Below are 144,179 nucleotides of genomic sequence, written 5' to 3'. Positions count from 1 at the left end.
TGTCATTTCCTTTTGGTGTATTGTCCCTTTTATTAATAGGAAGTGTACTCTTTTAGCTAATTTGTCCAATATAGGTTTGATGTCTACTTTGCCTGATATAAGTTTTGTACTCCTGCCTGTGTTTGGGAACCACTGGCTTGGTAAATCTTCTCCCAGCCTTTCACCTTAAGCCAGCATTTATTTCTGTCAATAAGGTGGGTATCCTATAAACAATAGATTGTCAGAGTTTCCTTTTTAATTCAGTTTTCCAAACAATGTCTTTTGATGGGTGAGTTGAGTCTATTAACATTCAGTGTTAATATTGATATGTTTGTGGTGCTCCCTGCCATTTAGTTGTTTTTGTTTCTTGAGGATTTGATTGTGTGCACTTGAATGAATGCTACTCTGTGATTGCTTGTCTTTTCTTCTCCTGTGGTTTGGTGTTTCCCATTTATTGTGGTTTTGTTTGCTTTCATCTTCTGTGTGCAGAATTCCTTGTAGAATCTTCTGTAGTGGTGGCTTGGTGTTCATATACTATTTTAATTTGTTTATTGTGGATTATGTTTACTGCTCTGAAGTTTTGAATGATAGTTTTTCTAGGTAGAGTATCCTAGTGTTGAAGTTATTTTCATTCAGTGCTTGAAGTACCTCACTCCACGCCCTTAATGTCTTTAAGGTTTCTGTTTAGAAATCTGCTGTTATTTTTATGTGTTTACCTTTCTATATTATTCATTTTTTTGTCCCTTACAGCCTTCAATATTCTTTGTCTGTTCTCTGTGATAGTTGTTTTAATGAAAATAAGCTGTGGGGAGGTTGTATTTTGGAAAAGTCTGTTTGGTGTCCTGGAGGATTCCTGTACTTGAATGGGCAAAACTTTCTCAAGATTTGGGAAATTTTCTGTTTTTATTTTGTTGAATATGTTATGTATTCCTTTGGTTTGCACTTCTCCTTCTTCAATGCCCATGATTCTCAGGTTTGGTCTTTTGATGGAGGTGTTGAGTTCTTGCACATTCTTTTCATAGCTCTTGAGTTGTTTGACTATGATTTCTTCTTTTCCCTTTTTTTAATATCTATTTTATCTTTGAACTCTGAGTTTCTGTCTTCCACTTGTTCTAGTCTGCTGGAATGGACTTCCACTGTAGTTTTTGTTTGACTATAGGGACTTTTTATTTCCAGGTTTCTGTTTGATACTTCTTTCTGAGGTTTTCCATGTCTTTGTTTAACTCCTCTTTTAATTCATGTTTCTCTCTTTTTACAGTGTCCTTTGTTTCACTTTGCCATTTGTTGAGGTCCTCTCTGAGTTCATTTATTTGTTTCTATGTCTTCTCATGCTCTTTATTTTTGGAATCTTGAAATTTCTTAAGTGCATTTTGTACATTCTGATAAACCATTTCTAATATCTCCTCCATGAATTTATCAGAGATTTCATCCCAGATTTCTTGTGAGGGTTTTGTGTGTGTGTGTGTGTGTGTGTGTGTGTGAACTTCACTGAGTTCCTTAGTTATATTTATCATTGTTTTGTTGAGGCCAGGAACTGGGTATCCATTTTCTTCATTTCCCACTGAATCCTGTATTGAATTATTTTTTTGAGAGGAGTGATTTCCATCCCTTCTTCTCATCACCCCACTTGGTGCTGTGCCACTATATACTTGGTAGGCTAGTTTGTGGATTTTGTTGCCCAATATCTTTCCCTGGTTTAATTTTTGTGTTGTAACTTAATTGTAAGCTAAGTTGATGTGATCTATTTAACCATGTTCTGGAGGTATAATTTAGGAATGACAAGTTCACAGGTTCAATTCCAGATGAGTTATTAATGTATTCTATAGAAAACCCCTTAAGGATAATATCAATAAGCCATCAGAGTTGGGGGGAAAATGGTTATTAGACTAGTTATAGTTTTTGGAGAATTGGCAAAGATGACACTAAATAAAAAGGGAGTTGGGAAAAGGGGTGGGTGTGTGGATTAAGAGGTATGGGGGCCACTAGGATTTGTGACCATTTTGTGTGTTTCTGTGTATTTCTTTTGTTGTAGTGGAGGGTGTTTGTGTCAGGAATTTCAGGGAGATGGAGTTGTTGCATTTGGTAGAGTAGGTTAGTCAGCAGGTGTTGAGTGTGTGGAGGGGTATAGTGTGGTGACAGGTTGAGGGGAGGATAAGAGGGGAAGTGAAGACAGGGAAAAGAGTGGATTAGAAGGGCCAGAAAGAGTAGTTGGGAGGGAGAACAATGGATTGCTGTACAGGAGAAAGAGGGAAAGTGAAGAGGGTGAGAATAGGGATAAAAGGATAGTAATGATGGAATGAGTAAATAGGAATAAAAAAAGAAAAAGAAAGAAAAAGAAATGAAATAAAAAACACCAAGTTCAAGTACCACAGAAAGTTCAGTCTATTACTAAAACTTGTGGAATTATTCCTGAAGTGTCCAATCCTGGTAGTGGTGTTCAAGCAGAAGCTCTGATGTGGCCTCAACAGGTGCCTGGGTTTTGAGTGGTATTTGGACCTTCTGTCTATAAGATTACTTGGAGTTGTGAAGTAAGGTAAGAATGCCAGCTCATGCAGGGTGGTCAGAGCTCTTGTTTTCATGAGGCAGCATCTGTGTTTTTCTTCAGCTGCAGCTCTGTTTGCTCAGCTCCTCCCCAGGCAAGGTGGGGTAATTCAGGTTTGAATGCTGCTCTGTGTCCCAGAGTTCAGGTCCCAGTTCCACCTCCTGAAGTGCTTTGGGAGATTAGTTTGTCACTCTGCTCCCTCTCTCAGCCTTTATGCCTCTCTCAAACTCTGCTGGGTTCCCGTTGCTCCTCTAAGTGGTTGGCTTGTTGGCCTGCCCTCATTCACAGCCTTTGCTGCTTTATGACATGTCACTGCGAGTTTGGTGCTGTGAGCTCAGTTCCTTACTCCACCCCTGACAGTTCAGCAGTGAGAGATCAACTCTATGTCCCACCCTGTTCTCAGAGTTGGCTCAGCATTCCACCCCAAACTCTGATGCCAGAGTTAGACTACACTTTGCTATTTATGGTTTTCAGTTTTGCTGGGAGGGTTCAGTCTGCCATGGGCCTGTGCTGGATTATTTTCTTGAGGTGGGTAGGGGAGCCACGCATGGTGCATGATGCTCACCACTTTCTTCTGCAGTTTGACACAGGCAGCTTTGTAGCCAGCTGGTGGGAAAAAATGGCCTAGAACTTGATTTTAATGTATTTAAATTACTCTATTTCTTTGTGTAAATTTGATATATTATATCACATTTAACAATGTTTGCTTTACTCTAGAATACAAATATGTTTTCTTGTATTTCCATTTCAAATACTTTACACACTCTGCCCTTTATATGTCAATCTCAGTCCTTCAGGAATGCTCTGTGTGTGAATGTGAGCATAAACATGAATAAGAATTTAAATTCATTTTTACATAAGAATAGATAATTGTGTCAGCTACATGGAATGGATATGTCTATATTTTGATCACTGACCTGAAAACCTTCATTTTTGTGACTAAATTTCTTCATATGAATATTTATTTCTCTGCCTCTATTGGTTGCTTTTCTTCAGCTGATAATTCATGCACTGGTTCCAAATTCTTAGTTTATTAATTGATATATCTCAAAATTAGTATGGCACAATATTTCATCTTTTTCTTCCTCAGGAAGTTTCAATTATTTTAATAATTTTTTCTGATATAATCAACTTATATTCTATAGAAATGTATATCCAAACAAACAAAAAATTTGATTGGAATGTTTTTAACTTTATATCAATTTGAGAAGAATTGATAGCTATTTATATGTTTTAAGTTTTTTAAAAGTATTATTAGCATACACTTGGATGAATTCAAGTGGATATTCACTGAATAGTATAGAAATAAACTCATTTCTGGATTACAGGTGGACTCTGGCATCATCATTTCTAGTATAGAGGTCTCTCAAAATACTAAAATTAAAACCAACATATATGCTGACAGTTGAAATAATTGTATCAAAGAGATATCTACACTCTTATGTTTACTGCAACCCCTGACCAAGTAGTATATGAAGCAAATTTTGTACTTAGACATGATGAAACAGTACTCATCATGGAATTCATAAAAGGAATGAAATTCTTTTCCTTGTAGATACATCACTGGAAGTGGAGAACATCATTTAAATAAAATAAGCCAGTCAAAAAGAGAAATATACCCTATGTTCTTAATCATTAGTGGAAGCTAAAGAGAATGATCCCATAGAAGTAGAGAGTAGAATAGTGTTTGTTCATTTTACCTCAAACGTCTGTTAAAACTTAGTCTACTCTGTTACCAATGTCCAGTTAGTTCCTATCTAAACATAAAATATTAAATTTTACACTTAATAAGTAAATATAATTTACTTAATATTATATAATCATGTCATATTGAATATAGAATATATAATCACGTTAGTAAAATATAATTGAATATAATTAATATGTAATAAATATATAATTATATTTATTATATAAATATAACTGACTTATATAATCATATTAAAATATAATACTGAAGTGATCAGTTAAATGGGAAATAAAGATGTAAAACATAGTTTCAACTTCATAATTATACATTATGTATCTGTATGAATTTAAATAGTAAGGTTTATGTTTAGTTTTAGTTTGATAGCTATAAATCTATAGTTACAAAACAAACATTCTGACAAATATTTGTCATTTGATTATATTGTGCAGTGATAATCATTTCTCTTATCAAGAACAGCTGTGCTATTAGCATAATATTTGCATTTCTACTTTCTATTTATGGAAGGAGGAGCAGTCAGAGAAACAGGGAGCTGAATTGTTCTCAATCATTTTCCCTTATGTGACAAGACTCAAAATTCATTTTGATAACTCAGCTGTGCAAAGATGTGTTATTTATCTAATAATGAAGTCAATAAAATGTATGGATTTAATTTTATCTGATAGAAGTTTTCAGTGTTTCATGTTAAGGTGTGTGTTTTCTTAAGATTAAATTTTGAAGAAGTATGTTAGTTTACACCCATAATTCTAGCACTTGGGGAGCTGAGGTAGGAGGATCCAGAGTGTGAGGACAGCTAGAACTACATATTCAGACCCTGTCTTAAAACAGAAAAAAGATTAAACTCAGTAACTACAGGTTTAGAATCCATTATCTCATGGATTTAGGGATCTGTGAGACCTTTGGGACACAATGCAGAGTATATTATCACTGGTGTTCTAGCGGTCATGGGTTTTGCTCATTCAGTTCAAGTAATCTCCTTCTCTTCTGAAACCCAAGCCCTTGTTATAGCATTGCCTTTGCCTTTGTCCCTCACAATCCCCTAATCCTTGTGTCTGTCATCAAAGGATGAAATATACACATTAAAGTTTTACTTTGAAGAACGGTGTTTATATCACTGAATCACTTAATAATTTAACTTCTTTTCTATGAGCTACATTGCACATTTCTTAAAGCAATATATATTTAAAGTCTTTATATTAGTACAAATGACAAGACAGAGTGACAAAGGAATAAACTTTATGGAATTTACGATTGGAGATTGATATTATGGATTTATAATTCTGATGCTCATGCTAATAACCAAGCACTTGATTTTATTAATGACAGATGCAATTTCATTTCCTGCCTTTTAATTTTACAAATGCTAATGTGCCTATTATGTCCCAAGCATTATTCAAAGCCTTAGGACGTGTGTGGTAACACATAGAGGAAGATCCTCCCTACAGGAGATCATGTTCCAGTGGGGAGAGAATCAATAAAACCCAAGTCAATATGGAAACAAGCCTGAGGTAGAGATAATGATTATGAAAAAGTACATAACTGAATATACTCATCCAGATAAGATTAGCTACTGTAACAAGAAACTCTAAAATATTAAAATACAGTACCCAGAAAATTAGCTAAATTTCAGTAATATTTCAGTGAGTTTAGACTACCACAGCAAGTCCGTGATCCAACATCATTCAGTGCTAACTCTCATGCTACTGTTTGCTGTCAGATTCTTGTCTTCAAGAATGTGGCTGAAGCAGAGTGACCTCAGCATTCCAACCTACTGAAACGGGCAACAAATTCTCAAGTTAAGTAATTGAGGTTTAAGTTGAATATAGGAAATCAATATCACACATCCCTGCTAGGCCCTTCACATCTGCTGACCTTAAATCACATGGCACCTGGGCTATGTGGGAGGCTGAGAATTTCTAACTGTACAGCCACAGGTCCAGTTAGGAGGGCAAATACAGATAATAAAATAAATATACTATCATAAGTCTGAAGAACTGACATTTAACTACACACCTAAAAGATGAGGCCACATAAAAATCTAGAGATAGCTCATCCATAACAGGAAATAATAAATGCAAAGTCCACAGTGAGATGCAGAGACAGAAGGCCGAGTAGGTTGTGGGTTAATGACACAAAAAGGAGTCAAGATTCACAGGGTCAGACGGTGTTGGAGACCTTATATAAGAGCCAGAAAAGGATTAATGTAAGTGGCATAAGAATCATTTATATTCATTCATTCATTCATTAGCAAAGTATTTTTTAAGCACGTACTATATGCTAGGACATCACCTAGGCGGTGGTGATAAAATAACTCTTCCTCTTGGAGTTTATTTACTGCTTGTGGAAAAAGATAAGATAAGTAAAACTTAATGCCCCAATCCTCTCACTTGCCTCTAAACTCATACAATGTAAAAAAATGAGATGATGGCAATATTAAAGTTAGGATATATAGGAGATATAATTTTTGTTGTTATTTGATATGACTTTTGCTTATGATCTTCCTGCCTCTACTTACCAAGTGCTTGGACTACTGGCATGTGATCCCACATCCAGTGTGAGATACAGTTTAAAAAAAGTAGTCAAGGGAAAAGAGAGAAAGAGATTGAGATGTATTTCATGATTGAGTTGCCAATGAACGCTCACAACTCACACATTCTGTTAGAACTCATAGGTTACTCTAAGCAATTAGCAAGTGACCAGACTGGGACATACCTGGTCTGACTGATGACTAAATCATTTCAGAATTGACTGCTTCTAGAGAGGTGTTTTAACTACTCTACTTAGTACATAGAAAGTTCACATGAGGTCTCATGCTAGACAGACCATCAATCCAAGAGCCAAAACTCCTCTACGATGGTATGTATGCTGGGATTTAGAACTTTTTGATGAATCTTTTTGAAATTAAGAGGAAGGTCCATTTCATTCAATGTAAGATATCTAAAATAGAGCTAACTAAAAAGCATACATATATTTGTAAGTTCAGAATTCATTTGTTTTGAAAATAGCCCAGAGAAATTCAGATTTAGAGATTTAAAATAAACCCTAAGAATCCTTACATGGCCTTCTCTTTAATTAACTACACACAGTATGTGATCGATGAACACTTGTTTATGAGAACTTTGCATCAACAAAGCCCAAAATCCCATAGTAAAAGAAAAATAAAGTATTTTAGGTGTAATGAATCAATAAGAAGGAATTAATGTTTTTTTCATCAAGTATAAAAAGGGGACATAGTTTTAATAAGCAATGGTGCATAAAAACTTACATTTTATTCAGTGATATGTTTCATATTTTTATTCATATTTTATTTAATTCAGCCTCATGAGTATTTATTGAATATGTACTAGGTATGACCATTACTCACCATCTGTAACGGACAATAATAATCTAATTCATGGTAATCTATCATTTAAACTACTACCAAAGCCTCCTAATATGTTTCTCTGTCCAGACCATTTCTCCAGCACAAAAGTCAGAGTCATGTATTAAGCATGAAAATTAAAAAGTGAAATGAAATTTAAAATACATTTTACTGGCTTTTTTTTTTTTGGCAGTACTGTGGTTTGAACTCAGTGCCTACACCTTGAGCTACTTTATAGCCCTTTTTTGTGATGGGTTTTTTGAGATAGGGTCTCACAAACTGATTGCTTGGGCTGGTTTGAACTGCAATTTTCCTGATCTCTGCCTCCTAAGTTGCAAGGACTACAGGTGTGATCCACCAGCACCTGGCAACATTTTACTTTTAGTTTCACCCCTTCCCCAAGCCACCATCATCTTTATTGTTTCCTTCATAAATAAAAATTTTCCTGTCAGAAACCTACATTCACAGTATCAGCAATTAAATTTATCTAGAGTCTCTCTTTATCCCACCTCAGACTTTTACACTCTCTACTCTACTAATGTTACTTCCTTTAAAATTTCACCAGTAGCATTTGCATAGTTAATACTTCATCTTATTTTCCTTGACTTATTTGAGCAATATAGCATTTGACACTATTGATCACTCTCTCTACTTGAAATAATTTGATTTTCTGAACTCAATCAGCCTTTTTTTCAGCTTAGATTCTATGGGTTATCGTAAAAGCACTCTTACTTATGGAAGAGTAAAAAACCATGATTGTATACACACACACACACACACACTATGATCTTACCTGTATTTTAACACTTGAGACCTCAAAGAAGTATCCTACTTATCCTTAACCAAGTCAGTTTTTTCAATATCCTAGTCTATTATTTTTAAATTTCTTCTTTGTTTTTAAACCCTCATCAATCCTCCCTTTAACTAACATACTTTTTATAACTGTGACATAAAAATGATATCAGAAAAGCATTTCTTTTTCTCACACTAATAATTACCAATCCCATGTATCTGCGTTTATGGACTGTGTTCTCTGTTTTTCCATGCTCTTGTCAATGACCATTCCCATACTGGTGAATAGATTCTGTTGTTTATCACCATTTATTAAAGGTTATTTATCCCATAATTGTGTCCTAAATATTGATTCTTTCACTCCATGCTTCATCCCTACTATTAATTTAAAACATAAACACTTCTCCCCTTTTGGTCTAATTTTTCAATTTTTCTTTGTGAACATTTCTGTTGACTTCATTCCCTTTCTTTTTATACATAATTATCAAAATGGTTATCTATATAATTTTTTTCATTTCCAATTTATTCCCAAAGTCATTACCAATCATGCTTTTGATCCTAATACTAAAATGACACTTTTTTTCTAGATGTCACCAATTATCCTTACTTTCCCAAATTCAAAGGCAAATTTTCTTTCTACATCTAAGTCACATTATCTGTAACAGTTCACTCATTCCTCTACATAAAATATCTTCTAAACTTGGATTCCGCAGTGCTACAACATCAATTTCATCATTGCTTCCTATCTCCTTTAATGAATCTTGTAACTGTTTAGAACTTTATTCTTTTCTATTCTTTAGATATATGCATGAATTAATGGATATTATCCAGATTTTGTCTAAAAACTATACAGCACAGCCTCCAGTGCCAGTTGTGCCACTGTTGCTGTCACTATGGCCCAGTACAAAGCCACCAACTCAAAACAAAGTGCCAGCAGTTTCAGAGGTACTTGGAGAAACCAGGGGCTGGACATGATGACCAAGGAGTTGGTAGCCTTATATGAAGAAACAGAGAAACCTACTAGTGATTTGGAGTTTTTAAAGCATCTCTTAGGAGCTTTCTGGAAAAACCAGAAGTAGAGCTGTTTCACTTAGAATTGGCAGAAATGAAAGAAAAATATGAGGCTATTATACAACAAAACAAAAAACTGAAATCAAAGCTTGCTCAGCATGAACCATGTCAGGAGGAGAAGTGTGGTGAATAGGATTCGTTTCAGTTGAAAAGACACTGAAAAATGGTTTTGTATGACTTGAATAGTTTGTGCAGTATATAATCTTTTCTGAACAGATGCTATAAAACTTTTAATATGTTAAATTTACTTATCCCATTTTAACTGTTATAAACACATATACTTAGAATCATCAATAAAAGTTTAATATAGCAGGGTGCCCAGTGTCTCACTCCTGTAATCCCATCTACTCTGGAGGCAGAGATCAGGAGGAGTCAGCCCTAGCAAATAATTCATGAGACCCTATCTCAAAAATACCTAACACAAAAAAGGGCCGATGGAGTGGCTCAGAGTGAAGACCTAGTACTGCAAAAAAAAAAAAAAAAAGTTCAATATAACGTTCTTTGGTTCTTAAAGCAAGACAGTCCATAGTAAATTCTTAAGAAAATCTTGAACAGTCATCCAATTCATTACCTTAAAAGACATTCTGTTTATTAGTCTGATTAGAAATGATGGTACTGGTTGTTTGGCTCAGGAATTTTAGCATGGAGCTATTCCTTGGTTTAGTTCAGGATTAGAGCATAGGTGAAATCACTCTTCACAATTAAGATGACAGTGTTTATATTCCCTGTTGGCAGCTGAGACATCTGTGTGATTTAAGATGGTTTTGCAGTGGCTCAAGCCTCTAACCCTAGCTATTTAGGATGTTGAGATCAAGAGAATCATGGTTTGAAGCCAGCCTAAGCACTAGTTCAATAGACCCGACATCTCCAAAATAACAGGGCAAAATGGACTGGAGGTGTGGCTCAAATTCTACAGTGCCTACTTTGCAAGTACAAAGCTCTGAGTTCAAACACCAATTCCACCAAAAAAGAAAAAGAAAAGATTTTTTTTATGGGTTCCTATGACTCTTATGCTCTTGTTCAAACACTGTGGAATAAATAATTCTTTGCCACCACCTTGCCTTAGGTGATAGTATGTGTACCAGTTTGAACTCTGTCACCTTGTTTTCCTTTTATTCCTATCCAATAATGCTGCCTTGCTTTGCTATGTGCTGCAGTGGATCCTAGTTGCATATTAGCTTTCCTGAGTTGGTTTTCAATTTGTGTGGTAATATTGGTGTTCTGACTGTAATTTATATAACTTTAGATAGTATCACACTGTTATCCTGTCTTACTTAACTGCTTAATTTATCATAGAACAGAGGTAATATAAACTTTAGGTTCATGAATAGCTAGGAAGGGAAGGGGAATGAACTATGTAAACATAGACAACTATAGTTTATCAGTATAATTTTATGGTGCTTTTTTCCCTCAAAATATTTTTCTAGCCTTGAACTCATTTTACGTTCTTTATTCCTGTGAAGCGGTGGGTAGGGCAAGAATGAGGGGAGGTTGGTTGCTGAAATTATAGGCCAAAGACTGATAGATACACAAAACGGTTACTAACTCTAGAACCTTGGGCACTCTGGTTAACCACTTGAAGATTCACTTTCTTCATCTGTTAATTGAGAATGATCTGTGCTGCCTATGTCACAGGATTGTTGTGATGGTGAAATGAGAATATATATGCAAGATCTGTGAACAGTAAAGCTCTAAAAATAATAAAAAATAAAAGCTATACATATGCTGATAATTCCATATTTATTTCATTAGTCTTGATGTCTCCTCTGAGCTAATTTATACTCTCAAATAATGACTCAGTGTGTTCATTGAGATGTCCATATCAGACATCAACATAATTCCACACTAAAGATGGAACTCAACTGTGGCCTACCAACAGTGTTGTACACCTCACTGAATGGTGTCATTACTCAGTAAGCTAGTCAGGTCAGAATTATGGAGTCATTCTTGACTTTTTGCTCACATATTAGTACATAATTTAGCAGAAGATCACATTGACCACATTTTCAAAATATATTTTAATTCAACTACTTGTCAGAATCTCCATTATAATTACTTAAGTCAAGAAACCATTATCTATTGCTTGAAATATAACATCTTAGTATGTCACCGTCTTCCCCTCTTGTTGGGTTAAAAGTACATTCCCCATCTTACATTCAGGTAAACTCATTCATAACTTTGAATTTTTCGTGGCTTCCCATGATTGACTAAAACATACACTCCTCACTTTGGCATGCTAAATCCCATAAAATCTGGTCCTTGGATGCCTCACTGATCTCAGTTCCTACCAACTTGTCTTCACTTCCGTAACTGGTTTCTGCTCTTGCATCTGTGTGTGATTTCCCTGAGATATAGCCATGGCTTTCTGCTTTATTCCATGGGTCCTTCTGTGAGCCTATCCACGCTATGTAAAAATAAGGGAGTCACTCTGTCTATCTTATTTTTCCTTCATACAATGACGCCTTCTCATTATTATATTATTTGTATTCACTTACTACTAGAATCAAATATTCAAGACAAGTATATCTCTTTATTTGGTGTGCTGTTGCATATCAGAGCTCACAATGGTCCTGTGAAAGTAAATTTTCTAATGAAAACTTTACATTTCAAGTAATTTTATGTCTTAATTATATTCAATTTCAACTATTCATATGTCAATATAGATAATGTCTAGGTGGCTATAGCTATTCACTAAGAGATTTCTCTTTTGATTATTTTCCATTATGTGACACATATATTTATATATATATGTAATGTATATTTGAGTATCAAAAACCATTTAAATGAAATTTTCCCTTTTAAAATTGTGTTTGAGAGCATGATATACCATCCAGAGAAATATTTGCAGCAGTCCTGCCCATCAAGATTATTCTGAATTAAAGTCATATGTATGTGAATGTATAATATCAAATCTAAATTCAGAGGTGATATAAGTTAATTTGATATTACAAAATAAAATTGTTTTAAACAGTTCATCTAGAAGTGCAATACAATATAAACTTTATACCTTTTCTATTACTCATTAACCTACAATAAATCTTTCTAAGGTAAAACCAATAGCAAATTAAGCCAAGTGACTTTATCATTGGTGATTCTTTAGATAATATAAAACAATCTTGAAGTCATTAACTTTTTATATCCTGTATAATAAGATACTAAATGTAATGATTATAATGATTGGGATGAAGTACTGTCAATTAAAATCACATCAATTATCAGGTTATTATCCATTTATTCCTGTTTTCTAAAAAGTATATTTTTATCTTACCTTTAAGAAAATACATTGTTATTAAAAATATTATTCTGAATAATCTGCACGGCCAGGGCATATTAACAATCAATTTATGGAACAATTCAAATGCATAAAGACATGATTTTGATTCCTAGATATTCAGTCTTCTTTCTTCTTTCAGGAGAATCCAAAATAAGACAATGAGTTTACAATATGGGAATAAGGAATCCAGTGAGGGCTGTCAAATCCCAGCTATGGAACATAGTTCCTGTTTTTGCAAGTATGTAAGACATTTGAAGAGCAATTTTTTTAAACTGACAAGAGTGTGTGTCTGAGTACACTTACTCAAATTGTACTTCTTGGAATTAAGTGAATTCAAAATTATTTCACCTATGGAAACTAGAGAATGAGACCATAACTCCACAGGCTCCATAAGTGGTATACCACCAGTAGTAGGAAAGTACTTTACTCTTGAGACTATGCACTTGATTCCCACTTTTTGACTTTTGATTGCAGAGTTTAATCCATTTACATTAGAATTAATTATCAATATGGAGAGATTCCTTTCATTTTCCTTTCTGTTTTCCAGGTTTTTTTCATCCATAATTTCCTGAGTTTTCAGCTGGCCTCTATCTCCATGGGTACAATACTCATGGAGTCGGCCAAATAAGAATAGAAAATATTTGGTAAAACTACTGAGTATGTACATGCACAAATTTGTCTTCTCATTACTGTCTAAATAATAGAGAATGATAAACTACTTACATAGAAGCTACGTTGAACTCAGTATTTTATGTCTAGAGGTGACTTAAACTGTAAGAGCAGATGTCCGTAGATTCTATGAAGTAGTACATCATTTTACACAAGGATGCTATGGTTTGAATGAATCTTCAAATTTCATGCATTGGAAGTTTGCTCCCCAATGCAGCAAAATGTTTCCTTTGGGAGCTGGCAGAGTCATGAGGACTCTGCCCTCATGGCTAGATTAATGGATGTGTAAGTGACCACATGGATGTGAGTTTGTTATAAAAGCAAGCTCTTTCCAGCTTGTTTGCTCTGTATCAACACATGATGCCCTCTTTATTAAGATATAACTCACACACCACAAAATTCACCCCTTTAAGGTACACAGAGCAGCAGTTCTTAGTATAATAATAAAGCCATAGAGCAGTCACCAAGTAATTAATTTTAGAAAATTTTTATCATCCCCAAAAGAAATGTCATACCAATTAACAGTATCATGTCATTATTCCCTCTCCCTCATTTAGTGTCTGGAGAACACAAATGTACTTTCTATCTCTATAGATTTGCCTACTTGTGACTTTTAAAACAAGTTTGATAATAAATATGCTATTTATGTCTCATATTTTTACATAGCATAATATTTTAAGGTTTATTCATATTGTAGCATATATTAGTACTTCATTGCTTTTTGTTGCTGAACAATGTCCCATTATATGGATGTACTATATTTGTTTAACATTTGAGTTTCTACATTTTTCTACTGTTGATCACTTTCTATGAATATTTACATGCAAAATTTTATATGTATGCATGCTTTCAATTACATTTAATATATATTTAAGAATAGACTTTTAGGGTCATATATGCAATGAGTATCACTCATCTAGGTTAAAGGACCCACTGTCTACTCAGTGGTTCCACTGAAACATGTGAAAACTGTGTTCATGGTTCTCTTTTTTTGTCAGTACTGAAGTTTAAACTCAGGGCCTTATGCTTGCTAGGCAAGAGCTCTACAACTTAAGCCAATTCCACCTCCTTGTGCTTCTTTTACTATTGCTGTCAATAGTCAGTGATGCTTTCTTTCAGTTCTGCCTTAAAAGTGCCCCTTAAATATGTCTCTTGTTTCTCTATTATTCATTATTTAGTTCAAACCACTGGATTACTGCTGTAATATTCTCAGCCTGCTTATTTCCATTTTTATCCTTCTCCAAGAAGTTCTTTACAGAATTGTCTTACAGAAAAAAACAATTTTTATGATTTCCAGATAAAAATAAATGAATGATTTTTATTTTATTTCTTAAAATAATCAGAAACCTCTTAATTTAAATTAAAGGACTTTATAAAATCTGCTCCATCTCTGGCTTCTTTGTCAAATTTATGTCAGGACATTATCTTTGTTTACATGCAACTGCATATACAATTCTCTACTCTATCTACTTCTCAAACATGCCATACCATTTTCCATTTGGAATGTTGATTGTCACATATCATCTACAGAAATTTCCTTTCCACAAATCTGCACAAGGTTATTTCCTCTTTATATATCTCAACTATGATGATGTTCTCTTCAAACAGACCTCCTTATAAACAAATATCTCATATTTAGCCTACTATGATACATTTTTATTTTCTTCTCAGATATTTCATTAATTTATAATTATCTCAAGTATTATTTTATTATTAGATGTCTTCCCAGAACAAGTTTCACAAAGCAGGAATTTTGCCTGTTTTCTAATGTAAAATAAACATTGAAAATATGACTTTCTAGAAATGTGGATTTTGAAAGCTGTTACCATGAAGACCTGATAAAACTTAGAAGTGATGGTTTATCTAATACTTTAATCACTGGGCAATGTATGCATGTGTCAGGACATCACAGGGCAACCCAAAAGCATCTACAGGTATTATGTGGCAATTAGAAATGAAATAAAAGTTTTTTTAAAGATGAGATGAGTAACTCATTCTTTAGTAATGTCAGAACAAATGAAACAACTGAGCATGGATTAAGATACTATGAACAGATGTTCACAACTATTCAGCAAGATTTTTTTCTGTTAAATTCTGAAGTCAAAAGGCAGCTCCCCTGATGAATCTTAGATGCAAACAGATAAGAGAAAACTGTGACATTAAATATAAAATGAAGTTTATTTCAAGTTATGATAAAACCACAACTGAAAAATCCTGAAATCTAAGAAGAATAAACATGAATGTATTATCAATTTAAGAATCTAATTTTAAAAGGCTTAATGGATAATACTTACAGAATTTAATATACTTATTCTGAAGTCCCTAAGTAGTAAAAATGTAAGAAAAAAAAACACTGAAAGGACAAGTTACAACTCCATTTGTACCAAAGTAATAATCTAGGGAAGAGAAAGACTTAAAAATTACTCAATCATTAAGGTTGTGGTTCTTTTGTATAATTTAGACATCATACTCAGAAAAACATTCCATTAAAATTCATTATTATTTTTAAGAGTCTTTGTTTAGAGTATTTTATTCTGTTCCTATAATTAAATGTATCCTGGTTGTATACATCATAGATTAGGGTTTTTATTTTACCCCTCCTACAATTTTTAGTAGTTTTCATTATGCCATCTTCATACATTGACACAATGTACTATGATATTATTAACCCCCACAGAACCCAATTTCCCTTTTCCTGTTCCCACTTGTTCCTTCAAAGAGTTCCACATTTACATTAATGACATATATACATACATATATAGATTCCTCATATGAAAAAATATATAATATTTTTCTTTCTGAACCTGGCTTACTTCTCTTAACATGATTTTTACTTCTATTATCTTTCTTTCTTGCAAATGACATAAATGCCTTCATGTATTGAAAGACACCTAGGCTGATTCCATTAGCTTGGGTGTTATGTATAATGCTATAATAAACATGGGTGAAGAATTCTATGGTATCCTTCAGTTGTATACCCAAGAGTGGTATTGCTGGATCATGTGGTAGTACTACTTTTACTTTTTAGAGTAATCTTCATGTTCCTTTTCATAATTTACAACCCCGCCAATAGTGTATAAAGGTCCCTTTTCCCCTGCATCCTTGCCAGCATTTGTTATGGTTTGTTTGCTTGATGATAGTCATTCAGACAGGGGTGATATGAAATCTCAATATTGTTTTTATTTGCATAACTATTATGGCCAAGGATGTTGAACAAACTTCTTCCCATATTTATTAGCAATTTGTACTTGTTCTTTCTAGAATTGTCTGTTGGCCTCTTTTGCTCATTTTTAAATAAGATTATTGGTTGTTTTAGAGTTTAGTTTTTTGGCTCTTTACATATTCTTGCTACTAATTCCTTAGATGAATAACTGGGAAGGATTTTTCTCCCATTCTATAGGCTGTCTTTTCAGTCTAGTGACTATTCCCTTTGCTGTGAAGAAGCTTTTTAGTTTGATACAATCGCATTTGTTAATCCTTTTTCTTATTGCCTGACCTACTGATTTCCTATTCAGGAAGTTGTTGCCTATGCCAATATCTTCCAATATTTTTTCTGTTTTCCTGCAGTTGTTTCAACATTTCAAGTTTTACATTAGGGTCTTTGATCCACTTTGAACTGATATTAGTACAGGGTGAGAAACAGGGATATAGTTTCAGTCTTCTACATGTGGAGATCCAGTTTCTCAACATCATTTGTTGAAGATGTTATATTTTTTCCAATGTAAGTTTTTTACTCCTTTGTCAAAAATCAGATGGCTTCATGCAAAAAAGTTTGTGAGAACCCCCGTCATAACAGGAAGAAAAGTGGGCTTGGTGGCCCTGTCATGTCATCTCAGCAACTCCAAGAAGCTTAAAAAATAGAAGGGTTGCAGTCCTTAATGGTTGGGAAAAAAGTGATACCCTATTTCCAGAATGAACAGAGTAAAAAAAAATGACTGGAGGTTGTTCAAGTAGCAGAGTCCCGGCCTAGTAAGCACAAGCCCTCAGTCTCAGTTCAAATGCCAGTATGGCTTAAAATAAATAAATTTAATTTAATTTAAAAAGATGTCCATAGCTATGTGGGTTTATTTCTGGTCTTCTTATCTATTATATTGATCACATACACCATGATAGTTTTGTTAATACAGCTCTTGGGCATTATTTGAAATCACATACTGTGTGACCTCCAGTATTGCTATTTTGCTTAGAATTGCTTTTGCTATTCAGAGTCTTTTGTGCTTCCACATAAATGTTATGATTGGTTTCTGAATTACTGTGAAGAATGTCATTAGAATTTTATGGGTATTGCATTGAATCTGTAGATTGCATTCAGTAGTATAACCATTTTCCAAGTATTGGTTCTGCTGATCCATGAACATGCAAGTTCTGTCCATCTTCTACTGTCCTCTTAAATTTCTTTCTTAAAGTTTTATAGTTTTCATTATGAGTGTCTTTCACATTCTTAGTAAAATTTATTCCTAGGCATTTTGTAGAGGCTATTGTGATAGGAAATGTTTTAATAACTTCTTTCTATAGGTTAAGGTGTTTAAATAGATGATGAAGTTGCCTGAGCTTGCATTACCTCTGAGAACATTGGGTCTCTAACTTAATGAGGAAATAACAAATAAGAAATTTAGATTTGGTGTAATCATATGTGCTTTTTCCATTAATAGATATTTTGGGAGTTTTGTTTGCTTTTTTGTTGCTTTGTTGGTAGTGGGGACTGAACTAAGGGCCTCATAATTGCTAGGCAGGCACTTTACAACTTTAGCCATGTCCCTGAAAATTTTTTCTTTAGTTATTTTAGGAACACAGTCTCATTTTTGGTCAAGCTGGCCTGGTTTAAAATCCTGCCATGTGCACTTCCTTCATAACTGGGATCACAGGTACACATCACCATGCCCAGCTTACTGCCTGACATGGGACCACACTAACTTTTTTATGCAGTCTGACCTTGAACTGTGATCTCTGTCTCCTCAGTAGCTATGGGTATGAACAATAACATCCAGCCTCATTACTAAATATTTTGGAACATGTATTTAGATCTCAAATAATTTAGACCAAAACATCACTATGAAGATAAGAAAAAAAATTAAATTCTACATAAGTACAGTTTTGTGATTTTCTTCACGAATATATTTCCAAAATTCAGTACAGTGATAGGCACATTCAAAGGCCCCAATTAGTATTTCAAAAACAAGTGAATGCTAATATTAGGAAAATTACAGTGATTTTTGAAATGTAAATATAGAATTTAAACAAGTTTAGGTATAGATATATTCATAGAGGGAGTCGTAAAGAAATTTTGCAATATATTGTATTTTCTCTAAGTTATATGAGTATGGTAAGAGTCTATGACATTAGAACTTCTTCTCAAGTGTACAGAGAATGTTAACTACCCACAAGATTTTCATTAAAGAAATAAAATCAAAATCATTGATGCTTTCAGTAAAGCCTGCCTGATGATGTGAGCAGTCTAATTAAAGTTCATTGTTTAAGAAATATTAGTTGGAGATAAACAACCAGCAAATGTACTGAAATAATTAAGTCTGAAGGCTGGTTTTCAGAAGTAGAAGTTAATTTTATGTGATTTTCTAAAATAGAAGCTTAAGCAAAAAGCTTTGTTTCACTGTTACTGAGAATTCAGAGATGGAAGCTCAGCTCAGCTCAGCTCAGTAAGTGAATATTGAGATACATTTCATTTTAATACAAGGAGCATGTAAGACAGCCCCTTCCATCAAAGACACAAGAGCCATGGTAAGACAACAAGCATTTATTGAGAACTACAGTTTCATTGGCCATTGATCACTGGTAGTGGATTTTGAAGATTTGGACAGAGTTTTAGTCATCACATCATAAGCTGACCTGGCTGGGACATTGGTCCAGAAAAACAGGAAGAAAATGGTGCGCAGTTGGTGAGGGCTCCTCTGTACCATGCTAAAAGGAAATGTCACATACAATCCCAATGCCATGAATTAGACATTTTGTATGGCTTACATTTGGAGAGAAAGGACAAATTTAAATAAATTGAGGTCAAAGGATGGTAGAGAATTAGGAGCTGACATCCAGGTTTTCATTTTCTGAAATCTATAACTACATCTGAGGAGACCTAACAATATTCTAGCAAACAGGCCAAAAAAATATTCTGAAAAGTTTTATAACTTTTAGAATAAATTTGTGAAAGATTTAAGTTCTTAGGAAACCAGTCATGTGAAGCTGAAAATAAAATAGCACACATGAATCTCAAAAATTAAACTCTCTGTACACATTTTTATTTTTTTCTTTATTTCTATCCAATATTGACAAAAGCCTCTGTACCTATTTCAGCCATGAACCTGAAGGACTGAAGGACGGACTGCAGGAGGTCCCAAAAGGCGATAAGTGATCAAGGAGACACTTCTCCTCCCTAGGAAATGCCTGTTTGCATCTGAAAGGCATCTCCGCCATCAGGCAATGCAAATAGGCTATAAAACCCCACTCCCCACCCTGGCCCATGGGATCACCGGTTTCTGGGTTCCCCTGCATTCTCCAATATGCAGTCTTTCTCTTTTCTTTTCTCCAACTAAATTCTCTGCAAATAAAATCTTTCCAACCTCTGTGGTTAGAGTGTATCTGTGCTTTCATTCTCAGAGCAGGCTCAAGAACCCTGAGCACCTGAAATTCCTGTGCATGTCATCTGTGCATCATATTTGGTGACCACAAAGGGACCAGCCATCACCTGAGGTCAGTATAGGTTGTGCCAAACTGGGAAAGACTGCCTAGGAATGTGACCGTAAGCATCCAGCACTTGGGTGGAGTCTGCTTTCCAGGAGAGATCCCCCCACCATGGCCTAGCTTCAGTGGAACTCTCAGGTCGACCTTTTCTCCCTCTCTCTCTGTCTTGTTAAGGAGGGTTTCTTCCTTGGGAAACTGAGGAAAAAGTCCGAGCCCACTACAGCTGTACGGCAGGCAATCTGAGGAAACTCAGAGACCAGGAAGGGATTTATACTGCACTGCCAATGCTATGTGGGTGGTACTCGACTTCAGTGCACCAAGGCCTTTTCTTTTTTCCTCTCCTTAAATGCTAACACTCTCTTTCAAGATCTGACCAGCTTAAGGGGAGATCCAAAAACAGCTGGTGGAAAGGAAAGTTTGTCTTCAAGCCACAAAAGGTGTTCCAGCTGGGGCACTCCCCAGTGTCACCCAAAGGCTAGAGAAGCAACTTCATGACCTGCCCTGAGGCCCCAAAGGCGGCTAAGTCTTGGACCCCTCCAGCCATGTCCACAGCAAACAGACAGTCAGATCTCTTACACTACCTTCATGGTTTCTGTGGCCCGAGAGTGGAGATCACCTTTTGCTTCCAGTGCTAAAGTACTGCCTTTGGGCAGGATCAACCTGGACAGCAGGGATGATCAATAATCTCTCATGTGTTGAGCCTGGAAACTCTCTTTTTCCCCAACCCTCAGCCTCTCCTTCCCCTTTCCCACGCAGCTCAGGATGAGTGTCCAATCCCCGCCTTTGCTGTAAATAGGAGTGAGCTTCTTTCTTCAGGGACTTTGGGAAAAATCCCTACAGGCATCAGAAAGTGCTAATTACCAATTTAGTTTTAACTGTCTTTGTCAAGCATCAGATTAACTGATTAAACAGGTTCTGCAGCCCACCCTCAGGGAAAGAAAAAAAAAAACAACAGTTAAAAGGCAAAAAACTCAGGTCTCCTCTTTTTTTTGCTTCTTACCAGAGCAAACTTCCAGATGCTCTCTCTCTCTCTCTCTCTCCTTTCATAGAAAGCATATATGCCTCACAGGATATATAGGGGGAAAAAAGTCTACTTCATCAAGAGTCCCCATCCGTGTCTCTAAAGGGGTCCTTCTTCTGGCCATGCAAGCCCTCTTGGTTACTTTGACAGAGTTATTTTTTAATTACAAGTGTTCAGCTGGGAGAGGAGAACTAGGCCTACCTGTGTTGCAGGGCAAACAGGCAAGTCAAAATAGATGAGAGATTGGTCAAAGATCATTTCAGGGGGGTATGTATAACTGAGATATCTATCTGTAAATCCTCCAAGACTCTACCCACAAGTGGCAGTGGAAGTGTTGGGGTACTTTAACTTGTAGCCCACCTAGCCTAAAAATCAGCTATAACTGGCATGACCCTTGGGTAACCTCATGAAGAGGAAGATAGACTTGAAACAGGGTTGTAAAACATGGTAAACTGTCATTTAAAAGCTGTAACCTCAGACAGAGCTGTGAGGAATTGCCCATTAGAGCCCATTAGAGCCATGCAAAAGTTCGGGACCGAGATGAAAGGCACCATGCAGAGATAAGCACCCATTCCTGCCTTTCTTTGTCTCCACTTGTAAATAAACTTTTCAAAACAGGACCCCCCTGCTGTTCTTATCTAAACCTTAGGTTTCTATTCCACTACTAGTCCCTAATTTATGGGAGAACACATTCCTTGTAACCTGATAAGTAAACCTCTGGTGTTTCTCCAGTTCCCAATAAATAATCTTACCCCACCACCAGGATGTGGGCAATGTCAGGAAAATGTGACCCCAGGGGCATGAGGAATTCCTATGTGACAATGATTGATGCTTTAAAGAGTATAAGACCTGCTTAAACTTTGCATTCAGGGTCCTTGTTGAAACCTGCTGCGTCAGGCGGATGCTCAGACCCTAGCTAGCTAGAAAATAAACCTTGCCTTGTGACTTCCTTTGTCTCGAGTGTCCTTTGTCCTCTCAGAAGGTGGCCAGCCTTGTACCCTAACAGCTGGAGGCACCAACGAGATCGGCCCCTTCCTGAGAGGAACAAATGGCTCCGATACCGAGGTTTAATTGGGAAAGACCACGGAAGGAGGATTGGCCACCTCCGTTTGGAGAGACCTGGGGTCCCCATCTAAATTTGGTTGGGAATTTTCATTGAGTGGAGGGAAAGGGTTACAGCCCTGGAGGCTTCACTATTGGAAGTCATGGGAAGCGTCCCCAACAGTCAGGAGCAGCACCGACGTCCTCAGTGGACACCATTTGGGTGGTCTTTGGGTAAGGATCCTGAATCTGGTGTGAATGGAAATGCACCTGTGAGAGTAGTCTGGTTGACCAGCTGGTACTTGTGTGTGTTGGAGAGTCCTGTGTGAATTTGTTTGTCAGCTGGAATTGTCTCTTTTGTTGTTTGTTGTCTCCTTTGTCCATCTGTTCTGATCATCATGGGACAGGCCCAGGTAACTCCTAAGACCCTTCTTCTGAGTCATTTTTCAGAAATCCGTGCTAAGGGACACAATTATGGCGTGGAAATTAAGAAAGGTAAGTTTGATGCCCTTTGCTCAGTGGAATGGCCAACCTTTAATGTAGGCTGGTGTCCTCAGGGACCTTCTCCTTGGACACAATTAAGAAGGTCTGTGATGTCATGAATAAACCTGGTCTTCATGGCCACCCTGATCAATATCCCTACGTCCTTATGTGTCAGACTTTAGTAGAGGACCCTCCTTCCTGGCTGTAGCCATTTATCCATGAGGCACCTACAGACCGGCCCATGATAATGGCAGTGTTGGGGAACACCCCCACTCCTGTTAATTCCCCTAAGAAGTCTATTCTGCAGGAAGAACCGACTTCCCATCTGTCCTTGATAGACTTAGATTTTGAGGCAAGCCCCCCCACCATATGCCACTGCCGCACCACTCCAGCCAGAGGCAGTTGCCCCTCTTGAACCTCCCCATTCATCAGCCTCTCCATCTGCACCCCCCAGACTGGTCTCTGGACCGGTGAGGGGACTCAGGCCCCATAGGCAGAGAGAAGAAATTCCAGAGGAGGAGCCCTCCTCCACTTCCACCACCACCCCCCATCCTCCCAGTGCTGGCTCTGGGCAGTGCTGGTCCCGATGGGGGACGCATCTATCAGTATTGGCCCTTTTCAAGTAGTGACCTGTACAACTGGAAAGCCCAGAATCCTCCTTTTTCTGAGGATCCTAGAGGCCTGACTGATCTGTTTGAGTCCATTTTACATACTCACAGTCCTACATGGGATGACTGTCAGCAGCTCCTTAAGACTCTTCACCACTGAGGAACAGGAGCGAATTCTCACTGAAGCCAGAAAGAATGTCCCTGGCAACAATGGACAACCAACTACCCTGCCAAACCTGATTGATGACCGTTTTCCCTTAAACAGACCCAGCTGGGACTATGGGAACGCAGAAGGTAGGGAGCGTCTCTGGGTCTACCACCAGACTCTTATGGCAGGCCTCCGGGCGGCAGCTCACCGCCCTACCAATCTGGCTAAGGTAAAGATGATAGTGCAGGGGGAGAATGAAAGCCCGGCCACATTTCCTGAGCACCTTTACAATACATACAGACAGTATACCCCCCTAGATCCACTAGCAGAGGTGAATCAGTCAGCCATGATAATGTCCTTCATAAATCAGGCTGCCCCCGATATTAGGAAGAAACTATATAAACAGGAAGGACTTGGGGAAATGACTATCTGGGATCTGATGAAAGTAGCCAAAAAAGTTTTTAACACCCAAGAAAGCCCAGAAGAGCGAGAGGATAGAATCAGGAAAGAAAATCAGGAACTACAAGAAAGGATTCAGAGGGAGGACAGGGAACACCAGAGTAAGGAAAACAAGAAACAGCAGAAGGAAATGGCTAAAATATTGCTAGCAGGGTTCCAAGGTTTGGCTGGACTGGGCTCTGGATGGACTGGCCCCCCCCATCCCCAAAGAGATCAACCCCAGTTGGGCCAGGGACAATGTGCCTATTGTAAGGAATATGGACACTGGAAGAGAGAATGTCCCAAGCTCCAGGGTCGCCCAAGTCCAAATAGCAGACCCAACAATGACACCTGGGTCCTGTTAACTGAAACGGACAATGACTAGAAGGGACAGGACTCGGAACCCCTCCCCGAGTCTTGGGTAACCATATATGTGGAGGGGAAGCCCGTGAGATGCATGGTGGACAAAGGGGCTCAATATTCAGTTCTAAATAAACCTACTGGGCCACTGTCTCAGAAAATTAGTCTCGTGCAAGGAGCCACTGGGTCCAAGACATATCAATGGACTAGCAAGTGTCAGGTGGATTGGGGCCGGCATCAGGTGACCCATTCCTTTTTGGTCATTCCTGAATGCCCTGCCCCACTTCTGGGATGTGATCTGCTAACTAAGGTGAGGGCTCACATTCACTTTGAGCCGGATGGTATCAAAGTGACAGATGGACGAGGACAGCCCCTCCAAGTCTTGACTGTGTCTCTCAAGGATGAACATCACTTGTTCTCCTTGTGGGACCCTCCCCCGAAACCTATTGAGTGGTCCCCTGAAATGACTTATTGGATTCAACTCTTCCCCCAGGCTTGGGCAGAAATAACAGGTGTGGGGCTGGTGAAACATCGAACACCAGTAATAGTAGAAATCAAGGCTTTGGCTCAGCCCATCTGAGTCTGTCAGTATCCCATGTCTTCCAAGGCATGGAGGGGGATTGCCCCTCACATTAACCATCTCCTGGAGGACGGAATATTACAGCCCTGCTGTTCTGCTTGGAAAACTCTACTCCTCCCCATTAAGAAACCTGGGGGAAAAGACTATAGACCAGTCCAAGATTTAAGGGAAGTAAACAAGAGGGTTGAGGACATCCACCCCACAGTCCCCAACCCCTATACCTTGCTGAGCCATTTGCCCCCTTCCCATGTTTGGTATACCACTTTGGACTTGAAAGATGCTTTTTTTAGCATAGCCCTGGCACCCAACAGTCAACACATTTTTGCCTTCGAATGGCATGATGAAAATATGGGAACTCCCAGACGGTTAACATGGACCAGACTCCTACAGGGTTTCAAAAACTCCCCTACTCTGTTCAATGAAGCTCTTAATCAGGATCTGGACTCATATCACTGGAACCACAGTTCCATCACACTTTTGCAGTATGTAGATGACTTGCTTCTGGCAGCTGCATCTGAAGCTGAGTGCCAGCAAGCCACTGGAGACCTCCTCCAGGAGCTGGGGAAATTGGGCTATTGGGCCAGTGCAAAGAAGGCTCAAATTTGTAGACAAACAGTAACCTACCTGGGGTATGAACTAAAAGAGGGAACCAGATGGTTAACGAATGCTATGAAAGAAACTATTCTCAGACTCCCCGTCCCCACCTCAGCTCGAGAAGTTTGTGAGTTCCTGGGGACAGCGGGCTACTGCCGGCTGTGGATATTGGGGTATGCTGAACTGGCAAAACCCTTATCTGAGGCAACTAAAGATAAGGCCTCATGGGTCTGGGGGCCAGATCAACAAAAGGCCTTTGAGGAGCTCAAGACCGCCCTCCTAAGAGCTCCAGCCCTGGCACTACCAGACCCTCTAAAGCCCTTCACCTTCTTTGTAGACAAAAGCAGGGGAATAGCGAAATGGGTACTAATGCAGTGCCTAGGGCCCTGGAAGCGTTCAGTTGCTTATCTATCCAAAAGGTTGGACCCAGTTGCAGCACGCCGGCCCCCCATGCCTGTGGATCATAGTGGCAGTTGCCCTAATGGTAAAGGACGCAGATAAGCTCACTTTTGGGCAACATCTGAAGGTGGTAAGCCCCCATTCAGTAGAGGGGGTCCTAAAGCACCCTCCAGGTAGATGGATGACCAATGCCCGACTGACTCATTACCAAGGGCTCTTGCTGGATGCCCCCCATATCCTCTTCTCTGAACCAGTCTCTCTGAACCCGGCCACCTTGCTGCCAAATCCGGACCTGGAAGCCCCCTTACATGACTGTCAAGAGATCATAGCTGAAATCACCCAAGTGCACCCCAATCTTCAGGACCTAGCCTTACCCAACAGCAAGCTGGTATGGTATACAGATGGGAGTAGCTTCATCTCAGATGGGGTGCATAAGGCGGGGGCAGCAGTGGTGGACCAAGGTGGGAACATAATTTGGAGTGCCCTGTTGTCCCCAGGAACCTCAGCCCAGAAGGCCAAACTGATCGCACTGGCAGAAGCGCTCAAACGGGCTGAGGGAAAACGAGTGACTGTTTATACCAACAGCCATTATGCTTTCAGCACTGTCCATGTACATGGTGCCATCTACCAGGAAAGGGGTTTCATCACAGCATAAGGGAAGGAGCTACATAACCCCTTGGAGACCCAGAGACTACTGATTGCGGTGCAGAAGCCTCAGGCTGTTGCGGTAGTACATGTTCCTGGTGACCAGTCTTCTCAGACTCTGAAGGCTATGGGGAACCGGCAAGTGGACGAAGCATGCCAAAGCACTGCTTTGGCCTCCACAACCCTAGTGCTGACCTTACCCATGCCCGAGCTTCCGCGCTTGCCACCGCGACCCAAGTATACCCCAGAAGACAGACAGTGGATTCAAGGTCACAGATGCCCGGAGTCCAAAGGGCATCTGACGAAGGGCAACTGATCCTTCCTGAAAAGCTAGGACTATTTATCCTCTCCAATCTACATTGAGCCAACCATCTAGGCAAGAAAAAACTACTCGCCCTCCTCAAGTCGGCCTGCCTCCGGTTCCCACACCAAACAGCCCAGATTCAAAGGATTGTGAGCCAATGTACCGGGTGCCAGACTATGAAACCCAGCAAAAAGGGACTTCTACATACAGGTACACGGGTATGGGGGAGGGCACCAGGACAGAGCTGGGAAGTGGATTTCACTGAGGTGAAGCCGGGAAGGTATGTGTATAGGTATATGTTGGTTCTGATAGACACTTTCTCAGGCTGGGTGGAGGCTTTTCCTACAAAACGAAAGACTGCTCAGGTTGTAGCTAAGGTTTTGATGGAGGAAATCATACCCAGGTATGGCATCCCCAAAACTCTAGGCTCTGATAATGGTCTGGCTTTCATCAGTAACGTCCTACAAGGGCTGGCCGGGCAGTGGGGACTAATTGGAAACTACATTGTGAATATAACCCCCAGAGCTCAGGGCAGGTAGAAAGAATGAACCGGACCCTGAAGGAGACCTTACCAAATTAGCCATCGAGACTGGCGGAGACTGGGTGGCCCTCCTACCATATGCCATCTTCCGGGTTCGAAATTCACCGTATGTGCATGGATTGATACCTTTTGAAATTCTGTATGGGGCTCTGCCCCCCATTGTCATCTGAGCTCTACCGGGCCAAGACCCCAGTATGGCCCCAAATTACTTGGCTAGCTTAAAGGCCCTACAGGAGGTCCAACAAGAGATCTGGCCCTTAGTGCGCTCCTTGTATGAGACAAAGGATGTGTCAAACCCGGAACATGGCATCGTCCCAGGGGTTTAGGTATGGGTAAAGAGACACAGAGCCCGCACTTTAGAAAAAAGGTGAAAGGGCCCTTACATGGTCATTCTGGTTACTCCCACTGCTCTCAAGGTTGATGGCATTGGGCCCTGGGTCCACCACTCCCACATGCATCAAGCCAGTCAACAAGAACAGACAAATGCCAGAGAGTGGACGGCATGGCTGCAACCAGACAACCTGTTGAAGCTGAAGCTCTTGCGACCCTGAGAACATGCAGAGTCTTCGGGAACAGATACAGATGGGCTGGTTGGTCACTCTGATCTTGCTCACTGCTCAGAGCAAGAGCCTCGCAGAAACCAACCCTCACCAGCCTTATAAGCAAACCTGGATAACCACTGACGGGGAGACCCATACCGTTCTTAATGAGACCACACACATTGCCCCTACAGAAACTTGGTGGCCAGAGCTTCAATTCTGCTTTAGAGACCTCAATTTTGCCTACAAGTCCGATGCCCCGGAGCAAGCCTGGTGTTATGGTTTTTATGCTTGCCCCAGCCACAAGATAAGTAGAGATTGTGAGGGGATGCAGGACTTCTTCTGTAAGTCATGGGCATGTGTTACATCTAATGATGGTAATTGGAGATGGGGGGTGACAAGACCAGACCTGGTTAAATTTGCCTTTGTAAATAAGGAGGTATCCAGATGCCATGACTTGTCTGACTTGGACATGGGTTGTGTGAGAAACAAGAGAACTAAAAAGTGGCCATTACCCACCCAAGAATGCCAACCCATGGATGTGAGGGTGATCTGGCTGCGACATCTGTCACCCCATTGATTATCAGGGTTGATTCGGCTGATCTGGCCGGCTAGGCGGGTGTCCCCTTCCTCCCTCACTGCTCCATGTGCGTCCCTCCCGAAGCTGCGTGCTCGGTCGAAGAGGACGACCATCCCCAATAGAGGAGGACCGTTCTTCGGTCAAGGGTATACAAGTAGCTGCGCTCCCCTGCTAGAACCTCCAAACAAGCTCTCAAGAATGCCGACCCACTGACTTAGATAGAATCAAGGTCACTTTCACTGACACTGGCAAAGGGGACACCCCCGGGTGGATACAAGGCAGAAGGTGGGAGCTTGTGTATTATAAATATGGTGGACATTCTGGCTCGATTGTAGTAATTAGATTAAAAATTGAGCCCATAGGGCCACCACCTAAGATGGTAGGCCCCAACAAAGTTCTCAAGCCACCCCATGCAGAGCTGCCTCTCCAACCACCTCTCCAATCTTGCACCACCTTGGCCTCTCCCCATCCACACACGAAAGCTAACATTAAAACCCTGGGAATGTTAAGCACCAGCTCTTCCCAGGAAAGCCCCCCCATATCACACTTGGGGCCACAGATCCCCTGTGGAATCTGGTAGATGCTGCACTCCTAACATTAAACCACACTGACCCTAATATGACTACCTCCTGCTGGCTGTGCTATGATGTGAGGCCCCCTTTCTATGAGGTGATAGGGCTAAATGTTACCTACAATGCCTTAACCCATGAAAATCCCACCCAATGTTTCTGGGGAGACCATAAGAGAGGTCTGACCATACAACAAGTGAGTGGCCAAGGAACCTGCCTAGGGAAGGTGCCGAGGGAAAAATAGGACCTATGTGCTACTATAGATAACAACCCCATCTGGGGAAGAGATGTCAGATGGATAATTCTGAAAGGCAATGGGTGGTGGATATGCTCACAATCCAGGCTCACCCCTTGCCTATCAACTAAGGTCTTTAACAACTCTAAAGAATTCTGTGTCCTAGTGGCTGTGCTGCCCTGCATCATCTATCATTCCGAGGAGAGCCTATATTCATACTGGAGTATAAAGCATGTGAGAGAAAAAAAAGAGAGCCTATTTCTGCCATAACCATTGCTACCCTACTCAGCTTGGGAGTAGCCGGAGCAGGAACCGGCATAGCCTCCCTGGCCATTCAACATAGCGGGATGTCTTCACTGCACGTGGCCATAGATGAGGACATAGAGAGAATAGAAGCCTCCATTAGTCACTTAGAAAAATCCCTTACCTCCTTATCTGAAGTAGTACTTCGGAACAGACGGGACTTAGACTTGTTGTTCCTTTAGCAAGGGGGACTATGTGCCGCCCTAGGGGAGGAATTTTGTTTCTATGCTGATCATTCGGGAGTAGTTAGGGAGTCTATGTCTAAAGTGAGGGAAGGACTGGCAAAAAGGAAGCGGGAAAGAGAAGCCCAAGAAGGTTCTTCAAAGCTTGGTTCAATAGGTCCCCCTGGTTTACTACCTTGGTCTTCACCCTGGTGGGTCCCTTGGTTATACTGCTGCTTACCCTAACTTTCAGTCCATGCATTCTGAATAAGCTAGTGACCTTCATAAAAGATTGAGTTAGTACAGTCCAACTCATAGTCCTGAGACAGCAATATGAAGGGCTACCTAGCCCTGAAAATGTTTATGCATAATCATGCATAATGAGCATGATTCCTCATTATGAACATCTAAAGGGGGGAATGTTGGGGTACTTTAACTTGCAGCCCACCTAACCTAAAAATCAGCTATAACTGGCATGACCCTTGGGTAACCTCGTGAAGAAGAAGATAGACTTGAAACAGGGTTGTAAAACATGGTAAACTGTCAATTAAAAGCTGTAACCTCAGACAGAGCTGTGAGGAATTGCCCATTAGAGCCATGCAAAAGTTTGGGACCGAGATGAAAGGCACCATGCAGAGATAAGCACCCATTCCTGCCTTTCTTTGTCTCCACTTGTAAATAAACTTTTCAAAACAGGACCCCCCTGCTGTTCTTATCTAAACCTTAGGTTTCTATTCCACTACTAGTCCCTAATTTATGGGAGAACACATTCCTTGTAACCTGATAAGTAAACCTCTGGTGTTTCTCCAGTTCCCAATAAATAATCTTACCCCACCACCAGGATGTGGGCAATGTCAGGAAAATGTGACCCCAGGGGCATGAGGAATTCCTATGTGACAATGATTGATGCTTTAAAGAGTATAAGACCTGCTTAAACTTTGCATTCAGGGTCCTTGTTGAAACCTGCTGCGTCAGGCGGATGCTCAGACCCTAGCTAGCTAGAAAATAAACCTTGCCTTGTGACTTCCTTTGTCTCGAGTGTCCTTTGTCCTCTCAGAAGGTGGCCGGCCTCGTACTCTAACAGAAGGAGCAAGGGAGAGTGGGACGCCCTCTCCCACTAGAGTTTCTCCTCATCTGGGGATGCTTAGATAAAAGGAGAAACCTCTGTTAACGGGACCAATTTTCCCTTGATTCCATTTTTAGATGGGAAATCAAGCTTCAAGGATCCAGGAAGGATCCCCCCTTGCCTGCTTATTAAAACATTGGAAAGATCTTGATCCAGAAAGTCTTCAGCAAAAGTGACTCTAGTTTTACTGCACCCAGGCTTGGCCACAATATCCTCTGGGAGATGAGGAAAGATGGCCAGAAGGAGGGAGCATTAATTATAATACCATTCTTCAATTAGATATGTTCTGTAAAAAGGAGGGAAAGTGGACAGAAGTTCCATATGTTCAATTGTTCTTATTCCTAAGAGACCACTCAGAATGGCTAAACAAATGTAGGCTAGATACCTACATTTGCAAAAAGCCCCCAAACACTCTTGAGCAAAAAAACCAATCTAATGCTTTATCAGCTCTCCCTCTTCCCCCTTACCCAGCAACCTCACACAGTGGATGCTGTCCCACAGTACTCTACCCCCTCCAGTTAATTCCTGGAGGGGACAGAGCTCATGTTCCTTTTAGAGTGAGTGAACTTAAAGAAATAAAAAAGATTTAGGAAACTACACAGAAAACCCAGATCAGTACATCCAGGCATTTAGAGAAGTCAGCCAAAACTTTGAACTGAGCCGGAAAGATGTAATGCTATTGCTATCTTAGACCCTCACTTCTGTGGAGAAACAGCAGATTCTAGATCAGTCAGTCACATCTGGAGACAATTATCACTTAGCTAAAAGCAGCCCTTCAGGCCTGTCGCCTACTGGGCCCTCACAGGAGGAGGGGGAGGAAGAAGAAAGACAAAGGTACTGGATAACTAGAAGGGAGCCTCAATTCCCAATTCCAAGAGGAGATCAAGCAGTGCCTAGGTATGACCCTGAGTGGGACCCTGAAAATGACAAGGATGAATGGAGTTGTAAACATTTCATCCACTGCATTCTTGAGGGTCTAAGGAGAGCCAAGGTAAAATCTCTTAATTACTCCCAAGTCACAGCTGTACAGCAAGGACCCTTAGAAACTCCAGTAGCTTTTCTACAGAGACTTAAGGATGCTTTACAAAAGCATACCAACATTATACCAGAGTCACAGGAAGAGGAAATCATCCTAAAAGATAAATTTCTACCACAGTCAGCACCAGATATCTATAAAAAGCTTCAGAAATTGATGGCTGAAGGGAGCAGAGATCTGGACCAATTGGTTCATGTAGCCACATCTGTATACTATAACAGGGACTTAGAAAAAGAAAGGAAGAAACTGGAAAGGGAAAAGAGAAAGGATAAGAGGCAGGAGGCTCTGATTGCAGTGCTCAGAGAGGCTCCCCGAGGGCAAAGTCCATACCTGAGGATATGCTTTCAATGTGGACACACCAGCCATTTTAGGAGGGACTCTGTAAAAAATGGGACTCTGCCCCATTTGTTGGGGAAAACATTGGAAGGCATACTGTCCCCAGTTCTCAGGGGAACCGAGGTCAGAGCCTCCCACCCAATGATGGGTCCCAGGGCCTCGCATACAGGCTTCTGTAACCACTGTAAAAGCAGAAGAGCCCTAAACTAAGCAGCCTCCTCAAGGACCATCTCAAGGACCTCTCCTGGTTTCCCCATCAGAAACAATATCCTTTAAAGCCAGAAGTTAAGGAGGGGCTAATTCCCATAATCAAAGACTTAAAGAGACAAGGACTGCTAATAGAATGCTCCAGCCCATATAATACTCCTATTCTTGGTGTCAGGAAGGGACCTAACAAATGGAGGTCAGCCTCCTTATTGATACTGGAGTCAGCATCTCAGCTATTCCTTTCTCTTCCAAACCCAGGTCCTCCAAGAAAATTACTGTTCGAGGCATATCAAGCCAGCCTCTAGAGCATTATTTCACTCAGCCTTTAGCCTGCCCCTCGGGAGATTTCCATTTCTGTCACTTCTTTTTTATTATCCCAGAAAACCCTACTCCTCTGCTAGGGCAAGACCTTCTATCCAAATTGGGGATACAACTACTTTTACCCCCAGGAGAGTACTTTTGCTTGCCCCTAATAGAGGAATAAGTAGACCCAACAGTGTGGATGAATGGACACACTGTGGGATGGGCACGAACAGCTGCCCCAGTCCTAATTCATCTCAAGGACCTCTCCTGGTTTCCCCACCAGAAACAATATCCTTTAAAGCCAGAAGTTTAGGAGAGGCTAATTCCCATAGTCAAAGACGTAAAGAGAAAAGGACTGCTAATAGAATGCTCCAGCCCATATAATATTCCTATTCTTGGTGTCAGGAAGGGACCTAACAAATGGAGGCTAGTCCAGGATCTCCGCCTGATTAACAAAGCAGTAGTGCCTCTCCATCCTGCAGTTCCAAATCCCTATACGCTTTTAGCCCAAATACCTCTGGGTACTACTTACTACTCTGTCCTGGATTTAAAAGATGCCTTCTTCTGCATTCCCTTACACCCTAAAACTCAACCTATCTTTGCCTTTGAGGACCCCACAAGAATGTCTGGACAGGTCACTTGGACTGTCCTCCCCCAGGGATTCAGAGACAGCCCCCACCTCTTTGGGTTGGCTCTAACCCAAGACTTGGCAGAATGGCAATACCCACAAGCTACTCTGCTACAATATGTAGATGATCTCCTGCTCTGTGGACTAAATGAGCCTGTCATTTCATGAGCCACTGAGTCCTTACTAAACTTCTTAGCAGACAGAGGTTATAAAATATCTAAAGAAAAAGCCCAATTGTGTCAGTCTAGGGTTACATATTTAGGTCTTGTCCTGGAGAAAGAAATGAGGTCTCTAGGAGAAGACAGAATCCATCCAATCCTGATGTTTCCTCCACCTAAAACTCTAAAGCAATTGAGGGCCTTTTTGGGGGCCACAGGATACTGTAGAATTTGGATCCTGGGATATGTAGACCTAGCCAGGTCTTTATATCAAATCCTTAAGGAAGCACAAAAGGATATCCAACCCTTCATTGAGTGGGATGACAAGTCAGAAAATGCATTCCACAGGTTAAAGAAGTCTCTTATGACAGCTCCCACCCTGAGTCTCCCAATACAAGACAAGTTTCAATTATATGTCTATGAAAAGGAAGGACTGGTCTTTGGCATGGTGACTCAGTTCTGGGGCATCATTTCCCAGCCAGTAGGTTACTTAAGCAAAGAGTTAGATCAGGTAGCCAAGAGATGGCCAGGATGCCTCAGAGTAATGGCCACAGTGAGCCTTCTAGTGCTTGAAGTTCAGAAACTTATCCTAAACCGCCTCCTAATGGTTTATACCCCACACAACCTAGGGGGAATTTTAAACTTAAAAGGAGAACTTTGGCTACCTAACAGCCATCTACTTAAATATCAGGCCCAGCTTCTGGGAGGGACAGAAATAACTTTAAGGACCTATAAGAGCCTAAATCCTGCATCCCTTCTACCAGAGGCAGAGGGAAATCCTGAGCACTCATGTGAGGAGGTACTTATGGAAAATTTTGCTGCCTGACCTGACTTAACTGATCAGCCCTTAAAAAACTCAGATCTAGAATTATACACTGATGGCAGTTCCTCTGTCAAGAATGGTGTCAGTCATGCAGGCTTTGCAGTTGTGACAGAATTTGGCACACTCAAATCAGGTCCTCTTCCTCCTAATACAAGTGCTTAATTGACAGAATTAGTGGCCCTAACAGAAGCCCTAAGACTGTCAAAAGAACAGAGTAAACATCTATACAGATTCTAAGTATGCCTTCCTGACCCTGCATTCTCATGCAGCCATTTGGAAGAAAAGAGAAATGCTAACTACAACAGAAACAGCTTCCCATAGGGAAAAAAGTGATGTTATTTTAATAGCTTTAGGGAAAACAGCATTAGTTGCAGCCCTTGCTGGAATCAGTTATGGGGTGATTGCCAATCATATAACTGCAAAAAACCTAACGAAAGTGGTAGAGGACAGCTCAGACCAGGTAGGCCTTGCCATTAAGGACATGCAAAGGTTTTTCTCGTCCCTTGCCTGTATGGTAATGGACAACCACCTGGCCCTAGATTTTCTTTTGGCCAAGCAAGGGGAGGGAGGGCGGTAATGTGCCATCGCCAATACCTCCTGTTGCACATATATAAACACTTCAGGCATTGTAGAGGAATGTGCAGATTACATTCTCCAACAGGCTAAATGGCTCTGGGAGCAATCTCTTGAAACTCATGTTTCTACTCAGGTATGGGAACAAATAAAATCCTGGCTTCCCTCCAGGACTTGGTTCCTACCCTTTCTGGGGCCTATAGTTGCCATTATTCTCTTGCTTGTGTTTGGGCCTTGCATTTTAAACTTACTTGTCAAGTTTGTTTCTTCTCGCCTAGAATCCATCAAACTACAATTGCATCTGGTGGAGATAAATGACCTACCACCATGGTCCCCTTGACAACCCCTCTCATGGTCAGCCCTGATGCTGCAGGCCCCTTCATCGCCCCCTGTCAGCAGGAAGAGTTACTGAACAGACTTCGTAGTCCCTATCCCTAACAGCAGTTAGGGCGACCATTGAGAGGGGGGGAATGAAGGACTTAAGGACGGACTGTAGAAGGTCCCAAAAGGCGATAAGTGGTCAGGTGTCCCGTCCTGCAGGACACATCAGCGTGGGTAGTGAACCTAGAAGGGGAAGAATGAAGGGACAAGAGACATGAAGGAGACAGCAAGACAGGAGTTCTGATCAAGCTGCAAAATTTTATTGTTCACACAGGGGTATTTATGTGCTGAGGGAGTGAGGGGTATGAGGAGGTGCAGGTTGGTTGGCTGGTTCTGCTATAGGACTTCTGATAGGGTGCCCGTTCCCGCCGGCGGCAAGGTAAACTCCCGGAAGAGAAGCAGGGACGGCGCCATCTTGGGCTGGAGATGGAGAAGTTGGGACAAACAACCGCAAAATGTTCCAGGGCAAGGTCAAGACAGAATGGCTCACAAAGGGAGCCTTGTCTCCGACATTTCCCCCTTATTCTTATACAAACACGACCAGAATATGTCGGCTTATTGAGAGGGGATGACAGAGGCCCAGTTCCTCAGGGTGGAGATCATTTTTGCTTTGTAAGCAAGCGTCCTTGCTAAGTTCTCAAGAGAATCTCCTCGGCATGTTTTTTGAGGAGGCGGATTTTTTAGTAGCATGCCAACCGCCATGCACCAGGGCATGTCATACAGAGGTCTTGGGTCTGGGGATCCTAGGATCCACCCTCCTGCAGTCTTACCTGCACCCTCGTTTAGAAAAGCCTTTATGATCACTCTCCCTGGGTGCTGCCTCCCCCAAGCAGAGGGGCCCAGTGGAGGAGGGCCCAATGGGCGATGAGTGGTCAAGAATGTTATATAAGAAGAGGGGGTGGCAGAGAGAAAAATTTGGAAACCCAGATGGAGCATTTAGCGAGTTTCTATTGAAAGGAAGGTCTCAGGAGCACGGTCTTCCATATCCAGGCGATGATAATGGACCTGTATAGGCTTAGAGGCTAAGGTGTTAATTTGTTCTTTAATGAATTGTATCAGCCTGTTTATAATGCAGGGCCCTATGATCACAATTAAAAGTAGACCTAGCAAGGGGCCTAATAGTGGAAGAAGGTAGGGTAGAATTCCATTAAGCCCAGTCCAGAGGGGGTTTTCAAATATCTCCCTTCGTCTCTTTTCTAAATCTTCTTGAAGCTGTTTAATTTTGGTGCGTACTATGCCTGATTTATTGGCATAAAAGCAGCATCTTTCCCCTAAGGCCAAGCAGATACCTCCCTGGTTGGCTGTTAGCAGATCTAAGCCTCGCCTGTTCTGAAGGACTTCTGCCAGGGAGTCTATTTGGTCCTGTAAATCCTTAATGGTTCCAGATAGAGTTTGTACATCATCTATAAGTTGTTGAGATAGGCGACGGTAAGAGTGTATAGCCGTGCCTAAGCCAGCTGTACCTGTGCCTATAGCTGCTGTTATTCCAAGGCTGGCAAGGAGCGGTAAGGCTTGTATTGCCCGTTTATGTCTTTTAATTAAGGTGTCTAAGCTAGGAATGGGCAGAGGTTCATCTCCTGAGACAACAGTAATATCTGGGAGTAATAAGGCAACAACACAGCCACCAGTCCAATTTGCTGGAAGCCTGGGGAAGGCTGAGTTTCCTCCACACAAAAAAACTGTACCGTTGGGGGGACAAAGAGCTGGGGTGGGTGAGGAATAATTTAGAACTGATGAGCAATTTCCAAAAGAACTAACCCCAATGTCAATATCATAAGAATTATTTTGCATCCTGCCTTGAAGGCATACTGTAGGTGCATCCATAGGCTGTACTTTAAAGGGAAGTCCAGATTGGCAGGTATCCTGATTATTTACGGTGGAGTTAACAGGTATTGCCATGGGCATTATTGCTCCTGTGGTCATGCAAAGCCAGCAATCCTTAGCAAGGGTGGGGTTGGAAGTGTTAAACAAGGAGAAGGTACTTCCCAAAATATCTAATGTATTGGGATCTAAATCTGGAATCTGAGATTTAGGCAACATTAAGGGGTGATATGTGAGTTCAGGGATTTGGGGTTTTAAAAGCTCGATTATTTGAAGATGTTTGACAGCATCCGTGGGTCCTCCACCGTCAGAGACCCCTGTAGGAGGGCGGGAAGCCATCTGCATAGCATTTTGCCCAATTTTAACAAGTTTTAAAGTACCATTATCAAAGGGTGCACTTTTGAGAATGTCATTAATCAAGTTCCAATAAGAAAAGGCGGTCACAGGGACCTTTTCGGGGCCAAAAGATTCATAATAGTCTTTTAAACAGTCTCCGACCTGGAGCCATCTTTTACCATCAATGGTTCCTTCGAGAGGAAACCAAGGACATAAATCTCCTATGTAACAAGAGAATGACCTCAAGTCTTTTTTCTTAACATGCGCCCCTCGTGTCTTGAGGGCCTCCTTGAGGCCTGAAAGAAACAAATCATGTGACGACACTGCTTGTCCCTGGGTGGGTCACTCACCGTTCGCCGTCCTCACTCTCCTCCTGGATCTGTCTCTCGGTTGCGTTAGCCGAGGCGATCGCGAACTCTGCTTGGGCCCAAGCCTTCCCGGAGGACGGTGTTCTCCCCGCAATCAAAGGAATAGCTACAGCCACGTTGGGCGCCAGATGTCCCGTCCTGCAGGACACATCAGCGTGGGTAGCGAACCTAGAAGGGGAAGAATGAAGGGACAAGAGACACGAAGGAGACAGCAAGACAGGAGTTCTGATCAAGCTGCAAAATTTTATTGTTCACACAGGGGTATTTATGTGCTGAGGGAGTGAGGGGTATGAGGAGGTGCAGGCTGGTTGGCTGGTTCTGCTATAGGACTTCTGATAGGGTGCCCGTTCCCGCTGGCGGCAAGGTAAACTCCCGGAAGAGAAGCAGGGACGGCGCCATCTTGTGCTGGAGATGGAGAAGTTGGGACAAACAACCGCAAAATGTTCCAGGGCAAGGTCAAGACAGAATGGCTCACAAAGGGAGCCTTGTCTCCGACAGTCAGGGAGACACTTCTCCTCCCTAGGAAATGTCTGTTTGCCTCTGAAAGGCATCTCCACCATCAGGCAATGCAAATAGGCTATAAAACTCCACTCCCCACCCTAGCCTATGGGATCACCAGTTTCTGGGTCCCCCTGCATTCTCCAATATGCAGACTTTCTCTTCTCTTTTCTCCAACTAAATTCTCTGCAAATAAAATCTTTCTGATCTCTGTGGTTGGAGTCTGTCTGTGCTTTCATTCTCAGAGCAAGCTCAAGAACCCTGAGCACCTGAAATTCCTGCGCGTGTCATCCATGCATCAAACCTGTGTCTTATGTAATTTTAATCTCTCTTTCATCCACATTAGTTTACAGATCAAAATCCCAGTCTATATTTCTTTTATTGTGACTACTTTAATCTAGGCTACATTACATTTCATTGGGGCTATTACTTTATTTCATTTCTTTCTTCAAATCTAAGTTCCAAGCAATACTGAGGCTGGCTAGGAAATAGGGAAAGAAGCTGTTCCACTCTCAGAGTTCCAAGTTACTTTTCCCAGTACATTTCATGCTAAACCCTCTCTCTGTCACCCCAATGCTACCCTCCCTAGTGGTAAATTTCTTTTCAATTGTAAAATCTTAGCAGTTGCAGAGCCCTTTTCAGTTGTAAATTCTCTGTAGCTGTAAGTCAGGAAGCCATGTAAAATTCTGCCCTTCATTATCTCAGTATACCTTATATTTGTAATTAAAATACCTGAGAGTTAGTATTAGTGCATGTGCAGAGTGTCCTGTGTTGTATATCAAGACTTTGTCAATATTACCTGCCAATCAACCTACCCCATCCTGCAAAGACTCCCTAGAATTTTTATAAAAGCACTTTCAAACAAAGACTGACCTTTTTTCCCTTTTCTTCTATCACACCTGACAGGTGCTCACTCTGCTTTTTACAGTGTCTTCCCTTTGCCTTCAATAAACTTTACTATCACTTTCACTTCATTTCCCTGTCTTGCCTGGATGCTTCTCATGCTCAACCCAAGTACCTGGAATCTCCTGACCAGGCTTTCCTAAGACTACCCATCTGGTAACAGTATCTGTGTTTCTTCATCCTCAGCCTCCCTTGTCCATATAGCAGTAAAGATGAGCTTGTATTCAAGAGGTACTGAAACATACACCAGACTAACACTAAGCAAAGGAAGTTTGAATATTGAGTGGCACAATGTAATGTTTTGATTCATGTATACATTAAGTACTGATCAAATCAGTGTAATTAGCATAGCCATCACCCTAAAATTTCTTTATGTTTTTAAGATGAGTACATTCAAGTTCCTCTTTTCTATGTTGAGGTATGTGCTGCATTATTAAGTATATTGACCTAGTATGCCTAGAATACCAGAACTTATTCTTCCCATCTAACAATAACAGTGTACCCATTGATCGATCTCCCCCTTTCTGCTCTTCGTATTTCCCCATTGCCTGGTATCCACTAATCTATGTGCTCCCAATATCCATGAGATCAACTATTAAAAATTCCATTCACAACTACAGATTCTTGATAAATATGTACCCTAAAATGCTAGAAACATTTTCAACTGTGTTCTCACATCCATCTAAGACCTATCCAGAATTGCTTTTTGTATCCACATTTCTATAAAGAGTCTCCTCAAGTTAACCTAGGCTTTTTCTATCATGGGGCTCAAAATTCTGTTAACCTTACACATTTCCCAGTTTCAAGGCCTTGTCCATACAGCTAGGTTTCTGATACAGTGATACCCAACTTCATGACACTAAAATAAGTATTAGTTTCCTAGAAATGCTAAAATGAAGTGCCACAAACTGAGTGTCTTTAAACAATATTAATTCATTCACTCACAATTTTGGAAGCAAGAAATCCAAAATCAAGATGTATACAAAGCCACTGAGGGATTTCAGGTTCTCAGGGTTCTTGAGCCCACTCTGAGAATGAAAGCACAGGTGGACTCCAATAGCAGAGGTCAGAAAGATTTTATTTGTAGAGAAGAGAAGAGAAAGACTGCATAGTGGAGAATGCAGGGGGACCGAGAAACCGGTGGTCCCATGGGTTAGGGTGGGGAATAGGTTTTAGAGCTTTTTAATTTTTTTTTTTATTTCTTGAGGGATGAGATGCCTTTCAGATGCAAACAGGCATTTCCTAGGAAGGAGAAGTGTCTCCTTGACCTCCTGGTCAGTCCTTCAAGTCTTTCCTCTCAGTGACTGCCCTAACTGCTGTTAGGAATAGGGAACATGAAGTCTGCTCAGTAACTGCTTCCTGCTGACAGGGGGCAATGAAGGGGCCCACAGATGAACAAGAGAGGGTTTGTCAAGGGGACCTTGATAGTAGGTCATTTTTATGTCCATCAGAGGCTTTTGTAGTTTAATGGATTCTAGGCAAGAATAAACAAACTTGACAAGTGAGTTTAAAATGCAAGGCCCAAACATAAGCAAGAGGATAATGGCAACTATAGGTCCCAGAAAGGGTAGGAACCAAGTCCTGGAGGGGAGTCAGGATTTTATTTGATCCCATAGCTATGTAGAAATCTGAGTTTCAAGAGATTACTCCCAGAGCCACTTGGCCTGTTGGAGAGTGTAATCAGCATGTTCCTCTACAATGCCTGAAGTGTTTATATATGTGCAATAGGAGGTATTGGCGATGGCACATTACCACCCCCCCCTCCTTGTTTGGCCAAAAGAAAATCTAGGGCCAGGCAATGGTCCATTACCATACAGGCAAGGGACAAGAAAGACTTTTGCATGTCCTTAATGGCAAGGCCTACCTGGTCTGAGCTGTCCTCTGCCAGTTTGGTTCAGTTTTTTTGCAGTTACATGATTGGCAATTACCCCAGAGCTGATTCCAGCTAGGGCTGCAATTAATGCTGTTGTCCCTAAAACTATTAAAGTAATCTCTCTTTTATTTCTATGAGAAGCTGTTCTATTTTAGTTAACATTTCTCTTTTCTTCCAAATGGCTGCATGAGCAAGCAGGATCAGGAAGGCTGTATAGATGTTTACTCTGTTCTTTTGACAGTCTTAGGGCTTCTGTTAGGGCCACTAATTCTGCCAATTGAGCACTTATATTAGGAGGAAGAGGACCTGATTTGAGGATGCCAAATTCTGTCACAACTGCAAACCCTGCATGTCTCACCATTCTTGACAAAGGAACTGCCATCAGTGTATAATTCTAGATCTGGGTTTTTTAAGGGCTAATCAGTTAATTCAGGTTGGGCAGCATAATTTTCCATAAGTACCTCCTCACATGAGTGTTCAGGATTTCCCTCTGCCTCCGGTAGCAGGGATGCAGGATTTAGGCTCTGACAGGTCCTTAAAGTTATTTCTATCCCTCCCAGAAGTTGGGCCTGGGCATTTAAGTAGATGTCTGTCAGACAGCCAAAGTTCTCCTTTTGAGTTTAAAATTCCCCCTAGGTTGTGTGGGGTATAAATCATTATGGTTTAGGATAAGTTTTTAAGCTTCAGGCACTAGAATGCTTACTGCAGCCACTGCTCTAAGGCATCCTGGCCATTCATTGGCTACCTGATCTAATTCTTTGATTAAGTAGCCTACTGACTAGGGAGAGATGCCCCAGAGTTTAGTCAGCACTCCCAAGGCCCGTCCTTCCTTTTCATAGACATATAATTGAAACTTGTGTTGTACTGGGAGACCCAGGGCTGGAGCTGTCATAAGGACTTTTTTTAACTGGTGGAATGTATTTTCTTGTCATGCCATTCAGTAAAGGGCTGGGTATCCTTCTGTGACTCCTTAAGGATTTGATATAAGGGACTAGCTAGGCCTGCATATTCCATGATCCAAATTGTACAGTATACTGTGACCCCCCCCAAAAGGCCCTCAATTGCTTTAAAGTTTCAGGTAGAGGAAGTGTCAGGATTGGATGGATTCAATCTTGTCCTAGTGCCCTCATTTCTTTCTCCAAGACAAGACCTAAATATGTAACTCTAGACTAACACAATCGGGCTTTTTGTTTAGAGATTTTATATCCTCTATCTGCTAAGAAGCTTAGTAAGGATTCAGTGGCTCATGAAATGACAGGCTCATTTGGTCCACAGAGCAAGAGGTCATCTACATATTATAACAAAGTAGCTTGGGGATATTGCCATTCTACCAAGTCTTGGGCTAGAGCCATTGCAAAGAAGTGGGGACTGTCTCTGAATCTCTGGGGGATTACAGTCCAAGTGACCTGTCCAGACTTTCTTGTGGGATCCTCAAAGGCAAAGATAAGTTGACTTTTAGGGTGTAAGGGAATACAAATGAAGGCATCCTTTAAATCCAGGACAGATAGTAAGACATAGCTGGAGGTATCTGGGTCAAAATCATATAAGGATTTGGAACTACAGGGTGGAGAGGCACTGCTGCTTTGTTGATCAGGCAGAAATCCTGGACTAGAGCCTCCATTTGTTAGGTCCCTTTCTGACACCGAGAACAGGAGTATTATATGGGCTGGAGCATTCTATTAGCAGTCCCTGTGTCCTTAAGTCTTTGATTATAGGAATTAGCCCTTCCTTAACTTCTGGGTTTAAAGTGTTAGGGTCCGAGAATCCTATTCCTCTGAGAGACAGAGAGTCACGCGTGAATGCAATCAACAAAGCAGAGTTTATTGAGCTGGTAAGCCAGGGTCAAGCTCCCACACAGACACACAGGTCCGATTGGGCAGACAAGACCCCGAGCCTCTTTAGGGAAGATCTTATATAGGCCCCTACCGGCCGTTACAGCAAAAGCCCGCACAGTACATAGCCAATGAGTTTGTAACACCACATACATTTCCAGCCTATCCATTTAAGAGTAGATTACTTCTTAGCCTATAGATTCAAGGGCCAGTATTCACGCACGCGGTTACATTTAGCAAGCAGGCAGGGCACATCTTGCACGTACTTCTAGTCGTCTTTCGCAATCTGCTCACATTCCTCACATTCCTCACATTCCACCTGCCCCCATCCTGTTTATCTTATCCTGCACGAGGCATCCTGTGCTGGCTTTACTGGTTTCTGCTATGGGGATCTGCTGGGTCAAAGGGCACATCCTTTCAAAAGGATATTGTTTATGATGGGGAAATGAGGAGGGGACCTTGAGATGAATTAGTACTGGACAGCTGTTCATGCCCATCCCATGGTATGTCCATCCATCCACACTGTGGGGTCTACTTGTTCCTCTCCTGGGGGTAAAAGCTGTATCCCAATTTAGATAGAAGGTCTCTCCCAGGCAGAGGAGTAGGGGTTTCTGAGACAATTACAAAGGAGTAACAGCAAAGGAATCTCCCCACGAGCAGGTTAAAGGCTGAGTGAAAAAACACTCTAGAGGCTGGCCTGATATGCCAACAAACGGTAATTATTTTGGAGGACCTGTGTTCAGGAGAGAAAGGAATAGCTGGGATGCTGGCTCCAATATTGATAAGGAGGCTGACCTTGTGCTTAACCCAGGGCTCTTCTGCTTTAATGGTAGTCATTGGGTGGGAGGCTCCAGCCTCGGTTCCCCTGGGAATCAGGTCAGTGTGCCTTCCAATGTTTTCCCCAACAAATGGGGCAGGGTCCTGGAGGTAGCTTTCTCTGGGGGCACTCCCTCTAAATATGGCCTGCTTGTCCCCATTGAAAGCATGTCCTCCTGTTTGAACTTTGCCCTAGGGAAGCCTCTCTGAGTGCTGTGATTAGATCCTCTTGCCATTTATCCTTTCTCTTTTCTTTGTCCAGGTCCTTCTTTTCTTTTTCTAGGTCCCTATTCTAGTATAAGGATGTGGCTACATGGACAAATTGATCTAGATCTCTGCTCTCTTCAGCCACCAGTTTCTGAAGCTTTTTATGGAGATTTCATGCTGACTGTGTTAGAAATTTATCTTTTAGAACAATTTCCTCTTCCTGTGACTCTGGTACAATATTGGTATGCTTTTGTAAAGCATCCTTAAGTCTCTGTAGGAGAGCTACTTGGGTGTCCTTGCTGCACAACTGTGACTTGGGAGTAATTAAGAGATTTTACTTGGCTCTCCTTAGACCCTCAAGAATACACTGGATGAAATGATTATGACTCCATTTATCCTTGTCATTTTCAGGGTCCCACTTAGAGTCATACCTAGACATTGCCTGATCTGTTGGAATTGGGAATCGAGGTTCCCTTTTATGTATCCAATGCCTTTGTCTTTCTTCTCCCTCCCCCTCCTCCTCCTGTGAGTGCCCAGTCTGAGACAGGCCTGTAGGGCCACTTTTATCTAAGTGATAATTTCTCCAGCTGTGACTGCCTGATCTAGTACATGCTGTGTCTCCAGAGAATTAAAGGTCTGAGATAGCAACAGCATTACATCTTTCCAACTCAGTTCAAAGTTTTGGCTGACTTCTCTAAATGTATGGATGTACTGATCTTGGTTTTGTGTGTAATTTCCTAAATCCACTTTTATTTCTTTAAGTTCACTCACTCTAAAAGGAACATGACCCCTATCCCCTCCAGGAATTAACTGGAGCGGGTAGAGTACTGTGGGACAATGTCTGTTGTGTGATGTAGCTGGGTAAGTGTGGAGGAGAGCTGATGAAGCATCAGATGGGTTTTTTGGTTCAAGGGAGTTTGGAGGCTTTTTGCAAATGGCATCACTCTCTCCCTTGCTCCTTCCACTGCCACCTGTGGCTAACGTTGTGAAGGATTTTTCGTCATTTTGGGTGCAGCCACCCCCCTCAATGGCCTTTAACCAATCTCTTATCTATTTTGACTTGCCTGTTTGCCCTGTGACCCAGGTAAGCCTGGTTCTCCTCTACTTGCTGAAGGCTTGTAATAACTCCATCAAAGTAACGAAGAGGGCTTGCATGACCAGAGGGAGGACCCCTGCAGAGGTGTGGATGAGGACTCCTGATGAAGTACAATTTTATACCCCTATATATCAGGCGAGGCATATACACTTTTTATGAAAAGAGGGAGTGTCTGAAGGCTTTTGCTCTGGTAAGGGGCAAAAACGGAGAGGACCTGAGGTCTGTGCCTTTTAACTGTTTTGTTTTTCTTTCCCTGGGGGCCAGCTGGGAAACATGTTTAACCAGTTAACTTGGTGCTTGACAAAGACAGTTAAAGCTAAATTGGAGATTAGCACTTTCTGGTGCCTGCAGGAATTTTCCCCAAACTCGCTGAAGAAACAAGCTCACTGGTGTTTGGAGCAAAGCAGGGAGTGGGACACCCATCCTGAACTACCTGGGAAAGAGGAAGGAGAGGCTGAGGGCTGGTGAAAAGAGAGTTTCCAGGCTCAAAGCATGAGAGATTATTGGTCACCACTGCTGTCCAGGGTGATCCAGGCCAAGGGTAGTACTGGTGCATGGGAACCATGCACCCATCACACGTGTGCCCATCACACGGAAAACATGAAGGAAGTGTAAGAAATCAGAATGTTTGCCTTAGACATGGCTGGAGGGGTCTCAGATTTGGCTGCCTTTATAGCCTCAGGGCAAGTCAGGAAGTTCTATCTCCAGCCTTTGGGTGACACCAGGGAGTTGGACCTCCTCTTAAGCAGGTCAGATCTTGAAAGAGAGAGAGAGAGTTAGAGTTTAAGGAAAGGAAAAAATAAAGCCTCAGTGCATTGAAGTCTGGTTCCACCCACGTAGCATTGTCAGTGTGGTATAAACCCCTGGCCAGCATCTGAGTTTTCTCAGATTGCCTGCCTTACACCTATAATGGGCTCAGAGCTTTTTCTCAGTTTCCCAAGGGAGAAACCCTCCTTAACAAGACAGGGAGAGAGAAGGTTGGTCTGAGAGTTCCACTGTAAACAGACTCCATCAGAGTACCGGACACTCATGGTCACATTTCTAGACAGCCTTTCCCAGTTTGGCACAACCCATACAAAACTCAGGTGACAGCTGGTCCTTTTGTGGTCACCAAATATGATGCACGGATGACACACACAGGAATTTCAGGTGCTCAGGGTTCTTCAGCCTGCTCTGAGAATGAAAGCACAGGTGGACTTCAACAGCAGAGGTCAGAAAGATTATATTTGTAGAGAAGAGAAGAGAAAGACTGCATAATGGAGAATGCAGGGGGATCTGGAAACCTGTGGTCCCATGGGTCAGTGTGGGGAGTGTTTTATAGCTTTTTTCTTTGTGTATTGCCTGAGTGTGGAGATGCCTTTCAGATGCTGCTGGGCATTTCCTAAAGAGGAGAAGTGTCTCCTTGACCTCCCAATGTCCATCCTTCACCATGTTCCTTTTGAAGGGCTAAGAGTAGAAATTATTCTACTGGCTTCTGGGGGTAGTCTGCCATTCTTAGCATTCTTTTCTTGTTAGAAACATTGTTTCAATCTCTACCCATCTTCAGGAGTTTTTCTCCCTGTATGACTGGTTTTGTGTCTTCAAGTGCCATTCTCAAAAGAAAACCAGTGCCTGGATTTAGAAACCATGTTAATCCAGGATGATGACATTTTAACTTCTTTAATATTTGCAAATACCCTGTTTCCAAACAACTTCAAAATTCACAGCTGTAGGCTCAATAGGTATTTTGGGGAGACATTCATAGACACCATAGACATTCTAGAAAGTCTTTGCCCTCACTATATTCATTATTCTTTTCTCCTCTAAAGCCTGATTTCAGCCTGGTTTCAGTCATCCTCCTCCTATGTGCACTATTTCTATTAAATTTCACTAAAACTTATCTCCATCTGTGAAAAGATACACATGTGTTTCATTTTTTATCTTAATTGGCCATTTTACTACTCCTTCCTTCTTGAATTTTTCTACTGTTAACTCATTTGATATGACACGAATGAGTATCATTTTATTCCTGCCATTTTTGGATTCATTTGTTCCTTTTTAGACTCATTTTTTCTAGCATCAACATCTGAAATTCCCTCAGGAGCGACTCTATAACTTCTTTGCTACTCACTGCATATCCATCTATAGTTATTTTCTTTCATATTATTCTCTCTAGTTTCTGCATCTTCCCTGAATTTCAGAGCCTAGTGAACAGGCATCTTTGATGTTGCCATACCGTCACTATGTCAGTAAAGCAAAAGTTGTTGAGGTTTGTAATCACAACAATGAAAGGCGTGCAAATAAGAGGTATCTACCACAGAGCTTGAGGACATTTTTAATATCATCCTTGCTGGAATATTGAGAAACACCAAAACAATGCAAACATGGCTACCTCCAATAAAAGAGGCAGAGGAAAACAAAACGTATGGCTGCTGCCCAGCACCAATGACCTTTCTGGCAATGTCCAGCACCTTCCTCCATTCCCCTTTGCAGTCATTTTTTCTAATGCCCATCCTCCTCCAACCTCCCTTTTCCCACTATAGGATGCTTAAAACACTAGCCTGTAAGAGAGGCTTTTCCTCAGCCCTCTAAGAATGTTACTCTGATGGCTAAGTGTCCCTCTAAAGTCTTCTCTCCCTAATAAAGACCTACTGCTTGCAAAGGTCACAGATTCTTTCTTGGTCTCTCTCTCTCTCTCTCTCTCTCTTGCTTCTTCATTTTCCTTCCATTTATTGCTGAAACCTGGGAGAGAGTTTTGAGAAGAGGGAATGCCTTTCTTGGGCTACTGGGATTCTGTGGCAATCGTCATATGGTTAATGGTGCACATCCATGGGATCTCCAATCCAGGGCTTATACAGAAGCACCAGGGCTAAGAGGTGCTAAAGCTCCTGAGAGGGACATGGCTGGTGTCCAACTCCATCCCCAAACCACCTAACCTCTCTTTTTTTTCTTTTTTCTTTTATTATTCATATGTGCATACAAGGTTTGGCTCATTTCTCCCCCCTGCCCCCACCCCCTCCCTTACCACCCACTCCGCCCCCTCCCTCTCCCCCCCCTCAATACCCAGCAGAAACTATTTTGCCCTTATTTCTAATTTTGTTGTAGAGAGAGTATAAGCAATAATAGGAAGGAACAAGGGTTTTTGCTGGTTGAGATAAGGATAGCTATACAGGGCACTGACTCACATTGATTTCCTGTGCGTGGGTGTTACCTTCTAGGTTAATTCTTTTTGATCTAACCTTTTCTCTAGTACCTGTTCCCCTTTTCCTATTGGCCTCAGTTGCTTTAAGGTATCTGCTTTAATTTCTCTGAGTTAAGGGCAACAAATGCTAGCTAGTTTTTTAGGTGTCTTACCTATCCTCACCCCTCCCTTGTGTGCTCTCACTTTTATCATGTGCTCATAGTCCAATCCCCTTCTAACCTCTCTTTAAAACTCTCTTTCTCTCCATTCTTTCCCTCCCCACTATCATATATATGACTCTGTCACTATTATAATTTCTGCTAAGACTCCCCATCAAAATGACAGTTCTTTTGGGCATGGGGTTAGGGGCAACTGCCTCTTCTGATTGGACATGAGCCTAAATCTATTGTTGGCTTTTTCTACCTAATAGAAACACTGCTCTGGGGCTGGGGCTTTTGGTCATACATAAGCCCCTAACAATCTGTTCCCCTGTGAGTTTATGCAGTGCCCTTCGCTGATTCCACTCCACACACTCAACACCATCTCCAACGTCTACAGGGACAGGTAAGACCTGGCATCTCCATCCTGCACTCTGTAGTGCCTCAATGTGTCAAATACCAGCCATTCCTGCCTTCAGTGTTCTTATCTCTCCCCCACCCCCGCCCCTATGGCCATTTGGCCACAATGAGTCTGGTCCCTGGATACATAAGTTAGAGATGTCTGCCTGGTTTTGTAACCTTTCTTAACCCTGACCATGAGCAATAACCACTCTATAATTCCCTCTGACACACTGCTGGGGTGTCTCATACATAACCTCACAAAATTAGGCCTAAAGGGCAGTTTAAAACAAACAAATCTCATAAATTTTTCCACACAAATTTGGCCACAATATAGATTAAATAACTCTTCAAAATGGCCTAAATTTGGAAGTTTTGATACCAATATTCTCCATGATCTTGGTACTTTTATTGTGAGCAACATCAAATGGCAAGAGGCCTCTTATCTTCAGGCATTCTTTAATCTCAAGTCTTAACCTTCTCTTTGTTCAAACTGCAGACCTCTCCAAGTCCTTCTTCTTGATTCTTACCTCTTCCCCTCAGCTCCTGCTCCTAGTCCACTCCCATCAACTTTTGATCCAGATCCCATAGATGCATGCCCTCTTTATCTGTCCCCCCTCAAACTAACTCCTCCAAGCCCCTGTCCTCTCCAGAAGACACTTCCTCCCCTCTTTCCCTAGAAAACACTTCTTTAATTGTGGCCCCTTCCCTTCTTTTATCTCCTCCTCACACCCTATCCCAATCACATGCTCCAACATTCCTACAACTATCCAGATCTACACATCCCTCTCCAACTCCCATTCCCCACCATGAGAGGTGGCAGGAGTTGAAGGAACAGTCAGAGTCCATGTCCATTTTTCTATGTTATTCATCTCCCAAACTGATCAATGATTGGGCTCCTTTTCAGACAATCCAACAAGATGCCATAAGGAATCCCTCCATCTTACTTGGGCCTATGCCCTCACATTGGGTGACACTAATACCATTATTAATGACACCCTCACAGAGAATAAAAAAGAAATAATATGGAAAGCAGCAGAACAACACACTGACCCACTCAATGAACAGCATCCCAATAGACAACCCCCCCTCTGACACTGAGGCAGTACCTAAAACTAAGTCTCAATGGAGCTATTAAGATGAGGACACAGAATGCAAACTAGTGCAACCACTCTAGAAAAAAAATATAGAGGCTTCTTAAAAATCTAAACATAGATCTTCCATATGATCCAGCAATCCCACTCCTGGAAATATACCCAAAGGAATGTGACACAGGTTACTCCAGAGGCAACTGCACACCCATGTTTATTACAGCACTATTCACAATAGCCAAGTTATGGAAATGGCCAAGATGCCCCACTACAGATGAATGGATTAAGAAAATGTGGTACTTATACACAATGGAGTTTTACTCAGTCATGAAGAAGAATGAAATATTATTCTCAAGAAAATGGATGGAACTAGAGATCATCATTCTGAGCGAGGTTAGCCAGGCTCAGAAGACCAAGAATCATATGTTTTCCCTCATATGTGGACTTTAGGTCTAGGGCAAATACAGCAATGTTGTCGGACTTGGGTCACATGCTAAGGGGAGAGCACATATGGGAGGTATGGGGATAGATAGGAAACCCAAAACATGAAAATGTCTGATGTCCCCACTGCAGAGGAGCTAATACAGAAACCTTAAAATGACAGAGGTCAAAATGGGAAGGGGATCAGAAACTAATGAAAAGGTCAGGTAGAGCTGAATCAGCTTGGGTCGTAACACACTTATGCATGGAAGCAATGCTAGGAATCTCTCTGTATAGCTATCCTTATCTCAACTAACAAAAATGCTTTATCTCTCTTATTATTGCTTATGTCTTCTATTCAACAAAATTGGAGAAAAGGGCAGAACAGGTTCTGCCTGGAAGTGAGGGGGAGTGAGGGGAGAGGGGAGAGGGAAGGGGCGGGGGCATAGGGAGAAGTGGCCCACACAATGTATGCATCTGTGAATAAATGAATAAGAAAAATAATTTAAAAAAAGATGGGGACCCAGGATCAAATTCTCAAAATTATATGATTTCCTGCCTGCTGACAGGCATGGGCAAAAATAGCCATAGAGAAGTCAACTACAGTAGAATCAAAGAAATCACACAAAATCCAGATGAAAACCCCACTCTTTTTATTAATCACCTCATGGAGTCAATGACAAAATACACTAATTTAAACCCTGCCTCCCAAGAGTGCCATATTTTCTAACATCTCCACTTTATAAGTCAGTCAGCACCAGATATATGAAGAAAGCTTCAAAAACTTGAAGAGGGCACCAAGATCCCCCAACAAATGTTAATAAACCCAGCCTTTAATGTTTTAAGCAATAGAGGTGAGGAAGCCAAGAATTAAGGGACAAAAAAAACAGCAAAAAACACCAGCAAAAAATACCAAATACAGGCCTCCATCCTCCAAAACCAAAACCAGATACCCCATACTAACCAAAAAAAAAACCACACAAGGGACCTGGCAAACAGCCCTCTGAGGCCAGATTCCAATGTAGAAACAAGGGACATGCCCACAATGTGGAAAATGGGGACACTGGAGGATGGACTGTGTCTGCAGGGAAACAACTTTTTCCTCATGTACAGTCTCAAATTCCAAATAGCCTCCCAACCGAGGATCCAATACCAATGTTTCCACTAGAAGATTGACAAAACCTGGATCATAAAGCCCTAGCCACTTGTGAGTACACTGATCCATGGGTAACTGGGATAGTATCAGGAAAACACATTTCTTTCTTCCTTGATATTGGGGCATCCAGATCAGTTTTAACCGAATATGTGGGTCACCATAAAAAAGCTTCCTTCCCTATCGTTGGAGTAGATGGCATACCAAACACACCCAGCATAGCACATTCCTCTGTACTTTACTTTTGGATCTAACATACCCTACCTGGTTATTCCAGCTTGTCCCTTTCCAATATTAGGATGAGATATACTCCATATACTCAAAACCACCATTTTTATCTCAACCATTAATTCTGTCAAGCCCATACAATTTATTTTCCCTATAGAGGACCTTCCACAACCCAAAACCTCTATCCACCTCTTACAGGAAGTCAATCCCCAAATTTGGAAAATATGCCATCCCTTCATAGTTTCACATCATACTGCCTGTTAAGATCATCCCACAATATCCTCTGTGGAGTTAAGAACATATGGGATTAAAATTAAATACAAATCAACTAAAAACCTCTCATCTCTTAATCTGTGTTAAATCCTCTTACAACACTCCCATCTCTCCAGTTAAAAAACTCAATGGTTCCATTAGACTAGTCTAAGACCTCAGAAAAATCAATGCTGCCATTCATCCCGTGGTTTCTAATCCATATACTCTTCTCTCTCAGATTCCTCCCAGGACCTCTTTCTTTTTAGTCCTAGATCTCAATGACCCCTTCGTTACAATCCACTTACATCCCTCCTCCCAACCATTATTTGCCTTTCCAAGGACAGATCCCATTACCCATTACACCCAACAATTAACCTGAACAGTTCTCCCCCAGGGATTCAGAAACTCTCCTCACCTTTTTGGCCAAGCCCTACAGCAGGATCTCAATCTCAGTTCCCTCAATCTTTTCTCAAGCAAGCTCATTCAATATGTAGATGACCTCCTTCTATATAGCCTCTCCAGATCTGTATGTAAACCCCACTCCATTATTCTCTTTAATTCATTGAAACACTGGGGATATTGGGTATCAAAAAATAAGGCCCAACTTCTATCAACTTCAATAACATTCATGGAACATTTATTAATTCCAGGATATTGTCAAATACCTCAAAACAGAAAAACTTCCATAATCCAAATTCCTTCCCTTGAGAGAAAAAGGGACATCCTTTCTTTTTTGGAGTAATTTGATATTTTAGAATCTGTATTCCTAATTATTCAATAATAACCAAACCACTATATAAGGCTGCTAGAGGGGACCTATATGAGCCTTTACCTTGCCTAAGGGCCCTTCTGACCTCTTTTTTTAAAAAATTTTTATTCATTTATTCACATGTGTATACATTGTTTTCAACATTTCTCCCCACTGCCCCCCACCTCTCTCTCTCCCAATCCTCCTTGCCCCCAGGCAGAACCTGTTCTACCCTTTTCTCCAATTTTGTTCTTATTATTAAGCAATAACAAGAAAGACAAAGACAAAGAATTTTTGATAGTTGAGATAAGGATAGCTATACAGAGAGATTCCTAGCATTGCTTCCATGTACCTCTTTTAATCTCCTCATACAATCTTTATCAAGGGCTCCTGCACTTTCCATACCAGACTCTAACAAAATTATTCATCTACACTCAGACAAAGGCTAAGCTTTGGGCCTGGTGGCCCAAAGTGCAGGAGATTCAACAGCTTTTATAGCTGACCTCTCAAAACAACTATACCTCATTTACAGAAGCTGGCCAGTGTGCCTAAAAGTATTGGCCACAGCAGCTCTCTTAACAACAGAAGTTCAAAAAATAACTTGCAATTTACCTATGACAGCCTGGTCATCTCACAACATTCAAAACATAATTAGCCACAAAGCTCTTAATGCAATCTCCCCATCTCGTGTTCAGATCTTACACTCCTTTCTCTTACAAACTGATCTAACTTTCCTGTGATGTCAGTGAACAAACCCTGCTACCCTCTTATACTCAAACATCCCACCTAACCCAGAGCCCCCAACTCATGACTGCAATGTGATACCTGATGACTCACAACTTTTCATCACATCCTAGACACCCGCATACCTGATGAACCCACCTGGTTTACAGACAGTAGCTCTACAAAGGCCTCCACTATCTCTGCAGCTAGAACAGGATGCAAAATAGTTTAGAGATGCCCAAATAATAATACATACACCATAACAGAAACAAATAGCCTTCCTCCTTTAATGACTTCCCAATAGGTAGAACTGTATGTTCTTATATGAACATTACAAAGGGAAAAAGAGAAGACACTTAACATTTATACAGACTCAAAATACACATATGATATCATCCATTCTAATAGCAAAAAAAAATGGGCTTCTTAACAACTAAGGGTACCCAATTACCAAGGCAAAACATATTATGGACCTTTTATAAGCTGTCTCTTCCTCACAAAGCTGACTTCCTTCACTGTAAGGGATATCAAAAGGATAATATGTTCATATCCATTAGCCATAATTTGGCAGACACCACAGCTAAACAGGCACCCCAACAAATGCTCTCCCCCAGGCCATTCTATCAATTCATTTTAGTTACACACAAAAAGGGATAGAACTATTAAAATCTCCTGGGGCTAGCCAACACAAAGAATACTGGTTTCTTAACAATACCCTTGTTCTACCAGAACAACAAATTAAACCCATATTAACTGCCCTCCATCAAGTCTTCCACTCTAACCCTCTATCTTTACTCCATTTTATTAAAACTCATATTGCTCCTAATCCTAACTTCCACAAAACAATAAAGGAAATCTCATCTTCTTGCAACATATGCCCCAAAGCTAACCCCCTATCAAATATCTGGCCTCCCTCCCTTCCCACCCATCAGGCAAGAGGTCACTTACCTGGATCAGACTGGCAAGTGGATTTTCCTAATATGCCCCTGGTTAAGTACAAGATATATCTTCTAGTTTTCACTGACACCTTAACAAGAAGGATTGAAGCTTTCCCCACTACTAAAAAGAGAGTCTCCACTGTGGCCACCATACTTTTCAGGGAAATCATTCCCAGTTTTGGTGTCCCAAAATTGCTATAATCAGATAATGTGGCAGAATTTACTTCTACCATTGTTCAACAATTGACCTCCTATATTGGGTCAAAAATGACACTTTGATATCCCATACCATCCAAAGTCCTCTGGAAAAGTAGAAAAGGCCAGTCACACCCTAAAAAATATACTCACTAAACTTACTCAGGAACTTCAACTAAACAGGGTCAAACTATTACGTTTAGCTCTCCTCTGCACCCAAGCCCTCCCTCTAAAGCCTCTGCTCATCAGCCCTTTTGAGGCCACGTATGGCTACCAACTAGTAACACCTGGTCTTCCTACAACAACTTCTAACATTCCCCTTCTGCTTTCTTCTTTACTACCTACTTGAGGACAATATTTTGGACTCACCTAGACACCCAACTCTCAAAACCCACCTCTCTTTGTCCTACAAACCCCAACCCGGTACAGACTAGAGAATGGCTTTATTACAAGGGACCAATACCCCTCTTCACTTACAACCTCCTTGGAAGGGCCCCATATAGGCAAGAGATATTTTAACAACTTCCACTGCCATTAAACTACAGAGATATTAACCCTGGGTACAGTCTCTTCTATAAAACAAGCCTCTTCTTCCCCCGATGCACCACCCCCTACTGCTCTCTCCTGCTATTGGACAGAACCCACCAAGATCCATATCACCCATCTGCCCTCTATCCAGGATAGTAATGAATTGACTACTTCATCTGTACCAGACCTTCCTCCAGATTCTCCAAAGCCAACTTAACAATTATTACCTACCACAAAAAAACCTCCATAGATCATCTTGGACCATTGGCTACAAGGAGATCTCATTGAGCTCACACCCAGACAAATACTCTTCTTTTCCTTTCTTTTAGAGTGAAAGAGAATATGTTTATCAGGATACTCAATGATTTCATTACTTATAGTTTGACAAATGATTTTTTTCATGTCTTTAAAATAAACCTTGGACAGTGGATTATGAGAAGCCTATCAGAACTGGACATAAGCAAGGTGAGAGGCAGCTGAACTGTTTTTCCTAAGATTCCTACAGACAGTAAGCCAAGATAGGCACAGCCCCAGCTACAGAAGAGGGAAATGCAAACAGCTGCTTCTGAGTTGTTTACATTCAGAGAAGCAGGAACACAGGTTTCACCTGTTACAATGTCATGCCACTCCCCAAGAACTGCTGCTCCACCCCGTTTACCACTGGATATATAAAACTCACTGAAGGAGGACACCAGGCTTTTGCTCTGGGCTTTTTTCCTTTGCTTTGGGCCTTTTGCTTTTGGATTTCTGATGGGGAAGGCTTCTTGGTGTGGGAGGCTTTTGGAAAGGAAAATAAATTGCTGAAGGGGAAAGATTGCTTAAGGGAAAAGGAGAATGGCTAAAGGGGAATTGCTAGCAAGCCTGAGGGCTGAGACTTTAAGACAGCTAAAGAAAGAACATGGTACAGTGCAAGTTGGCACTGAGAATTTTATACATAGGCTTTAGAAAAGCTAAGCTAAAGAAAAGCTAAAGAGAACAGTGCAAGTCTAAGGAATGGGACTTTAAGAGTTACACATATGCAGTTTTTAGACGAAGCTGTTGTTTGCACGTCTGAGCACTGAGGCTTTAAGAAAGCTAAAGAAACAGTGCAACTCTAGGGGCAAAGACTCAGAGATTATGCTAAAGATCAGCAAAGAGAAAACATGGGCAGAATGAGTCTAAAGAAAGAGGTTTTAAGGAAGGTTTTAAAGAAGAACTTAGTAGCAAGATTTTAAAGAATTGTAAAGGAGTAAGGCCTTAAAGAATAAAGACAGAGAAAAGAAGCAATGAGAGTTGTGCATCTCCACATGAGTGCCCAACACACCTGATCCCACTTTCTGTCTGTCTATAATTGTGTCTTTTCTGAATCTCCAGTCACCCCTAGTTAGCCCCAGTTAGGTTCAGTAATAATTAGGAGTGAGAGAAAGCTCACTGAAACAAAGGAGTGAAAGAAAACAGCTTGCTCCAATAAAATTTATATTTTAGGACAATTTCAGATTTATGAAAAACTTAGAAAGATATAAAAATTCTCACATAACCATTATCCTGTTTCCCCCATTAACATCTTACATTAGTATTGTACATTATTTTTACAATGTACAATGAACCAGTATTGAGATACAGATTAAGAAAATTTCATAATTTATTCAAATTTTCAAGTTTTAAGCTAATGTTCTTTTTCTGCTTTAGAATAGCATATAAGATAGTGTATATAAGATACCCATATAAGATACTTCTCTTTAGACTCCTCTTATTACAACAGTATCTCAAACTTTCTCTGTTTTTGATGATCAGAAATTTTGTAGAATGTGCTGTAATTGGGATTTGTCTGATTTTTCCTTATGATTACACTGGTGTTAAGTGTTTTAGAGAGGACAAATAAGTAGTTCACCATTTTTATTACATCAAGTATATATACTATCAACATGACTTTTCATAGTTAATATTGACCATGATCTTCTAGTTGAAGTAACATCAGGTTTTCCACTATAAAGCTACTCTGTTCTTCCTTTCCATACTGCATTCTTTAACAGAAAATCACCAAGTGTATCCTCATTTAAGGAATGAGAAGTTATCTCCTGATAGCTGGGGTTCTACATAAATTACTTGGGGTTCTTCTGTGTGGAGATTTGTATATTGCCTCCAATTTATTCAGTTATTTATTTATGCCAGTGTAGACAGACTCAAGAATATTCAGTCTATATTTTGGATTATAATCAATGTTAGTGCATTTTGTTGCTCAAATTGTTCCAGCTTTGGTCGTTTGAGTGCTATTTCCATTAATTCCTACTTCCCTTACATTTTCCCATCAATTTTTGATGGTTTTTGTTTTGGTTTCTTTCTTTCTGGCATTATCAGCTGTTCCTTTCATTCTGTGTATGTCTTGCCCTAGCCCTAGAATCAGCCATTTGTCTAGGAAGCCCTTGTTTCTTCCTTTGAACTCAAGATCTGGGTGATAGTATGCTCATTATAACTACAGTGTCTGCTTCTAGGCTTTTTTCTGTGACAGTGCAAGGAAAAACATGTATATACACATATATAACTATTCCTGTGTATAAAAATCTGTATATTTTGCCAAACATGAGTTCCTAGTGATGTCACCAGTTCTAATCCATCACAACACAACTCATTCTAGTCTCTTCCCCTTGCTTCTCTCCGGACTCTTATTGCAATAGTGAGAAACCTGGTCCGCACTATCCACCATCTATTTAATTGGTTGCTCAATTCCAGTATACATGTAGAGTGGTAACAGAATTTTTTAACTAAAGTATAGTGCATCTGTACAGTTTCTTTTGCCTTTATTTTAGTCTTAAATTTCTATATGTTTTCAGGGTTACTTAGACCATCACTCTCTTCTTCCCTCTTCCATGAGGTTGATTTATAATTTGTAATACAGTATGAATAAGTGGTTTGGAATAAAGCTGCTATGAAGAATTTCTTGCAGATTTATATGTGGACATAAGATTTCAAATCAAATCAGCAAAGAGTAGGAACAGATTGCATGGCTCAGCTTATAAGATTTTACTGGTCTTGACTTTTCACTGTTCTTTTCCTTTGGACAAAATAATCTCCTTTTAAATTTTCCTCACCCGCTACACTATCAAGTTCCTGTTAACTATTGATTCCAGGTTATATCATCTCCACAAAAGAACAGATGTAGATGTTACAGAATCACAGCTGATCATCTTTTGGGGGAAACCTAGCCCCCAGTGATCTTTGCCCCACAACTGATGAATGGATTAAGAGAATGTGATATTTATGCAAAATGGAATTTTATTCAGCAATAAAGAAGAATGAAATTTTGTTGTTTGCAAATAAGTGAATGAATCTTAAGTGAAGTTAGACTAGTGATTTTAAATATTAGTTCTTTTACTACTCACAATTTTGCATAAGAGACTAAATTAATCTCAAATTAATAAGATAATAATATATTTTTTTATTTTTTACAAATAAAAAAAGACTAGTGTAGTAAAAAAATTCTAGGCATCAACTCTAGTCCGCATTACCTAGTGTAATCTTCTCCTGTTGTGTGTGAGTGAAACCCATTAATATGAGATATAACTTCCATGATTGTATTAAATTATATGAAAAAATAAATACATCTCAAAGAGTAAGTAATGACATGAGTATTTTTTAAAGTTTTCTCCATTTGGTGAGCAGAAAGGACAAGCTACTTTTGATGATTGTGAAGATGGAGGATATTTTATAAGAAGGTGTTCATGTTACCTCTAGGAAGAAAAATTAGTTTGTGATTGAAACTCAGCCAGAAAACTGGCTAGTCTAATTACCTAGAGCATAAGGAACTAAATTCTACCAACAACTTGAATGAGCTAGGAAACAAATTGTTCTGCACAGACTCCTGATAAGAGCCGAGTCTGTTCAGTACCTGATTTCAGTCTTGTGAAATCCTAAAATGAGAAAAATCAGCAGAGATCTCTTAAATTTCTAAGCTACAGAATTTTGACCTAATAATTGGGTGTTATTTAAGCTGCAAACTTGTGACATTTTGCTATGCAGAAATAGAAAACTAATGGTTTTTCTGCAGGATAATGTGACTAAATAATGGGGTAAAGGTTGTAGTCATCTTTGGCTTCAGTTCTCTAACTGCTTTGATGTTTTAGACAAGAAAGAAGCAACAGAGCCAATGTAAGGATCAGAAATTTTGTGTAATTTTTGCTTGTGTCATGAACAAAAATATGATTTAATTTAAAAAATTAAATTAAATTACTAGACCCATGTTCTAATACTAGCATAGTTATCAACCTTATTTTTCCATGTCAAATTTTTCTTAATTAAAATGAGATTGCTTGCCTGGACTTGAGGGGGTAGGGAAGAGAGGGAGGGGATGGGGGAGGGGGCAGGGGGCAGGGGAGAGAAATGACACAAACAATATATGCTCATATGAATAGATTTAAAAATAAAATAAAAACAAAAAATAAAAAAACTTTCTAACTTTAATTCTTGTTATTTTTCTTCCTTTTTTCCCCCTTATCTTTAAACAAGATTGTCTTGAGATATTGGAACTATTTTTAGATGTTCTCTGACGTATGAAGTAAATGTAGCAAGTATATGTAGCAAATACTGATTGTCAATGTGTGCTCACCATTACAGTTCTTGGTAGTTTTTCATTGGTTACCCCAATTGTTCTTCTTTAGAAAATCTAAAGCAAAGAGAAGACCTGGGATGTAACAATGATAAATTTTTGAATTCATCTCTGAAAACTTCAATGATAACTTTCTTCTAGAAACCTCATGGTAAAAAAAAGAGTTCTTTTAAATAAAATCCATTTTATGATCTGTGGACTTCTTATTTTTTTCTGAAACTAGATATTCTGTGGAATCACTGAGAGTATTTATTATGATGCAATTGACTTACGATAATTATACTTTACAATAGTTAATAGCTCACTGCCTCCACCTGTATAATAACAAAGATTATGGGGAATGTAGTCTTTAAATGAAAGAACTATTCATTTTATCTCTTCAAGCTTCTCATAATGGCATTTCTTTCTGAATGGCTCATTTTTTCTGGAACTTAGGCTTTTCATATTGTTCCTACTTTATCATTCCCTTCCCATGTTCTCAAGACAGAGTCTGAAGGAGTGCTTGGTAATTGTAGTAACAGCACTTTTTGTAATTGTACTTGATAAATGTATTCTACAAAGTCCACTTTCATCTACTTTAGAAGAGCCTGATATAACAAACTCAATTTTTGATAGAATTTCTAAAATTTAAAAAAATTATAACATTAAAAAAATCACAAATACATTAAGCAAGAAATCAGATTTAATTTCTCATGTGATAAATGGTAGTGAATAAATTTCTGAGATGTAATCTATGAGCTTCCATCCTTCTTTTTAACATTAAGTATCACAGGAAGAATTTTATACTATATATACTCACATTCTGATGCACAGTGGCAATCTCTATATTTATAATTGTTCCCTTTACTTGGTCTGTGTACTGTTACCCAGGCCATGCTATTTGCTTCAGTTGTATTCTCTTGTTTAGTGCAACTAAAATATTTGTCCTCCACCTCATACAACTGATCTTATATATTGGCACTCCCATTCTCATTGGGCATGAACTATTTGTCATAATTTTGTCTCCTGTGTCTAATGATTGCTTAAAAACATCAATCCATCATTATAAATCTCACAGCAATGCAGGTAATTGAAAAGACTTAGCCAGAAGTGACTCCTGTTTTCAAAAGCTTTACTATAGAAGAAATTTAAGGCTCTTGCATTTTCAGATTTCTGTGCTATCACTGTGTACCTAGTCAGCAATTCAAGAGCAACTAGTAAAATGTGTATATATATATATTTTTGGAGAGATTGATTTTTGAGTGAACAAAGGGTAATCTTAGTCATCAACTTATTTTTAAAATAGTGATATTGTTTCAATTGAATTACAGAAGTCAAATCATTTTCTTGATATATAGTAAGGAGAAAGAGAGGGAATTGTTTGGGTAACAGAGCTGCAAATACTGAGTTTAAATGAAATGATTGTATTGTGAATAAATAATGAGCCTCAATGTGGTAAATATTTAGACATGCAAGCAAACAAAAGAAAAAATATCTTTCTTAATGTATCAGAAAGTTATTCAAAGATAACACATCATATACATTCAGACTCTACAGAAAATGCATTTTCACAATTAGAGAAGGTAGGAAAGAGGCACATAAAATATTTCAGTAAAGCATTTCAATGAGTGTTGACAAACCTGACTAGAGTTTTATTCTACAAATGGTTCATTGAGGCTAAGAAGATAGTCACAATTTTAAAGTTAATACTTTTGATAAAATTTTCTCTTTAAATAAAACAAAAATTACTGAAATGTATTAGGCAGAAAAATTGAGTAATATTTTGGTTTTAGAAAATAAATAGATATGGCAGAGATTAGTATGAATTCAAATTGATGAAATCATGAGTCTTTTAAAAGCACAGTTCAGACATAGTGAAACTGACCTTTGTTGCCAGAGAAATTTTAGATACTGATGGGATTCTTTGAGAAATCTGGATATTCCTTGGGAAGGTTCAAGGCTGACTAAGACTTCTGTAATTTGTAAAGCTAAACAGAAAATTCAAGATGAGGAAAAACCAAGATGGTAGATTGCTGGTAGACCCCAGAACACCCAGCTCCCCAAACCCTGTAAGATAAACTTAGGTTCATGGCATCAAGGATAAGTGCTCTGGTTAGTTTGCAATTTAAGGAGATTGCCAATATATAGCCAGACAATATCTACAATGACCAACCTCTAAATAAGCCTTTTAAAGAACAAATCTGCCCCCAGATATGCAGGTGCCACTAGCAACACACCACATCCCCCCATTGACTGGTGGATTTTTTTTTTTTGACAAGAGTAGCCTGCAGTTCACAAAACCTCATCTGAAGTGCTAAAACTTGACACACAGGGCAATGAGCCCTGCAAGAGCCTAGAAAGTCCTGGACTGTGGAGAAAGGAACTAATCACCAGTTGTCACCCTCCAACCCCAGGGCCTGTCCCCTGCCAACCTGAGTCAACTCCAATACCAGAGAGTGATACCTACAATTAATTCAGGGGAGCTTGTTGCTTTCAATCCCAGAGTATAAAACATAGTCCAGCTCAATTTGCATGTATCTGATTGCACCATTCCAGGAGAAAGTTCTTGGGCCCAATAAACTGAGGGAAGTCTCTACCCTGCCTGGTACAAGAGGGGTGCCATGGCTCAAAGATCAGCCCATGCTCTTCTCTGTACAAACAAAGACAAGCTGAGTGTAGGTTAGCCAAGCCTGAGCCCATCCTGTGAGAAATAATAACTCATTCCATCATTTCTGAGAAGCCTAGCAATGAACTTAAACTGACTGCCTTTCCCAAAGAAAAGCTTTTGTCTAGACTACCTGAGCTACAGCTCAGACTTGCCTAGTGGAAGAGGCTGACCAGAGCTTTCTGCTCAGACCCCCACAACCACCTTGGAGAAAACCACTTGCCTCCAACCAAGAGGAGCCTGTGGCTAAAACTCCTGAATGGAGCCACCAAAACCAGCCTGATGTGGAGGGGCATTACTGATTGCCACTCAGGCAAGCATATGTATCCTAAGGAGGGCAAGCACCCAGAAAAAGCCACTCTCTAAAGGAACACAGAGGGAATACGTGAAAACTGCAGTCTTGGGGGAAGGGTCCAGAATACTTATTGAACATCTATTCCATTTTGCTGAAGTTTCTATTTGTCTATCCTTTTATTCCAATTTTTTTCAACTTTTTTGTCTTTTTTCTTCTTTCCTTTTCCTTTTCCTCTTCCATTTCACCCCACTTTATCTATCTCTTCCTTACAAATCATTCAATGAGTGTTTTTTTCTCCTGCCATCTTATATTTTTCCTATCCTTCCTATTCTGCCATAATTAACAACAGACCTTTCCACACATTAGGGTATTATTACCCTGAAACCCCCACATTCCACACATCTTCTCTCCTCTCCCTGTTGTCCTTCTTTATCTTCTCCTCTATTACCATTATTTTTATTTCCTAAAACTTAATACCTATGCAACAATTTTATTTCCCCGTCACCCCTCTGTTTATAGATAATACTAACAAGGGATTTATATTTCACATAAATTACTGGTTTGGCATTGGACTGGTGAATTTGTTATTCTTAAGTTATACCCTCAGATCAAAATAATAGCAGAAAACTTCCCAAGTCTCCAGAAAGAGATGCTCATCCAGGTCTAGGAGGCCTCTAGGACACCAACAGACATGCCCAAAATAGAAGCAATCCATGGCATATTATAATTAAAACAACAAACACAGAGAATAAGGAAAAAATATTGAAAGCTATAAGGGAAAAACATCAAACAATTTATAACAGTAAAACCAGAAAAATAACAGCAGATTTCTCAGTAGAAACCTAAAAGAAAGAAGAGAATATTCCTGTGTTTATATTCTTGATGATAGCCATTCTAACAGGGGTGAAGTGGAATCTTAACATGATTTTGGTTTGCATTGACTATTGAAGGTCTTTGTGATTTCATATGAACATTATGGTTGAGTTTTCAATATGATAAATTAATAATACAAGGGATTTTATTGTGATGATTCCATACATGCATGCAGCAGCCCTTAAACAAGTTCATCTCCTGCATTATATTCCCATGCCCCCTCTCTTTCTTCTCCCTTCTTTCAAACATTGTTTGGTAGATCTCCTTACACTGTTTTATGATATATATGTATATATATGTATATATATATACATATATATATATATATGTAGCATACTTTGATCTTCTTCACTCCTTAATATTCTTTCCTTTCCCCTCCTTGTTCCGCTTTCCTCCCAGGCAGTTACCCATTTACATTCATGTTGTTTCATTATTATTATTATCAAAAAATCATCATTTTAGGTCTAGTCTCCATAAATGAGTGAGAACATAAGATATTTGGCTTTTTGGATTTTTCTTATCTCACTCAACATCATTTCATTTCTTATGACTGAATAATATTCTACAGTATGTACATATCATATTTTCTTTGTCCACTCATTGGTTGTTTGGCATCATTTTTGTTATAAGGATTATTACAAGCAGAGGACAAGAAATTTAGACTTAGAAAACTTAAAGTTGTAAGTTGTAATTTGACTCCAAGTCTGAGGGTAAAATAAAATCAATACTGAGCTTAAAGTCAGGTTTAAAGAAAGGTTTCAATGATGTCTACCACATTAGAGAGAAATGTCTGCTTTACTCCAAATTCATGTTCTAACTTTACCCACAAATATCATCACAGATACACAATATACACAATGCATAAATAATATTTAACTAAATACTTGGGCTCAAAAGTCCATCAAATTAACTAATAAAACTAAACCTCATATGGCCTCATTTTACTTATTGCATAATAGAATACCATAACCTCTTTCACAAAAGATGCATATAGAAGATGAAGTACTTCCTTGAAATGCATTGTGCAATACTACATTACACAATCTTGTTAGTAAACATAATTAAATTAATATTAAAATCAATGGAGATATTTGAATTTAGATTGAAAAAGATCTTTTCCTTCAAATATTAACAACTTCTCTGAGAATATATAGGACAGCTGACAGTAAGCCAAAGAAAAGGCTTTACATTCCTTTTGATGACAAGACTGTGTTAACTTTGTCCTCTGTATTTCAACTATGATTTTAAAAGAAGGCTCGTATAAGACTAAACTTTTAGCTCTTACTCTTGACTTCAATTCCCTTAGCCCCCAATTATTCATCTTTATTTCTCCTACTAAACTCAAATGATCTAATGATCTAACTATTACTAAACTTCACCCCAGTCTGCTGCTTCTGCTGGCTGAACTATAACTTACACAGTGTTAGTTCCCCTGAGCATTCTAAGAATGTGAACAGTAATTAATTCTATGAACAATTTAAACTCAGAATGACATTCATTAATTTTAATCCCCTGGAGCTGTTCTTTTACATTACAATGTTTTACTGAAAATACTGTATTTTTGTTTTTCTGCCACAAAGACTATTATTGTTAGGATAAGGTTTTATTTACTTTTTCAATACAATCAGAAATAATAAACGTGGATTCTACTTTATTCTTGGTAACATAACAGAAAGCTATTAAAATGTCTTTTCAGCAAAGAAATTGTCTTATAAGATTGCTTCTGTAAAAAGACAGATTTAAAAATCCTGTGAAGCATATGTTAACTGAAAAGAAACAAAAGAGGTTTATCTTAGATGGCATTCAATTTAAATGAGGGTCTGATCTGGAGCTGTGAAAGTGGAAATGGAAATGAATGAGCTAGTAACCTGATGCAGTAAACTTATATGAGTATTTGAAATTTCATTTGCCTTTATAGTTTTGTGCTTGGACACTCTACATAGATAGGTAGAAGACAAGAATAAAGTTAGAGGTTTGGAGGTTAAGAAGGGTGTGAAATTGGTGGGAAAGGATCTATGGAGAGAAGCTGTACTTTAATTTTTAATGTAATAAAAGCATATGGAAACTTCCAAGTAAAACAACAAAAATGAAGGTCTAAGAAGAAATAACTACCAATGAATATTTTTTCAAGTTACCTGTATAGAGCGTATGTGGAGTTGAAATGTCTGTGAACAGTTTTGGAGGAAAAAGAGAAGAAGCAGGACAAAAGGCTTAAGAATAGACAAAAGCAAAAGAGAGGGGAAAGATTGGTCTATTTGATAAATCTATGGTGCCATTAATTCTATGACATAATGATTTTGTATATTATGAGGCATAAGTAATATTCTAAGATCAATATGTCCGTCTTAGAATCAAAGACATGTATTATGCTTAAGATAGAATGAAGAGCAAAGGATGGGTTGTAAATATAAAAAATAATTAAGCATTATATAGAGAATAATTTGCAATACTGAGTAACATGGGTTATATATCTTGTGTGCAATGATATATAGGTGGCTATATAGCAGCCATCTAAAAATGAAAAAGGCAAATACTTTGAATGGTTGTTTAAAGAATTCTCAGACAATATTGGGAGCCAATACTGTACCTTAATGCACCAATTTCCAAAGAAGAATAAGGTGATATAGTTATGTGAGCATAAAGATCAAAAAGTGGAACAGAGATTCTTCTAGGCCTTTCTACAATTTGAGTTTGTCCAAAAAAAAAACCCCAGTTTACACTAGAGAGTTTCACAAAATTGCTGTCATCAGGAGAAAGCATGAAAGACCTGTAGGAATAATCACTTATGAGAACTTGTAGACTGAGAGTACACAGTTATTAAATGTGGGAGAAAGATGGTTCAAATTCATTGCAGATCAATTTTCATGTTCAGAAAATGCTTAAAATCTAGTATTACATCATCAAAATATTTCTAGAAATCATTTCTCATGACTGGTGTTATTTGGAAGACATTTTGAGAAACTATCATTAGCTATTAAACACAGAATGTCTTCTGTTCCACAGTCTGAACATCCTTATTTGCACTATTTTTATTCTTACTTATATCTTATAGTAGTAATTTACAGAGATTCTACGTTAAGGAAAAAAGTCATTTAAGAAACAGTCATTTCAATGTATACAAAAATCTTTGCCATAGTATGGGGTGTTCACATGATATGTGAAGGCCAAGTGTCACTAGAATGATCTTGTTAGAAAACCAGTGTAGCTGAAAAAGGAAAGTAATGACATGCCAGATCATCCTCTTTCATTTGTCATTTTTCTGTCCCTATCCAGGAAAATGATGTGTGGCTCACAAATTTTGGTTAATGATGAAGGTTAACTCAGTGTTAATTGTAAAACAAACACTATTAAGCTTAACACACTGTATGTTAGTCCTATTGATAGATAGTAACAGATGCCAACAATGATTCTCCACTCTAAAAATTTTTAAATACTGAGTTATTTCAAGGTACCTCATCGATTCTTGGAATACTAGGAAAAATTGAGTTTATTGCCATTTGAGTCAATTTCTTCACTATCAGGGGTTTGATTGAAGCCTTAGTGTTAGGAAAATTGAATCTGATAGATTAATCTTGCTCTTTTTAAAAAACATTTTTAGCAGTGATGCATTCTCAATTACTGATTAACTGTTGCTATGGGGAAAAATTCAATCACTTATTCTTATTTTTTTCTAACTTCTGTATTGTACATGGTCTCACCTTAGCTGTTTTCAGGGTAACAATGTGATATCAATATGCTCTAAAAAAGTTTGAAAATTTTACAATTGACTTTTGTGAGTTAGTGATAACCAGCATACTACTTCATTTTCGTAAGTCAGACAATATTACTTAGCATAATATGTGGATTTTGGATTGAGATGTAAAGACATTGACTTTACCATTACCTCATACTAGTCTAGAAACTAATTTCCCTTGGCCTCTTGTTGTCTATTTCACATCCTGGTACTTATGAGATATTCACAGGAAGATGGAAGGATGATAGATAACATAGTAGCTACTGTCAATACTTTGCATTTGATGTAAAAATTGAAAATATTTTCATTGCAAGTAATTTTGCTTGAATATTAATAGAGAAATACAACAGTCCAGGCCAATCTCTAAAATTTACTTCAACTATTCATTATAACTACTTGACATTTAGGAAAGTAAAATTGAGTAAATGGTTCAAAAATTTCGTGAACAAAACCAGATGGCAAAATGCTGTTTTACCTCTCATAGTGTTAGCTTTTGGATCAATAGCTTTCTCTTTCTATAGACCTATGTTAAGCATTCTCAAGGGAATAGGGCTAATCTATTTATATCTATAAGCAACAAGAACATAATCTCCAAAAGACTCTTCAGAGGTACAGGAAGAAAAAAAAAAAAGTTGAAAAAGCAGTGGTGTGTGGATGGTATGCTGTCTAACAGAGCTTTCTGTAATGATCTCTTTATCCTCTTCTGATGTGTGCATGTCAGTGGTTACAATCCAAGTGGCTGTATGACTGAAATGTGATTAATATAATTGAGGAACTGAATTTTAGATTAAATTTAAATGACTTTATGTGACTCTTACCTGCATCTTTCAACCACACAACTCTAGATTTCAGTGATAAAAAGTTCTTTTCATGAATATCTGATGTAATTTTGAAGAATAAATCACTTAAGCAATTACTTAACTTGTTAGCCAATTATATTCTCTTTACCTTACAGTAAAATATTTGTTTCAGTTACTTTATCCTATGCAGTTGCTTGCAGTTCTCAAAGAATAATTAGAGCCCTCTTAATCCACAACTATCCATTAGTTTGGAAACTTCTTGTCCTTCTTCCCTTGGAAAGTGAAAATATTGGGATAGGAAGGAGTCTGAAATGTACTCTTCCCATTAAGTGGTCTGTCAGCTAGTAATAACTGCATTTATTTAAATTTAGAGAAGAAGAAAATCTCAAATATCATTTTATATTACTTATTTTCATTCTATCCTTACTTAGAATTGCAAAGTACCCAGAAATTAAAGCATACAATTTCCACTTAAATTTGTATTCATTCATTTTAGTCACACTCCAAGCTGAGATTCCAATTATCATTTATTATGCAACTCCTAGTTAAAAATATTTAATAGTGTTATAATAAAAACATTAGTTGTGACTATTTAAGCACAATGCTAATTAATCTTACAAATGGCAACATGAAAAATAGGTATTATGACTGTTTATGAATGGAGTATAAAAAAACAAAGACCGCAATACAAATAAGTAATAAAAACAGGATTTAGAGTCAGATCTACTTGATGAAATAAAATTATATCCATAACTATAACTATGTAGCACTGTATATCAGGTAAGTAAACCAAAGTGCTCTTTTAGAATGACCTTGATATGTATGCACGTATCAGTGTACCTGAATGTAAAAGCTTAGACAAATCCCACTTGCTCTTCCCCTTACCCTCTGGAGGTCACAGTAGCAAGGCGAAGGAACCAAGGAAGAAGAAAGCAGATCTCCTCAGTCACCAAACCTTGATTTTGGACTTTTGAGCTTTCAAAATTATAAAAAAATAATTTTTGTGCCATTTCTAAAATAAATTATGAAAATTCAGGGTTTTTTCTTTATAAACTTTCAAGACTGAGTTACAGCACTACAAACAGACAAAGAGATTATATGTGAGGGGAAAAAAAGGAAAATTAAAAACTAGTATTATTATATAATATTATTATATTATTATATATTATATTATATTTTATATAACAAGTATATAATAATATCATTGTATTATAGCATAATTATATTATATTATGTATTTGTATAACATATTATATTATATATGTATGATATATATTATATTATGCACATATTATATATTAATTACATGTTACATATTATATATATTAATTATACATTATAAATTATTATATAATTACCTATAATATGTGATATTATATACTAATATAATAGTGTTATTACATAATATCCAAATTATATATACTAAATTATTATAGAATATCTAAAAGACTTAATGAGGCAGTTTTTGGCAATTTGCAATTCTAAATTTAAAAAAACTCATCCTGTCACAGGTAAGGTCTATAGAAAATACATGTGAAATTGATAATCATCTGGTGACTAAAGAAATTTATCTGATGTAACATTTCCAAAATGAAGTAATTTGTTTTCTTATATTTATCATAAACTGCTGAAGCAAATTTCAATTCAATATGATTGCATTGGATCAATGAAGTAGAAGCAAGAACAGATCTAGAAGGCATAGTAAAATATTTTAATTACCTGATATTAATCATCAAGAATAATGACAGATTTTGTGTTATGAATGGAATACATAAATGGTTAGAATTGAAAAGGAGGTAAAATTAAACCTGACAACTTACATTCTGCATATTCTAACTACTTCTTAATATTTTACTTCCCAGTATAGATTTCAATTTACCCTGGAACTTCAGCTTTTAGTTGCTTAAGGCTTATATTTAAAATTTTAAAAAGGAAAACAAAACAAAACAAAACGGGAGGCAGGCTGAGTAAGGTGGATCACACCTTAATTCTGGCTGCTCAGGAAGAAGAAATTGGAAGGATCAAGGTTCAAGGCCAGCCTGGGCCTGGGCAAATGTCAACAAGACCCCATCTCAGCTAATAAGCTGGGCATGGTGTTATAATCCCAGCTATACAGGAGGCATAGTTAAGAAGATCTTGGTCCTGGGCCAGCCCCAAGAAAAAAAAGGCACACACTACCTGTAAAATAAATAAAAGAAAAAGGCCAAGAGCATAGCTCAATTGAAAGAATGAGGTCCTGAGTTCAAGTTCCAGTTCCACCAAGAAAAATACAAAAAGTAAAAAATAAAGTCTATTACAGGTACGGAGTCAAGACAAACCCATTTACTCACTAAGCAAAATATATCATAAGTAGATCATAAAGAAACAAAATGAATGAATTTTAGATCTTTGATCCTACGCATATCCATAGAAAGTCTATGGATACACAAAGGCTACCAATTTAGATAACATTTACTTAATGGAAAAAAAGACATACAAATAGTTATTCAGTACATATTATCAAATAATAACTTTATCTCTGTATCTCTCTCTTTCTCTATTTGTGTGTGTGTGTGTGTGTGTGTGTGTGTGTGTGTGTGTATAAAGAGAGTGAGAGAGACCACTAGATAATAACCCACATTGTTGCATATGGTATATTATTTCAAAACAAACTCACTTTCCAAAGGATAACAGTGTCTAGTGAAGGAAATTGCAGCTATAGTCTAAGCCTGAGGACACTGTGTGTACTGTCCAGGCTGGAATTATACTTAACCAGGATTAGCACACTTAAACAAATGAATGTACGGAGAACAAGCCACCCTGATAATCTTCTTGTCTAAGTCTTCAGGCACAGGAATTAATGTAAAAGGCTTTGAACCTAACCACTGCACATGACAGAGATGTATTCTATTTTCTTGTTCTGATAAATCCATTCTCAATCTTTGTGCCCTTCAATCTGAGACTAATGCTGATGAGAAAGTGAATTAAATACAAACAATGATTCATTTATCATCAACTTGCTCAGAATTCCTTTTGATGGGAATGATAATGTCTTTACATTTTATTTTCTTTTTCAGCAATTGATGTAGTAGTGATATGGGAATCTTTTAATAAAAGTCATTTAAAAAGTGATTGTGTGTGTCTGTGTGTGTGTCATTGCATGTCTGTGTGTATGCATGTGTGTGTATGTCTGTATGTGTTTCTGTATGTCTGTGTGGTACTGAAGCAAGCATCTATTCTGGCAGTCATCTTGCCCCAATCTATATTCCCAGACCTTAGCTTCCTGTGACAATCTTAGTTATAGTCCAGGGTGGCCTGAAGCTTGTGCTCTTTAGGCCTCCAAAAAGTGATCTTAAAGACAGAATTAATATGGGAGATATAGGAATACATAGAAAACCCAAAACATGAAAGTGTTTGATGTCCACACTCCAGAGGAACTAATAAGAAACCTTAAAGCGACAGAGGTCAACATGAGAAGGCGATCAGGAACCAGTGTAAAGATTCAGTTAGGGATGAATCAACTTGGGTTGTAACACATTTGCACATGAAACCAACGCTAGGATCTCTCTGTATAGCTATCCTTAACTCAATTAGCAAAAACACCTTGTCTTCCTTATTATGCTTATGTCTTCTCCTCAACAAAATTAGAGATAAGGGCAGAATAGGTTCTGCCTGGAAGTGAGGGGGGAGGAGCTAGAGGTTGGGGGAGGGGGACAAGGGGAAGAAATGACACAATGTTATGCACATGTGAATAAATGATATAATAATAATTTTTTTAAAAGAAAGAATTAAAACTTCCATATCTTAAAATCGCCAGGGATTCAAAGACATGGGCAGATTTATGCTCATGAGAAACCCATTAGCTATGTGCCTTTCTTGCCTATAAAATGAAATCGATGAAAATTCTAGAAACATTGAAAACCTCTACTAGGCAAAGCATGAAAGAAAATTCTTAAACTGAATGCTGGAATAAGGAAAAAACCAGCTCCTGCTAGTTTTTTGCCTAGTGTAGCTATTGAAAAAGTTAAACACATCACTAAATAAAATACTGATAGTATTGTTGAGAAATTGAATGATTTCCCTTTTTAAAAAATAGCATAAGACAAAGCAGTATTTTTAAAAAATGACGAGGAGTTTCAGAATAAAATTTAAGTGACATATGAACCAAGTAAATGAAACAATGCTGCTCAGTAAAAAGTTCTACATTTGATTTCTGTATAGCAAATCTATATCTATTATCTGTCTATGTATCTATGTATCTGTATCTATCTATCTATCTATCTATCTATCTATCTATCTATCTATCTATATCTGCTAGGCTGAGGGTCCATCCCAGGACCTTGTGCATACTGTGTAAACAGACACCACTTGAGCTGCATTTTTAATTTTACTTTGCTTTTTGAGAGATGGTCTCACCACTATGAGGCCATCAAGGCTGGCCTTGAACTCATGATCCTCCTGGCAATGCCTTCTGTGTAGCTGGTATTACAAACATGTACCACAATGCCTGGCTTATATTAGGTCAATATTTAATCAATGTAATATGGATATGAGTAAACATTAAGCAAATTTTATTACATGAAAGAAATGACAAATGTGAGAATTGTAAGTTTTGCCATCATTCATATCTTCAAAAAATATAAAGTTCCTGAATTTTATGTGTGGAACAGAGATAAAGTTAAAAGCCTTTATTAAAGTAGTGCTATACATTTGTCAAAGAATTGCCCAAAAGAGTAAAAGGAAAGAGAGAAATAGAAAGGGAGAAGATGGCAAGGAAAAGATAGAAAGTTTTTGTATGTTTATTTATTTTTCTTTAAAGGAAGGCTCCCAGATGTAAGGCCAGACAAATCCTGAAGAGGCATTTCTTTAAAGTGTCCTCTTAAAAGACAAGATATAGGCCAGGCACCAGTGGCTCATGCTTGTAATCCTAGCTACTCAGGAGGCAGAAATCAGGAGGATACCAGTTTGAAGCCAGCCCAAACAAAAAAGTTCATGAGACCCACTCAAAAAACCCTACACAAAAATAGGGCTGATGGAGTGGATGAAGGAGAAGGCTCTGAGTTTCAAGCCCCAGTACTACAAAAAACAAAACAAAACAAAACAAAACAAAAACAAAGACAAACTATACTGAAGCAGATTTAAAGCAAAGTCCCAAGTTATGCTATTTTTTGTGAAACGTTCGTAATGACAATGGAACAGTATAAAGAAGACTATAAACAATATAAACCAATACATTGAAATTAAAAGTAATATTAATGTGGTTCTTGAAACACAAAATGTTTAGATCTAAAGGACACAAAAATATAATGCTATTTTTTTCATTTATTTACATGTGCATATATTGTTTGGGTCATTTCTCCCTCCTGCCTCAGCCCTTACTCTCTCCCTCTCTCTCAACTCCCTTCCAGCCAGAACCTGTTCTGTGTTTTTCTCCAATTCTGTTGAAGAATAGAAATAAGCAATAATAAGAAAGACATAGCATTTTTGCTAGTTGAGATAAGGACAGCTATACCGGGAGAATCCTACCATTGCTTTCATGTACAAATGTGCTACAACCCAGGTTGATTCATCTCTACCTGACCTTTTCACTAGTTCCTGATCCCCTTCTCATGTTGATGTCTATTGCTTTAAGATTTCTGTATTAATTCCTCTGCAGTAGAGACATCAAATGCTTTCATGTTTTGGGTTTTCTATCTAACCCGTACCTTCCATATGTGTTCTCCCTTTGTCATATAACCCAAGTCCTACAACATGCTGTATTTGCCCTAGATCTAAAGACCACATATGAGGGAGAACATACGATTTTTGGTCTTTTAAGTCTGACTAACCTCGCTCAGAATGATGTTCTCCAATTCCATCAATTCACTTGGGAACGATAAGATTTCATTTTTCTTCAAGACTGAGTAAAATTCCATTGTGTATAAATACATTTTCTTAAACCATTTGTCAGTAGTGGGGCATATTGATTGTTTCCATAACTTGGCTATTGTGAATAGTGCTGCAGTAAACATGTGTGTGCAGGTGATTTTGGAGTAACTTGTGTTGCATTCATTTGGGTATTTCCCCAGGGGTGGGATTCCTGGATCATATGGCAGGTCTGTGTTTAGATTTTTAAGAAGTCTTTAGATTTTTTTCCAGAGTGTTTGCATCAGCTTGCATTCCCACCAGCAGTGTATGAGGGCTCCTTATTCCTCACATCCTCACCAACACATGTTGGTGGTGTTTTTGATGATGGCTATTCTAACAGGGATGAAGTGGAATCTTAGTATGGTTTTTATTTGCATTTCCTCTATAGCTAGAGATGGTGAGCATTTCTTCATGTGTTTTTTGGCCATTTGAATTTCTTCTTTTAAGAAAGTTCTATTTAATTCAGTTGTCCATTTCTTAATTGGTTCATTGATTTGGGGAGAATTTAGTTTCTTAAGTTCCCTATGTATTCTGGTTATCAGTCCTTTGTCTGATGTATAGTTAGCAAATATTTTCTCCCACTCTTTGAGTGGTCTCTTTTGTTTAGAGACTATTTCTTTTCTTGTGCAGAAGCTTTTTAATTTTAAGAAGAACAATTTGTCCATTCTTTCTCTTAGTTGCTGGGCTGCTGGGGTTCTATGGCGGAAGTCCTTGCTTATACCTATTAGTTCCAAAGTGTTTCCTGCTCCTTCCTGTACTAACTTCAGAGTTTTGGGTCTGATTTAAGGTCCTTGATCCATTTTTAGTTGATACTAGTACAGGGTAATAGACTTGGATCTAGTTTTAGTTTCTTACAGATGGATAACCACTTTTCTTAGCAGCATTTGTTGAAGAGGCTGTCTTTTCTCCATCATATATACTTGGCCCGTTTCTGAAAAATAAGGTGGGTATAATTGTTTGGATTCATATCCGGGTCCTCTATTCTGTTCCACTGGTCTTCATGTCACTTTCTATGCCAGTACCATGCTGTTTCTCATGCTATTGCTTTGTAATATAGTTTGAAATCAGGTATCACAATACCGCCAGCATTGCTCTTTTTGCTGAGTATTGCCTTGGCTATTCCCAGTCTCTTGTATTTCCCAATGAACTTAAGGGTAGATCTTTCAATCTCTGTGATGAAAGTCATTGGGATTTTGATGGGAATTGCATTAAATATGTAGATTGCTTTTGGTAGTATAGCCATTTTTACTATGTCGATTCTTCCAGTCCATGAGCATGGGTGATCTTTTCATCTTCTGTAGTTTTCCTAGATCTCTTTCTTCAGAGGTTTGTAATTCTGTTGTAAAGGTCATTAACACCTTTTGCTAAGTTTACTCCAAGGTATTTCATTTTTTTTTTTTGAGACTGTTGCAAATGGAATTGTTTCAATGTATTCCTTCTCAGTTGGTTCCTTGTTGGTGTATAGAAAGACAGAAAGACAGGTAGACACACACACACAACACACGCAAACACACACACACACACACACACACACACACTCACACAAACACACTTAGGAATCCTGCCTGTATTTCAATGCATGTCGAATATCATCTGCAAAGGCTGAAATCCTGGCATGAACCTACTGAGGGGACACTTTCAGCACTTTAGAAAGGATCAAATGTAGAAAAACATGTGAAATGACATCAGTTCCACCAATGTTCTTGGAAGGAAGACATACTACCACCATTATGCCAAGGAACAACTAAAGCCTAATTCAGAGTCAGTGCCTGAAGACATCACTTGAATTGAAATCACTTCTAGCAGGGTAACGATGCACATACATACATGCATCTTGATAACCTGACATACATTGGCCATATTCAAGGAATGCTGAATTTTTCCTCCTCAGACAATTGATTACAGTTGATCTAGGGAATAGCAAGGCAGAGAAAAACCAGAAATTACTGCCTTCCAGGAAGCATTCTTGACTGGCATTATTAGGATCAGAGCATCTAACAGACACTGATCCAGGAAATACTTTAAACCACACATGCTCCCCCACACATAAACACAGCCACAGAGTGGCTGTGATCCATGAATAATAACTACTTTAGAGTAAGTGAATTTCTGGACTTTCATCTAAGAAAAGTACCTTTCAGCAGAACCCATACTTATGAATACCTGGAAACACTGGTGAATGAGGTGAATGTCTTCAAACCTTCACTGCCCATGGTTTAATGGACCTGCAGACCAGAGAAGAAATTATGTCAGATCAACAGGTGCCTGTGCTGTGCCTCCATGTAACCATTTCCTCCCTTCCCAGTCCAGTAGAACCACACCCTGAGATCATGTGGTCAGGATTAGAAACAAAAAGCAATGCTGCCTGTACACCAGAGCAACATCCAGAAGTCATGGAACATCACACAGCCTTGTTCATTCCATCTTTTTCCACAGAGTTAATGATACATTATGATTCAAGGAGACTTCTGCATGCCTATGCAGCAGATACACTCAACACGTGTGAAATAGTTGCTTGTATGAGAATTTATGAGAAACAGCAAAGATATTAATACATGAAGATACTGCAAAATATTAAACACAGACACAAAGACAGACACATACACAAAAAGATAACAGACAGGTAGACACACAGACACACACACACACACACACACACACATACACCCAGGAGCCCTGCCTGTATGCAAGGCATGTCGAATGTTATCTGCAACGGATGAAATCCTTGCATTATCCTACTGAGTGGACACTTTCAGCACTTGAGAAAGGAAAAATCTTAGAAAAACACGTGAAGGGACATCGGTTCCACCAATGTCCTTGGAAGGAAGACATACTACCACTATTATGCCAAGGAACAAGTAAGACTAATCCAGAGTCAGTGCCTGAAGACATCACTTTAATTGAAATCACTTCTAGCAGGGTAACAATGCATGTACATACATGCATCATGATAACCTGACATACACTGGCCATATTTGAGGAACACTGAATCTTTCCTCCTCAGACAATTGATTACAGTTGACCTAGGGAATAGCAATTTGGAGAAAAACCCAAAATTACTGCCTTCCAAGTAGCATTCCTGACTGGCATTATTAGGAACTGAGCATCTAATGGACACTGATCCAGGAAATACTTTTAACCACACATGCGCCCCCACACATAAACACACCCTCAGAGTGGCTGTGATCCATGAATATTAACTATTTTGGAGTAAGTGAATTTCTGGACTTTCATCTAAGAAAAGTACCTTTCAGCAGAACCCATACTTATGAATACCTGCAAACACTGATGATGAGGTGCATTTCCTCAAACCTTCACTGCCCGTGGTTTAATGGACCCTGAAGACCAGAGAAGAAATTATGTTAGATCAACAAGTGCCTGTGCTGTGCCTCCTCACTATGTCTCAGAGTCCTCCTTTAGGACAGCTGGGCTGGTGTCACCTCTAGCTGTGGGGGTTGGGGGAGGGGTGACCATCATCCCCTTCTGGTTGGGGGAGGGGGGTGGGCATGCAGCCAGGGCAGGGCACGTGTCTAATGGTCTCCTTAGATATAGGTAATATGGAGGTGTGCGGGTGTGAGGTAGTAGGATCTGTGGGCCTTGGGGTCCCTAATCAGCCTTCCTCCTGTTGCATGCACCTGTTTGGACCCCAGCTTTCCAAACATGTGGAAAGCAGTCTAAGTCCAAACACCAACCCCATACCTCCCCCACCCCCATCCCATGCCTCTTTCCTCTAACAACAAATTCCTAAATCACTTGCCAGTCCGCATTCCATTACCGACTTCTCTTTCCACACTTTTTAACTACTTTTTGCTCATGATACAGTTCTTAGACAGTATTTCATCTTTTTTCCTCCAAGTACTGGAGACAAGGATTTTTAAGGACCCTTAATATTTTTCTGTTTGTGCACATTACAGCGAGGCAGGAAAGAAGAATCCCTTTTTTGTTTAAATTCTGTTTCTCTTTTTGCGTCCCCTGGGCACTTGCACCAAATCTGAACGTCTTTACATACCTTTCTGATCCATGATTTCAGAATTAACTGATTGCCATCAGGTACCAAATCTGCCCTGTGTCTGGTCCTTTAGTATATCTAGTTTATAGCAACCCCTGGGACTTCTCCCATAGAACAGCCTGAGTGTGGATTTGGAGCCTCTAGTAAAGCTGGGAGGAATCATGGGTAACACTCTTGAAAAAGACAATTTAATTGTTTTTATATCTTAGCTTCTGTACCTACTGTTAAAGTGAACATCAGAGTGCAGCCATCTTGGTCTTTCTGAAATCTCCTTTAGATTCCTTCCCAGAATTGTGATTTTTTGGATCATCTGGCAGTTCAATGTTTAGTTTTAAATAACTGGAATAACCTTCAAGGTATGTCTTAAATGGTTGTATTAAGATTTATTCTCACCAGCAGTGTACCAATGCTCCATACTTGCTATATCTGTGCCCTCTCAAAAATATATTATCCTTCAAATTTTTTGGAAGCTTGGGGGTGGGGTGGGCAGAACCAGGGTTGGAACTCAGGGCTTCATTCTTACAAAGCAGGCACTTTACCACTTGAGCCACACTTCCAGATCATGTTGATGTAGTTATTTTGGAGGTGTATTCCCCAAAAAACTTTGTCAGAGCTGGCCTCAAAACTGGATCTTCCCTATCTCGGCCTTTCAAGGAGAGAGGAATAAAGGACTATACCACTATTGCCTGGCCACTCAACTTCTTGATAATAGCCATTGTGATAACTGTGCTCAGGCTCTATGTTGTCTGCTATTTGGCACAAAAATCCCCAGGGCAAAGTTGTCAGAAACCAGGCTGTCAAGTAGCCAATGGAGGACTGTACCATGAACCTCTTAAGGGAAAATACAGGGATCTCTGCTGAAGCTTAAACCTTCTCTGTCCATAGAAATGTCAGTGTGCCTATTTAAAACTGATCATTTAGGGGATAGGGAGAATAAAGAAGAATGGTGGAGTGGGTGAATTCAGCTAAGATACATTGTAAGAATTTTTGTAAATGTCACATTGTAATCCCAGTTCAACAATAATTTTGAATAAGTAAAATAATAAATGAAAAAATCATTCTTCTCCAATTCAGAGAAATTACTAAGTGCCCACTCTGCTTTGCTCCGTAGTTTGGAGGATAAGGATGCATTCCATGGAACAGAATGTGTTACAGCTGCAGGGCCAGTTCATGGACAAACTCCTTTCAGGACAACTGGTCATCTGGAGTGTCAGTGTGCTGTACTGTGGAGGAGCCACAGAAGTGCTGAGTGCCTGTCCAGGCTGGTTGAAATATACTGGTCTAGGGGAAATGAGGGTAGTTGGATTTATTTATTCTTTTAATTTATTCTTGTCCCTCTCAACTGCCTGCAGCTGGCTAGATGGAAACTCAACTGTTGGCTGTTTTGCAAACTGTGCTGGAAATCCCTTGCATGGAGAAATTGGGTTTTAGCCTCTTTCCTCCCTTTTTCTAGACACTGAAGCCCATGGAAGTACATATGCATGACCAGTAACAGCACCACATTTTTGGTGGTCTGAAAGACTCATGTATGCATAGTGCTGTCTGTAACCAGTACTAGGTGAATTTTACAACCACATACCACTTTTGAGCCAGGGAGTAAAACTCTGTTCCCAATCTTTCTCACTTCAGAGTGATGCCGGGTGTTTGGCATTCTTTCTTGGGCATATTGCCAGGGTAGGATACATGCCAACCTGCCCCTGACCTTTCCATGCTCTTTGGATGTGGATGTTTTCTCAGCTGCCCAGGGTAGAGGTCTCTCAATGCCTTTATGACTTTTACGGGGACTTGAAAGTGAGTAGATGTTTATTTAGCTTGTCCATTAGTGGAGGGATAGTTGAGCACCCTATAGGTGCTATAGAGGCTGGGAGTTGAACTCAGGGCTTTGCACTTTCTGGGTATACACTCTTCCACTGTACTATGTCCTCAGTCACAAAATCTGCCTTTTTTTGAATTATTTTGTTTATTCACACTTAATTTTATTTTTCACATAGTAAACAATACAGAACTTATATCTAAATACATTCTTTTATGAATATTTACATTGTGATACCTTGTTGTTTATTATTTCAATATGATAGCCTTATAATTTACATTAGTGTCATGTAATGATAGATTTTATGATAAATTTAAATTTTTCCTTTACAGAACATGTCCCCATGTAAAACAACATACACACATGATACCTATGTCAAACTGAGGTGTTGCTTTATAATGTTTGCTGCACTAGATGTATCAGACCTAGAGAGGGTTGGTGGAGTGGCCTGAGTTCTTGAGTGCTGGCTTAGCAAACCTAGGAAATCTAGGAAGTGTGAGGCCCTGAGTCCAAGCCCCACTATCACCGAAAAAGAAGAAAAAAGACGTAGGGGGCTGACAGGCTCTAGTCATTCCTCACACTTTCTTGTTTAACTCTTTTTTAAAAAATTTATTTTGGTAATACTGTGGTTTGAACTCAGGGCCTCAAACTTGTTATTCAGGGGCTCTGCTACTTGAACCACTTGGCCAGCCCTATTTTATATTGGATATTTTCAATTTAAGGTTCTGTGAACTATTTGTCCTACTGGGCCCAAACTGTGATCGTTCTGATCTCTGTCTCCTCAATAGCTAGGATGGCAGGCCTGACACACTTGTTCCCTGCTACTTTATTTGTATTTTGAGACAGCATCATACTTTGTAGACCAGACTATCCTTGAACACACCATGTAACTTAGGCACACCTGAAACTAGTGATCCTCTTACCTCAGCTTCCAGAGTGTTGGGTGTACAGGCTACTGGCTCCATGTCTGTATTGGTCAAAGTCTTAACTTACACATTCAGTTCTACACATTTTTTGATGTCTTGGGTGGCTCTGAAGTTTGAACTTGAGCTTACAATTCCTATGCAAGCAAGTACTCCACCACTTGTGCAGATCCCCTTGCCCTCTACACAGCATCCAGTGATTTTTTTTAGTGAGAATCTGTGTGTGAAAAAGTAGCAAGTGTCTATGGCATGTCTGGAAATTTCCCCTCAAAGACATGGAACACATAGTTCTTTGGTTGTAGGATATGTCTGTCAGTTGCATATTGAGGCACTTATTTGTGTTCCTGACACTGGCAGGTCAGAAAACTATCAAATCAGTATGATGACCTGATGGTGTACTGAACTCTCCATCATGAGAGCCTGGTGTTTGGGGCCTTTATGGAAAGTGCTGATCTGTTCGTTTATAAGATATTGCCATATACTTACCCACTCAAAACACTATTGTGTGACATTCACAGTCAAATCCTCAGTGGTCACTTCTACCAAGGCACCAGTGTCTCAAACCTGTAATTCTAGCTACTTTGAAGGCATAGATCAGGTGGGTCATGGTTCAAATACAATCGAGCAAATAGTTCTTGAGATCTGATCTCAAAAAACTCCATCAAACACAAAGAGGATCAAACTGTGAACCTCCTGACCTCTGCATGCTGTCTAATTACAGGCATGAGCAAATGGTGCTTAGCAAGAAATGCATTTTTGATAAGGCAAATATCATAAATGGAGTATCCTCTGGACTGAAGATCATGAAATTAGGATGTGTTATAAGGTCACCTGTTATTTTTCTTTCAAAGAAGTGTCTTAAACTGTTCTCTTAAAACAATAAATGTTATAGTTCTGACTTTGCTTCTTCTTGAGTTGCCTGCTCATAGCATTTAAACTTGGTATCTATCAAGGAAATTAAATAGTTGAAAGGATCTCACCACACTAAGTGACCAGAAGTAGCTCATTCCATCTTTAGATTTTATACAAACAAAACAATATCCATCCATTCAGACTTAAATTCTGTTCCATCTTAGAAAGAGGGTGCCTACATGATTCCCCAAAATTACAGGGATTCTCTAACACACTGTTTGAGAGCAGGTTATACACACTGTCCCATATTTCCACATGAGCCCATTACATATGATTATACTGAGAAGTCATGAAACTGGCCTCTGATTTTTCTGAGACAAAATTTAATTGTGCACTATTAACAGTAATGGAAAAATACTTTGCCATCCTAAAGAACAATATATAGTAAATGTTGCGGTCCACTTTGTCTACTTAGATGTTGGTCCAGACACCACAGGCAATAATTTGTCTTCCTCACTGAATGAAGATATAAGCATGAGCTCCTATGGACCTGATCTGGTAGCAGAATTACTAATGGCCATGTCCCTTTGGGGACAACCAGGCAGCATGCTGATACCTCCTGGCCTGACTCAGAGGTACTCCTGAACAGCTCCATACAGATCATTGTGGAGCCATTTGATAACCCTGTCTTCTTGGACCAATAACAAGTGCACCATTCCTTGAGCAATGGCCTATACCTCTGTGGGATGAGAGTGGGTGCAGGAAGGTCTCCACAGGTCTCCGCCAAGGAACCAAGACCCAGATGGAAACAAGGTGATACCTCTGTGCTCTACCCTGTGCTTTCTCACTCATGTGACCCCCATTCCAGGTTCCAGTGAAATCTTGTCTCCTTTACTATCCACTGACAAATTTCCAGGAATGCAAAATCACACTTTTCATGTTTATTGTAACTTTTCACTAATCCAAACAATCCTGTTCCAAATACCTCATGTGTAAGTCAACACCACCCTTCCAAAATTTATACAAGACTTAAGAATCAGCAGCCTTACTCTTGTAGGATCCTACAGTCTCTAATCAGAATATTCCCACATGGAAACATCCAGGCAGGAGACCTGTGAGTATAGTAAGGGAGGTAATGGAGTTTATTATAGATAAAGGAAAGGAGTTACAAAGGCCATGATGCAACTATGTGGTTACAGAGAGAGCATCTTCTTCTCCAGATGCTTTTAAAACCTTCACTAGCTGGGTGACAGTGGCTCACACATATCATCTTAGCTACTCATGAGGGAGAGATCAGGATGATCACGTTTTGAGGCCAGCCTGGGCAAAATACTTCAGAGACCCTGTCTGGAAAAGAAAACCATCACAGAAAAGGGACGTTGGAGTGGATCAAGGTGTAGGCCCTGGGGTTAAGACATAGAAGAGCAAAAAAATGAAGAAAGAAAACCTGCTTTAGCCTGGTGATTCCCAACCACAAATAATCACTGAATGGGGAGGGTCATGGGTTGTCCCCTAATGAAATGCAGGTGATGTAAGTAGTCTGCATCCCAGGTGTGCATAACCTATATACATTTACAATTGAAAAAAAGACTGAAAGAAAGAGAACTTTCCACCTGAAATGCAATATTATGTCATGTATGTTGTAAGAGTCCCAAACTTTTCTTATTAAACTGCCATGTTACAGGAGAGATTATTTTTCACAAAGAGTAATGGTTACACAAAAAATAATATCAAACTATTTCACACATTTATTGACAACACACCATCTCAAATAACTCCTCACTCTAGCACCATCAGCATATGTGGCTTCATTCATGTTCATAGTTCAAGGAAGAAGCAATATTCCAATAGGAAATATCATTTCTTATTACAGTGCATGCTTTTAGTGGTAGAGAAATCTGATGTCATCCAACTTGTATTCTCATTTAGTTCCTGCAGAAGAAAATTCTATGTGTCTCCTAAAAGGCTCAATGAGCTTCTGAATGCTGTCATTTAATATCACAAAATTATTCTCCTCATAATTCTGGAATATCAAGATTTTACATGGCATTGTTTCTCCTGAGATCTCTCTCCTAGTTTGTATGTTGTCATGTTGATCTCTGTGTTCCTGTCTTGTGACTATCCATGTCCTGTTTGTTTCCTGTAATAAGGAATGTGAAGGAATCAGATTGCCCCCAAACACACATAATTAACTGGGTTAAAATTAGTTTTGAATTTGAGGAAAATACATCCACAATAGTTGTACAGTCTAAGCTACTATTGTAACTAAATGCAATGAATTCAGATCATGGTGACAAAGAAAAGAGAGCAAGAAGTTAAGAGAAATGCTTCTGGATGCTTATCTTACATGCTAAAGGTGTCCATAGTAATGGGGATAAAATGATAGACTTTCGGCCTTTAGATGGTGACCTGTAGCAGCTTGGTGCAAGTTCCTCATATGTCCAGCCGAGCAACAATGTGGTTTGCGCTGCTTCTGGAGGTGCTGGTGTGGATGGTTCAATTTCAGCTGCATGGCTGGCTCGGCACCGGTCCAACAGCTAGTCTTCAACTGCAGTCAGCAAAGAAAAAATGACAGTTCAGGTTGCCTTAGTGAGGTTTATTGCTGGTATGACTCCTGTTTAACTTAGCTGATAAACCTGTGTTAGAAAATCAAAGTTGCTTTTTGGAGAAGACACAATTCACCTCATAACATATACTAGCCTGCTGCTCTAAGTCATAATCTGCTACCACCTTCAGGATAGTACACGTGTTGTATAAAATAGATAGGTCCTCCCTTCAGAACCTGCAGCTTGGAACTTGTCATTGTGACCTCGCTCAGTTATGAAGCTATGGATTCGTGCGATTTAACGTCACTCAGGGCTTCAAGACCAATCCAATATGGGCATGCTATGAGGACTGCCCAATCACAGAAAAGGGCGGGTTTTATGATATTGTGGAGAAGGGGGGTGGGTCCTTTAACTGAATTTATGATCTGCCACAATCGTCAATTATCTCCAGGTTGTATTTTCTATTCAGATGTTCAGGTGACTTTGTCACAGAATCTGTGGCCCTATAAATTGTTGGACTGAGACAGATCCATAGGGAGGACACCAGACACCCAAACACAAGGATAGTGCGTGTGGGCCACCATCCTGATTAGGAAAGGAGGCTGTTTGTGACCTGCGGGAGTGCGTGTCCCCATCATGTGCTCAGGACTCTACAGGCCAGGGACCTCCTTTAGACAACAAGAATGGGGGACCCCCTCTAGCTGTGAGAATTCGGGGGTATTATTAGTGGATAATACTGTGGAAAGGGGAAGTCTGTGTTGGGGAATGCTGGCTGGGAGGAGCATATTTAGGGATTTCTGGTTAGAGGAAAGAGGTGCTGGACATGGGGTGGTGATGGTTGTATTTAAGACTGCTTTCCACATATTTGGAAAGTTGGGGGCGAAACAGGTGGGCCCCACAGGAGGAAGGTAGCCTCCTGGGGTGTGCGTGAACCACAGATCCTACCATCTCCACATGCCCGCTCACCTCCACGTCGTCTCAAGTAAGGACAGCGTTAGGCATGCGCCCTGTCCTGACAGCCCCTCCCACAGCCAGAAGGCGCTAAAGGTCGCATCCCCAGCCACCAAAGCCAGAGGCGACCCCGGTCCAGCTGCCCTACAAGAGGACTCAGGAGCACAGTGAGGAGACGCAAAAAGCCAGTTACAAACGGCCTCCTGTGCCCTGCAGGAAGCAGACCTGCATGTCCTATCCTTGGTTTTAGTGTGCCCAGCTACCTCCCTGTAATCTGCTTGAATCTGAGAATTCTCAGTGGTACCTAGGGTGTGGCAAAGAAACCTAAACATCCTCAACAGAGGAGACAGCCTGAGAGAATTCCCAGATGATTTGACAGCAAGTTTCAGTTAAAAACCCACCTAACATTCAAGCCCGCCCCTTTCCTCTGTATCCGTGTCTGATTGGGCACTCGCATACTGTGCCTTCAATTGGACAGGGTTTAAGGCTCTGAGTGACATTAGGTCACACCAATCCATAGCTGCATAGCTGCATGAGGTCACAATGACATTTTTTTATGCTGCAGCTTTGGAGGTGGAGGAGGTAAGGACCTAGCTCATCGTAGCACAGTTTTATTATCTCGTTTTGAAGATCATACCAGAATATGAATTATATAGGAGGTTGGTGTATGTTATGAGCAGAATTATGTCCCCCCACAGAAAGATTCACCTCAACTTTTGTACACAGTGATAGCAGCTAAGTGAAACAGTTGTCAAAGGAAGACTACTACTTGATAAACTCACTTTGAAATTGTTCTTTTCTTTTTTGGCTACACGTCAAAGACAGGTAGTTGGGCTAATGCAAAGCCAGCGCTGCGGTCAAAAGTGCAGAATTCACACGAGTGCATCCAAAAGCAGCGCAAACCACACTGCTTGCTGCCCAGCTGCAGGAACTGCCCCAACCAACATGACCACAGAGATCAAAATGAAAACTACAAACCAAGAGATCCCAGGAGAAACCATTTTTTCCAAAACCTTGATGTTCCAGAATAATGATTAAAATCAGTATATTCTATTTAATGACAGCCTTCAGAAGCTCATACAGCTTTTTAGGAAACACTTATTTTCTCTGCCACAATAGAGTTGAATGACATGAAATTTCTCTAGCATTGAAAGCTTAACTGCTATAAGAATTGATATATCCTGTTGAAACATTTCTTCTCCCTTTGGGTATGCACAAGCATGAGGACACAGCTGTCAATACACTTGTGAAATAGTTTTACATCCTTTTTAGTGTAAACCTCAATCCTCGTGAAAAACCTGTCAACTAATACTGTTGATATGTAAGTCTTGGATAATTTCTGGAAGAGCATGAAGCTGATTTGTAGATGGGGTAATTTGGACCGGTATGTAAGAGCAGTAGCAACATGCAGATTCCTTCTGAGTAGAGTAAAGTGAAAACAAATGTATGATCCAACATTCTGTATTTGTGCAAGTTTGGCAGTGGGTAGTAAAGGCATAGAGATTCTGTTGAAGTCTCTACTGTGGATAATTCACAGAGTCAAGCCAAGGGACAGATCCCAGAGGGACCCATAAATTTGAATGTGAGACTTGGTCCCACACTGGTACTCTATAATTTCTGTTGAGGTTAGGTATTTTTTATTTGTCCCCTATGGCTTTGAGTTGCAATCATCCTTATCTCTCCCTCTGCTGTAGCGAGAATTACAGGTCTAAGATTTCAGTGCCTGGCTCCTTCTAATACTTAATTACCCTGATAGGAGCCAAGGTCAATGTGATGAGCAGGCATTTAAAAAGAAGAGCAGTGTCAGTACTCTAATATTTACTGTTTATGAGTACAAATTTAAGACAAATACCAATGCCAGGATTGTGGCATGACTCACAATCCATAGGGTTGTTTCTATTCTGCTATTGCTCTTATCAATAATTCATTTCTTCATCTCAATAACTATGGACAAATACGTGATTGTAAAGAGAAAGACCCTGATGACCAAGTCATGTAAAAATGTTTGGAGACCAGAATCATGGGGACTTCTAATGAATTGAAAAATGTAACCTGTGCTGTTTCATCCTTCCTGCTCTAAACATTATGCACGGTGTTTTCGGTGTCAGTGATCTTTAAGGATGTGAATTTGCACCTCAAAAGGTGTGTTTTAACCAGGTAAGTTTTTGATTATTTCTTAAATGCTAAAGAAACCCAATACTTTCCATAAATGTGTCCCACACTTGGCCTTGGAATGGAGATTTCAGTAGCCTTTCAGGTCATCATACTGGTTTGACAGTTTTCTGTTCTGCCAATATCATTCAAAATACCTCAGGACCTCAATATGCAACCAAAAGATTTTTCTGCAATGATTAATATCCTGCAATGATCCTTTCTCAAAAACCAATGTAGAATGCCAATGTAGGTGAGGCCTATAATCCTAGCTATAGAGGAGGCACTATTCAGGACGATCATGATTGGAGGGCAGTCCAGGCAAATAGTTCAGGAAACCCCATCTTGGAAATATCCAACTCAAAACAGGGCTGAAGGTGTGGCTTAAGAGGTAGAGCACCTGCTTAGCAATCATGAAGCCCTGAGTTCAAATGCAAGTACCACAAAAACAAGAGAAGAAATAAGTGGTAAAATATTCAGTGTGGGGAAAGTTCCAGAGCCTACCCTCTCACAAGGTCTTATATATCCAGTACAACAAATAGTGTTAGTACTGCCTAAGTTACATATAATGTCATATGCATGAGTTGTTTCACATTGGACATTTTGAAAAGGAAAAATTGTGAATTTAGGATTAAATAAAATAGTAAAAAGGGACATAAAAAACTTGTTTACATACTTCATGTGTGTAGATAAAACTCATCATAAGTTTAAGTATTCCCCTAAATCAATTCAAATGTCAACATATATAATTTTAAATAAAGAAACAAAACTCAAATTCTAAACAGATCTGAATGTGTATGTGTGTATGAAATTAGCCTAGAAACTTCTTGATTGTAAGGATAGGAGTAGCCATCATTAACTGACACTAATGTACATTATTAAAGTCTAATGTTGAAACAATGCACACCAGGTAATCACAATACACACAATATTCACAGAAGAACATATGTGTACATAAGTTTCCTATTGTTAACCATGCGAAACTTAATATTAAAAGTGTCCTGCAATATTAACACAATACACACGAGGACCTCAATACTGGTCTCAGTAGAATTTAAATGAGAAAAGATTAAGAAGTACAGATCCCTTAAAAGGGTTTTAGGTAAAGTCCTCCAGTGACTTTTTTTTCCTGCAGTACTGGAGTTTCAACTCCCAAACTCTACCTTAAGTCATTGCTAAAATCTTTTTGTGATTTTTTTTGCAGTTAAGTTCTCACAAATAATTGGCTTAAAATGTGATCCTTCTGATCTCTGCCTCCTGAGTAGCTAAGATTACAGAAGTGAACAACCAGCACCCAGCCTCCAGTGACTACTTGAAACCATGGATTATACCAAATTTGACTTGTGGCATTCTACCTCTTTACAACTATGCCAGCCCTGTTTTGTGTTCAGGATTACTGAGATATGGTCTCTTGAGCTATTTGCCTGGAAGCCATCCAAATATGATATCCTGATCTCTATCCAGAATAACTAGGATTATAGGCATGAGCCACCATTGCCATTCTATTTTGGTTTTTGAGACAGAATCTTACTGTGAAGCCCAGGCTATCATTGAACGCACCACGTGACTCAGGCACCTGAAACTAATGATCCTCCTATCTCAGCTTCCTGAGGGTTGTGATGACCAGCCCCTGGCACCATATCAATTTTGGTCTAAGTTTTGATATTATTTTGTCACTCACCCTCTGCTACACAGTTTTTGATGTCTTTTGAGGGTACTTTCATTTGAACTTAGATTCATACTTTCTAGGCTAGTACTCTGTCACTTGAGCCAGGTGCCCTGCCCTCCACCTGGACATCCAGAGATTTTTTTTTAGTTCACCTCTATCTGTGGCATACTAATATTATTCCATGACATACTTGGAAATGTTCCATGGAAACATGGAACACATAGTTGTTCTGTTGCAGGATATTGATCATTGTGGATATGCGTGTTGGTTGCTTATAGAGGTGTGTTGTCTGAGACTGGCAGGACAGAAAGCTGTCAAGCCAATATGATGAGCTGAACTGCTACTGAAATGTACATTCCATGAGCTAATGGTTGGGACAGTTTTGGAGGGAATTGGATTTCTAATGGTATATAAATAGTAGTCACAAAGTTACCCCTAAAAATACTATTGGGTAAGGTTCAAAGTCACATTCTTTAAGGTCACTGACTCTTAAAACACTGTGCATAATAGAGAAGGAAGGGCAAGAGAACTGAGGATATTGCATTCAATTCCTGAAATATTCCCATGATTCCAGTCTCCTAACATTTATTCCATGACTTGGTCATCAGACTCTTTCTCTCTACATTCATGTCCTTCCCTACAGTCACTGAGATGAAAAAATGAATTACCAATAAGGGCAATAGCAGAATAGTAGCACTTTTCTGGATTGTGGGTGATGCCAGGTCACCTGTAATATCTCTTTCCACTACCTGTTCTAAAGCTGTTCTCACAAAAGAGTAAAGTTAGCAAGGTGCTAGTGGCTCATGCCTATAATCTTAGCTACTCAGGAAGCAGAGATCTGGAGGATTCTGTTTCAAAGACAGGCCAGAAAAATGACTTGCAAGATCCTCTCTTGAAAAACGTGTCACAATGAAAAGAGTTAGTGGAGTGGCTAAAGATGTCATTCCTGATTTAGAAGCCAGGTACGCCAAAAAAAAAAAAAAATCAATATACTGACAGTAAACATTGCAGTGCTGCTGCTTTTCTTTCTTTGAAATGCCTGCTCATAACACTTTACCTCATGCCTATCAGGGTAATTAAATATTTTAAGGGGAAGGGCGTTGGTGGCTCACAACTGTAATCCTAGATACTTGTGAGTCAGAGATTAGAAGATTCCCAGTTCCAAGCCAACTGGAGCACATAGTTGGTAAGCCACTATCTTGCAAATACCTAATTCCAAAGGCCTGGTTCAAGTGGTAGTGCACTTGCTGAGCAACCATGAGGCCCTGATTCCAAATCCCAGTGTCACTAAAAATTTTTTGAAGGGATATCATCACACCAAGTGTTCAGAAAAACCACATTCCATCTTTAGAGTTTATGCAGATAATATAATACATGTTACACTTCTGCTTTCTTTCAAAGTTTGAAATTGTATAACATTTTTGAAAGAGGGTATCTACATGATTCCTCAAAATCCTATGAAGGGACTGATCAGTGAGTCTCTAAGGCAGTAACTCTGTGAAAACATTCTATATGATTATACTGAGAAGTTATGAAAATGGTGACTGGTTTCTGGATCAAAGCCATGTCCATTTGAACACAATCAGGCAGGGTGCTGATGCCTCCTGGCTGACTGATTCACACTGTTATGTAGAGCTCCATGCAGATCAGCGTGGGACCATTTGATATCCCAGCCTCCTTGGTCCAACAGTAGGTGCACCACATCACCAACTGTGACCTGTGCATCTGTGGAATGAGAGTGGATAAAGAAGATCTCCACAGGAAGCAATTAAAGAGTACCGGGTTGGGATCAAGACCCAAGTACAAGGACAGGAACTCTTATGGTCTCTGCCCTTGGGATTAACCACTTGAAGAACACACAGTACAGATTCCAACAAAATCTGCTTTTCTTCACTACCCACTGGCAACTTGCACAAATCCAAATCTCAGATGTTTCATTTACTTCACACTAGTCAGTATGAATCTACATGTTGCTATTGCTCTTACTTACCTATTTTATTTAACTGTCCCAAATACTGCATGTACCTGTCAGCTCTTCAAAAATTTATGCAAGATTTACAATTCAACAGTCATCCCAGAGAATTTTTTCACAAAGAAGTGATGGTCACACAAAAGGATATGAAACTGGTTCAGAAGTTTATTCACAGCTGTGGCCTCATTCATGTTCAAGGTCCAAGAATGCAGCAATATTTTTTTCTCTTTTACTTTTTTTAACTTATTCACATGTGCATACATTGTTTGGGTCATTTCTCCATCCTGCCCCCTCTCCCACTCTTCTCCCCTTCCCCTCCTCAGTTTCAGGCAGGTCCCGTTCTGCCCTTATCACTGATTTTGTTGAAGAAAGGACATATGCATAATAAGGAAGAGAAAGTGTTTTTTCTAGTTCAGTTAAGGATAGCTATACAGAAAGATTCCCACTATTGCTTTCATGTACCCATGTGGTACGACCCATGTTGATTCAACTCTAACTGATCTTTACAGTGGTACCTGTAAAGTGCTCGTGATAACCTGTTGTTTTAAGGTTTCTGTATTAGTTCCTCTGGAGTGTGGACATCAAACGCTTTCATGTTTTGGGTTTTCTACCTATTCCTATATCTCCCTTATGTGCTCTCCCCTTGTCTTATGACCCAAGTCCAACAACATTGCTGCATTTGCCCTAGATCTAAAGTCTGCATATGAGAGAGAACATATGATATTTGGTCTTCTGAGCCTGGTTAACCTCACTCAGAATGATGTTCTCCAGTTCCATCCATTTACCTGCAAATGATAAGATTTCATTTTTCTTCATGACTGAGTAAAATTCCATTCTGTACAAGTACCACATTTTCTTGATCCATTCATCAGTAGTGTAGTGCATTTGTGAATCAATATATTGCACTGGATGGTGATATGAATGAAGCAGTACATTATCAACTGAAGTCCATACTTTGCATATTGTGTTGTATGGTTTTGTAGGGTTTTTTTTTAGTTTTGTAGTTATTGACAAATGAATGTCACATCATGCTATCTTACAGAATGAATTTACTGCCCTAACAATTTCCTCTGCTCCATCTGTTCATTGTGCCACAGTCCAGTGTGCCCCCATCCAGGACAACTTGTCTGGCAACCACTTAACTATTTACTATCTGTAGTTTTGTCTTTTCTAGAATGTTGTGTATGTGGAATTGTGCTGTAAATAAGTCATGTAGCTAGCCATTTTGCTTTAGATATTTTTCAAATAGGGTCTTCCTTTTTTGCCTGGGCCTGACCTAGACTCCTCCTATTTATGCCTCTTGCATAGCTGGAGTGACAGATGTGTGCCACCATGCCCAGGTTGATTGGTTGAGGTAGGGGTCTTGCTAACTTTTGCCTGGGCTGGTCTTGCAGTGTGGTCCTCCTGATCTCTCCCACATGGGTAGCTGGGATTATAGGCATGAGGCCCTACAGCTGGCTTACACCTGATTTCCTTCTATTGCTGAATAATATTCTATTATGTAGATATCCACAGCTTATTGATTTAACTACTCAAAGGCATGCCTTGGTAATTCTAAATAAATCTGCTATTAATCTTCCTATGAAGATTATTAAGTCTTCCTATGAAGACTTGTATGTGAACCTGGGCTTTCAATTCATGTGGGAAAATAGCTGTGTGATTGCTGAACAGTGCAGTAAAACCATGTTTATCTTTGTATGAGTGTTCAAGACTGTTTTCCAAAGTGGTTATTTTCCATTGACACTAGCAATGAATGTCCTGTGCTTTACATTTGGCTGCCATACTAGGTGTTTGCTACACTAGGACAAATAGTTCACAAGACCCGACCTCCAAAATAACCAGAGAAAAATCGACTGGCATTGTGGCTTAAATGGTGGAATACATGCTCTGCAAACAAAAAGCACTGAGTTCAAACCCCAGTAACCCCCCAAAAGAGTAAAATTTAAAGATACTGAAGAGGGGCTGGAGGTAAAACTAAAGTGGTTGTGTCAGTACTGCCAAAAAGATATTGAAGGTTAACTATCACAGAGTTATATGACAATGCCAAATGCTGGTGTTTTTTTTTGTGGTACTGGGGCTTGAACTCAGGGTCTACACCTTGAGCCACTCTACCCAAGAAGGTATCTCAAACTGTCTGCTCAGCTGCCTTTGAACTCAGATCCTCCTGATCTCTGCCTCCTGAGTAGATAGGATTACAGGCGTGAGCTACTGCACCCATCTCAAATGTTGGTGCTTTTAAAGGAATAATAGAATGGAAAGAGTTCTATTAAATTTGATATAAAACCCCTACATTTTAATTATGTATTATATAATTGGAACACATGTATACACACATTCACCCCTCACAAATAATGGGGATACCACATATGAAATGTGTTCTTAAGTGATTCTGACATTGTACAAACATAATAGAGTGACTTACACAAACCTAGTTTATCTACCACACATCTACACTATATGTTACAGCCACAGTCAGATACAAAGTCTGCTGATAACTACAACATCTTTCTGTGTCATATGACTGTAGGTTACTAAGCTATAGCAATCAGCGTGGACCTGGCAAGGAGATGAATAGATAAACCTGCTGAAGACAGACTTTAAAAAGACTCTTGTATTTGAGACACATGAATAACAGAGACTGCATTGCAGAGAAATAGAAAAACAGGCATCCTTTCCAATGAAAATTGCAGGGACAATGTATCTGTATGACTAAAAAACTATACACTATTGTGTCATACAATAAAACATGTTTAGAGCTAATAAATACCTGTTAAAGCAAACTAAGGGATTCAAAAGGTATCATGGAAAGTAAGATTTCATTTCAAAGTTACACAAAGCAGGGCTGGAGTATGGCTCAAGTAGTGGGGCACCTATCTAGCAATGAGAGGCCCTGAGTTCAAACCCCAGTACTGACAAAAAACAACAAAAAACCAAAACAGTACAGCAAAAAGTTACACCACACAGTATTAAAAATATTAATAAATTAGAGCATACTAAAATAAAAATCTCATGCATATGAAAGCATTAAAGCATAAAAGGGAAGTGACAGTATGAGATATTAATTGCATCAATATGACAAAATACTTTTTTTGGGTCGTGCTGGGGTTTGAACTCAGAGCCTTGAGCTTGCAAGGCAGGTGCTCTACCAGTTGAACCACTATCCCAGCTGACAAAACACTTTTAATAAGAAAGGAAAAGACAGGACTGGCAGAGTAGTTCAAGTGGTAAGAATGCCTGCCTAGCAAGTGTGAGGCCCTGAGTTCAAACCCTAGTGCTGCAAAACAAAACAGGAAAAGATACACAGTCCAGAAAAAAGTAGGCAAGAGACTTGAACAGTCAATTATGAGATATCTAAGTGTTCAAAGGACATTAAAAATCCTTATCTTAGTAATTAGAGAGGTAAACATTAAGTAAACAGTTAAACAGTACTGATGAAGACATGGAGCACTGAAACATTCATGAGCAGAAGATGGAGTTTAAGTTGTTATTATCCATTTGGGGAACCTGGCTGTTGTGGAGGCAAGATGCTCACCTACCACAGGCATGGACTTACAAACTAGTGCAGTGTGCCGTGATAACAATGGAGGGTACAGCAGTTTGGTCCAAAGAGTTGAATCCCAGAGCATGGGGGTAAGAGGTACATTCAAGAAAAACAAGAAAGTGGGGGCATGTTCTAAAATCCAGCCTCTTTCTAGGTCTTTTATATCCAGTGCAACAAATAATACCAAACATTGCCTAAGTTTGATATAATGTCACACACATGTGTTTCTCATGTGGACATGTTTTGAAAAGGAAAAATTGTGAAATTAGGATAAAATAAAACTGGACAAAGGCACCTAAAAAACTGGATTACATAACTCAGGTATGTAGATAAAACTCATCACAAATTTAACCTTTTCCCCTCAAATCAATCTAAATGTCAACACACATTATTTTTATTAAAGACACTAAAAGCAAAATTCTAAAACTCACCTGAGAGTCTGTGTGTGTGTGTGTGTGTGTGTGTGTGTGTGTGAAATTAGCCTGGAAACTACCAAATTGTAAAACTAGGAGTAGCCCTCATTCCTGACACTAATGTACATTATAAGGCTACAAGGTTGAAATAATAAACACCAAGGAATCACAGTACACAAAATATTCATAGATGAGTGTATGTGGATGACACTTTTATATGGTTAACCTTGTGAAAAATAACATTAATTGTAAATAGACAAAATAACACTCCAAAAAAGCATGTCCCATGCCTGAGGGCACAGCACAGTGCTAAGAGTGCATGCCCAGCATTTGCAAAGCCCTGGGCTCAATTCCCACCACCTATAGCACCTACAGGAGGTGCCTGACTCTCCCCCCACCTGTGGACAAGCTAAATAAACAGCAGCTCCCTTTCAAGTCACTCTCAAAGTCATCAATGTCTTGGCCGCTGAGGAACCATCCCCATTAAATGAGCATGGAAAGGTGGGGCACACATGGGCATGATCCTGACCTGGAAATATGCCTAAGGAAGACTACCAAACCCAGCATCACATCTGAAGTGAGAAAGACTTTCAGGAACATGAATGTGTCACCCTGAGTCCAAAGTGCTCTATGGGTGGATAGTTCACCTAGCACTGGGGGAGGACAGCGCTATGCATACACAGGTCTCTCCAGATCACAGAACAAAGGGGTGGTGTCAGTTACATGGTCATGCATATGTCCTTCCACACTCCTCTTTCCCTAGGATGAGGGCAGATAAGAGCTTAAAACCCAATTTGCCAGTGCAAGAGATTTCCAGTATATTTTGCTAACTGTTCAGCAGTATCTAGTCAGCTTCAGGGAGTTGATAGGGCCAAAAACAAAACCACAAAAACCCTCTGCCTCCAATCTAGTAGACTTCTGCACTTCCCAGTACCTCCCCCAGCTCACCCCACCAACAACTCCAGGTCTACCAGTTCTTCCTGGAAGTAATTTGTCCTTGCACCAGGTGTTTCAGCTATAACACAGTTTAAGAGGCACAGATTGCAGAAAAACAAATGGTTTTAAATGTGTGTGCCAGCATTTGTATGGGCAGAGAGGGTTTAAGAAGCACAGATCCCTGTGTATTCAAGAGGTATATGACTACTTGATAGTGTGGGTTCTTTTTTTAATTATGCATACCCATGGTGGTTGTGGTGGAATTCACAACAGTCATGTTATAGGATCAGCTTAGGTGTGCATCAGTGACTGAAGGGATAGAGAAAATGTGGAATGTATGCACAATGGAGTTTTCCCAGCTATAAGGAAGAATGAACAGAACTAGAGATGACTGTGTTAAGTGAAAAAGTCAATCTTGGAAAGACAAGTATACATTTTTTCTCATGTGGATCTAAAGGGGGAGGACATGAACACAAAAGAGGGACTATAAGGAATATGACAGTGGAAATGGGGTGGGAAAGGATAAAGAGAAATAGACAGACTGAACATGCTCAACTATATTATATGCATATATAGATGTGTCATAATGAAACCCCTTCTTTGATACAGACTGGGTTGTAACAAATTTGCCTTGGGGATGTAATGTGCCAAATAGCAGACCACCTACAGTCTTAGCACAGCTGTCAGAATGGCTATTATTAGACAGTTGAGGGGCCAGATGCCATCAACACATCTCTATAATCACAGCCACTTGAAATGCTGAGATCTGAGTTTGGGTGGATTGGGGATCAAGACCAGTCCTGGCATATCCTTTGGGAGACACTTCCTCAAAAATAACCTCAGAAAAGTGCAGTGGTGGTGTGATTCAAGGGGTACAGCACCTGATTTGCAGGAATGAAGTCCTGAGATTAACCCTACTTCCCTCCTAACCCCTGCTACTATCCATAAATGAAGATATAGGACAACCTGCATTTGAGAGGACCTGGATATAGCAAGAAGGGAGGATGGTACACTGCTGGTGTGAATACTTTTAGTACAGCCATTTTTGAAAATAACTGGAAGTTTACTCAAAAAAACGAAACACTGAACTTCCAGATGATCCCCAAATCATAATTCCAGGTATGATCCAAAACAATGGATTTCAGATTATTCAAGAAAGCTGTGGTCTGATGTCCAATGTAACACTACTGACTGCAGCTAAAATATGGAACCCAGTAAAGTGTCTTTTATGTGAGTGTATAGTCTGAGATTCCGCACAGCTGCTTGGAGATGCTCCAAAGCCACACCTCAGGATTCTCTACAGGAGATGCCCCAGAAACTTCTATTCACTAGAAACGCCAAGGGACCAGACACAGGGCACCTGTGGGCACCTGGTGACAGTCAGTCAGTCATTTCTGAAACCCTGAACCAGAAGAGTCTCCAGAGTCATTTTGGTCAGGTGCCTGTGCAGGGGGGAGACAGAGCAGAAGCAAAAAATTTTAAACAGGCAGTAAAGTGATTTTTCTCTACCTTCAACTCATGTGAAATGTTCACAAACAAAAATATTAATCATTCTTTAAAAAATTCTTCTCAGCAGTACTTGGAGGAAAAACAATGAAGTACTATAGCGGTGGTGGTTGGGGTGGGGGGGGACATATAGATTTAAGACATGGCTTTCCACATCTCTCAAAGCTGGGGGTAAAACAGGTGGGTCCATCTGGACCAAGGCAGACTGGGCTGTGCATGGACCACAGTTCCTACCATCGCCACACACCTGCACACCTCCTGATCATCTAGGGAGAGGGAGCAGCGGGGGCAGGTGGCCAGAGGTGGCCCATGGGAGGTGAAGTCACAGGACATGTGCCCTGTCCTGACTGCATGCCTAGCCCCTCCCGAACAGTGACAGGGGTTGAAGGTCGCCCCCCCAGCCCCCACAGGTAGAGGGGGTCCTCCATTCTTGCTGCTCCAATGGAGGCCCAGGTCTGTAGACTCGTGAGCATGGGTTGGGCAAATGCACTCCCGCAGGTTACAAACAGCCTCCTTTCCTCATCAGGACGCTGACCCTCACACACTATCCTGTGTTTGGGTGCCCGGTGTCCTCCCTATGAATCTGTCACAGTCCAACAATTCACAAGACACAGATTCTGTGGCAAAGCCACCTGAACATCCTGAATAGAGGAGACAATTGAAGAGAGTGATAGACTGTGAGCCTCAGTTAAGGACCCGCCCTTTTCTGTGTCTGTACCTGATTGGGAAATCCTCATAGCATGCCCATATTGGACTGGTCTTGAGGCTCTGAGTGAAGTACATGTCACCAATCCATAGCTGCATAGCTGAGCGAGGTCACAGTGACAAGTTGTATGCTGCCTCTTCTGGAGTGAGGACCTAGCTTTATCATAGAACAGGTGTGCTCACCTCATATTGAAGATGGTAGCGGATTATGAATTGGAGTAGGAGGCTAGTACATGTTATAAGCTGAATTGTGTCCGCTCGAAAAATTCAATTTGAATTTCTAACACACAGTGTTAGCGGCAAACTGAGACCGGCGTCATAGGAGCAATACTCCTCGAATAAGACTGCCTAAACTGTCTTTTTCTTTTGACTGCAGGTAAAGACTGGCTGTTGTACTACGGCCGAGCCACCCGTGCGGCCGAAATTCCAGCATCCACACCAGCGCATCCAGGAGCATGGCAAACCACACTGCTGCGCGGCTGTACACCTGACCAAATCGCCTGGCGCTAAACTGCTGCATGGCGCCATCTATAGGCCGAAAGTCTAACGTGCCACACCCATTACTATGGCCACCTTTAGTATGTAAGCTGAGCATCCAGAATCATTCCTGTTGACATATTAATCTCTTTTCTTCGTCACCACGATCTGAACTCATTGCATTTACTTACAATAGTACCTTAGAATGACCAACTGTTCGGATGTATTTTCCCCAAATTCGTAACTAATAATAATTCAGTTAATTGTGATGTGGGACACAAAGAATGTGGGAATCTTCTGATCAGAGACTGCAGGAGCCTACAAGAGTAAGACTGTTGATTTTTAATTCTTGTATAAGTAGTATAAGTTCTGGAGGGGCAGCGGAGTTGACTGACACATGAGGTACTTGGGACAGGTAACTAAATAATAACAGTAGCAACATGAAGATTTTTGGACTAATGAAAAGTGAAAATAAACATGAGAACTGAGATTTGCACACATGAAAGTTGCCAGTGGATACTAAAGGAGACCTGATACCATTGGAACCTGGAATGGGGGTCATTCAAGTGGTCAAGCCCAAGGGTAGAGCCCAGAGGAGTTGCCATATTTAAATCTGGGTCTTGGCTCCACTCTGGTGGAGACCAATGGAGACCCTTCTGCACCCACTCTCATTCCAGGGCACAGGTCATTGCCCATGGAATGGTGCACTTGCTATTGGTCCAAGGAAAACAGGGTTATCAAATGGCTCCACAATGATCTGCATGGAGCTGTCCAGGAGTACCTTGGAGTCAGGCTAGGAGACACCAGCACACTGCCTGGTTGTCCCCAAAGACACATGGCCATTAAAAATTCTTCTACCAGGTCATGTCCATAGGAGCATATGCATACATCTTCAATTTGGGAGGAAGACAAATTATAGCCTGTGGTGTCCGAATCAACATCTGAGTAGACAATCTTGTCCCCAACATTTACTAGTAAATTTTTCTGTTAGCATGGCAAAGTATTATTTAATTACTGTTAGTAGTGCACAATTAAATTTGGTCTAGGCAAGTTTCATGACTTCTCAGTCATAATGGGCTCATGTGGCAATTTGGGACAATGTGTAGAAATAGTTTCCAAGCAGTGTATTAGAGGCTCCCTGAGATTTTGGAGGGATCATGAAGCACCCTCTTTCTAAGACAGAACAGAATTTCAATCTGAATGGAAGAACACTGTATTGTTTGTGTAAAATCTAAAGATGGAATGAGCTAATTCTGGTCACTTGGTGCAGTAGGATCCCTGCAAACATTTAATTTCATTGATAGATACCAAGGTCAAATGTTATGAGCAAGTGTATCAAAGGAGAAGCAGTGTCAGAATTGTAACATTTATTGTTTTAAGAGTACAGCTTTAAGAAACTTATTTGAAGGAGAAATAACAGGTAATCCTGCAGCACATCCTAATTTCATGACTTTAAATTCTGAGCGATGCTCCATTTTATTATTTCCCTTGTCAAAAATTAACTTCTTGAAGGTGCTGGTGGCTCATGCCTATAATCCTAGCTACTCAGTCTGCCGAGATCAGGAGGATTGCAGTTTGAAACCAGCAGAGGCAAATTATTTTCAAAACCCTATCATGAAAAAAACCCTTCACAAAAAAGGGCTGGTGCAGTGGCTCATGGTCTTAATGTATAGGCCCTGAGTTCAAGCCCCAGTACTGCCAAAAATTCATTTCTTCATCTCAGTGACTACGGGGAAGGACATGAATGTAAAGAGAAAGAACGTGATGACCAAGTCATGGAATGAATGTTTGGAGACCAGAATCATGGGAACTATTCATGAACTGAATAAGAAATTCTGTGTTGTACTATCTCACCCATCCTGCTGTATACATTATGCATGCTCTTTTAGGAGTAAGTCATCTTTCCATGTATTATTTCCATACAAGGGCTGGAACTCAGGGCCTATACCTTGAGCCTCCCCACCAGCCCATTTTGTGTGTGTGTGTGTGTGTGTGTGCGTGTGTGTGTGAGATGGGTTGTTTTTGAGATGGGAGTCTCATAAACTATTTTACCAACTGTATTTGAATTGTGATCCTCCTGATATCTGCCTTCTGAGTAGCTAGGACTACAGGTTTGAGACACCAGCACCTGGGTAGTATCTGACCTTTGAGGATAAGACAATGAACCTCACCCAGTAGTGTTTTCAGTGGGTGTTTGTGACTATTCTTTTCTACCAATAGAAATCCAGCACTTTCCAAAAACACCCCTGCCAGGCTCTCAGGATGGAGATTTCAGTAGCCCTTAGGTCATCATACTGGTTTGATAGTTTTCTGCCCTGCCAATATCAGGCAATGTAACTAAGGGCCTCAATATGCCAAGGACAGACATAACCAAATGATCCCTATCCTACAACTGAAGAAGTATGTATTCCATGTTTTTGTGGGGTTATTTCCAGGCATGCCTTGGATACACGGTAGTTTTTCATGGATAGCTCTTACTAAAAAAATCACTGGATGCTGTGAAGAGGGCAGGGGGATCTGGTGAAGTGGTAGAGTACTTGTATAGCAAGTGTGAGCACAAGTCCAAACCCCAGTACCACCCAAACACATCAAAAACTGTGCTGAACTTAATGTGTGATCTAAGACTCTGACCAAAACAGATATGGAGCCAGTAGCCTGTCATCCCAACACTCTGCAAGCTGAGTTAAGGGATCAATAGCTTCAGGTGTGCCTAAGCTACATGGTGTGTTTAAGGATAGTCTGGGCTACATAATAAGTGTTGGAACCAGACTGTGTGAGTTGGTATCTGTCCTTGTGCAAAAGCCAGATGTCCAGAAAAGCAGTATTCAAGGTTTCCAGATGGCTTTGTGTCCTTCAGATGTAAATAAGAAACTTATGCTGACAGTGTGCTTCTCCTGTTTCTCTGTTCCTGTTTTAAAGGAGACATAACAAAGAGTTAATTTTAACTGTGTTTCCCTGTATTAATGTAACCTTGACATGTAATACTTGGCATGCTTTTTCTGACCAAATGCTCTGTGTGTAAAAGGAGTTTATAAAATCAGTAGTATGCTTCATTAAAGTGGCTATTGAGAAGGACTCAGTAGTCCCCCCAGTTCTTTTATGGCTTGGTCACCCAGGTTCCGCTGGCAAATGGCTTACAAATAATATCCTTTCTCAAAATACAAAGTGGCAGGGAGCCAGTGGGTCAGGCCTGTCATGCTAGCTAGTAAGGAGGCAGAGATCAGGAAGATCTTGGTACCAGCCTAGTAGAACAAATAGTTTACTAGACCCTAACTTGAATATACCCATAGAAAGTAGTTCTGGCCGAGTCGTTCAAGTGGTAGAGCACCTGAGTAGCAAGCTTAAGGCCCCAAGTTCTAAACTCAGTATCACCAAAATAAATTTAAAAAAATAGTTAAGGAAGAAAGTGTTAGGAATGTGTAGAGCCCAGCGTCCCTCTGGTTCTTTGATTTTTCTTTTTTGGTGGTAGTGGGGCTTGAATTCAGGGCCTTACACTTGCTGGTCTTGCTAAGTTTGCTGTGCCAGCACTGAACAACTTGAGCCACTCCACCATTCCTCTCTAGGTCTTAAAGATCCAGTACAACAAACAGTATTAAGGACCACCACGTTTCATATGGGTAGCACATGCATGTGTTGTTTTATATGTGTACATGTTTTGTAAAGGAAAAAATGTGAATTTAGGATAAAATACATCATTATTTTATACTAGTGTAAATTATAAGGCTGTAATATTGCAGTAATAAACAACAAGGATTCACAATACAATAAGTATTCATAGAAGAATGTGTGTGGATATAAACTGCCTCCTTCCCCTTCACAACACTGACCTACACACACTACCCTTGGTGTGCGGTGCCAGTGTCCTCCCTATAGATCTGCCAGAGTTCAACAACTCACAGGGCGACAGAGGCTGCAGCAAAGCCACCTGAAGCTCCTCAGTAGAGGAGAACTCCAAGACCTCAGGCAGAGCTGTGGTTCAGTTAAAGACCCGACCAAGATCGTTAAAGCTCGCCCCTTTGCATCTGTGTCTCTCCGGTGCCTCCCATTGGTCAGGCTTGACATTAGATTGCACCAATCCATAGCTGCATAGCTGAGGGAGGTCACATGACAAGTCCTACTCTGCAGCTTTGAGAGGGAGGACCTCTCTCCATCGTGGAACAGGTGAACTGAACTCGTATTGAAGATGATAGCACATTATGAATTGTAGCAGGAGGCAAGTATATGTTAAGAAGTGAATTCCGTCCCCTCCGAAAAATTCGCTTTTTCTAACACATAGAGGTAGTGGTTAAATGAAGCAGGCCACTATCCACCTGGATTAAGGCACCTCTATTTTTTTTTCCTTTGGCTGCAAGTAAAAGACTGGTTGTTAGACAAACGCTGAGACAGCGCTACAGACGACATCCCAGCATCCCCATCAGCGCCTGCAGAAGCAGCGCAAACCACAGTCCTGCCTGGCTGCACCAAGTGGCCCAACCTGCCTGGCACTAACCTCCTACAAGACGCCATCCCTAGGTTGCAAGTCTAGTGTGTCACAATCGTTACCATGGCCACCTTTGGGACTCAAGCTAAGCATGAAGAAGCGTTCCGGTCGCCATTTCGCTGTTTGTTTCCTCCCGCAGATCCGGACCCATTCAGTTAGAATAGTCTGAGCAAAATAATTTTGTTGTATTTAATGACAGTCCTCAGATGCTGATACAGTCTTTTTGGAGACAGATTTTCTCTGCAGGAAGTATTTTTGTGAATATAGTTGAATGACATCAAATTTCTGTTGCTTTGAGCCTCCTGCCCTGCTATATAAGCAATGTTGTTTCTCCTGAACACCTGTGGCTCACACCTGTTACTCACCCCTATAATCACGCCTGTGATGTGGAGTATCTTTTACATCCCAGTTCCACTCTAGGTCTTATAGATCCTGTACAACAAGTGTTATTAGCACCACTAAGTGTAATATAGTAACACATGCATGTGTGGTTTCACATGTGGACATGTTTGAAGAAAGGAAAATTGTGAATTCTGGCTAAAAGAAAAATGGACAAAGGCACATTTAAAAAAAAACACTGGATTACATACCACAGGTGTGTAGTTAAAACTCACACAAGTTTAAGTTTTCTCTCCAAATGCAATCTAAATGTCACCATATATAGCTTTTAATAAACAGCCTAAAAGGAAACTCTAACCTCATCTGAATGTGGGTCTTTGTGTTTGAGATGAAATTACACTAGAAACTTGTCAATTGTAAGGAGTAGCCATCACTGCTTGACACTAATGTACATGGTTAGGTATAATATTGAAAAAATAAAAACCAAGCAATCACAATACACACAATATTCATGTAAGAATGTATGTGGATATATGTTTCTTATTGTTAAGCATGTGAAAAGTAACATAAATTTGTCCCGGCAATGACAGACTGTAACACACAGGAGGACCTCAATATGATCCCAGTAGCATTTATTTGTGGAGAGATATTTAAGAAGCACAGATTCCTTAAGAGGTTTATGGCACAGTCCTCAGTGATTAATTTTTTTTTCTGTGGTACTGGTGTTTGAACTCAGGACCTCCACCTTGAGTCACTCCAACTCCTCTTTTTTGTGTTAGATAGTTTTGAGTTTGTGTCTCACACACTATTTGCCTGGGTTGGCTTCAAAGAGGATCTAGGATTACAGGTGTGAGCCACCAGCATCCTGCCTCCAATGACTATTTGACAGTCTGGAATAGAACAAATTTGCCAAATCTACCAAACAGCAGACCACCTGCAGTCTGAACACAACAGTGAGAATGCCTATTATTAAGAAGTTGAGGGCCAGGTGCCAGTGGCACAGCCCTGTAATCCTAGTTACATGAAAGGCTGAGATCTGAGATCTGGAAGATTAAGCTTGTAGACCAACACTACCAGAGATTCTAGGAGAACACACATCAAAAATAATGACAGCAACCTGGACTGGTGGCATTTCTCAAGGGATAGAGTGCCTGATTTGCAAGAAAGAAACCCTCAGGTCAAACCATGGTCCTCCTACTAAATCATATTTTCCATTCACAATAAGACATTGGAGGATAACATGTGTTTGACAGGACAAGGATAGAGCAAGAAAGGAGCCCTGGTACACTACTGGTGAGAATAAATCTAAATACACCATTTTGGAAAATAGCTTGAAGGGTCTTCAAAAAACTAAACATTGAACTGTCAGATCCAAAAAGTAAAATTCTACATATGCATCCCAATAATGGATATCAGGATGTCCAAGATGGCTGCACTCATATGTTAAGTACAGCACTCTCACAGCAGGTAAGGAAAAGAAAGAAGTAAATTGCCTTTGACATGAGTATATACACAGAGATTCTTCCCAACTGCTCTGAGAGACTCCAATCCCACTCCTCAGTGGGATTGTCCTCAGACTACTCCTCAGGACAGGTCCTAGGGACATCTATTCACTAGAAATGCCAAGGGACCAGACACAGGACAGATGTGGGCACTTGATGACAGTCAGTTCTGAAACCCTGGGCCAGAACTGAACTGCCAGATTATCCAAATGTTCTAATGAGGTGCCACTGCCTCGGGGACACAAATAGAGAGATAAAATTTATAAAAAAACAAAAGGGGTCAAGTGATACATTTCTGACTTACTCTCTTGTGAAATGTGCACAAACAAAAATATTAAGCACCCTTTGAAAAGGAAAAAAGGATGAAGTACTGTCTGTTAGAACTGTATCATGAGCAAGAAATAGTTGATAAACTGTGGAAAGGCGAAGGTGGTGTTGAGGAATGAAGGCTGGGTGGAGGATATTTAGGGATTTATGGTTAGAAGAAAGAGGCTCTGTTATTTGGAGCTCTGGGGGCGAAACAGTTGAACCCAAGAGGAGGAAGGCAGCCTGGGGTGTGCATGAACCACAGATCCCACCATCGTCACACACCTGCACATTTCCTCTTCATCTACAACTAGGGCGAGCGTTAGGCGTGGACACTGCCCTAACAACCCACTCCCATGGTCAGAAGGCCACAAAGGTCATCCCTTCCCAAACCCCCAAAGCTTGAGGCCACCCCCGACAAGCAACCCTACAGGAGGACTCACGAACACATAATGGGGCGACACAAACTGATGATTAAAAACTGCCTCCCCCTTCTGCCTCAGGATACTGACCTGCATGTCTTATGCTTTGAAATGCAATCCTCCTAATCTCTGCCTCCTTTGTAGGAAGGATAGAAGGTGTGAGTCACCACTGCTTGGCCCTTTGCAATACTTAATCACCCTGAGAGCAGCCAAAGTCAATGTGATGACTAGACATTTAAAAGGAAGAGCAGTGTCAGTACTCTCATAATTTATGGTTAATAGTACAATTTTAAGACAAGTGTTAAAGCCAGGATTGTGGCATGAGCCACAATTCAGAGAGGTGCTCCTGTTCTGCTACTGCCAATGTCAATAAATCATTCATTTCTTCCTCTAAGTGACTACAGGTAAAGCCATGAATATATAGAGAAAGAGCCTCATGACCAAGTCAGGGAATAAATATGTGGAGACCAGAAGCATGGGGACTTCTCATAAATTGAATAAGTTATCCTGTGCTCTCTCACCCTTCTTGCTCCATACATTATGCATAGTGTTTTAGGAATCAGTGATCTCCCACCCAACCCCCAAAGCATGAGGTGACCCCCCCTCCCCCATGCAGCTGCCCTATAGGAGAACTCACAAACACATAGGAGAGGCAAACCGCAGGTTACAAACTGTCTCCCTTCCCCTTCAGGATGCTCACCTGAGACACTATCCTTGGTTTGGCTTCCTCCTTATAACTTGTTTGAGCCTGAGAATTCACAGGGCAAAAGAGGCTGTGGCAAAGTCCCCTAAACATCCTCAGTAGAGGAGCCAGCCTGGAGATCATTTCAAGAGGATCTCTGACAACTAGCTTCAATTAATGACCCGCACAAGATTCAAGTTGGCCACTTTGCCTCTGTGTCTGGGCCTAATTGGGCAGTTTTCATGCAGTGCCTCCAAGTGGACAGTGATTGAGGTCTTGAGTGACATTAGATGGCACCAATCCAAACCTGTATAGCTGAGGCACCTCACAATGACAAGTCGTAAACTGCAACTTTGGAAGGGAGGACATAGAACAGGTGTAGTAACATCATATTGAAAATGATAACAGATTATGAATATTCCAGGAGGCTAGTATATGTTATGAGCTGAATTGTGTCCCAAAAATTCACGTTGATTTTTCACACACAGTGTGAGTGCCTACTTGAAGCAGATGTCAAAGGAGCAATTCCTTTGGATTAAGACACCTTTAAATTTTTTCTTCGGCAGCAGGTAAAGGATTGCTCTTTAGACTAATGCTGAGACAGCACTGTGGATGAAATCCCAGCATCCCCATCAGTGCCTGCAGAAGCAGTGCAAACCACAGTCCTGCCTGGCTGCACCAAGTGGCCCAACCTGCCTGGCACTGGCCTGCTACAGGACGCCATCCCTAGGCTGTAAGTCTAACGTGTCACAGTCATTACTATGGCCATGTTCATGATGCAAGCTAAGCGTCAAGAAGCATTGCTGTCACCATTTTGCTGTTTTCTTTGTCATCAGATCTGGACCCATTCACTTAGAATTGTATGAGGATAATCATTTTATACTATTAAATGACAGCCCTCAGAAGTTCATATAGCCTTTAAGGAGAAACATAGAATTTTCTCTGCAAGAAGTATATGTAAATATAGTTGAGTGACATCAAATTCATCTAGCTTTGAAAATCTGCCCTGCTATAAGAAATGATACTTCTGCTGGGTACCTGTGGCTCACGGCTGTAATCCTAGCCATTCAGCAAGCAGAGATCAGGAGGATTGGGGTTCAATGCGAGCTTGGGCAAATGCTTCTTGAGACTCTGTCTCAAAATAACCCACAAAAATAGGGCTGGTCAAGTGGCTCAAGTGTGGAACCTGAATTCAAACCCCAGTATCACAAATAAACAAACAAAAAAGAAATTTTTCCTATTTGAGTATTGCTTCTCTCTTGGACTATGAACATGAATGAGGCTACAGATGTGAATAAATTTGTGAAATGCTTTGATATCATTTTGGGTAACCAATACTCCTTTGTGAAAATATTCTCTGGTAAGACTGTTGATTTGTAAATCTTGCATCTGTTCTGGAACAGCAATGCAACTGATTGGTACATGGGGTACTTGGGAAAGGAAGTAAAACAGTTAAGTAAGAGCAGTAGCAACATGCATACTCACACAGACTAAGGCAAAGAGAAAATATAAGATCTGAGATTTTGGATTTGTACAAATTGTCAGTTGGTAGTAAAGGACATCAGATTTTGTTGGAATCTGGACTGTGTGTCATTTAAGTGGTTAAACCCAAAGGCAGATGCCATAGGGTTTCAATGTTAGAATGTGGTCTTGGCCCCACCCTGGTACTCTTTATTTGCTGCCTGTGGAGATGATCTGCACTCTCTCTCTCTCATTCTCACAGATGCATAGGCTGGTGATGTGGTGCACCTGCTATTGGTCCAAGGAGACTGGGAAATCAAACAGTCCCATGCTAATCTGCATGGAGCTCTACAAAAGAGTGCTCATCAGTCAGCCAGGAGGCATCAGCACCCTGCCTGGTTGTGTCCAAAGGGACATAGCTGTGCTCCAGAAACCAGTCACCAGTTTCATGACTTCTCAGTATAATCATATAGAATGTTTTCAAAGAGTTAGTGCATTAGGGACTCACTGATCAGTCACTCCCTATGATTTAGGGGAATCATGTAGTCACCCTCTTTCCAAGATGTTGCACAATTTTAAACTTTGAAACAAAGCAGGAGTGTTACACATGTTTTATTAGTTGCATGATCTCTAAAGTTGGAATGTGGCATTCTTGGTCACTTAGTGTGCTGGGATTCCTTCAAATTTTTTTTCAATGATACTGGGGTTTAAGTGTAGGCTCTCCTGCTTGCTCAGCAAGTGCTCTACCACTTGAGCCCCTCCACCAGAACTTTCAGGTTAGATATTTTCAAGAAAGGGTCTTACCAACTTGCCAGGATTGCAGAGGTCCTTAGCCTGAAAGGGCTCAGGGCAGGAATGAACAAGACACAGATCGAGTGGGCTAGTAGGCTGATGACCAACTGGCAAAATTTTATTTTTCTCAGCTAGCTTTATATAAAAGAGGAAGAGACTTAAATATTAAAAACACTTTGACCTAGTTACAATCTTTCTGTTTTTTCCATCCTGCATTCTTACTGCCAGTGTCCTTGACTGAGTATAAACTTTTTTTCTAGTCAAGGGAAACCATTTAGCATTCCTTCCCATTGTGATAGAGACATGGTACTCCTGCAGATTCTGACTTGTTGGACTGCTGCTAAGCCACAGTGACCTTGTCAGATTGTGGCTTTAGGTTCCCAAGACCAACTGTTTGCCCCAGCTGGTTTGGAACTGAGATTCTTCTAGTCTCAGCCTCTCCAGTAGCTAGGATTACAGGTGTAAGCCAGCAGTGCCTCACCCCTTCAAATATATAATTACACTAATAGGAGAAAGGTCAAGTTCTATGAGCAGGCATTTCATGAAGGGAACTGTCAGTACTGTAATGTTTACTTTTTTTTTGCAGTGGTGGAGAATGAATTCATGACCTCCATATTAAGCCACTCCCACAGCTCTTTTTATTGTGGAAGGTTTTTGGAGATAGGGTTTTGCAAACTATTTGTCTGGGATGGCTTTGAACAGGGATCCTCCAGATCTCTTCCTCCTGAGCAGCTAGGATTACAGGACTGAGTCACCAGTGCCTCTGTTTTATGAGTACAGCTTTTATGAGTACCACTATGTTTCCTGTTTTATGAGTACAGCTTTAAGATAGGTATTAGAAAGAGATATTATGATGACCTGGCATGACAGACCATCCAAAGGGGTGCTCCTATTCTGCCATTGCCCTTATCAATAATTCAGTTCTTAATCTCAGTGACTGTAGGAAAAGACATGAGTGTATAGAGAAAGAGCCTGATGACCAAGTCATGCAATGAATGTTTGGAGACCAGAATCATGGGGACTTCTCAGGAATTGAATGAGGTATCCTCTGCTGTCACACATTTCCTGCTCTGTACATTATGCATGGTGTTTTAGGAGTCAGTGACTGCTTTAGGAGAATGTGACTTTGAACCTCACCCAGGCCAGTTTTTAGTGGGCAAGTTTGTGGGATTTCTATATGAATAGATATCCAATACCTTCCATAAATGTCCCCATCAATGGCTTTTGAAATGTAAATTTCAGTAGCATTTCAGGACACCAGACAGGTTTGACAGCTTTCTGTTCAGCCAATCTGAGAAAACACACCTCAGGAGCTATATGCAATCAACAGACATATCCATAATGATCAATATCCAACAACAGAACAACTATGCATTCCAACTTCATGGGAGAATTTCCAGGCATCCCATGCATCCATATTATTATACCATGGATAGAGGTCAACTGAAAAATCCCTCGATAGCCATGTGGAGGGCAGGGGGTCTGGCTCAAGGGATGAGTACTACCATAGCAAGTTTGAGCCCAAATTCACACCCTCCAAAGTACCCTCAAAAGACATCAAAACCTGTGTAGGACAGAGGGTGAGTGATAAGATTATGTCAAGTCTTAGACCAAAACTGACACGGAGCCAGAGGTTGGTCACTGCAACATTCAGGAAGCTGAAGTAGGAGGATCACTAGCTTCAATGGTCTGAGCTACATGGTGTGTTCAATGTAGCCTGGGCTACATAGCAAGGTTCTGTCTCAGAAAACAAAGTAGCATGGCAATGGTGGCTCATGCCTATAATCCTAGTTACTCAGGATAGAAGTCAGGATGATCATGGTTGGATGGCAGTCCTGTCAAATACTTCAGGAGGCCATATCTCAGAAATAGCCAGCACAAAACAGGGCTGGCAGAGTAGCACAGTATGTAAAATGACACAAGGCAGTTTTGTTATAACCAGGCTTTCAAGTAGTCACAAGAGACTGAGTACTGGTGGCTTACTCCTGTAATCCTAGGTACTCAGGAGGCAGAGATCAGAAGGATCACAGTTGGAAAATTGTTTGTGAGACCTTAACTGGAAAAAAATCACAAAAGGGTTTTAGGAGTGACTTTATGTAGAGGTCCTGAGTTAAACCCCAGTACCACAGAAAAAATAAAGTCACTGGAGGACTGTGCCAAAATCTTATGAAGGGATGTGTATTTCCTAAATTTCTCTTCTTATCTAAATGCTACTGTGACCATATGGAAGTCCTCATGTGTATTGTATTAGAGTAGCAGGACACATATAATGTTATGTTTCACATGGTTAACTGCAGAAAACTTGTATTCTCATATACTCTTCTGTGAATGTTGTGTGAATTGTGATTCCTTGGTGTTTATTATTTGAATATTTTACCTTAATAATGTACATTAGTGTCAGGCAATGATGGCTACTTCTATTCTTACAATGAAGAAGTTTCTAGGCTAATTTCATACATACACACACATTCAGATGAGTTTAGAATTTGATTTTAGTTTCTTTAATAAAAGTTAAATATGTTGACATTTAGATTGATTTTGGGGGGAAAACTTAAACTTGTGATGTTTTTTCTACATACATGAGATATGGAACCCTGGTTTTTTTGTGCCTTTTTACAGTTTTATTTTATCCTAAATTCACCATATTTCCTTTGAAACATGTCCCAATGTGAAACAACACATGCATGTTAGGTGGTGCTAATACTATTTGTTGTTCTACTGGATGTATAAGACCTAGAGAGAGGCTGGGCTCTAGAACTTGCCCTAAACTTACTACTTTATTTAATTTTTTTTATTATGGTGGTACTTGTGTTTGAACTCAGGGCAACAGACTTGCTAAGCAGGTGCTTGAACTCTTGAGTCACACCTCCAACCCTGTTTTCAGTTGAGTATTTCCAAGATGGACTTACATAAACTATTTGCCTGGACTGGCCTCCAACTTTGTTCATCCCGAACTCTGCCTCTTCCATAGCTATGATTATAGGCCTGACCCATATTGGCATTCTACTTTGGTTTTTGAGACAGGATCTTTCATGTAATCCAGGGTATAGCAAAACACATATGTCAGTAAGTTACCTGAAAATAGTGATCCTCCTACCTCAGATACTGAGTGTGATGATGACAAGTCCCTGCTCCATATCAGCTTTAGTCAAAGTCACGACCTTGTTTTGTCACTCACACTCAGTTCTACACAGTTTTTGATGTCTTTGGATGGAACTTTGGTTTGAACCTGAGCTCATACTTGCTAGGCAAGTACTCTACCACTTGAGTAAGCTCCTCTGCCCTCCACGTGGACATAAAGTGATTTTTCAGTTGAGCCCTATGTGTGGCATATTGATATGATTCCATGGAATTCCTGAAAATGTTCCCTTGAAGCCATAGAACCCATAGTTCATTTGTTGCCTGATGTTCATCACTGTAGATATGTCTGTTGGTTGCATATTGAGGTTCTGATGTGTGTTTTCTGGGATGGGTGGACAGAAAGCTGTCAAACAAGTGTGATGACCTGAAGGAATACTGAAAACTCCATTCCAAGGCTAAGTGTGGGGTGCATTTTTGGAAACCATTGGGTTTCTATTAACATTTAAGAAATAGCCACAAACACCTGGTTAAAACACACCTTGTGAGGTATAAAGTCACGTCCTTAAAGATCACTGACACCTAAAACACCATGCATAATGTATAGAGCAGGAAGAATGAGACGGCACAGGTTACATTTTTCAATTTATTAGAAGTGCCCATGATTCTGGTCTCCAAACATTTTTACATGACCTGGTCATCAGTCATTCTCTCTACATTCATGTATTTGTCCATAGTCACTGAAATTGTGGCAATATCAATGGGTTTGGTACCTTAGACTTTTGGCCTATGGATGGCAGGAAGCAGTGTGGTTTGTGCTGCTTTTGGGTGTACTTATGTGAATTCTGCAGTTTTGGCCCCAGCACTGGCTTTGCATTAGCCAACTAGCTGTCTTTGACATGCAGCCAAGAGAGAAAATGGCAATTTCAAAGTTTCTTAATCAAGTAGCATTGCTCCTTTGACACCTGTTTCACTTAGCCACTAACAGTGTGTACAAAAATTAAGGTGAATTTTTCTAGGGAGGGCACAATTCCACTCATAACATATACCAACCTCCTTTATAATTCACATTCTGCTATGATCTGCAAAGCGAGGTAGTACACTTCTGCTGTGATGAACTAGATCATTCCCGACAAAGCTGCAGCATAAAAATTGTCATTGTGACCTTATTCAGCTATGCAGCTATGGATTGGTACAATCTAATGTCACTCAGAGCCTCAAACCCTGTCCAATTGGAGGCACAGCATGCTGAGTGTCCAGTTAGACATAGCTACCAAGGGAAATGGCAGGCTTGAATGATGTTGGCAGGTTTTTAACGGAAACTCACTGTCAGAGAGCATCTGGGAATTCTCTCCAGGCTGTCTCCTCTGTTGAGGATGTTCAGGTTTCTTTCCACAACCTAGGTACCGCTGAGAATTCTCATATTCAAGCAGATTACAGGGAGAAAGCTGGGCACACTAAAACCAAGCATAGAATATGCAGGTCAGTGTCCTGCTGGGCACGGGAGGCAGTTTGTAACTGGAGTTTTGCATCTCCCACTGTGTTCGTGAGTCATCCTGTAGGGCAGCTGGACCATGGTTGCCTCTGGATTTGGCAGTTGGGGACGCGACCTTTAGTGCCTTCTGGCTGTGGGAGGAGGCTGTTGGGACAGGGCGCGTGCCTAACGCTCTCCCTACTTGTTGACTACATGGAGGTGAGCGGGCATGTGGAGATGGTAGGATCTGTGTTCATGCACACTCTAGGTTGCCTTCCTCCTGTTGGGCCCACCCCTTTTGCCCCCAGATTTCCAAATATGTGGAAAGCAGTCTTAAATCCAAACACTACCCAGTCCACTGCCTCTTTCCTTTAATCATAAATACTTACACCAACTTCCCCTTTCCACAGCATTATCAAATAATAACACCTCCGAATCCGCACTAGTTTCCCCATGCTTGCTGCTTTAATGGAGGCACCAGGACTGTACACTCGGAAGCACATGGTGGGGACATGTACTCCCGCAGATTACAAACAGCCTCCTTTCCTCCTCATCTGGATGCTGACCCATACCCGCTGTCCTTGTGTTTGGGTGCCCAGCGTCCTCCCTATGGATCTATCTCAGTCTGATATTTCACAGGGCCACAGATACTGTCGCAAATCCACTTGAACATCCTGAGTAGAGGAAACAATCTGGAGAGAATTGAGGATGGCAGCAGATGGTGCGCTTCAGTTAAAGTCAAGCTCCCCCTCGCTGAGCAATATCAGAAAACCCGCCCTTTTCTGTGATTGTGCAGTTCTCATAGGTGGCACTTATTGGATTTGTCTTGAGGCCGTGAGTGACATTAGATCACACGAATCCATAGCTGCATAGATGAGTGAGGTCACAATGACAAGTGCCTTGCTACAGCTTCTGGTGGGAGGACCTAGTTTCATCACAGAACAGGTGTTCTATCCTGTTATTGAAGATGATAGCGGATTATGAATTAGAGCAGGAGGCTAGCACATGCTACGAGCTGAATTGCATCCCTTCTGAAAAACTCACTTTGATTTTCTAACACATGTGCATTATAGGAGCAACACTCCTCGAATACAGCTATCTGAACTGTTTTTTCCTTTTGACCGCAGGTAAAGACTGGCTGTTGTACCATGGCCGAGCCACCCGTGCGGCCGAAATTCCAGCATCCACACCAGTGCCTCCCAAAGCAGCGCAAACCACACTGCTGCCCGGCTGCACACCTGACCAACTCGCCTGGGCTACCCTGCTGCATGGCGCCATCTATAGGCTGAAAGTCTAACGTGCCACACCAGTTACTATGGCCACATTTAGCTCTTAAGGTGAGCATCCAGAATCATTCCTGTTGACATATTGATCTTTCTTCGTCACCAGGATCTGAACTCATTGCATTTAGTTACAATACTACATAAGACTGGACAACTGTTTGGGTGTATTCCCCTGAAATTCATAACTAATATTAATCTCTTAAGTAAGTGTGTGTGTGTGTGTGTGTGTGTGTGTGTGTGTGTGTGTTTGGGTAATCTGATTCGTTCACTTTCCTTAAAACAGGAAACAAAATGACGTGGACAGTCACAGAGACACAACAGGAACACAGAGATCAACATGACAATGTATAAACCACGTGGACAATGTACAAACTAGGAGAGAGATCTCAGGAGAAACCATGCCATGCAAAATCTTTATCTTCCAGAATTATGAGGAAAATAATTTTGTGGTAGTAAATGACAACACTCAGAAGCTCATAGAGCCTTTTAGGAGACACATAGGATATTCTTCTGTAGGAAATACATGAGAACAGAGTTGAATGACATCAAATTTCTCTACCATTGAAAGCCTGCCCTGTAATAAGATATGGTATTTCCTATTGGAATATTGCTTCTTCCTTGAACTATGAACATGGATGAGGCCACAGCTGCTGATGGGGCTAGAGTGATATGTTGTGTGAGATGACATGCTATCAATAAATGTGTGAAATAGTTTGCTATTCTTTTTGTGTAACCATAACTCCTTCTGAAAAAAATCTCTCCTGTAATGTGGCTGGCTAATAAGAAAAGTTTGGGACTCTTAAAACATACATGACTTAATATTGCATTTCAGGTTGAAAGTTCTCTTTCTTTCAGCCTTATTTTCAATTGCAAATGTGTATAGGTTATTCACACCCTGGCATGCAGACTATTCACACCACCCTCATTTCATCAGGGGACTACCAATGACCCTCCCCATCCATTGATTACTGGTGGTTGGTAATCACCAAGCTAAAGTAGGTTTTCTTGTCTTCTTTTTTTCTTTTTGCTGGTTCTGGGGATTAACCTCAGGGCCTACACCTTGAACCACTCCAGAACCCTTTTCTGTGATGGCTTTTTTCTAGACAGGGTCTGAAGTATTTTGCCCAGGCTGACTTCAAAACGTGATCCTCCTGATCTCTCCCTCATGAGTAGCTAAGATGATATGTGTGAGCCACTGTCACCCAGCTAGTGAAGGTTTTAAAAGCAGCTAGAGAGGAAGATGCTTTCTCTCTTGTCACCTAGTCACATCATGGCCTTTGTAACTCCTTTACTTTATGTTTAATAAACTCTATTACCTCCCTTCCTACATGCACATGTCCAGCCAGGATGTTTCCATATGGGACACAAAGAATGTGGGAATCTTCTAATCAGAGACTGCAGGAGCCTACAAGAGTAAGGCTGCTGATTTGTAAGTCTTGTGTAAATTCTGGATGGGCAGGGAGTTGACTGACACATGAATTACTTGGAACAGGCAATTATTTAGTTACCTATAGCAACATGAAGATTTTTTGGGACTAGAGAAAAGTGAAAATAAACATGAGAACTGTGATTTTGCACTCCTGAAAATTTGCCAGTGGATAGTAAAAGAGACCAGATCCCTTTGGAGCCTGTACTGGGGGTCACATGAGTGATAAAGACCAAAGGCAAAGCAAACAGGTACCTCCACGTTTGAATTTGGGTCTTGGTTCCAGGCTAGTGAAGACCCTTCTGCACCCATTCTCATCCCATAGAGTCAGAGGTCATTGCCCATGGAATGGTGCACTTGCTACTGGTCCAAGGAGAGGTTTATCAAATGACTTCTCCATGATCTGCATGGAGCTGTTCAGGAGTACCTCAGAGTCAGACGAGGAGACACCAACATGGTGCCTGGTTGCCTCCAAAAGGACATAGCCGTTAAAAATTCTTCAACAAGGTCAAGTCCATAGGAGCTCATGCTTACATCTTCAATCTGGGAGGAAGACAAATTATAGCCTGTGGTGTCTGGGTCAACATCTGAGTAGACAAACTGGTCCCCAATACTTATTAATAACTTGTTCTGTTAGGATGACAAAATATTTTTTCATTATTGTTAGTAGTGCACAATTAAATTTGCTTTAGGAAAAACCAGAGGCCAGTTTCATGACTTCTCAGCATAATCATATATAATGGGCTCATGTAGCAATTAGGGACAATATTTAGAAACTGTTCCCAAGCAGTGTGTTGTAGAATCCCTACAAATTTGGGGGAATCATGCAGGCACACTTGTTCCAAAATGGAACAGAATTTCAATCTGAATGGAAGGTTATTGTATTGTTTGTATAAAATCTAAAAAATGGAATGAGCTACATCTGGTCACTTAGTGTGGTGCAATACCTTGAAATATTTAATTTCCTTGAAAGATATAAAGCTCAACTGCTATAAGCAGGCATTTCAAAGAAGAAGAAATGTCAGCACTTAACATTCATTGTTTTAAGAGTACAGCTTTAAGATACTTATTTGAAAGAGAAATAACAGATAATCGTGCAGCACATTCTACTTTCATGAACTTCAGCCCAGAGGGATGCTAAATTTATGTTATGTGCCTCATCAAAAGTTCATTTCTTGCAGGGCACTGTTTTTTTGTGCTTATAATTGAGTGCTTTGCAGAGATGAGGAGGATGGCAGATCAATCCTCTTTTGTGTGTGATGGGTTTTTTTTTCACATCGAGTCTCATGAACTATTTGCTCAATTGTATTTGAACTGTGATCCTTTGAGACACCGGTGCCTGGGTAGTAAGTGAATTTTGCAGATTTACTGTGAACCTCACCCAGTAGTGTTTTGAGTGGATAAGTTTGTAGCTATTTCTTATATAACAGAAATACAATACTTTCCAAAAATACCCCACACCCCAGGATCTCAGCGTGGAAATTTCAGTAGACTTTCAGGTCTTCATACTGGTTTGAAATTTTATGCCTTGCCAATATCAGGCAACACAACTAATGGCCTCCATAAGCAACCAGCAGAAATAACCAAAATGTTCCATATCCAACAACTGAAGAACTATGTGTTCCATGTCTTTGTGGGGAAATTTACATACATACCACAGATACATGTGTTTTTTTCATGGATAGATCTCACTACAAAATCAGTGGATGCTGTGTAGAGGGAAGGGGACCTGGGACCTGCTCAAGTGGTAGAGTACTTGCTGGCATAGGAAGTGTGAGCTCCAGTTCAAACCCCAGTAAAACCCAAAGACATCAAAACTGTGTAGAACTGAATGTGTGACGTAAGATTTTACCAATACAAACATGGAGCCAGAGCCTGTATACCCAACACTCCAGAAATGGAGTTAGGAGGATCACTAGCTTCATGGTGTGTTCAAGGATAGTATGGGCTACACAGCATGACCTTATCGCAAAACACAAATAAACTGGCAGGGTGCCAATGGGTCAGGCCCATCATCCTAGCTAGTGAGGAGGCACAGATCAGGAGAATCACAGTTTGAGCCCAGGAGGACAAAGAGTTTTCAGGACCTTACTTGAAAATACCCAATACACAACAGGGCTGGCCAAGTTGTTCAAGTCGTAAAGCACCTGAGTAGCAAGTTTGAGGCCCTGAGTTCAAACCAGTGCAAAGTGAAAATAAATATATGATCTGTTATTTTGGATCTGTGCCAGTTGCCAGTCCATTGTAAAGAAAGGCAGATTTTGTTGGAATCTGGACTGTGTGTCATTCAAGTGGTTAAACCCAAGGACAGAGTCCACAAGAGCCCAATATTTGAAAGTGTGTCCTGGCCCCACTCTGCTATTCCTTAATTGCTGCCTGTGGAGATCTTCTGCACCCACTCTCTTTCCAACCTGTGGCCCACACCTGTAATCCTAGATACTCCGGCCAGTGCGGTTCGATTCCATCTCTGGCAAACAGTTCTGGAGACCATATCTCCTACTTTCCCAACACACAAATAGTGCTAGTTGAGTGGCAAAGTTGTGGACCCTTGAGTTCCAACTTCAGTAAAGCAAATAATCAAAAAAGGAAAGATAGTTCCTATTTGAATATTGCTTCTCTCTTGGAGTATGAACCTGAATGAGGCCACAGCTGTCAATAAATTTGTGAAACTGTTTGATATCTTTTCATGCAACCATCACTCCTTTGTGAATTTCTCTGCTTAGACTGTTGATTTGTAAATCTTGCATAAGTTCTGGAACAGCAGTGCAGGTGAACAGTACATGGGGTACTTGGGACAGGTAAGCAAAACAGGTAAGAACAGTAGCATCATGCAGATTCCTTTTGACTATTGTAAAGTGAAAATAAATATAAGATCTCAGAGTTTGGATTTGTGAAAGTTGCCAGTTGGTAGTAAAGCAAAGCAGATTTTGGAGGAATCTGGACTGTGTGTCATTCAAGTGGTTAAACCCAAGGGCAGAGTCCATAAGAGTCCCAATATTTGAATGTGGGTCTTGGTCCAATCCTGATACTCACTAAATGTTGCCTGTGGAGATCTTCTGCACCCATTCTCATTCTCACACAGGCACAGGTCATGGTTGATGATGTGGTACACCTGCTATTGGTCCAAGGAGACTGGGATACCAATGGTCTCACATTGATCTGCATGGAGACCTAAAAATGACTGATCATCAGTCAGCCAGAAGGCATTAGTACCCTACCTGGTTGTCCCCAAACAGACATGGCTATGCTCCAGAAACCAGTCACCAGTTTCATGACTTCTCAGTATAATCAATTAGAGTGTTTTAAAAGAGTTAGTGCATTAGAGACTCCCTGATCAGTCACTCCCTAGGATTTTGCAGAATCATGTAGGTACCCTCTTTCCAAGATGTTACACAATTTCAAATGTTGAAAGAAAGCAGGATTATAACACATATTATACTATTTATATAAACTCTAAAAATAGAATGTGGTACTCCTGGCCAATTAGTGTACTGGGATCCCTTCAAAATATTTTTTAAAGCAATACTGGGGTTTGGACTCAGGCCCCATATTTGGTCAGCAAGTGCTCTACCACATTAATCCCTCTACTACTGCTTTTGTGTTTAGGCATTTTGAAGACTAATCTTACCAACTATTTGCTCCAGCTTACTTGAACTGTGATTCCTCTGATCTCTGCATTCCAAGTAGCTAGGATCACCAGTGGGCGTCACCAGTGCCCTGTCCCTTCAAATATTTAATTACCCCAATAGGAGCAAGTTCTAGTGTTAGGAGCAGGCATATCAAAGACAGAGCTGTATCAATACTGTAATATAAGTGTGTTTCAATGGTGGTTGGGGTACATACAAAGATTTTGTCTCAAACAACAGAGAAGCATGGCAATGGTGGCTCACCACCATAATCCTAGTTGCTCAGGAGAAGAGATCAGGATGATCATGGTTGTATGGAAGTCCAGGCAAATAGTTCAGGAAACAATATCTCAGAAATACCCAAGGCAAAATGGGACTGGCAGAGTTGATCAAGAGGTAAAGTGCCTATCTAGCAAGTATGAGTCCCAGAGTTCAAAACAGCCCAACCAAAATAATAATAAAAAGGAAGAGTCAAACAAGAATGTGTGGGGCACCTTAAGAGCCTAGCCTCACACTAGGTTTTATATATACAGAAATGCAAATAGTGTTAACACCACATAAATTTCACTAAGGTAAATTTCACACATATGTTGCTTCACATGTGGACATGGTTTGTAAAGGAAAATTGTGAATTTAATATTAAATAAAAAATATAAGTGCACATAAAAACAATGAGATACATACCTCACGTTTGTAGAGAAAACGCATCCTGAGCTTAAGGTTTTCCACCAAAATCAATCCAAATATCAATATGCATAATTTTTAATGAAGAAACTAAAATCAAATTTGAAACTCACCTGAATGAGTGTGTGTGTGTGCATGTGTGTGTGCATGTGTATGATGTTAGAAGCCAAAAAACTTCTCAATTGTAAGAATAAGAGTAGCCATCATAACCTGACACTAATGTATATTGCTAAGGTATAATATTGAAATATTAAACACCAAGGAATCATAGCATACACAACAATCATGGAAGAGTGTATGTGCATGTAAGTTTCCTATTGATAACCTTGTGAAAAATAACATTCAATATAATCTTCCAATCTCAGACAACACAGATGAGGACAGCAAAATACACAGTGTAGCATTTATATATGCAGAGACATTTAGGAAGTACAGATCCCTTCAAAGATCTATGGCACAGTCCTCCAGTGACTTCTTTTTATTTCCTGAGGACTGGGGTTCGAACTCAGGACAGCCAACTTGAGTCATTCCAACAATGCTTTTTTGTGATGAGTTTTTATGAGTTAGCATATCACCATCTATTTGCCTGGGCTGCCTTCACACTGTTATCATCCTGATCTCTGCCTCCTGAGAAGCCAGGAATACAGGCATCAGCCACCAGCACCCAGTCTACAGTGACTACCTGAAAACATGGATTATAACAAATTTGCCTTGTGGATATACTGTACAACACAGCAGACCTCCTGCATTCAGAACAGAGGTCAGAATGGGTATTATTAAGAAGTTGAGAGGCCAGGCATCTGTGACACACCAATGTAATCCTAGTTTTTTGAAAGGCTAAGGACTGAGATCAGGAGGATTAACTTTCCAAACCAGACCTCCCAGGGAGCCTGGGAGACCCCACATCAATATAACCACAGCAATGTGAACTGCTGATGTTGCTCAATGGGAAGAGTTGTTGCTTTTGCAACCATGAAGCCCTGAGGTCAAACCACAGTCCTCCTACTAAAAGAGAAGCACAATTGAAAATAACAAAACCCCAAAGGGGTCAAGTGATTCTTCTGTGCTTTCCTCTCCTCTGAAATGTGCACAAACAGAAAAATATTAAGCACGCTTGAAAAAGAAAAAAGGATAAATACTGTCTGTTAGAACGTATATTGAGCAACAAATGCTTCATAATGCTGTGGAAAGGGGAAATCAGTATGTGGGCTGCTGCCAGAATGCGGGCTGGGAGGAGGATATATAGGGATTTATTGTTAGATGAAAGAGGTGCTGGACTGGGGGAGGTCGTGTTTGGATTGAAGAATGCTTTCTACATATTTGGAAAGCTGGGGGAGAAACAGGTGGGACCAACAGGAGGAAGGCAGCCCGGGTTGTGCCTGAACCACTGATCCTACCATAGCCGCACATCCACACACTTCCCCATCATCTATAAGTAGGGAGAGCATTAGGCAAGGGCTCTGTCCTGACAGCCCCCTCCCACAGCCAGAAGGCACCGAAGGTCGCCCTGCCCAACCCCAAACCTAGAGGCAACGCCGGGTCCAGCTGCCCTGTAGGACGCGTAAGGAACACATAGTGGGGAGATGCAAATGAGCAGTTACAAACTGCCATCCTTCCCTTCAGGACACTGACCTGCATGCCCTATTGTTGGGTTTAGGGTGCCCTATGTCCTCCCTATAATCTGCTTGAGTCTGACAATTCACAGGGCGACAGACACTGTGGCAACGCCACCTGAACATCCTCAATGGAGGAGTTGCCTGGAGATGATTACCCTATGATCTTTTGTAGAAAGCTTCAGTTAAAGACCCGCCCAACATGATTCAAGCCTGCCCTTTCCCACAGTGTCTTTGCCTGATTGGGTAATCTTTTTAGCCGTACATCCAATTGGACAGGGTTTGAGACCCTGAGTGACATTGGATTACACCAATCCAAGCTGCATAGCAGAGAAACCTCATATTCCCAAATTCTATGCTACGGTTTTGGGAGGGAGGACCTTGTTCTTCATAGAAGAGGTGTACTTACCTCTTACTGAAGATGCTAGCAGATTATGAATTATAGAAGAAGGCTACTATATGTTAGGAGCTGAACTGTATCACCCCCAACAAATTCACATTGATTTTTTAACATGCAGTATTAGCAGGTTCTTGAAACAGATATCAATGCAGAAATACTACTGGATTTAGGCACCTTGAAATTCTCCTTTTCTTTTTTTGGCTTCACCTAAAAGACTGGTTGTTGGGCTAATGCTCAGCCTGGGCTGTCTCCCAAAGTGCAGAATTCACACAAGTGCCTCCAACCAGTGAAAAGCACAACGTTTGCTGTCTAGCTGCAGGAACTGCCCCAATTTGCCCGGCGCTAACCTGCTACAAATTGCCATCTATAGGCCGAAAATCTAACATGCCACATCCATTCCTGTGACCACATTTATGACATAAACTAAGCCTCTAGATGCCTTCTTTCTGCATCTTGCTGTCATTTCTTCGTCACCAAAGCCTGGAGCTCATTGAATCTGTTACTCTAGTAAATAAGACAATAGTTTCCACACATTTCCCTCAAATTCATGACTAATATAAATTCAGCTAATTGGGCATTGGGCCCTTATCTGGTTGTGTACTTTCCCTATAACAAGAAAGGTAAAGAACACCCACAGTCACAGAAAAACACTAGAACAATGAGATCAAATTGAATATGGATAAACCAAGAAAGAGAGCTCTCCAGAGAAACCATTCCATCTAAAAACTTGATATTCTGGAACAATGAAGCAAATAAATGTATGCTAAGAAATGACAGCCTTCAGAAGCTCATAAAGTCTTTTAGGAAACACTTAGACTTTTTCTGCAAGTATATGACAATATGGTTGAAGGTCATGAAATTTCTTTAGCACTTAAAGCCTACACTGCTATAAGAATTGATATTTTTTATTGGAAGATTGCTTCTCCCTTGGACTATGAAAATGAATGAGGCCATATCTGTCAATAAATTTGTGAAATAGTTTGATATCTTTCTTTTTGTATCCATTACACCTTGTGATTAAAATCTCTAGTAATACCTTTAATATGGAAGTCTTTGATAATTTCTGGAAAGGCAGTGCTGGTGATTGGTACATGCAGTACTTGTGACAGGTAAGTAAGTGTAGTAGCAACATGCAGATTCCATCTGAGTAGTGTAAAGTGAAAATACATGTAAGGTCTGAGATTCTGGATTTGTGAAAGTTTGCCAGTGGGTAGCAAAGGAATGCAGATTGTGTTGAAGTCTGTACTGTGGATAATTCAAGTGGCCAAACCAAGGACAGAACCCAGAGACATCCCATATTTGAGTGTCGGTCTGGTACCCACACTGGTATTCTTTTATTTCTGTAGGGGTTAGGTATTTTCAAGCTAGGTTCTTACAATTTGTCCCTGCTGGATTTGAGCTGCAATCCTCCTGTTCTCTGCCTCCTTTGTAGGATGGATTACAGATGTGAGCCATCAGCTCTTAAGCTCTTTAAAATATTTAATTACTCTGGCAAGAGCCAAGGTCAATGTGATGAGCAGTCATTTAAAAGGAAGAGTGCAACACAGAGAAAATAAAGCAGATACTTTAAAGCAACTAAGTCCAACAGGAGAAGGGGACCAGGAACTAGAGAAAAGATTAGTTCGAGAAGAATTAACTCGAAAGGTAACCCACATGTACAGGAAATCAATGCGAGTCAACTCCCTGTATAGCTATCCTTATTTCAACTAGCAAAAAGCCTTGGTCCTTCCTATTATTGCTTATACTCCCTCTTCAACAAAATTAGAGATAAGGGGAGAATAGTTTCTGCCTGGTAGTGAGGGGTAAGGGGGGGGGTAAGCGAGGGAGCAGGGTGAGGGGGTATGGGAGGGGATGGGGGAAGGGGGGAGAAATGACCAAAACATTGTATGCACAGATGAATAAAATAAAAATTAAAAAAATAAAAGGAAGAGCAGTGTTAGTACTCTAATAGTCACTTGTGACAAGTACAGCTTTAAGACAAGTATTAAAACCAGGATTGTGGAATGACCCAAAATCCAGAGAAGTGCAACTATACTGCAAGTGCCCTTATCAATAATTCATTTCCTCATCTCAGTCAACTTTGAAAAGACATGAATGTAGAGAGAAAGGGTCTGATGACCAAATGAAGGAATGAATGTTTGGAGACAAGAATCTTGGGACCTCTTGTGAATTAACTAAGATATCCTGTTCTGTCTCACTCTTCCTGCTGTGTACATTTTGCAGGGTGTCTTAGGAGTCCTTGTCCTTTAAGGATGTGATTGTTAACCTCACACAAAAGTATTTTTAGTTGGTATGTTTGTGACTATTTCTTAAGAACTAATAGAAATTCAACACTTTGCATAAATTCCCCCCCCATTCTTGGCTCATGCAATAGATATTTCAGTAGCTCCTCAGGGAATCATACTGGTCTGATAGCTTTCTGTCCTGCCAATCTCAGACAACACACTTCAGGACCTTAATATTCAACTAACAGACATATCTACAATGATTATATGCAGCAACAAATGAACTATGGATTAAATATCTTCGTGGGAACATTTCCAGATATGCCATGGAATCACATTAGTATGCCATTGATAGAGCTCAATTCAAAAATCACTGGATGTCCATGTAGAGGGCAGAGATTCTGGCTCAAGTGGTAGAGTACTAACCTAGCAAGTATGAACTCATGTTCTAAACATAGTACCAGCTAGAAGGTTAAAAAACTATGTGGAACTGAATATGAATGACAAAACAAAGTCAAGACATTGACCAAAGCTGATATGGAACCAGGAACCCATCGTGACTACACTCAGGTAGCTGGCATAGGCGGTTTCCAGTTTCAGGTACCTGAGCTACATAGTGTGCTTTCTGATTCACAGCAAAGTCCTATCTCAAAAACCAAAGAGAACGGCAATGGTTGGTCTGGTCTATAGTCTGAGCTACTCAGGAGGCAGAGTTCAGAACAACTCTGAAAGTTCAAGATACACCATAATGGAAATTCCCAACTCAAAACAGGCCTGGAGGTGTGGCTCAAGAGGTAGAGCACTGGCCTAGGACGCATGATAAACAAGTAAGTGTGGGGCAAGTGCCCGAGCCCACCCTCACCGAGTTCTTATATATCCAGTATAACATATAGTATTAGCACCACCTAAGTTTCACATAGTATCACATGCATGTGGCCATGTTTTGTAAAGGAAAAACTGTGACTTTACAATAATATAAAGTGGACAAAGGCACATAAAAAAACTGTTACATACCTCAGGTATGTAGATAAAACTCACTACGTTTTAGTTTTTCCCTTAAAATCAGTTCAAATGTGAAGATACATAATTATTAAAAAACAGAAAGGAAATTCTAATATCATGTCAATGTGTGTATTTTTCTGTGTTTATGAAATTAGCCTAGAAACTTCTCAATTGTAAGAATAGGAGTAGCCATCATTACCTGATACCAATGTACACTATAAGGTATAATATTGAAATAATAAACACCACGGAATCACAATACACACAGTATTGATAGAACAACACATGTGAACCTAAGTTTCAGATGGTTATCCAGGTGAAAAATAACTTTACATGTGTCCTGCCTATCTTAGACAACACCCACGAAGACCTCAATATACGGTCAGAATCAGTATATGTGCAGTGACATGAGGAAGCAAAATCCCTTAAGAGCCCTATGACACAGTCCTCCAGTAACTACTCTTTTGTGGTAGTGGGGTGTCAACTCAATACTTTCACTTTTAGTCATTCCAACAACACTTTCTCTTGATGTTATTTTAGAGTTAGGATCTCAGAAACTTTTTGCCTGGGCTGGCTTCAAAGTGTGATCCTCTGATCTCTGCCTCCTCAGTAGCTAGATTTTTCAGGCGTGGACCACGAGGCCCAAGGCACACGCCAGTCCCAGCTGCCTGCCAGACCTCTCCTCACAGTCGGAAGAAACTGAAGGCCGCCCTCCCCCAATGCCCCACAGCTAGAGGGGTCGGGAAAAAGGTGAACAGAAAAGAAGACAGAAATGGGAGGCTCGGCTCAACAGCAGAGGCAGGTTTATGTCAGGATGAACAAGAGAGGACTCTAGTCAGAGGGAAAGACCAGAGTGCCCTCCAACAGGCTTGGGATTTATGGGGCTGTACAGGGTGTTTTAGGGAGGTGGTCTTCAGGGCAGGTGTGCAGGAGGTCACGGTTAATGCGGCTGTGTTAGGGAGGGGTTGCATCTTTCAGCTCTGGACGGTTGGTGCATCGCTTACTGGACACTGACAGTGGCTGCGTCACTTAAGAAAAATGACTGCGGGGAAACAAGGCAAGGTAAGGTGACGTCAGAAATGGCAGAGTGGGAGGGCCAGCGGGTGAGCCTTAAGAGGCTGCCTGGTTTTAGGATGACCTTACTCTTGCCGAACAGAGGGGACCCCGGCGCAGCTGCCCTAAAGGAAGCCGAGCCTGTAGACTCGGGAGCACGCGGTGGGGAGAAGCACTCCCGCAGTCACGGACGCCCTCCCTTCCCCGTCACCACGCCACACGCACGCACTGTCCTTGCCTTTCGGGGTGTTCGCGTCCTCCCTAAGGGTCTCCCTGCGTCCTGCAATTCACAGGGAGAAATCGGATGTGGAAAAACCACCTGAGCATCCCGGACACAGGACACAGCTGGAGACGATTCCAAGCTAGCGGTAAATGGCGAGCTTCAGTTAAGGACCCGCCCCAGATCGCAAAAGCCCGCCCTTTCCTCTCTGTATCTGTGCCTGATTGGACAGTGCTCATGCGGTGCCTCCACTGGACAGCGATTGAAGTCCTGAGTGACATCAGAACGCACCAACCAATAGCTGAAAGACGTCACAATGTCAAACTCTCTGCTGCAGCTTCCGGAGAGAGGACCAACCTTCAAAACTGAACAGTTGTACGACCTCGTATTGATGATAGCAGGTTATGAATTATAGAAGAAGGCTAGTATATGCTATGAGCTGAATTGTGTCCCTCAGGAAAAAAATCATGTTGATTTTAAAACACAGTGTTAGCGACTAAGTGAAAATGTCTTCCCAGGGCAATATTTCGAGATTAAGGGACACTTTAATTGCTCTTTTTTTCAGCTGTTGGGCTAATGCCCAGTCGTTCCTGTGCCCGAAATTCCAGAAGTGGCTCAGAAGCCTCGCAAACCACTCTGCTGTAGGACTGCACTGACTGGCCCAACCTTCCCTGTGCTAACCTGCTACAGGACAGCATCTCTATGCCACCCATCTGACGTGTCACAATCGTTACCATCGCCAACTTTATGACATAAGCTAAGCGTCCAGAGGCCTTCCTGTCACCATTTTGCTTCCAGACCAGCAATCCCAGAGAGTCTTGGAGACCCCACCTGCAAAATGACCACATCATCCTGATCTGGTGATGTGCCTCAAGGAGTAGAGTGACTGCTTTGCAAGAACAATGCCATGCTTTCAAACCAGAATTCCTGCTAACTCCTGCTTTTCTTCCACAATAAGAAATTGTAGGATAACCTGTTTAGGATGACGTGAGTATAGCAAGAATGGAGCCCTGGTATACTACTGGGGAGAATAAATTGTAACACAGCCATGTCGGAAAACAAACAGAAGATGCTTTACAAAACTGAACTTTGAACTTCAAGATGATCCCCAAACCACAATTATAGGTATGCATCCAAAGAAAAAATTTCAGGATGAGAAAGACAGCTGCACTTCGATGTTAAGTTTAGCAGTGATACTCATGGTAGGTAAGAAGCAGAAACAACATGCCTTTGAACGTGAGTGAATAGCCCGAGATTCATCCATCTGCTCTCTTGGAGACTCCAAACCCATGCCTCAGACAATTCTACAGGAGAGGTTCCAGGGGCTGCTATTCATTAGAAATGCCAAGAGATCCAGACACAGGACAGCTGTGGGCACCTGATGACAGCTGTGATGTCCTGGGTCAGAAACGTCTCCAAATACAACCAGGCAAAGAGTTCTCAAAACCCCATCTTGGAAATTCCCAACTAAAGTAGGGCTGGAGGTTCATAGCAAGAATGAGACCTTAATTCAAACCAAATACCACCAAATTAAAAAATAAATAAGAGGGAAACATGTAAGTGTGGGGAAAATTCTAAAGCCAAGCTTCACACTAGGTCTTATATGTCCAGTACAAGAAATAGAATTAGCACCACCTAAGTTTCATATTGTGTCACATGCCTGTGTTGTTGCATATATGGACGTTTTTTGAAAAGGAACAATTGTCAATTTAGGATAAAATTAAAATGGACATAAGCACATAAAAAACTGGATTACATACCTCAGATATATAGAGAAAACTCCCCAAAAGTTTAAGTTTTCCCCCAAATCAATCTAAATGTCAACATATTGAATTTTTAACAAAAATACTACACTTAAATTCTAAACTCATCTGAATGTGTGTATGTGTGTGTATGAAATTAGTGTATGTATGTGCATGAAATGTGTGTGTATGAACCTTCTCAGTTGTAAGAAGTCATAGCCATCATTAACTGATACTGATGTACATTATCAAAGTAATAATATGAAAATAATAAAAACCTAGGAATCACAATACAAACAATATTCAGAGAAGAACATATGTGAATATTGTTATTCACAATAGGAACGTATGTTTCCTATTGTTACCCAGATGAAAAATAACATTGTGTCCTGCCAAGTTCAGACAGCATACATGAGGACCTCAGTATGGAGGCAGTAGCATTTGTATGTGCAGAGACATTTAGGGAGCACAGACCCTTTCTTTGACTTTTGTCACAGGCCACCAGTGCCATTTTTTTTTTCAGGAGTACTGGAGTTTTAACTCAGGACCATGTCCTTGAGTCACTCTAAAAACCATTCTTTTGTGATTTTTTTTCCAGTTAGGGTCTCACAAATAATTTGCCTGAGCTGGCTTCAAACTGTAATCCTCCTGATTTCTGCTTCCTGAGAAGCTAGCTATCAGCTGTGAGCCACCAGCTCCCAGCCTCCAGTGACTACTTGAAAGCCTGATCATAACAATTTAGCCATGTGGATGTCATGTAAGAAAAAGCACACTATGTGCCATTGGTACAAAGATGTCAGAGTGGCTATTATTATAAAGTTGAGTGGGCAGGCACTGATGGTACACCTGTCATCCTAGGGATGTGAAAGGCTGAGCTCTGATATCCAGAGGATTAAGTGTCCAGACCAACCCTTCAAGAGTCTGGGAGACCCCACCTCCAAAATAACCACACAACTGTGGACTGGTGGTGTGTCTCAAGGGGTAGAATGCCTGGTTTGCAAGCATGAAGTGCTGAGGTCAAACCACAATCCTCCTACAAAAAGAGAACCACAATATAAGATCGACAAAAACAAAAAGCGATCAATTGAGTCTTCTCTGCCTTCCTCTCCTGTGAATTGCACACAAAAGGTAAATACTAAGCACCCTTTGAAAAAGGAAAAAGGATGCAATACTGTCTTTTAGACATAAGCAATACATAGTTGATAATGCTGTGGAAAGGGGAAGTCAATTTTAGGGAAAGTGGACTGGATGGAGGGTATTTGGGACTTATTGTTAGAGTAGTTGGACTGGGGGTGTTGGTGTTTAGATTTAAGACTTCTTTCCACATATTTGGATAGCTGTGGGCAAAATGGGTGGGCCCATCTTGAAGATGGCAGCTTGGGTGTACGTGAACCAATGATCCTCCATGTAATCTAGAACTAGGGAGAGCATTAGGCACGTGACCTGCACTGACATCCTGATCACAGAGCGAGAAGGCGCTGAAGGTGGCCCCACCCCAATCCCCACAGCAAGAGGTGACCCATTGTGCACGTGTCCTATAGGAGAATTCACAAACAAAGAGGGGAGTTACAAACCACAGGTTACAACCTGCTTCCCTTGTCGTTCAGGTTGCCGACCTGCTACTCTGTCCTTGGTTTTAGGGTGGCCCGGAGTCCTCCTTGTAATCTGTTTGAGTCTGAGAATTCATAGGGCAACAGCAGCTGTGGCAAAGCTACCTAAACCTCCTCAACAGAGGAGACAACCTGGAAATCATTCCAAGAGGATCTCTGACAAGAAGCTTCAATTAAAGACCCGCCTAACATGATTCAAGCCCGCCCCTTTCCTTCTCTATATGCACCTGATTGGAAAGTCCTCATTCTGTGCCTCCAATTGGACAGGTCTTGAGATCCTGAGTGACATTAGAGAAATGTCACAATGACAAGTGGTATGCTTCGGATTTGGGAGAGAGGACCTAGCTCATCATAGAACAAGTATACTAACCTCATAGTGAAGATGACAATGTAATATGAATATTCCAGGATGCTAGTATATGAGCTTAATTGTGTCCTCTGAAAAATTCACATAAAAATTTTAACACACAGTGTTAGTGGCTACATGAATCAGATGTCAAAGGACAAACACTACTGGATTAAGGCACCTTTAATTGTTACTTTCTTTTTTGACTGCACATCATAGAATGGTTTCTAGGGCAATACCCAGTCAACGCTGTGTCCAAAAGTGCTGAATTCACACATGTGCCTCCAAAAGCAGCAGAAACCATAGTGTTTGCTGTTCAGCTGCAGGGACTGCTCCACCTGCCTGGCTCTAACCTGTTACATTCAACATCTATAGTCTGAAAGTCTAATGTGCCACACCCATTACTATGGCCACATTTATGATGTAAGCTCAAGTTCTGGAAGTCTTCTTTCTGCATCTTCTTTCTGTCACCAAGACACAGGCTCAATGCATCCCTTACAACAGTCATTGTAATGACATTAACTTTGTCAGACTCAACAATGCTTTTGACATATTTCCATCAAATTCATAACTAATATAAATTCAATTAATAGGGGTTTGGGCCCTAAACTGAAAGAAGTTGAAGATAACTTGTGTTTGAGAGGACATGTACAAGAAGGGAGCCCTGGGAAATTGCAGATGAGAATAAATTTTCATACCACCATTTTGGAAAAGAGCTTGAAGGTTCATCAAAAAACTAAACATTGAACTGCCAGATGATCCAAAAGTTACAATTCTGGTTATGAATCTGTAACAGTGGATATCAAAAGGTACAAGATGGCTGTACTCTGATATTCATTGTAGCACTATTGACAGTAGCTAAGATATGGAAAAGGCACTTGCCTTTTACATGAGTGTACAGTCAGATAATCCTCTAGCTGCTCTGATGAACTGCAAACCCACACCTCAGGCCGCTCTACAGAGCTCCCAGTGGCTGCTATTCATTAGAAACTCCAAGGGACCAGACCCAGGCCAGCTGTGGGTACCTGTTGACATTCAATTCTACAGTAGTATACATTATCAGGCTCTAATATTGAAATAATAAACATCAAATATTACAATATACACAGAACTCTTTTTTGAGAATTATTGGAAGTAAGTTTCCTATTAAACATGTAACAAATAACATTAAATGTGAATAGACTAAATAACGCAAACAAAAGGTAGATGTTGTGACTGAGGACATAGCATAGTAGAAAGAGTGTATGCACAGAATTTGTAAAACCTTGGACTCAATTCCCAACACCTACTGCACATATAGGTGTTGGGAATTGAGCCAACAATGGATAGGTCCTAACTATCTCTCCACATGTACACCAGTAGGTAAATGAAAATCTATTCCTTTCAAATCACTCTCAAAAGCATAAATAGTTAGAGATTTCTGTGTACTGGGCAGGACAGAAAACATCCACATTAAATGGGCATGGAAAGGTGTTGGACATATGGAAATGAATCATTCTCTGGGCAGTGTGCCCAAGACAGAAAGTCAAACACACAGGATCGTTCTAAGTGAAATGCTGGGAACATAATTGTATCACCCTGACTCAAAAGTCTTCCATGTGTGGATTATTCACTGAGCACAGGGAGAGGACAGCACTATGCATACATGAGTCTCCCCAGACCACAGAACAATGTGTGGTGTTACATGGTCATGCATATGCTCTTCCCTAGGATGAGGGCTGAAAAGGAGTTAAAATTCAATTTCCTCTTCAAAGAGATTTCCACCTTAGTTTGATCAGTTGAGTGGTTATACATGAGTTGTAGGGAGTTGATAAGGCAAAAAGCAAGCAAAACAACAACAAAAACTCCCAACAACCCCCCTTACCTCAATCCAGTAGACTTCAACCATCCTGGACAGCAGATCAGTACTTCCTAGGGCCTCCCCCTGCTCACCCCTCTAATGACTCCATGTCCACCAGTTCCTTCTGGAAGGAGTTTGTTCATGCAGTGGGTATTTCAACTGTAACCCATGCCACTGCAGGGAATATATCCTAATTCTCCAAATCCTGCCAGTAAAGCAGAGGGGACAAGTGGTAACTTCCTGGGATTGGAGAAAAACAAATGATTTTAAAGGTGCATGCCAGTATTTGGTCAGAGAGGGTGTTCCAAGAAAAGATCCTCATGTATTCCCTTAAGTGGTTTACAGTACAAACCACCAATAACTACTTAACAGCCTGAGTTCTAACAAATTTGTCTCAGAAATGTTCTGTACCAAAGAGCTGACCACCTGCTGCATGAGCACAGCCATCACAGGGGCTATTATTACTTTTAAAATTATTTCTTATTATTCTATTTTTTATTTTTGTGATGAGATAACATTTTGAGGATTACAAAAGTCCTTAAAATATGTTAAACATATCATACTTGAATTCTCCCCTACCAACATTCTCCTGTATCCCTGCTCCCACCATTCCTGGACTAGTTTATAGGTCTCATTTCTCCATTTACATAGATTGTACACAGTATTTGCACCATATTCACCATCATACACCCTTTCCCCACTCCTCCCCCTTCCCACTACTACCAGTGCCACAGGGAGGACCGGTTTTGTCCTCCTATTCTCCAATTTTAATAAAGAAAAATTGACATTTTTGTTTGTTTAAGGTAACAGTGAGTTTCCTCACCTAATTGGTACTCAGTAGTAGAGATCAGGATGATCATGGTTGGAAGGCAGTCATGGAAAAAGCTCAGGAGACCATATCTCAGAAATACCCAACACAAAACAGGCCTGGTTAATTGCTGAAGGTGTAGAGTATGTATCTAGCAAGTGTGAGTCCCTAAGTTCAAACCCAGCACAACCAAAATGATAAGAAAAATGAAGAGGTAAAGAAGAAAGTGTGGGGCACCTTGAGAGCACAGACACAAGGTCATACATATATACGGTAAGATAAATAGTAGTAGCAACACCTAAGGTTCACATAGGTGTCACATTTACATGTTGTTTCACATGCGGACATGTGTGTAATGGAAAAATTGTGAATTGAGCAGTAAATTAAAATGTACAATGGCCCATAAAAAGACTATGCTACATATCTAGATAAAACTCAGCACAAGATTAAGTTTTTCTTCCAAAATCAATCCAATTGTCAACATACATACCAAATTCTAAACTAATCTGAATGTGTGTTTGTGTATCTGAAATTAGCCTAGAAACTGATCAAATGTAAGAACAGGTGCAGTCATCATTACCTGACACTAATGTACATTATTAAGGTGTAATATTGGAACACCGAACAAGAAAGTTTCCCAATACACACAATATTCATGATAAAATGTTTGTGGATATAAGATTCCTATTGTTATCCACATAAAAATAAAATTAAATATGTCCTTCTAATCTCAGACAACATACATGAGGACCTCAATATGGTCACAGTAGCATTTACATGTAGGGAATATTAGCAAGCACAGATCCCTTGAGAGGTTTATGGTGTAGTACTCGATAGACTACTCTATTTTTCCTGCAGTACTGGATTTTAACTCAGGACCTCCATCTTGAGTCACTGTAAACTGTATTTTGTGATGGGTTTTTTCAAGTTAACATATCACAAACTTTTTGCCTGGGCTATCTTCAAACTATGATCCTTCTTATCTCTGTCTCCTGATTAGCTAGGATCACAAGTGTGATCTCACAGCACCTGGCCTCAGGTGACTACTTGACAGCCTGGATTATAGCATATTTGACTTATGGATGTACTGTACCAAACAGCAGACCACCTGCAGCCTGAACACTGCAGTCAGAATGACTATTATTAAGTTAAGGGGCCAGGTTCTGCTTGCACATCCTGTAATCCTAGCTACTGGAGAGACTGAGATTGAGATCTGGAGGATTAAGCTTCCAGACCAGCACTACCAGAGTCTGGGAGACCCCACCTCCAAAATAATGATAGCAACCCAGACTGATGGCGTTGCTCAAAGGGTAGAGTGCCTGCTTTGCAAGAATGAATACCTGACATCAAACCACAGTCCTACTAATTCCCGCTTTCTTTACAATATAAGAATTAAAAGGGTAATATATGTTTGAGAGGACATGGACATAGCAAGAATGGAGCCTAGATAAACTGTTGGTGAAATAAATTTTAATAAAATCATTTTGGAAAAGGGCATGTAGGTTCTTGAAAAAGTAAACATTGAATGGTCAGGTGACCCTAACAGCACAATTCTAAGTATTCATCCCAATAATGGATATCAGAATGTCCAAGATGACAGAACAGTGATGTTAAGTATGGCAAGACTCACAGCAAGAAAGAAACAAAAACAAGTAAAGTGACTTTGATATGAGTGTATAGACTGAGATTCTTCCCAGATGCTTTGACGGGCTCCAAACTAATACCTCAGTCTGCTTCTCAGGAAAGGTCCTAGGGGCCTCTATTCACTAGAAATGCTAAGGGACTTGACACAGGGCAGCTATGGGCACCTGATGACAATCAGCTCTGAAGTCCTTGGCCAGAACTGAACTGCCAGATGATCAAATGTTCTGATGAGGTGCCAGTGCCTAGGGGACCCAAAAAGAGAAGTAAAATTTATGCAAACAGAAAAAAAAAGGGGTCATGGGATTCTTCTCTGACTTCCTCTCATATGAAATGCACACAGTTAAATATTAATCACCCTTTTTAAAGGATGAAGTACTGACAGTTATAACTGTACCATTAGCAACAAATAGTTGATAATTCTGTGGAAAGTGGAAGTCAGTGTTGGGGAATGCGGGATAGGAGTATATTTAGGGATTTATGATTAGACTAAAGAGGTGCTGGACTTGGGGTGGTGGTTAGATTTAAGATTGCTTTCCACATTTTCTGGAATGCTGCGGGTGAAACAGGTGGGCCCAACAGAAGGAAGGCAGCCTGGGGTGTGCATGAACCACACATCCTACCATCTCCACATGCCAGCTCACCTCCACGTCATCTACAAGTAGGGAGAGCGTTAGGCATGCACCCTGTCCTGACAGCCCCTCCCACAGCCAAAGGGTGCTAAAGGTCGCATCCCCAAGCCCCAAAGCCAGAGGCGACCCCGGTCCAGCTGACCTACAGGACTCACCATCGCTGAGTGGGGGGACGCCAACCGCTTGCGACAAACTGCCATCCTTCTCCTTCAGGACGCTGACTTGTGCACCCTTTCCTTGGTTTTAGGGTTTCCAGCATACTCCCTATTATCTGCTTGAATCTGACATTTCACAGAGCGACAGAGGCTGTGGCAAAGAAACCTGAACAAAAGGCAGGAGAAAATTCCCAGATGACCTCTGACAGGTTGTTTCTCTTAAAGACCCGCAGAACCTCGTTAAAGCCAGCCCAATTCCCTCTGTGTCTGCGTTTGATTGGGTTGTGTTCATCTCGTGCCTCCAATTGGACAGTGCTTGAGGCCCTGAGTGACATTAAGTCTCACCAATCCATTGCTGCATAGTTGAGCAGCTTCACAATGATGACTTCTATGCTCCCGATTTGGGAGGTAGGAACTAGTTCATCATCGAACAGATGAACAAAACTCAAATTGAAGATGATAACGAATTATCAATTATAGAAGGAGGTTAGTATATGTGATAAGCTGAATTGCGTCCCCCCAGAAAAATTAACCTTGATTTTTTTAACATACAGTTTTAGAGTGTACGTGAAGCAGATGTCAAAGGAGCAATATTACTGGATTAAGGCACCTTTAAATTGTCCTTTTCCTTTGGTTGCATGTCAAAGACTGTTCGGGTAATGCGCAGTCAGAACTATGGTAAAAGTGCAGACTTCACATAAGTGCCTCGAAAAGCAGCGCAAACCACACTGCTTCCGACCCAGCTGCACAATCTGCTACATGTCCACACCGATAAGCCGAAAGTCTAAGGTACCACATGCATTACTATGGCAACACTTATGAGGTAAGCTAAGCTTCTAGAAGTCTTCTTTCTGCATCATGCAGTCTTTTCTTTATCACCAAGACATGGGTTTATTGTATCTGTTTCCATAGTACCTCAGACTGGACAATCATGTCGACATATTTCTTTCCAATTCATAACTAATCCAAAATTCAGTTAATTGGGAGTTGGGACCTAAACTGATTAGTGTGTTTTCCTTATAATAGGAAAATAAAGACAATCGACAGATACAGATAAACACAAGAACAAAGAGATCAAAATGACAATGCCCAAAATAAGGACAGAGATCTCAGGAGAACCGATTCCATCCAAAACCTTGATGTTCCAGAATGTTGAGGAAAATAAAAATTGCTATTAAATGATAGCTTTCAGAAGCTCATACAGCCTTGTAGGACACACTTATGTTTTCTCTGCTGAACTGAATAACAGTAGGTTTAACTGACATACAATTTCTCTAGCATTGAGGGTATGAAAATAGTTTCATATCATTTCTTGTGTAACCCTCACTCCTTGTGAGAAAGCTCTCTGGTAATACTGTTGATCTGCAATTCTTCAATAATTTCTGGAAGGGCGGTGCAGCTCTTTGGTTCATGGGGTACTTGGGGCAGGTAAGGAAGAGCTGTAGCAACATACAGATTCATTCTGAGTAGTATTCCATGAAAATAATGTAAGGTCTGAGATTCTGGATTTCAGCAAGTTTACTGGTGGTAGTGAGGGCAGGCATATTCTCTTGGACTCTGTACTGTGGGTCATGCAATTTGTCAAGCCCATGGACAGATCTGAGAAGTCCCCATATTAGAATGTGGATCTTGGTCCCACCTTGGTACTCTTTAATTTCTGTTGGGGTTAGGTATGTTTCAGATTGGGTCTTACTATTTATCTTTGCTGGGTTCAAACTGCAATCCTGATCTCAGCCTCTGCAGTAGGAAGGGTTACAGATGTGAGCCACAAGTGCCTGACCTCTTCAGATTCTTAATTACTCGGAAAGGAGCCAAGGTCAATGTGATGAGAAAGCATTTAAAAGGAAGGGTAGTGTCAGTACTGTCATGTTTATTGTTTTATGAATACAACTTTAAGACAAGAATTAAAGCCAGGAGTATGGCATAACTGACAATCCAGAGGGGTGGTCCTATTCTGCTATTGCCCTTATTAATAATTCATTTCTTCATCTCAGTGACTATGGGCAAAGACATGAATGCAGAGAGAAAGAGTTTGATGACCAAGTCAGGGAATGAATATTTCCAGACCTGAATCATGTAGACTTCTCATGAATTGAATAAGATATTCTGTTTTGTCTCATTCTTCCTGCTCTTTTGGCTCAGTGTTTTAGGTACAGTGACCATTAAAGACATGACTTTGAACATCACCCAGTAGAGCTTTTAGTGTGTAAGTTTTTGGTTATATCTTAAATATTAATAGCAATCCAATTCTTTCGATAAATGCCCCCTACCCTTGGTCCTTGGGTGGGAGATTTCAGCAGTCCTTCAGATCTTCATACTGGTTTGACAGCTTTCTGTCCTGAGAATCTCAGACAACACACCTCAGGATCTCAATATGCAACCAACAGACACATCTACAATGATTAATATCTGGCAACCAATGAACTATTGGTTCCATGTCTTCATGGGAAGAGTTTCAGACAGCTCATGGAATCATATTAATATGTCATGGATAGAGCTCAACTCAAAAATCATTGGATGTCTGTGTGGAGGGCAGGGGAGCTGGCTCAAGTGGTAGAGTATTTGCCTAAAGTATGAGTTTAAGTTCCAACCAAACTACTATGCAAAGACATCAAAAACTGTAGAACTGAGTGTGAGTGATCAAACAAAGTAAAGACTTTGACCAAAGCTGATATAGAGGCAGGGTCCTGACATCATCACACTCAGAAAGCTGAGCAGGAGGATCAATAGTCTCAGGTACCTGAGTTACATGGTTTGTTTTGTGATACCCTGGGTTTCATAGCAAGATCCTTTCTCAAAACTCAAAGGAGAATGCCAGTGGTGTATCAGGCCCATCATCCTTGCTACTGAGAAGCCAGAGTTCAGGATGATCATGGTTGAAGGGCAGTCCAGGGAAATAGTTCAGGAAACCCCATCTTGGAAATACCCAACCCCAAATAGGACTGGAGGTGTGGATCAACAGGTAGAGCACCTGCCTAGCAAGCATGAGGTCCTTAGTTCAAACTCAAGTACCATCAAAATAAATAAATCAGAGGCAAATATGAAAATGTGTGCATCTTCTAGAGCCTAGCCTCACTCTAACTTTTAATGACAACAGATGGTATTAGCACCAACTCAGTTTCACATAGTATCATATGCATATGTTGTTTCACATATGGATGTGTTTTGAAACAGAAAATTTGTGAATATAGGATAAAATATAAATGGAAAAAGGCACATGAGAATCTAGTTACATAATGCAGTGTCTATATAAAACTTATCACAAGTGTTAGTTTTTCCCCAAAAATCAATATAAATGTCAACATACATAATTTTTAATAAAGGAAATCAAAGCAAATTATAAACTCATCTGAATGTGTGTATATGAAATTATCCTAGATCCTTCTCAATGGTAAGAATAGGAGTAGTCATCATTACCTGATACTAATGTGCATATTTGGGTGTAATACTGAAGTTATAAACACCAAGGAAACACAATACATACAATTTACATAGAAGAAGATATGTGAATGTAAGTTTCCTATTGTTAACCATGGGAAAAATAAAATTAAATATCTCCTACAATCTCAGACAACAAACAAGAGGACCTCACTATGGGGGCAGAAGCATTTATATGTGCAAAGACATTTAAGAAGGACAGATCCCTATAGAGGCGTTGGCTCTGTCTTCCAATGACTACTTTTTTGTGATACTGGGGTTTGAACGACACATTGGAGCTGTGTGCACCTGACGAAAGTTAGTTTGTAAGCCCTGGGCCAGCACTGAACTGAAAAATGATCCAGTGCCAGTGCCAAGGCAACACAAAAAGAGAAGGAATTTTTTTAAAAACACAAAACAACCAGGGGTCAAGAGACTGTTCTCTGGCTTCCTCTAACGTGAAATGTGCACAAACAGAAAAATACTAAATACCCTTTGAATGGGATAAAGCATGCAATAGTGTCTGTTAGAACTGTGCCATGAGCAACAAATAGTTGATAATTCTGTGGAAAGGAGAAGTCAGTGTTGTGGAACGTGGGCTGGGAGGATGATCTTTAGGGACTTACGGTTAGAGGAAAGAAGTGCTGTACTAGGGAGTGGTGGTGTTTGCATTTGAGACTGCTTTCCACATATTTCGAAGGTTGGGGAGAAACAGCGGGGTCCAACAGGATGGAGGCAGTGGGAGCCGTGCATGTATCACAGATCCTACCATTGCCACAAACTTACACACCTCCAGATCATCTACAACTAGGGAGAGCATGGGGGATGTGAACTGTCCTTACACCCCTCCCATAGTCAGAAGGCACTGAAGGTCACCCCTCAAACTCCCAAAGCTTGAGGTGAAATCTGGTCCAGCTGCCCTACAGGAGGACTTGCCAACCCAGAGGGGTAGATGCAAACCATTGGACAAACTGCCACCTTCTTCAGGACTCTGACCTGTATTCCCTATTCTTGGTTTTAGGGTGCCTGGTGATCTCCCTACAATCTGCTTGAGTTTGACAATTAACAGGGCCTCAGAGAATGTGACAAAGCCACCTGAACATCCTCAACAGATGAGTAAGCCTGGAGAGAATTCCCAGAAGATCTCTGACAGTGAGTTTCAGTTAAAAACCCACCCAATATCAGTTAAGCCCGCCCTTGTCCCTCAGTTTCTGTGCCTGATTGGGCAGTCCTCATGTCATGCCTAATTGGACAGGACTTGCTGCCCTGAGTGACATTAGATTACACCAATCTTTGGATGCATAGCTGAGAGAGATATCAATGATTAGTCCTATGATGCAGCATTGGGAGGAAAACCTAGCTTCATCATAGAACAGGTGTACTAACCTCGTATTGAAGAGGTAGAGGATTATGAACTATCGCAGGAGGCTAGTACATGTTATGAGCTGAAGTGTGTTCCCATTAAAAATTCACATGAATATTTTAACACAGTGTTTTGGGCTACATGAAACAAATATCAAAGGAACAATACTACTGCATTAAGGGACATTTTACTTGTCCTTTTTTTTGTTGGCTGCATGTAAAAGAGTGGATGTCAGGCTAATGCCCAGGCAGACATGCAGCCAAATGTGCAGGATTCACACAAGTGCCTCCAAAACAGCAAAAACCACACTGCTTGCTGCCCAGATGCAGGAACTGCCCCAACCTTCCTGTTCCTATCTGGCTACAGGTCCTCATATATAAGCAGAAAGTCTAAAATGACCTCACTGTAGGTCACATAATTTTCTCTGTAACATGTTAGGAATGAGAAGAAATTTGAATGACATCAAATATCTCTATCATTGAAAGCCTGCACTAATATTAGAAACGATATTTCCTACTGGAATTTTGATTCTGTCTTGGACTATGAACATTACTGAGATCACAGCTGCTGATGTGTTCTGTGAGATGACACCCAGTCATTAAATGTGTGAAATAGTTTCATATTATTTTGGTGTAACCATGGTTCCTCTTTTTGATAAAGATTGCTCTGTCAGACTTGTAAGGCTTGTGTAAGTTCTTGCATTTGACTGGTACCTAGGGTACTAGGGACAGGTAAGTAAAACAATAACAGCGATAGAAACAAGTATATTCTTTTGGATTAGTGAAAATAAATGTGAGATTTGTCATTTTGCATTTATGCAGGTTGCCAGTGGGTTGTAAAGGAAGGCAGATTTTGTTGGAACATGGATTGTGGTTCATTCAAGTTGTCAAGCCCAAGGACAGAGCACAGAGCAGTCCCAATATCTGAACCTGGGTCTCAGCTGAACCCTGATGGAGACCTGTGGAAACCCTTCTGCACCCATTGTCATCCACAGAGGCACAGGTCCTTGGCTTTGTGTCCCTGCTATTGGTTCAAGGACACCACATTATCAAATGTCTCCATACTGATCTGCATAGAGTTCTGCAAAAGAGTCGTCCTCAGTCAGATCTGATGAACCCTGCCGGTTTGTCCCCATAAGTTCATGGCCATGACAAATTCTTCTATCATGGTCAGATCCATAGTAGTATATACTTACATCTCCAATCAGAGAGGAAGACAAGTTATAGCCTGAGGTCTCTGGACCAACATCTGTATAGAAAAAAATGGTAACCAATACTTACTGGAAAAAATTTGTGTTAGGATGGCAAAAGGTTTTTTTCCTTACTGTTAACAGTGCAGCAGACTGTTTCATGACTTCTCACCATAATCATACAGAATGAGCTCATGTGGTAATTTGGGACAATTGTATGTTTTTCAGCAGGTAGTTCATTGAAGACTCACTGATCACTCATTTCCTGAGATTTTTGGGGAATCATGGAGTACCCTCTTTCCAAGATGTAACAGTATTTCAAAATCTGAACAAAAGCAGGAGTCTAACAAATATTATGTTGTTTACATAAAGTATCAAGGCAGAGTGAGCTACTCCTGGCCACTAGTGTGGTGGGATGGCTTCAAATATTTACTATGTTTTGTGAGGAGCAATGATCAAATGTTGTGAGCCCCAGTTTGAAAGGAGAAGTATTGTCAGTACTGCAATGTTTACTGTTTTTTGGGTATAGCTTTAAGTCACTTACTGGAAACAGAAATAAGAGGTGACCTCAGCACATGACACAAAACCCATAGGGTACTCCTATACTGCTATTGCAATTACCAGTAATTCATTTCTTCCTCCAGAAGTACTGTGGGGAAGGACGTGAATGTAGAGAGAAAGTGTCTGACAACCAAGTCATAGAATGAATGTTGGAGACCAGAATCTTGGGAATTTCACATGAATTGCACAATCTATCCTGTGCTTTTACCCTTCCTGCTCTATATGTTATGCATGGCATTCTCAAGTTAGTGAACATTCTTATTTACTAATAGAAATTCAATACTTTCCATAAATGTCCACCACCACTAGACATATCCGTAGGGATCAATATCCTACAAAAGAAGAACTATGTGCTCCATATCTTTCTGGGAACATTTCCAGGCATGACATAGAATCATGCTCATGAGTCATGGAGAAATCCGTGGATATCTGTATTGAGGGCTTGGGGATCTGATTCACGTGGTAAGGTACTTGCCTAGCAAGTGTCAACTGAAGTTCAATGCCCAGTACCACACAAACACATTAAAAACTGTGTAGAACTGAGTGCCTCACACAAATTGAAGATTTAGACCAAAACTTATATGGAAGCAGGGGTCTCTCATCACAGTACTCAGGAATCTGAGTTTCAGGTCCCTGAGTTACATGGTGTGTTCAGTGATAGCCTGGACTACATAGCAAGGCTATCACAAAAAACCAAGAAGCAGTACAATGGAGCTTCATACTACATGAAATAATCAAGCTACTCATGAGACAGAGATCAGATGGATCATGGTTGGAGGCCTTCTAGGTAAAGAGTTCACCAGTCCTTATCTTGGAAATACAAAACAGAAAAAAGGGCTTGCTGAGTGGCTGAAGTGGTAGAGTGCCTGTCTAGCAAGTGAGAAGCTCTGAGTTCAAACTCCAGTACAACAAAAAAGAAAAGATAAACAAGAAAGTATGTGGCACATTTGAGAGTCCAGCCCCCCTCTAGGTTTTATATATCCACGACAAGAAATAGTATTAAGCACCACCTAAGTATCATATCCTTATCACATGTATCTGTTATTTCACAGGTATACATGTTTTATAAAGAAAAATTGTGAATTTAGGATAAAACATATGATTACTGGATAGTAATGTATATTATTATTGGTAATAGTAAAATAATCTACACCAAGGTATCACAATGCAAACAATATTCACATGAATGTATGTGCATATAAATTTCATATGTAAAATAATTCCATGTGAATAGACTAATCCAAACAAAAGGCAGATGATATAGCTGAGGCATAGCACAGTGGTAATTGTCTATTTCCAGAATATTGAAAGCCCTCAGTTCAATTACTACCACCTTTAAAACCAGGTTTTGACTAGCCCTCTACCTATGTATAAGCTAAATAAACATCTCTTCCCTTCAAGTCACTCTCAAAGTCATCAATGACTGGAGAGACTTCCATACACTGGGCAGCTGTAAGAACATCCACATCAAATGAGCATGGAAATTGAACACATGTGGGCATGAATCCTGCCCTAAGCAATGAACCCAACAATGAATCCCAAACACACAGCATCACTCTGAAGTGAAAAAACTGGGAACATAAATGTGTCACCCTGAATCGAATGTACTCTATGGATGAATAATTCTCCTAGCCTGGCAAAGGATAGCACTTTTCCTACACTGGTCCACTGACAGCAGAAAAAAATGGTGGTGTGACATGTCCCTCCAAGGGCTTCAGTCCCTAATATCAGGAATTAAATGCTTAAGCCTAATTTGACAGTGTAAGACCTTTCCAGCATAGTTTGTTAACTGTCAGTTGTTTCAAAAGTTGAGCAAAACAGCTGACAGATGAACTTGTATCTAACCAGATGTATGAAGTTTATGGGACAAAAAATAAAACCAATGACCACAACAGACTTTCCCCCTAACCAGTAGACTTCTATCACCCTGACCAGGAGCTCAACACTTCCCAGGACTTCCACTAGCTCACCCCACTGACAACTCCATGTCCACCAGTTTTTCATGGAAAGAGTTTGTCAGTGCTTTAGGTGTTGCAGTTGAAACACATTCCATTTCAGGGATGAATCCTAATCCTCAAAACTGAGAGAAAAACAGAGTTGGGCACATGCTAATTGCCCTGGAGTGAAGAAATACAAATTGTTTTATTTATTTGTTTGTTTTGAATCACTGTTGTACTGAAGGGACAATGTGACATTTACAAAAGATCTTATACAATATCATAGTTGAATTCACCCCCTCCACCATTCTACTTTATCCACCCTGCATCTTTTGTTATGACAGTTTCAAATGGGCACACTGGCATGTGTGTGGGCAGAGAAGGCTTAAGAAGCTTGGATCCCAGTTATTCCTTTAAGAGCTTTATGGTAGAGTCTCCCAGTGGCTATTTGACAGCCTGGGTTCTAATAACTTTGCCACAGGATGTTCTGTACCAAATAGAAAACCACCTGCAACCTGAGCACACCTGTCACAATGGTTATTAACAAGATGTTCAGGTGATTGGCACTTGAGCCAAATTTTGTAATCCTAGGTACTTGGGAGGTTAAGATCAGAAGGATTGAGATTGAGACCAGCCCTGCC

At 40.4% G+C, this 144,179-nt stretch overlaps 1 long non-coding RNA gene across 2 annotated transcripts; it reads right to left on the bottom strand.

The window, feature by feature from the left end:
• Nucleotides 1–35,333: 35,333 nt before the first annotated feature.
• On the bottom strand, nt 35,334–126,463 carry LOC141416835 (uncharacterized). 2 transcript variants are annotated; one of them, XR_012441408.1, is made up of 5 exons: nt 126,316–126,463; nt 83,710–83,910; nt 77,042–77,103; nt 75,929–75,990; nt 35,334–45,715 (listed from the first exon to the last, which is right to left on the bottom strand). It is a non-coding gene; the product is annotated as an uncharacterized lncRNA (long non-coding RNA). The 2 variants fall into 2 exon arrangements; XR_012441409.1 differs by lacking the exons at nt 35,334–45,715; nt 75,929–75,990; nt 77,042–77,103 and adding an exon at nt 77,220–82,709.
• Between the last annotated feature and the right edge of the window lie 17,716 nt (nt 126,464–144,179).

This window comes from Castor canadensis, chromosome 14 (assembly GCF_047511655.1).
Source record: "Castor canadensis chromosome 14, mCasCan1.hap1v2, whole genome shotgun sequence".
In the NCBI taxonomy this organism is placed as follows: Eukaryota; Metazoa; Chordata; class Mammalia; order Rodentia; family Castoridae; genus Castor; species Castor canadensis.
Note: the sequence above shows the minus strand (reverse complement) of the source record. Positions and strands in the feature narration are given on the sequence as shown.